The 113,413-nt window shown below is 44.5% G+C and overlaps 3 protein-coding genes across 3 annotated transcripts; 2 read left to right on the top strand and 1 right to left on the bottom strand.

Moving 5' to 3' along the window:
• Window positions 1-20,641: 20,641 nt before the first annotated feature.
• On the top strand, window positions 20,642-52,886 carry arhgef49 (Rho guanine nucleotide exchange factor 49; the record flags this gene model as incomplete). The annotated part of the gene is made up of 8 exons (XM_080498589.1): window positions 20,642-22,290; window positions 33,244-33,445; window positions 36,322-36,374; window positions 36,493-36,523; window positions 36,774-36,990; window positions 41,193-41,782; window positions 45,421-45,566; window positions 52,052-52,886. 8 exons carry the CDS (start codon window positions 20,642-20,644, stop codon window positions 52,884-52,886), a joined length of 3,723 nt encoding a protein of 1,240 aa, XP_080354715.1.
• A 5,251-nt stretch (window positions 52,887-58,137) lies between these two features.
• tsn (translin) lies at window positions 58,138-60,874 on the bottom strand. The gene is made up of 6 exons (XM_080497787.1): window positions 60,736-60,874; window positions 60,078-60,171; window positions 59,905-60,001; window positions 59,387-59,502; window positions 59,220-59,299; window positions 58,138-59,139 (listed from the first exon to the last, which is right to left on the bottom strand). Exons 1-6 carry the CDS (start codon window positions 60,799-60,801, stop codon window positions 58,909-58,911), a joined length of 684 nt encoding a protein of 227 aa, XP_080353913.1. The 5' UTR covers window positions 60,802-60,874; the 3' UTR covers window positions 58,138-58,908.
• Window positions 60,875-64,752: 3,878 nt separating this feature from the next.
• fam124a (family with sequence similarity 124 member A) lies at window positions 64,753-101,986 on the top strand. Its single transcript, XM_080498655.1, has 4 exons — window positions 64,753-64,834; window positions 75,714-75,745; window positions 96,278-97,044; window positions 100,999-101,986. The coding sequence occupies exons 1-4, from the start codon at window positions 64,779-64,781 to the stop codon at window positions 101,806-101,808; spliced, it is 1,665 nt and encodes a 554-aa protein (XP_080354781.1). The 5' UTR covers window positions 64,753-64,778; the 3' UTR covers window positions 101,809-101,986.
• Window positions 101,987-113,413: the final 11,427 nt, after the last annotated feature.

Here is a 113,413-nt window from a genome sequence, read left to right as displayed (position 1 = left end):
TCTTCTCTTCTCTTCTCTTCTCTTCTCTTCTTTCTCTACTCTTCTCTTGTCTTCTTTTCTCTTCTCTTCTCTTCTCTTCTCTTCTCTTCTCTTCTCTTCTTTTCTCTTCTCTTCTCTTCTCTTCTCTTCTCTTCTCTTCTCTTCTCTTCTCTTCTCTTCTCTTCTCTTCTCTTCTCTTCTCTTCTCTTCTCTTCTCTTCTCTTCTCTTCTCTTCTCTTCTCTTCTCTTCTCTTCTCTTCTCTTCTCTTCTCTTCTCTTCTCTTCTCTTGTCTGTCACAGCAGTGAAGTCTCACCACCTCGGATGTGGGGGTGATTCAACCGAACAAGTCATTGTCCTCAAGAACGAATAAGACCAGGATTTCATGCAGTCACTCGTCCATCGTTTGTCTCTCCGTTTACTAGACTGACTTTATCAAACCCAGTAATGAGAGAGGTTGAATACAGCCTGATTTTACATTTGAGGGCAATTTACAGTATACTCACCAAGTAACCAAACCCTGGTGTGTTTGAATTGAGAAGGAAAACAAAGTGCTCATATTTCCCAAGAAGAAGCAGTGGACGTACCGGTGCGTAGTTCAACTCTCACACCTCCTGACAACCGGTTGCTTTTCCATTGGCAAGGCACCGCCTCATTGCATCACTGTAAATCGTCTGTTTAACCTCTGCACGATAAGGGAGAACATAGAATCTGCACACTGAGGTCCAGACAATGCTTTCAAGTGAAAACTGAAAGTGTTCATAGTGTTTTGTGAGTCAACAGTGCTTGAAGCTTGAAAACACATCTTTTTGAAAAACACTCCGTCTCTTTGGAAATGGAACCTTTCTGAAGCGCTGCTGCTGTGCATGCACACCACAGCCGTGGTAAATAGTTCCTCTGTACATGCACAAGTAGCTGCACAATCACACAGTTTCCTCCGATTTGTCATGATTCTCCGTCCATATTTTGACAGTCACTGTATTAAGAATCCAACTTGGTGGTCTGTCCACTAGAAGGTCCACGTACCAACAGCACCCACTAGTGGCCCAACATCGCTTCCAGAGTTTATTTTATTTTGTGGAAATGGACGTCACAAAATGGACGTTTTCACTTGAAACGTGGTCGTGTAAACGGGGCCTGAAAGTCCTCTGGGCCTGAGACGTTTCAGAAGGTAAACATGAAATAATAAATAAATAATCATAGTTGAGTGCTGCGATTATGTAACCTGCAAAGAACGTAAACAGATGAAGTTGTGTCTTGAGATTCATTTTTAACAGTGTTCTTTCTCTGCCCTGGATTCACAGCATTTATTGCAGCAGGGCTCCCTCTGATTGGACGTACCTGCCGACATGCATGGAAACGACATATCACAGTTCAGTCAGTCGTTTGCCATATGACCAGTTTATTACACTCATTTATATCGCCATATATATATATATGGCCCTACTGTTAATAGATTACACTAAATATAAAGGCTGAAGACAAAATGTCGCAAATGAAGCACAAATCCAGTATGTTGTATAGATTTGAGGAAAAAGTCAAAAAGGAGAACAAACATGAATCATTTTAAACAGATATACAACATATTGGTTAATGAGATACCGTATTTAGAGGGAGAAGTGTCTCAATCAGTGCGTCTGTTGTGAGATGTGAATAAAACATAAGGAAATCAAAAATTGGAAATAGATTTATATTATGCTTATCTCAATATATGCTTGAATAATTGTAATATAGTCTTTATACATCAAAATATCAACAGAGTTAAGCGTTAGGGTGTTAAAAATCAATAGGAACAAAAAGTGTATATATTTTAAAGATCAACTTGTTTTCATTTACATTAAATGAAAAAAATTTTTTAAATTACGTCTACTTTTTTGTTGCTTACTTGTTTGAAAATGAATATATATATATATACTCCTTTATTAGTCCTATAATAGGACAGAGGTTATTAAAAAATAAGTTTAAACACTATATAAGATTTGATCTTCACCAGTTGTCAACCAGGTAAAATACTTTCTATCCAGCATGAATATTTTGTATTTCTGCTTCTAAAAAAGAGTATTTTGATGATTTGTTTGTCACAGACAAACATAAATGTATGCAAGTAAATCCTACTTGTGTGCATTAACCTGATATGGTGAAAGAAGTCATGGTTTTCTTATGTAAGCATGTGGATCAATGGACCCTCGCTGGTCCCAGATTGCTTTTGCCAGAACACAGGAGTAGCGTCAGTGCCTGCATATTCTTTTTTAAATTCTTTTTAGTTTTGCGGCAGACATCTTGGCTTCCATCTTTGGTACAAACCATACTGTGAAGTGTTACGCTACAAAGAATTATCATGCTAAATTCTCAGACACAAAAGACTTTGGTTTACATTTTTAATGTTTCGAATATTTAGCTGCAGAAGAAGAAATTCTCTGTGCATATGGCAGCCATCTTGTAAAATGGTTGCCATCTTGAAATTTTGCGAGGCCAGCACCTTTTTTTTTTTTTTTTTTTAAGTGGACCTCAAAGGGCATTCGTGCCAAATTTCATGCTTGCTTCACTAACTGAAGTGTTTTTGCAGTGATGTGCTGCACGACAAGGGAATTGGGTGAAGCAGAGTCTTTGAGCTTTGCAAACATGATGTCCTTTTTCCAAACAAATATATTATTTTTTCCCCCTGGACCGAAATGCTTAACAATCACAGGCTTTATAAATTGACTTTCACTCACTCAGTGGGCCGTCCCTGCAACACGAGCCACTTGTGTGCTGGTTGTTAGTCCTGATCGGCCCTGGTTGTCATGCTGCATCGGCCCTCAGCCTCTGGACCGCCGCCGGTGTCAGGAAGCACACGTGCTGGTAAACAATGGTGACGTCTGTCACGGCTTTGTAAGGCTCTTTTCCACTGTGATAATGTCCCTGTTCCGTCCCCCGCTGAGCTTTCTTTCTTCAGCCGACTGCCTCACGTTTACACTCTGCGGCTTCGCTCACGTCCCGAGTCTTTGTGTTTTGCTCGTGGCTTCGGGGCTGATAAAAGAGAAACCAGTCGCTGAATTTCAGCGTCTGTTGGTGGCCAGCGGGCTCACACACCTTGTGCTGAGGGAAATATCACAATGGTGTGTGAATGTGTGTGAATGGGTGAATGTAATGAATCATGTAAAGCCCTTTGAGGCTGCTCTCATAGGGAAGGCGCTATACTGTATAAGTGAAGTCCATTTACCAGTGTTGGAGCCGGGTTTCGTCCAGCCTGCACTTTGGGGTTGTTTTGTTTTTTTCCACACACTGAGCAGGAAAGACTTCGTCTCCACTCAGACTTGAGCCATGTGCCCACGCATTTGTACCATCAGGGACTACTGTGGTTTGGCTTATTATACTTTAACACATAAATGTAACACCTTGTGGTATCAAAAGCAGAAAATATGTGTTATGAATTCTCACAGCAATCCAATAGATTTCCTTTGAGTGACTCAGACCAGATGCCTACACATGCAGTAATTAGAGGATTGTAGAGAAGATGTGAGAAAATGAATATGTACACTTGAGAGATACAGCGCATATTATTTTTATCTAATGGAAACCAATTAATTCTCATTGGTCGTGGGTTCAAATCTGGTCCAGGGCCTTTCTGTGTGGAGTTTGCATGTTTTCCTTGTGTGTGTGTGTGGGTTTCCTTGCTCTTTCCATCGCGCCCCCTGATTGCAGCTCTGTGGCTGCTACCGATTGGAGAATTTGGGAAGGAATTAATACAGTACTATAAATAAAATATTATTTACCTCCACTTAAGTGTCTATTTCAAATACAGAGTATTTTACTACACTACATTTTCAATGATATTGAGTAAAACAAAAAAAAAAATAAGATGATCAATTTAAAATATTGAGCCCTAGAAATATTATTATTTGAGAGTAGACCCAGTCTGATCCTGACACTTTGGCTTTTTCAGGAAAACTTGCGACCGTCAACCGTGTCGAGATCTGGACTCATTGTTTCACTGCTGTTGCAATTTAATTTCTAAAGTTGTTCCTTTTGATAAAAAACAACCACTTCCACATTTATATCCATTATGTTTCTTGAGGGAGACCATGCTCCAAGTCCAAAAAGTAACTCGGTAACTTTTACTGTGAGTACATTTTATACGTATGTGCTAAATTTCACTTTTACTTGAGTACATTTTTAGTCTGGTAATTTTACTTTACTACTACTTTACTATTTCCACCTAGGTATAAATGCATCGCATTCACATTTTGTTTTCGGAAAATTTCCCGTATACACAACGTTTTGAAAATTGTGTTCAATTCCATGGAAATGGCAGAAACGCTGAAAACCATGTAGTTGGCTTGCCATGCCACCAGTTGGCGCTGGAGAGAGACTAAGTCAAGGTGTTTTCCAAAAGTTACGTCTTTAGTGGCTCCAAGCACTATTGTCATATAAACAAAACCCCAAAACCCAATTTTCTGTTTTCACTCTGCCATGTCAACGCGGACCAGGTGATGTGCTGTTTAGGCCTGCAGTACAAATTTGCACCACAAGATGGTGTAATGAGTCACTAATAAATAACCATTACGATTATTACTACGATGACTTTTTTGTAATACACATTATATAGCAACAGTCCTAATAACTATCAAACAGGTATCAAAACCACATATACTGTAGGCTGTAGGTATAAATAGTAAAACTGATCAAATAAGTTAAAAAATCTGCACTTCAAGCTCCGCTAATTCGTAGCTCCACTATTTTTTCTTTGCCTTGCGTTCAAACGTTTTGCAAGTTTATACCTTGTCACTTTTCGTCAATCTTAGTTGGACTCTAAATGTAAATGACCGTAATCCTAAACCTGCTGATATAATACATACAAAAGAGAACAAAGCAAACACAGATTATAAAATTGCCTGAGAAAATGATATGTTTGAATTCCCGCTATGGACGGATCACATGGCCCTCCACGTTTCCCGGAAGCCTCATTCGCCCCACAAACGTGAGCAAAGTATTTTAAAATTCATCCACTCAGGAGGCGTTTCTTTCTTTGTAAAGCTCATTTCATGAGTCACGCCGTGGCCGGGCAGCGTGGGCACTGGACTAGCCCCCAGGTGATGGCAGGAATGTGAATGCATTCGTCTCCCATTGGCTCAGCATCCGTCCTCTAATGCTTCTCGCTTCGCGGCGAGCTCCGGCAAGCCGCCACGCTCCCGCTGCGCCTTCCAGCTGAGCTAGCATTAGCCTCCTTTTTACCCTCAGAGCGCCGAGCTTCACACTGACACCTGCCCAGCCCCGGCACACTCTGGTGGGGTGTGAACACATTCATGCCATGTCAATTTTAACAAGGTGTTTACATGTATTTTTTTCCCTCCACGAGTCCACCTGAGTGCCTCGTCTTACTAATTCTTTTCACAGTTTTCTGCAAAGTCCAGGGTTTCCTTCACCTTCAGTCATGATCTGAATGACAAAGTATAAACAAAGCATTAAAATACGTTTTAAATGTATTTATTTATTTATTTTGCCTTCAATTGATAAGGAGAGAGGAGGGACTTTTCAGATGTACCCACAGTTTTGAAGGAGAGAGGCTGACTTCTTCTATCCGGGTCCTCCCTGTGACCCTTGACCCCTTGATCACTCTGGCCAATCATAATGGACTCCTGTCCTTGAGGCGGGCTCCAGTTGGCCAGGCTGCAGTGGGTTTTTGTTTACATGTCAACACTTATTGTCTCTGAGCGTCGGTGTGCTCGCAAAACGATGGCAGAACTCGCAGAAGAAAGCAAAGCTGTGGTCTGTAGTAGTGAACCTAAACTGACAGACAACATGGAAGAGTTGAAAAGTGAAAATAATCCAACACCACAGAGGAAACTTTGTTCTGATTGGCTCTACTGAGCATGTGCAGAAGCTCTATTTACTACAGCCATGGTGAGCAGTAGCAGTGTTTCTGTCATCTACATGTACACAGTCAGAGCATTTTTGTAAAGTTCCACTTTGGGAGCAGTTTTCAGAAGCCTGTGTTTTCAGTGGCTCTGAGCACCGTTTTTGTGTAAACCAGCTCCCAAAACACTGCAAAGGTTTTCAGTTTTCACTTGAAAACGTGTAAACGGGCCTTAAATCTGGCCTGTTAGCAGTGCAGACATATTGGTAATAGAACATTTTGCAGTCATGTGGTCGCAGCGAAAATATCGCTTTACTGCAGAGAACCTCATTGAACACTTGGACAACTGACACTGATATGTCATATTTGGTTGGTTGGTCTCCCAAGTGAACCGTTCAGGTTAATGCGGCTGTTCCCGTGGGTTTTATTGAGCACGGATCAAAGACCTGCGTCTTGAATATACAGCATGTTTAGATGTACACAGCGGTGTTCCAGTCTGGGTTTGGGAGCCTCTTTGTACTGGGTTTGCATGTTTTCTCGGGACCGGTGTGGATTTTCGCAGGGTAAACTGGTTTCCTCACACAATCCCAAGAAATGTGTTTAAATTGTGACTCTGACAATGAGTGTGACGGTGTGTTCCTGCCCCTTGATGGCCTGATGGCTCCTGTGGGGTAATTCCAGTCTGCAGTGGAAGAAGAATCAGTGAAAGAGTAACAGGGTCACTGATGTGAAGGCCCCGCCTCACAATCTTCAGGATAAAGTAAAGTTGGAGTTGTTGACTTTCTACAAATGTGACGGATTTCAATCCAATCTGGCGTCGTCTCTACCTGGATCTGTGCTGGGAGATCAGGCTGACGCTCCTCCCAGGACCTGCTGCCAACATGGAGGCGTTAGTTACCACAGTCAGAGGAGTTTAAGGCCATTTTGGTAGCAAAAGTGGTTATTATGTTGTGGCTGATCGGTGTTTTTCATTCCGTGTCAGTTGGGAATTGAGTTCTCAGATGCCTCGGTAATGATTTGTGTCCAGAGTAAACGAACCCAATCCATAAAGCATCTGCAGTCTTGTTGTGTTGCCTTCATTTGGATTGCTGCCACAGTAAACTGGCATCACACTGTACTTTCACAATACATTACACTCCTATGTTCTCATGTCGTTAACTTTTCCCACTGATGGTTTTAGTGACTGTAAATCTATTTTTATGCGACAGCTGTAAGATGGAGGCGTAATGTTTTACCGTTGTCTGTCAGCACTACTTCTCAGTCAAGTGTTTCTAATTTGGCTCACATGTTCAGTCTGAGTCAGAACTGATGCCCCAATGAAGTGTCCATCGCCAACAACCGAGGAGGCCCTTGTTCTTACGTGCCTCGTGTTTCTTGTCGGAAAGTTCTCTTCCTGTTTTATGTCTTCACCTTTTGACACAATTCACTGGATGCCAGTGGCAGAAGACAGATTGTTCTTGGTCTTTTGGCTGATTCAGGGGTGGAACCCCGTCAGCTGCCTCCTCCAGTCACCTCAACCATCTCCACATCTCATCCATCAATCCTTTCTGAGGTCTTCTTCTTCTACTGCTGGGCAACTTCATCTCCAACAAGTTTCTCCAGTATCTCTGAACCTCCTCTACTGAATGATGAGTTAAAAAGTGAGAAATGCTGAACTGGACCTCATTCCCCTGCAGTGGTCATTCTGCCACAATACCAATTGAAATCAGCATCTTTGGCCTCGTTCTCACTGCATGGAACTGAGACCCAATTCTGATTTTCTGCTCTCAGTGACTCATCAACCTGTTTTGTTTCCGTGTCAAAGCTCCAGTTCCGAGGTGTTTCCCATCCAGACCCAGGCCTCCATCGTATGTAGTTCCAATTCAGATATTGTTCTACATCGGCTGTCTCGTCATCGATTGTGACTGATGTCACGGAGGAAGCGATTCCACCAGAATGTTTTTTCTTTTCTCCTCATTCTCCTTCCTCTTCCCTCCGCATGTCATCTAGGTTCTGTCGCTCGTATTAAACAACCACTAGAAAATGGATGTACATGCTGACCAGCGAGGTATCCCCCAGCTGAAGAGCCAAACTCTCTTACCTCTTAACTAGTTGTATGCTTTTAACATGATTCCTGCACAGGCAGAGCGACAGAGGTTTGGGCTGGTTTTTATTGAGGTGTGAGGGTTTTATCTTGTTTGGGCTGGAAACTGTGACTCACATCTGGCAACACGGGTGCTGAGCGGGGTGTCATGTGTTAATAGTGTGCTCAGTGTCACGTTTTCATATGCAGTGTGAACAATCATGCAAAACTATCAGATCCCAGCCAAAAAATCAGAATTGAGCATTGGGATCTGATGTGAACGGAGGATTAGCTTCAGCCTCGTGTGTTTTGGTGCCACTGTCTCCAAACCAAACATCATGGCAGGTCTCACTGTTCTTGCAAACCTATTTCACTCGTATCTCCACTCTTCTTCACCTCTTTTGCAGTCTGTCCATTGCTCTGGATGGTTGACCCCAAGCATTTGAACTTGAAATCCCACTCATTCGCACTCTGTCTTGGCTCCATTCAGCTCCATTCCTTTTCAGAGCTCTACCATTCCACACCCTTTATACTTCGTCTTCACCCTCGCCACACTTCAATGTGCAAACCACAAACATCAACATCCACCAAGTGTCCTCTGACTGCAACACTCACTCACTCACACACACACACACACACACACACACACACACACACACACACACACACACACACACACACACACACACACACACACACACACACACACACACACACTCTGCATAGGCGGTCCGGAGGCGTCCATGAGAGGAGGATGAATGAAACGGGAGGGAACGACAGGGAATTGGCTCAGTGATTTTGACGCTCGCCGGATAGAAAGAGGGGAAAATAAAGAAATAAATGGGTCACTCCAGTCAGTGGCGATAACCAATTTTCTCATTCCCTCTGTGGCTGCCAGTGTGCGGTTATCCTGTGAGCGAGTGAGCATCTCACAGCGTGCAGAGCTGAGCTAATCCACAGACTTACAAACCAGGCTGCACATCGGGTGACACACAAAACGTGAATGACAGGAATTGCACGGCTTCTGGAGTGGAAAGCTGCATGTGAGGGGAAGGACCGGGAGTCTTTCCGAGGCCTTGTCAATTACCTTGCACTCCTGGGGTGTGTGTGTGTGTGTGTGTGTGTGTGTGTGTGTGTGTGTGTGTGTGTGTGTGTGTGTGTGTGTGTGTGTGTGTGTGTGTGTGTGTGTGTGTGTGTGAGGAGGGGGGGGGGGTCAGCTCTTGGTGACAGCCACTTGTCAAAGCTTCAGATGATGCAGCCACAGCACTCTCATATCTCAGCATCCCGGGAGAGGAGAGGAGAGGAGGAGGGGAGGAGGGGAGGGGCTGTTAAATGTCAGGAGTCACATGACCTTGACTGAAAGTGACAGTAGTTCAGTGGCTTTTCCCATCGTGTGGAATCAGACGATGCAGAGATATGGCGCGCTCTTTCTTTGCTTTTTTCTGGGTGAACTGATATTCATCATTCCTATTCTGAACTGAACTACTGTGTCTCTCCGTGCAGTGTGTATTGCATTAGTGTAGCTCGCCCCTCTCTCACCATACAGTGTTTATTGCATTAGTGTAGCTCGCCCCTCTCTCTCCGTGCAGTGTGTATTGCATTAGTGTAGCTCGCCCCTCTCTCACCATGCAGTGTGTATTGCATTAGTGTAGCTCGCCCCTCTCTCACCATGCAGTGTGTATTGCATTAGTGTAGCTCGCCCCTCTCTCACCATGCAGTGTGTATTGCATTAGTGTAGCTCGCCCCTCTCTCACCATGCAGTGTGTATTACATTAGTGTAGCTCGCCCCTCTCTCACCATGCAGTGTGTATTGCATTAGTGTAGCTCGCCCCTCTCTCACCATGTAGTGTGTATTGCATTAGTGTAGCTCACCCCTCTCTCACCATGCAGTGTGTATTGCATTAGTGTAGCTCGCCCCTCTCTCACCATGCAGTGTGTATTGCATTTGTGTAGCTCGCCCCTCTCTCACCATGCAGTGTGTATTACATTAGTGTAGCTCGCCCCTCTCTCACCATGCAGTGTGTATTGCATTAGTGTAGCTCGCCCCTCTCTCACCATGCAGTGTGTATTGCATTAGTGTAGCTTGCCCCTCTCTCACCATGCAGTGTGTATTGCATTAGTGTAGCTCGCCCCTCTCTCACCATGCAGTGTGTATTGCATTAGTGTAGCTCGCCCCTCTCTCACCATGCAGTGTGTATTGCATTAGTGTAGCTCGCCCCTCTCTCACCATGCAGTGTGTATTGCATTAGTGTAGCTCGCCCCTCTCTCACCATGCAGTGTGTATTGCATTAGTGTAGCTCGCCCCTCTCTCACCATGCAGTGTGTATTGCATTAGTGTTGCTCGCCCCTCTCTCACCATGCAGTGTGTATTACATTAGTGTAGCTCGCCCCTCTCTCACCATGCAGTGTGTATTGCATTAGTGTAGCTCGCCCCTCTCTCACCATGCAGTGTGTATTACATTAGTGTAGCTCGCCCCTCTCTCACCATGCAGTGTGTATTGCATTAGTGTAGCTCGCCCCTCTCTCACCATGCAGTGTGTATTACATTAGTGTAGCTCGCCCCTCTCTCACCATGCAGTGTGTATTGCATTAGTGTAGCTCGCCCCTCTCTCACCATGCAGTGTGTATTACATTAGTGTAGCTCGCCCCTCTCTCACCATGCAGTGTGTATTGCATTAGTGTAGCTCGCCCCTCTCTCACCATGTAGTGTGTATTGCATTAGTGTAGCTCGCCCCTCTCTCACCATGCAGTGTGTATTGCATTAGTGTAGCTCGCCCCTCTCTCACCATGCAGTGTGTATTGCATGCAGTAAAGTGTTCATGCTCAAGCTGTAGCTCCAGTCATTCAGATCATGTGATTTTGATACCTAGTGGGGCGTGAATCCTGAAGCCCCGCCCACTAACAACATCATTTAAAAGCTCAGAGCTGATTGGCTGGCGCTGATTGAGGCGGTGCTTCACAGAACCAGAGTGAGTCGTCACAAATACCAGCTTGTTTGCAGCTAAAGCTAACAAACATCCATCCATCCATCCATTGGCTACCGCTTTATCTGGGGCCGGGTCGCGGAGGCAGCAGTCCAAGCAGAGTTGCCCAGACTTCCCTCACCCAGACTCTTCCTCCAGCTCCTCCGGTGGCACCCCAAGGCGTTCCCAGGCCAGCCGAGAGACATAGTCCCTCCAGTGTGTCCTGGGTCTGCCCCGAGGCCTCCTGCTGGAGGGACATGCCCGGTACACCTAACAAACAGTTAAGAATTAAAAATAATTAGGTTGATTATTTAGAAGTACAAGTACAAGTTTGAAACTCTGACTTTAGCAGAGAAAGTAACAGTAACTATTGGTAGCTCAATTACACGATGACCAACAGTTACGAAAATCTCTCTTTCAGTCATAGCTTCAATGGCGGTTGAATGGTTAACGCTTCCATCTACAAACGACTTGACCTGGTTCAATTCCTGTCACTGACTGAGACTTTTTAGTTTTTTTTATTTGAATTATTTTTTCAATCGTATATCTCAAAAGCTCAACATTTTTATGGGACCGGCGCCTTTATGGTTGTTGTAATGTTGTGGCTGAAAGGTTTTGCACCCACTTTACTTTGTAATTCAGTGACGTCACGAGACCTGAAATAAAATCTTGCCCCACCAGGTGTTTACATCCAGAAACACCACTGTTAATTAAATAAGAAAAACACCATTTTTATGAAATATTCTAATAAGATGTGAACTAAAATGTAAACATTTCAGTTTTTATGTAACAAAGGAAGTTTCCGGTTGTCACACTGTTTGGATTACATTCTTTTTACACTCAATTATTTTTCACATAGTTTTTATCTACTATAACTAAAACATAATTTAATCAAAAGCATTGTTTATTTTGTGATTTTTTTTAAGTAGTTGATATTATTTTATTGCATTATTCTTATTTATGTAAAAAGACTACAATAAATTGTTATCTTGAATATCTTCATGACATTTAAACTCTATTGTTAAATGAAAATGAATGATGGTAAAGGAAATAAGAAAAACTTTTTATTTTATTAAATATAAAAAAATATAAAATATTTTACTATTGTAAAATAATATTCTCTCTGTATATTTTTACTTGCAAAATAAAATGCAAAGAATTTAGTTTTTTGTGTAATAAATGAAGTTTCCTGTTTCATAAATGGTTAAATGGTTTGGATTCACTTCTGGATTTTCTTATATGGTTTTTGTTTATCTACAAATACTTAAATCAATCAAAATCTTTGTTACTGTTATAATTTTCAGTTTTAATTAGATATTTATTTATATTTATACTTGATTAAATTATTAAAGCTTTTAAAAAGATTTTTTAACATTTGAATTGGGAAATATTTCCAATTTCTATTCCAATTTTCAGTTTTCTCATGCATTTTTTTTAAATCAAAAGTTAAGCTCAACATTTACAGGACTTATGTGTCTTCATTTACCTACTAATCAATATTTTATATATTTTTTGTTTTTACCAAAGAAGTCATTAGTTAAAATTATCTTATTTTTTATGTAGCGGTTGTTTAATATAGACACAGTATATATATTTTAAATTAAACTAAAACTTTTTTATAACAGAAAACTGGTTCAGGTGTGCTGGTAAAATATATTGGATTTTTAATTGTAAATATAAATTGTAGGTGGTTTGAATGTGCTCCATTAAGTAAGTCCTCAGGTTGTTTCCTCTGAGCTTCTGGAACATCTGCACCACATGTTGGATGCCTGTAATCCAGTCTGCTGAGCTCTGCTGACAAACACTAATTATGTAATTGACTCAACATCTAATTCAATCTGCAAAAGGAGGACGTGGTTTGTTTTACAGTATCAGGATACATCTGCTATTTAAGCCTGAAGTCTCTGTGTCTCTGTCGCTCTCTTGCTCTCTCTCTCTCTTTTTCACTCTCTCTGTCTCTCTCTCTCACTCTCTCTGTCTCTCTCTCACTGTCTCTCTCTCTCTCACTCTTTCTGTTCCTCTCTCTCTCTCTGTCTTGTAGAGTTCATCCCCACTGTGATAGATTGTTGTTATATTTAGAAATGGCGGACTGAGATGTTTTTTTCTCTTCGCTCTCTCTCTCTCTCTCTGTCTCTCTACTCGTAGCTCGGGGCCTCGTCTGGCTGGATCAGTGTAGATCTGCAGGCGTCCCGCTGTGCTCCAAGAAGACTGAGTGCAGGAAGCCGGGCACTGTGGGATCCCAGCCATTGACGTGCAGAGGCAGCGAAGCAGCAATCCGGGCTGGACTATGATGGGGTGAGTTGAGCAGATGAGGGCATGCCGCATGCTGCCAGCAGCTGCAGGGACTGCAGGATGCTACACCAGGATTTGGTCCTCTCCTGATCCCTGCAACATGATGCACTGGGTTAGGTAACCACAGCACAGGGCAGGTTCATCTACAACTCCCCCGCCTGCCTGTGGACGAGCAAGCACACATTTAAAAAGCACAGGTCGCTACAATCAATGACGTCCAACTCAGACCTCGTTTACATCACAATGTTTTCAAGTGAAAACGGAAAACTTTCCGGGCGTTTTTGTGTGTTTGTTCACACGACAACGGTGCTCAGAATCACTGAGAACACTACTTTTTGAAAATGCGCCGTCTCCGTGGAAACTGGTGAAAGTAGAACTCTTTGGAAACGCTGCTGCTGCAGATGCTCGTCGTGGCCATAGATTCTTCTGCACATGCTCAGTAGAGCCAATCAAACAATGTTTCCTCCAGAGTGTCATGACTCCCAGTCTATGTCCTCCTGGTCTTGGTACTTTTATTGGGGGGGGGGGTGTTCATTCCCCCCCCAAAGACAGGATTGATTTGTGGAATTTTGGGGTCTCTAAAATATTGATAAAATGCAGTTTTTTTCCTATGCAGTTCCTTTTTGTTTTTGTTTCTTTTTCAGTTTTGTCATGATCATGTGTAAAATGAGTCTATTTTTATTTATTTTTATTTGAGTATGAGGGAGAAGCTTCACTCTCACTATAATAAAGTTGCCGGCCCGCATGCAGTTCCTGTCCTCACCATTGAAGTATGGGGGCGCTAGACTTAAACGTCACTTTAAATCAGACAGCCGTTCAATTTCTAACAGAGAAACCTGGTAAATGTGTGATTTCCTAATAATAAAAATAATGTGTGGGACTGTGAGGAGCAGCACCAGGAGCTGATCAGGTCTGTGGTGCTTCTGTCTGAAGGTAAAGTCTATAAACTGTAGTGTTAATATTCAGCACTGTGTTGTATATGATGGTCCTGAGGACAGGAGCTCTGCTAGTCTGGACAGTTTTATTCCAACTCTGATGGTCGTGTGTGTTTAGTGTCAGTTATTGGTTTGTTGATGAATGTTAAAGTATTTCAGAGGTTATTTTGTGCATCTTAATGTGGATTTGATTCCCGGTGGAGTTACACCTTTTTTTGATTTGTTTTTTATTGACATTCATTCGACACCCAGACAAGACGTCCAGGAAATGTCTAGGAAATTCATACAAAAAACTTTAATTGTGGCTTTTTAGGCCACGATTGGACAGCAGTTTTGGGTCAGTGGGTTCGACAAGTAGGCTTGTATAATGAATTAATATTAATGACCACTAGATTTTCCTAGTATCTGTACTTTTGGCTGATTGGAAGAAAAAGCCACATGTTTAGCTGACAACATATATGAGCATTGGAGTTTTTTCCATTCAAAAATCCGTCCATAGTGCCCAAAAATGGGCACTCTGGTTCTTTAAACCTATTGCTCTTATAATTTTTATTATTGCTTGGTTTCCTCTTGGATGGTCAATTTCTCCTGCAGGTTTCTTCATGAACCAAGTGGAAACCAGAGGATCTTTAATAAAACCTTTAGAAACACAGTTCTGTCTAATCTTCAAATGACGCAGCTTTATTGTCCCGTTTGTTTCTCCTGGCAACTCCTGAGAAAATAATCACCAGGAAAATTGTACTTTTGGTCATGTCATTTTAAATTTGGAGACTCAGAAGCTAAGTTATTGAAAGTGAGATTTTTGTCAGAGTTTTCAATAATGCAGTCACTCTGACAGTGGCGCAGTGATATGAAGGATTCATTTCCTCATTTGGAGGCTGTCCTCTACACGCTACTCTGCCATCATATCTGAAGAAATCAGCACCGCGTGCAGGCCGGACATGGAGGCTGATTTACTGTCCTGCTCCCGGGGAAGAGTTATTCCTCCACTGACAGAGGGAGCAGAGGAGCAGAGGAGAGGGAGTAGAGGGAGTAGAGAGAGAGCAGAGGGAGCATAGGGAGTAGAGAGAACAGAGGAGCAGAGAGAGAGCAGAGGGAGTAGAGGGAGCATAGGGAGTAGAGAGAACAGAGGAGCAGAGAGAGAGTAGAGGGAGCAGAGGGAGTAGAGAGAACAGAGGAGCAGAGAGAGAGCAGAGGGAGTAGAGGGAGCAGAGGGAGTAGAGAGAACAGAGGAGCAGAGAGAGAGCAGAGGGAGTAGAGCGAGCAGAGGAGCAGAGAGAGAGTAGAGGGAGCAGAGGGAGCATAGGGAGTAGAGAGAACAGAGGAGCAGAGAGAGAGCAGAGGGAGTAGAGCGAGCAGAGGAGCAGAGAGAGAGTAGAGGGAGCAGAGGGAGCATAGGGAGTAGAGAGAACAGAGGAGCAGAGAGAGAGCAGAGGGAGTAGAGGGAGCATAGGGAGTAGAGAGAACAGAGGAGCAGAGAGAGAGCAGAGGGAGTAGAGCGAGCAGAGGAGCAGAGAGAGAGTAGAGGGAGCAGAGGGAGCATAGGGAGTAGAGAGAACAGAAGAGCAGAGAGAGAGTAGAGGGAGCATGGGGAGTAGAGAGAGCAGTGGAGCAGAGAGAGAGCAGAGGGAGTAGAGCGAGCAGAGGAGCAGAGAGAGAGCATAGGGAGCAGAGGGAGTAGAGAGAGCAGAGAGAGAGCAGAGGGAGTAGAGAGAGCATAGGGAGTAGAGAGAGCAGAGGAGCAGAGAGAGAGCAGAGGGAGCATAGGGAGCAGAGGGAGTAGAGAGAGCAGAGGGAGTAGAAAGAGCAGAGAGAGAGCAGAGGGAGTAGAGAGAGCAGAGGAGCAGAGGGAGTAGAGAGAGCAGAGGAGCAGAGAGAGAGCATAGGGAGCAGAGGGAGTAGAGAGAGCAGAGGGAGTAGAGAGAGCATAGGGAGTAGAGAGAGCAGAGGAGCAGAGGGAGTAGAGAGAGCAGAGAGAGAGCAGAGGGAGTAGAGATAGCAGAAGGACTAGAGCGAACAGAGGAGCAGAGAGAGAGCAGAGGAGGGAGAAGAGCAAGCAGAGGGAGCAGAAGAGCAGAGGAGAGGGAGCATAGGGAGTAGAGAGAGCAGAACGAGTAGAGTGAGCAGAGAGAGAGCAGAGGGAGTAGAGAGAACAGAGGGAGTAGAGTGAGCAGAGGAGGGAGTAGAGCGACCAGAGGAGCAGAGGAGAGAGAGCAGAGGGAGTAGAGAGAGCAGAGGAGGGAGTAGAGCGACCAGAGGAGCAGAGGAGAGAGAGCAGAGGGAGTAGAGAGAGCAGAGGAGAGAGAGCAGAGGGAGTAGAGAGAACAGAGGGAGTAGAGTGAGCAGAGGAGGGAGTAGAGTGACCAGAGGAGCAGAGGAGAGAGAGCAGAGGGAGTAGAGAGAGCAGAGTAGAGAGAGCAGAGGGAGTAGAGAGAGCAGAGGAGAGAGAGCAGAGGGAGTAGAGAGAGCAGAGGAGCAGAGAGAGAGCAGAGGGAGTAGAGGAAGCAGAGGGGTAGAGATAGCAGAAGGGTCTACCAAGAGGAATGGGAGGCAGTGTGTAAAAGACGCGCAGTATATCCAGGGAGCATTAAGATGCTGTTGAAGATTAAATAAAAAAGATTCATCCCTTCCAGAGTAAAAGGTTAAAGCACATTAAAAGGCAGTATTTAGTTTGACGAGTAATGATTTTACTGAGCAGTAGCTGGGTTCACCTGCACCTTGCTGGTATATTATGTTAAGTTGAGAGCTGTTCCAGTATTTGATGCAATTCTTCTGTCCATATGAGTGTCTGCGTACTCTGCGTTGCTGTGAAAATGCAAAACCTTTCTGAAATGAGAAAACAGAAAATGATCTACTGGAAACTTACCTCGAGGGCTTCAATACACGTTTGTTCCTGTCGCATGTTAGTGTTCGCTTCTACTTCCTGTCGCCTGTCTTTGGATTCATATGTAGATTTGACTTCAGTCTTTTTATCTCCTCACATTAGTAATTTTGATTCGTGTTTCTCTGCGCTTCAGCCTCAACACATCCATCCATGCTCTTTGTTTCTACATTCTTCAATAAAGACACAACAGATTCCTTTTGAAGTACACCACCTGTTCTTGTTTCCTTGTTTGGATACCAGTAAAACGATAAGGTTTTCTTACATCTAGCCACGCCAGGAATGGCAATTCATCTATTACTGCTCAGCTGAGGGAAGCACGATGGGTTGTGCGTGCTTTGGCATCAGGGGGCGTTTGACTCTGAAGATGATTTGAGTTTTATTATTCACATGACGCATCGGGATGAGCCCCGAGTCCTGCTTTCATAAACACAGCCGTAACCTGGCTGCTGCCGACCCCGATGGAGACAGAATGGGAGGTACGGATACGAAGGGGCATCTGGGTTGGGTGAGCGACAACCCAGTTATACCTATTACAGCAGAGAGAGAGAGAGAGAGAGAGAGAGAGAGAGAGAGAGAGAGAGAGAGGCAGTGGGTGAGAGAGAGAGGGAGGGAGAGAGAAAGTGGGTGAGAGAGAGAGAGAGAGGCAGTGGGTGAGAGAGAGAGAGGGGGCGAGAGAGACAGAGGCAGTGGGTGAGAGAGAGAGGGAGGGAGAGAGAGAAAGAGGCGGTGGATGAGAGAGAGACAGAGGCGGTGGGTGAGAGAGAGAGAGAAAGGGAGAGGGAGAGAGAGACAGAGGCAGTGGGTGAGAGAGAGAGAAGCAGTGGATGAGTGAGAGAGAGAGAGAGAGAGAGAGGGAGAGCGAGAGAGAGGGAGAGAGAGAGAAGCAGTGGGGGAGAGAGAGACAGAGGCAGTGGGTGAGAGAGAGAGGGGGAGAGAGAGAGGCAGTGGGTGAGAGAGAAAGAGAGAGGCGGTGGGTGAGAGAGAGAGAGAGAGAGAGAGTGAGAGAGAGAGGCGGTGGGTGAGAGAGAGAGAGAGAGAGAAAGAGAGAGGCAGTGGGTGAGAGAGAGAGAGAGAGGCGGTGGGTGAGAGAGAGAAAGAGAGAGGCGGTGGGTGAGAGAGAGAGAGAGAGAGAGAGGCGGTGGGTGAGAGAGAGAGAGAGAGAGAGAGAGAGAGAGAGAGAGAGGGGGAGTCAACCTGCTCTTGACTAATCTGCAGTGAGCGTCTGCTGAGTGAAAGGCGAGGGCCAGAGCCAGCAGACAGCTGAACAGTTATCTTCATTACTGTCCCCTCATCTAACTGCTTTTTCTTAACGTCACGCTCATTTCCTCTCTCTCTCTCTCTCTTCTTTGTCTCTTTCACCAGCTCCCTCTCCTTTTTTCTCTCTGTATCCGTCTCTCAATCTCGTGTTTTAATAGCCTGACAAGCGGGGCAATAATCCCTGTATTATTATTCTTGCCACAGAAAAAGAGGGAGTAAAAAAAAAGGAAAAGCCAGAGGGTTAGACAGGGCGTCGTTTCTGTGAAATGAATGTGATTATTGTGGTGAAGGACGCTGCCCGGTGCTCTAGCGCTGGTGTTTCAATATCCTGACAGGTGCGTTGACTGATCAGTGGAAGTGTGACGATCCGGGTCACTTCCCAAAGCCAGGAGACGTAAACAAAAGCCATTAAATAGTGTGTCCTCATGAACATTTAGTCAGTTCAGATCAGGCTCTGTTATAATGTGAAACTTTTTTTTCTAACAAAGCCTCCTGAACTCCTGGACACGATGGACAGAAAAGACTCAGATTGACCGTGAAGAAGCCGGTTGAAGGTAGAATGTAGTCAGAGAGGAACAGGGAGCAGGGGTGTCACACACACTTTAGTTCAGCCTAATATCATTTTCAGTGGTCACTAGTGCCATTATAACCTTTAACATTAAACTTTAAAGTTGTTCTTTGTTCTCTTTGAAATTTGTACAATTTGCTCAGTGGTTTAACCAGATCAGAGTGTCTTTTGCTCCATGGGCTTTATGTTTGACGCCGATGCTTCAGACTGTGGATGGGCAGGGTGGTGAACTTCCAGATCCATGACCAGAGATCCTGCAGGAGTGTAAAGAGAAAGAGAAGAGAGCACAGAGTAAAGGAGAAAGGCACATTAGTGACGTGTAATGGTGGCGTGAATGTTACGAAAGCACCTTGAAGATGCTCTCCTGGCAGTCTAAACCGTGAGCAGACGATCTGGGTAAAGGTGGTCTGAACCGGACCAAACTAGAAGCTCAGAAATATCAGCGTTTCAAGCCAGATCTTCAATGTACAGGCTGTGTTGGTGTCGTGAAATCAAACTAGGAAGAGCCTCCAGACGGCAGCAGCCTGATGACTGAGGTCCCCTTTACAAGTGGAAACACAAAACCTCTGTTGTGTTTTAGGTGTCGTTTCACACGATAACGGTGCTCAGAACCACTGACAATACAACTGGAACTCTTGAAAAAACTGCAACTCCGTCTTAGTGAAAATGAGGGATAATGCAGCTTTTCTGAAACGCTGCTACTGCTCCTCTGTCCGAGCAGTGAAACTTCACTCTGGCCATATGAATGACCCTGTGCTCCCACTGATAATGTTTATAGTGTATTGTTGTGTGTGTGGTTTCACTACAAAAACAAACATGAAACAACATTGTTTTCAGTGTTTCTGCCATTTCTGTGGAAACGAACATCGTTTTCAAATGTCGCAGTGTGAACCCAGTATAAGTGTTTTCACTTGAAACACTGGTGTGTGTGTGTGTGTGTGTGGGGGGGGTGTCTCAACCTCGGCACAGCAGCACTATAGGTTAATTCATATTCCATAAGAACGAGACCAAAGTTTGGCAGTGACGTACGCTGCCGAAGAAAATGACGTTGTTTCCTTCAGGCCAAACAAATGAGTTTGGACATTTCCAGCCGTCCTGGCCGAACTGTGTCGGAGCCGCACTGCCGGAACGTCTGCACTGATGTGTGCTACGCATGCGTGTTCCAGCTCTCTAATCACTATCAGTCATATTTTTATTATATTTAGCTCCTAACATCGCTACTGTCTGAGCGCCGCAGCTTGTTAAAATGTCGTGATGCACCTGAACGCATCACTGAAAGTGGTCAGCTCCTGCAGTTAAAACCAGACAAACATGGCCTCGTACAAAAACTCTCTCTTCTATCACTGAAACCGTTCAGAGAAATGTATTTCTGACAGCACAGGTGGTGATGAGAAATAAGCTGTACAGTTGAAAAATTAAAACGCCACTTCACAGACGTGTGGCTGCTGTGAGGGGGCGTGGCCTGTGAGTTTGGCGGCATTTTGCGGAGTATGAACAGTCCTGCAGAACAAACAGTTTTTTTTGGCAGCTTGCTGATGTTACTGCCAAAATTCCGTCTTGTTTTTATGGCTTCAAAAAGGGAGTCTGCAGGGGCCTTAAGATGCGCTCTCCCCTTTGCGATAGGATGTGAACGAGTGTGATTGTCTGCCTCCGCTCCGTTCCAGCTCTTGTTGGACAAAGCCGTTAAGAAGATGAATGAATAGATAATCAATTGAAGCTTGAATGAGTGAACTGCTTTTCACTTGCAGCTGTAATCCAGACAGTGTGGCTTTCTAAAACGTGTCCTCGTCTGTGTTTGTCTCAGCAGGCTGCCGATGTTTCTCCCTGCCTGCTGCATGTCTGAGGGGGGCATCCTCTGCCCGCGGCCATGCCAGACGTGAAGCCTCCCCCACCATGTGACTACCCCTCTACCTGCTCCACAGCGGCCCCCGCCGGCTCTGCTGCCGGCTGCACCTCTCATCCCCTCGACCTGATCATTGGCATGGAGCCCTGCCTCGCCAACCTCTCCCGGTCCTCGGATCCCCTGTCCCCCTTCCTCCGGCACAGACCCGGCGTCCCTCACTACCCCGGCTACCTGGGACCTTCCTTCCCTCTCATGGCCCGGTGCAACAGCAGCACCCTGCTCACTAACTTGGGGCTGAGGTACTGCTCCAGCCGGCATGGCCCGATGGGGGTGGATCCGGGTCTGGGGCTGGCCCCGGACGCCTACGTCCACCCAGGAAGCAACGGTAGCCGGCCGTACCGGAGCATGGAGAACCTCAACTGGAACGCTGTAGCAGATTCTGGCCTGTACGCGCTCAGTGCCGCCCCCTACAGGAGCGTGGACAGTGAATTTATTTTACGCTACACCTCCTCTAGCCATTGGTACGACGGGCCTCCAGATGGAGCTCAAGGGCTGGTTCCCAATCCAGAGAGCTTGGCGTTTTACCCTCGACACGGGCTGCCCAGGAAGGACCTACCGCTCTTTCCTCAGCTGCTATTGCCAGCTGGCGTCGACGAGTGGGATGCGAGGAAGGGTCTCAGGGAGAAACTCCGCCTCCAGAGTGCGAGGTCAGCCGTGGAGCCTCTGAAATCCCTCCCACTGCGCCCTCAGGTGACCCCGGGTCCTGAACGGGACAATCCCTGGAGTTCAACAGCTGCTGGGCCCAGGCTACAGGCCGCAGTGCGCATCACCAGTCACCAAGACATCAAACAGGAAGTCCTGAGGCGCTTGCAGCTCCGGCGGCAGAACAGCAGCCCCAACCTGGCTCTGGAAAACTCCCCGACCAGCCCGAAGTCAGTCACCACGTCCTACACCACAGACAACATCGCGGGCAACGGGAACGGGTCCAGTTGTGTGAGTGAGCCCCGCCGGCCTCCTGTGGGACGCCTGCATATTCCTACGTTTGAGGAGTTTAAGAAGATGAGGCAGAGGGAGGGACAGCAGAGTGAGGGATCCACCACAAGTCCTGCGGTTTCTGGAAAAGTCGAGTCCGACCTTCCTCGGGACCCTGGAGCGTCCAATAGCGGCATACTTCCTGCAGAGCGGACTAATCCTCCGATGGGTGAGTGGCGAGGCGATCTGTTGGAGGGAGAGAAGAGTTCAGGTGAACGGACCTGCAGCAGTGACGAAGGCCTGCAGACCCTCGCCTCCTCAGAGAAACTCTCTTTTAACACTATGAGCAATAACAGCACTGCGAGTCCCACTTCCTCCTGCACCTCCGGCGCCAGCACCTACTCTCCCATCCGCACCGGCCCGTCGCCACGCTCGCCGCTGCAGCCGCAGGCCGCCACGACGCAGGACGAAGCCGCCGTGGCGGGCGGAGGAGGACACGAGGTGAGCACCAGGCGGAGGAGGAGCAGTTTGGAGCCGGCCGGGTCGGTGCCCTTCCCGCCCTGCAGGGAGAACTGGGACCGGCCCTCCAGCTGCTGCCCGGCACTGCTTCTGGAGGGGACGGATCTGTCCCGCTACGGCGCCAAGATCTACCAGATGAAGGACGGCCTCATCGGCTCTGCACTGGACCTCATCAAGAAGAGGTTAGTCTGTTCTGCTCATTGCTGCCAGAGCAGCCTGCTCCTGTTCCGAGAACGGATCTAATAACTACTGCATTTCTTTCTGCTTTTTTATGTCACGTTGCTAAGTTGAAGTATTTTCAGTTATAATTTATTGTTTTAGATCTGGGTTGTCAAACTTTCTTTGACGGGCTAAAATCAGCCCGTCAAAGAAAACATCCATTTTTTTTTATCACATTTCTTTGGAGACGTGGATTCCGCACTGACAGCTGAGATATCACTGATGCTGCCATGAACGCTAACAAACTAGCATTAGCCGCTAAGCCGTGCTGCTGGGGCACTTTTTAAAAACACCCAGAATGCAACAGTTGGAGAAGAAGGGTTAGGGTTAAAACTGACTTTATGTCAAGCTTGAAGTCATTTTCAGGAGTAATTGTTTGGCCTTGTAACAATATAGACATTTTCATCACATATGAATGAATGAATGAATGATCAGTTGGTGATCAGTTTGATGTTTCACAACACATATCAGTAGATAATTCAAGGTAGAAGGATGGAGTAACCTAACCCCCATTACCTATTTTACTGGCAGCTTCTCATGTTTATTCTTACATAAAACATGTTGTTCTTTAAAAAAGCCCCAGAGATTAACAAGCTGCTCTATCATATCGGAACCATTCAGTAGATCAATCAAATAACTTCTTTGATAAGATTTATGAAATGAAATTCCTAATCATAAACCACTTTCATGTTTTCAAATTATTTAATAGTATTTATTTGTAGTCATTCTATAGTGATATTAGAAAATGATCTATTATAGGTTCAGGAATCTAAAGTAAAAACCCCCAAACTGTGCTTTGTTGCTTTTAGTACCACTCAGGACTGTAATTGATTATTTGATCAGCATTTGTGACATTGTTTTGCAAAAAAGGTGAATGTTTGACTCCATCTATCATTTCTCCAAATGAAACAATATTTGATGTAATTCTAATTTCATTCCTTCCCTTGTTCCAATGTTACCTTGTTATTACCAGAAATTCTATTGTTTCTTAATCCTGTTAATCCTTCCCACGGTGAAATTAGATCTCACAGTGCACACTGTGTGTGTGTGTGTGTGTGTGTGTGTGTGTGTGTGTGTGTGTGTGTGTGTGTGTGTGTGTGTGTGTGTGTGTGTGTGTGTGTGTGTGTGTGTGTGTGTGTGTGTGTGTGTGTGTGTGTGTGTGTGTGTGTGGAAGTGCCGTGGTGTTATTGATTGATCTCAGTTATTGTGGTAACAGCTGTCGGCGCTAAGCGTGGCAGGCTGTGGGCGGGAGTCTGGCGTGAGGCACGACGAAGTGAAGACTGGCACCGTCGCCACAGACGTTCCGCTTCCCCTCCCCCCCCCCCCCCCCCCCCCCTCCCCTCCCCTCCCCTCCCCTCCCCGGGTCCGGGTGTCCGCCACCGGCTGGATGAATACAATGTCAAGACCAGGGTGTTTTACAGCAGTGTGGTGCCAGTGAGGCCTCCATGCAATGTCAACATTAGACCCTGAACACAGAGGAGCCCCCCCCCCCCCCCCCCCCACACACACACACACACACACACACTTTGATAGATGGGAGACAGACAGTGTCTCTCCCGGTCTGTCAGGACCCTCCAGTGCCTGTTGCTCCTTTGTCTGAGCTGCTAGAAGGGATGATGGGTGTGTGAGGCCCGGCTGCATGGAGGCAGCAGAAGAATCACTGCTGTGTGTGAGGCTGTGTGTGAGGCTGTGTGTGAGGCTGTGTGTGAGGTTGTGTGTGAGGCTGTGTGTGAGGTTGTGTGTGAGGTTGTGTGAGGCTGTGTGTGAGGCTGTGTGTGAGGTTGTGTGTGAGGCTGTGTGTGAGGTTGTGTGTGAGGCTGTGTGTGAGGCTGTGTGTGAGGCTGTGTGTGAGGTTGTGTGTGAGGCTGTGTGTGAGGTTGTGCGTGAGGTTGTGTGTGAGGCTGTGTGTGAGGCTGTGTGTGAGGCTGTGTGTGAGGCTGTGTGTGAGGCTGTGTGTGAGGTTGTGTGTGAGGCTGTGTGTGAGACTGTGTGTGAGGCTGTGTGTGAGGCTGTGTGTGAGGCTGTGTGTGAGGTTGTGTGTGAGGCTGTGTGTGAGGCTGTGTGTGAGGCTGTGTGTGAGGCTGTGTGTGAGGTTGTGTGTGAGGCTGTGTGTGAGGCTGTGTGTGAGGCTGTGTGTGAGGCTGTGTGTGAGGCTGTGTGTGAGGCTGTGTGTGAGGCTGTGTGTGAGGCTGTGTGTGAGGCTGTGTGTGAGGCTGTGTGTGAGGTTGTGTGTGAGGCTGTGTGTGAGACTGTGTGTGAGGCTGTGTGTGAGGCTGTGTGTGAGGCTGTGTGTGAGGCTGTGTGTGAGGCTGTGTGTGAGGTTGTGTGTGAGGCTGTGTGTGAGGCTGTGTGTGAGGCTGTGTGTGAGGCTGTGTGTGAGGCTGTGTGTGAGGTTGTGTGTGAGGCTGTGTGTGAGGCTGTGTGTGAGGCTGTGTGTGAGGCTGTGTGTGAGGCTGTGTGTGAGGCTGTGTGTGAGGCTGTGTGTGAGGCTGTGTGTGAGGCTGTGTGTGAGGCTGTGTGTGAGGTTGTGTGTGAGGCTGTGTGTGAGGCTGTGTGTGAGACTGTGTGTGAGGCTGTGTGTGAGGCTGTGTGTGAGGCTGTGTGTGAGGCTGTGTGTGAGGCTGTGTGTGAGGCTGTGTGTGAGGTTGTGTGTGAGGCTGTGTGTGAGGCTGTGTGTGAGGTTGTGTGTGAGGCTGTGTGTGAGGCTGTGTGTGAGGCTGTGTGTGAGGCTGTGTATTCACACGGTATGTGGAGTGTGTGACAGCACTAAACTGCTTTCTGCAAAGGCTGCAACTACAGATTATTTTCACACTCGTGACATTAACTGCTCCAGTTATTCATTACTCCTTTAAAATCATTGACTCCCCAGTTACTGTAAATGGGAAGTGACCACCATGGGGAGATAACTTTGTCTGTGTGTGTGTTATTGTAGTGATGTGACGAGAGACGGGGCCGATCCGATCCAGTGTCAGGATCAGGTTCTGATACCAACGTAATTGACGGATTTGAAATTTCCAATCCACGAAGCCTCGTCTGCTTTACTGTTGCTGAAATGACTCCATAGTGTTTCCCTCTATAATGCTCTATAATCTGATGCTAGAGGAGGAAGATGCTCTATAATCTGATGCTAGAGGAGGGAGATGCTCTATAATCTTATGCTAGAGGAAGAAGATGCTCTATAATCTGATGTCAGAGGAGGAAGATGCTCTATAATCTGATGTCAGTGGAGGAAGAGTCTCTGTACTTGGTTTACTTGCCATTGTGCACAGTGCAGTACTGGTTGAGGACTGTGTTTATGCTGTGGATTGTGTTAATGCTGTGGATTGTGTTAACGCTGAGGATTGTGTTAACGCTGTGGAGTGCATTAACGCTGAGGATGGTGTTAACTCTGTGGATTGTGTTAACGCTGAGGATGGTGTTAACGCTGTGGAGTGCGTTAACGCTGAGGATGGTGTTAACGCTGTGGATTGTGTTAACGCTGAGGATGGTGTTAACGCTGTGGAGTGCGTTAACGCTGAGGATGGTGTTAATGCTGAGGATTGTGTTAACGCTGAGGATGGTGTTAACGCTGAGGATTGTGTTAACGCTGAGGATTGTGTTAACGCTGTGGAGTGCGTTAACGCTGAGGATGGTGTTAACGCTGAGGATTGTGTTAACGCTGTGGAGTGCGTTAACGCTGAGGATGGTGTTAACGCTGAGGATTGTGTTAACGCTGAGGATTGTGTTAACGCTGTGGAGTGCGTTAACGCTGAGGATGGTGTTAACGCTGTGGATTGTGTTAATGCTGAGTATTGGGTTAATGCTGTGGACTGTGTTAATGCTGAGGACTGTGTAAATGCTGTTGGAGGGGAACGGTGCAGAGGATTCTGAATGATATTTCTATATTTAGCATCATTGTAATGAAGAGTTCTGTTAATTCCTCTGCTCTACTGTTGATCCTTGATTCTGGTCCCGTCGTTTCCACCCGGTTCAGGCAGGTTGTGTTAAACTGTGGGACACAGTGAGACGTGCGCTGAGTGGTGCATTCTATTATGACTTCTTGAGTTCCACACAACAACTACGAATGCTTGGAAGATGATAAACTCCGATGCCTTCAGTTCTGGATCAAAGAGCCGCACTACGGAAGTGTATTGCATTCGCATGAAAAAATACGAATTGACTCTGACAGTCATTGACATAATTAAGTCAGAATTATGAGATAAAATAAATTGTATTAAAAAATTGGCTCTCTTTCTCTGAATTTATGAGATACTGTTTTCTGAAGAAAAAAAATTGGCTCTGTTGTTCTGCATTAAAGGGACAGTTGTGTGATATTCCAAGCAGAAGCTCTGCTGGACTGTTGTAGGAAACAGCTCTCAAGTGTAATCCAGCTTTATTTCTATTTGGTTTGAGACATTGGGAGATACTCTTGTGTTTAATTATTGTTGATGGTTTTGTTATTAGTTTGTCAACTTTACACAGCTTTACCTCGGCCAGTTTATAACTCCAAACTGTAGTTGGGAGACCCGGTTTATTACTGAGCTTTATTACCCGAGAAGAAGCCACATGCCCAGTTGTTCCTGGAGAAACATTACAACCACCAACAGATCCCAGCGGTGTTTACGTTTTAACAGCCGCAGGTTCCTGAGGATTGTTGTGACATGTTAGCCTGTCACTTTAAGAGTCTGATGCATTGTGTGAAGTGGAGTGTGACTTCTTTTGGCTTTGGGTATTGTAGTTTGTTGTTCCCGGTTCAGGCAGCAGTATCTCATGAATTCAGAAAAACAGAGTCATTTTTTAAAATTATTTATTTTATCTCATAATTCTGAGATAATGATATCGTTAATTCAGATTAATTTTTCATGTGAATGCAATATGCTTCCTTCGCACACTGACAGTCGATCGGGAATAAGCGTCTCTCATTGTGAAGGAAGGACAGTTGGGCAGCATGTGGCCCCTGACCTGAAGCCTATTTGACACCTCGGCTCTAAAGTGACAGTCCATACAAGATATCACCTGAGTTCCTCACATCTCCAATCATCTCTTCTGTTTCACTGCAACACTTCAATCCCATTGAAATCTCCAGTATCTTATTTTTGGCGTTGTTTATCCCACATGGATTCATCTTTTATGTTCAAAAAGCACCCGAATGCAACACGCACTACCCTCCTGAGCTTTAATCTCAACCTGGGGCGCCGCCAATGTTTTAATACTTAAAGGTTGATTAATTAAACATGACAATATTCTGTGTGATCTCTGCACCCGGCGGTGCTCGGCTTCCACAGAACAAGTCCTTGTGTTAGGTGCATTGTGGATCGCACGCCGCAATATTAGTGGTTTTCATATGATCCCACCTGGGAGGGTTTTATAGAGCGAGGCGTTGCAGCAGCGTCACCCACTTAATTGCACACTTCAGCAAAGCTGCACAAGCAATCTATCAGAGGCCAAGTGAGGGTGCATACATTTTGTTTGTTTATCTTTTCCATTTATTTGTCTCAATCAGATGCATTCACTTAGCAGAAATATATAGAATTCATTCCAGTGATACATGCATCAGTAAAAGTGACAGCGGGGCTCGTTTCAGTGTGACATGTCGCCGTGCTGAGCGGTGATCTATCTCACACACTGGCTTCCTGATAAATGAAGCTCCAGGTTATTACTCCCCATGCATCATCCAGGCTGTGACAGCTCATATAAAAGCTGAGGAGAACGGCTGGATGCCGCCGAGCTGCAGCCTCTGAACTGTCCTCACTACACTTCCTGTCATGTCGTCGTATTTTGTGGACGTTTTGACACTTTTCATCTGCTTCATTGGTTGAATTTCTAATGCAATTTAAAGTACAGGGTTATTATGCAGTTTAAAATGCAAAATATTTGACCACCACAGAGCATCAGAAAGATTCATTTTAATGTTGTGTGTTGAAAGAACTTCAGCAGATTTAAGTGGTGGGAACCATTAGGTTAATTACAGCTCTTGTTCAGTCGCTACTGGGAAATATGAGCATAAACAAGTCAAAGTAAACTCAGTTAAAACTAGGGCTGATTAAAGGTTAATTACTACGTTGGTTTGAGCTCTAAATCTGCACGAATGCTCTGACTTTAGCTTCCTCAATGTGAAAAATGGCTGTTGTTCATGTTGTCAACGGATGAGAAAACTCTTTTATGACTGATTTCTAGATCATGGTTTGCTGACTCATGGTACAAATCCACAAGAGGCTTCTAAAATGAAAAATGAAGTCTGTGTCTTGGTTGCATGAATCAAGATTTTACAAACTAATCTCTGGATTTGGAGACTGATGATAGGGTACCGTGATTGTAACGAAAGCACACACACACACAGCAGAGAACAAAACGCTATAAACATTAATGCTGGGAGAACACAGACATTCTCGTGGACAGACCACCAAGTTGGATTGTTTTTACGTGACTGTCAAAATAAAAGTACCAGATCCAGGAGAATGTGGACTTGGAGTCATGACACCACAGAGGAAACTTTGTTCTGATTGGCTCTACTGAGCATGTGCAGAACATCAAGTTACTATGTTTCCACCGTCTACACGGAGACGGAGCCCCAGCATTTTCAAGAATTTGCGTTTTCCCCCATTTCCAGAGTCGGACCTTTTTCAATAGGGTTGTGACGACTAATGAAAATCATTAGTCATTTAGTCCGGTTGACTAATTCTGATCGAAAGTGACAAAGTTCAAATCTTAACTGTGAAGCTCCAGAATTGTCTTCATTTCAGCATGAAAACTGCAAAACTGCACATGCAATAGGAGAAGATGGTTTTAACACTGAACCCTATGGCAAGACTTCTTCCTGGAAAGTGAAAGTGAACCTGGAACCATGATGGGCTTGGAAATGTCCTGATTCTTGGAAACAAAAATACTCTTTGTCAAGCCAGGAAGCAGTTTAAATCAATTTAGCTCCGGTCAGCAAGGCTGGACCGTTAATCAGTCCCACCATGGAAACATGTACATTAACTTCTCTGTGGAAAACAAACATAGAAGCCATAAACATATATCACCTGAAGAGTTTATAGACAGGGTTTGTTTGGTTACTTAACCTTGAATTGTAGAAAAAGTCAGGCTAATTAAATGACTCTACTCATCGTCACAAACCCCAGTTTGTTTGTTTTTGTTTTTTTTAAAGGCCTTTTCAGGGACTCCAAGCACAACTGTCATGTAAACAGAGCCTGAGGCTCTAAGTTTGAAGACTGATGATACACAAAATTGCCCAATGTATAAATCATTGCTCCTGAAAAACTCAGTGTTTTCTGTGAAAATAAGAAAGAAAAAAAAATTATATACATATATATATATAAATGCAAACTATAACCACATAGAAACAATAGAAGCACCCCATGGTAACTCGGTTGTACGAGCACGGTGAATCTGACACAAGGAGTAAGACAAAGGCAGAAAAGAGGATATCACATACAACATTTCACTTCAGCCCTGGAGCCAGATCCCCCCCCCCCCCCCCCCCCACGTACACCACTTTGAGAAGAAAGTCAATATTTGTGGGATTTACAGCCTCTCGCTCCTTCTGCACATTGTTCAGACTCCATTATGTGTTTTGACCCCTGGGTCCATTAAACTTGCTGAGCCAATAAAAAACCAACAAATACACCTTTAATTTGAATAAAACAATAATCATCTCGAGAATTGGCATTGCAATATTTCATCTTGGCACTCTGCTGCTGATGCATGAAACTCCTGTGTGTTTGAAAAGCATCTTTTATGGTGGGGAGGTTTGGGGTTTTTTCAGACTGCCACAAGCAAAATTTAAAGCTGTTTTCTCAATTCTAAAGCTCCACTGACCAATAATTTACACAGTAACCTATAATTTAAATGACTTTATGGGATTTAAAAGAATCAGAACTAATGTTTTTAGCTCTTTGGCTTTTTTGTTGGTTTTCCAGTTTATTTAAGGTGCATTTCTATAAAAAGGATGTTTTGTAAAGAATGTGGTGAAAGTCAGTCAGTGAGGTCTACCAGCAGGCAAAATAATAAGATGATAATGTAGACAGAAGCATGATTGCATGAATATTCAAGACAGAGCTGGGGAATGATCTCTGGTCAGCTGCAAACCAAATCTCCAAATGTCTCGTCTCCAAAGTGCCTGTTGTGGTCTCCGTTCTTACAAAAGGCTTCAGCAGGTCCCTGCGGGCGTGGAGAACCACAAAGGCTCATGTTCATAGATACTGAATTTCAGAGTAGTTTAATTCCCATGCAGCAGTGTGTTACTGTCTCTCTACTGTTTGAGGTCACATGCTGGCTGCAAAACTCAATCCCTTGTTATCAGACAAAGGAATCAAAGCAGCTGCATGCTTGTGTCTGTGTGCAAGGGCAGGAAGCGTGGCAGGAACAATACAACATTTGAGGAGGCTTTATGATTTTAATTTGATAGTGATAGCCAGCTATATTCTTGTTTCATGTTAATCAACAGCCTCATACAATCGCACAGTACGTTTTAAACAACATTTACACATTTACACAACGTTTAAACAACATTTACACATTTACACAACGTTTAAACAACATTTACACAATATTTAAACAACATTTACACATTTACACAACGTTTAAACAACATTTACACAATGTTTAAACAACACTTACACAACGTTTAAACAACATTTACACAACGTTTAAACAACATTTACACATTTACACAATGTTTAAACAACATTCACACAATGTTTACACAATATTTACACAATGTTTCCACATTCACACAATGTCTACATAACATTCACACAATGTTTACACAACATTTACACGTTTAAACAATGTTTAAATGACATTTACACGTTTAAACAACATTTACACAACATTTAAACAACATTCACACAATGTTTACACAATATTTACACAATGTTTTCACATTCACACAATGTCTACATAACATTCACACAATGTTTAAACAACATTTACACGTTTTCACAATGTTTAAACAACATTTACACGTTTAAACAACATTTACACAATGTTTAAACAACATTTACACAATGTTTACACATTCACACAATGTTTACACAATATTTACACGTTTCAAATGCAAATGATTAGTTTTTGTGTTGTCGTTTCAGAAACGTTTTGCATTTATAGGTGAACAATCTAAAAACGATTTCTGTTTCTGTGGAAATGGCAGAAACATTGAAAACTATGTAGTTTTCTTGTTGTCCACTAGTTGGTGCTGTTGGTTGTTTTTGGAATGAAAACACACACACACACGCACACACGCACACACACACACACACACACACACACACACACACACACACACACACACACACACACACACACACACACACACGCACACACACACACACACACACACACACACAGCAGAGAACAGTGAGCTCTAAACATCAACATTGGGAGAACATTCTAGTGAACAGACCACCAAGTTGGATTGTTATTATGGTGACTGTCAAAATAAAACTACCAAGTTGGATTGTTATTATGGTGACTGTCAAAATAAAACTACCAAGTTGGATTGTTATTATGGTGACTGTCAAAATAAAACTACCAAGTTGGATTGTTATTATGGTGACTGTCAAAATAAAACTACCAAGTTGGATTGTTATTATGGTGACTGTCAAAATTAAACTACTGAGATGGATTGTTATTATGGTGACTGTCAAAATAAAACTACCAAGTTGGATTTTTATTGTGGTGATTGTCTATTTAGCCTGTTATTGTGCGTGCGCAACTCTCCCCCTCCCTTCCATCCCTTGTAAACAAAGATGGCGCCCCGCAGTGGTTTGACTCGCTGTCAGTATTCTAGTTTTAGCGTCCATATCAGTAGTTATAGCATCTGATTCCTCATCAGTCCATGTGGATGTCAGGTTCTCTTCATTGTCTCCATGTTTATAGCGTATTCTTCTCTGCACACATCTCTGTGTGGTTTCATTACAAAATCAAGCAACAGCGCCCTCCCATGGCCCAGCATACTAACTACATTGTTGTCCCATCGTTGTCTTTTTTGTCACGTGAAATGTTGTGTAAACAGGGCCAGAGTCGAAGTGTTTTTAAAAAAGTTCGACCTTCAGAGTGTTTTCAGTGGTTCTAAGCACTGTTGTCGTGGAAACGGACTCCCAAAATGCAACTGCAGTTTTTTGTTTTCTCTTGAAAAGGTTTTCTTGTAAACGAGGCCTAAATGTGACACATACATTGCCTGTTGTACAATGTGTTTTTCAGCAATAAAAGTATCCCAAACATGATAATTAGCATAATTACAATGTTTCTGTATGTTTCTTCTGACAGTCATTAACTTGCCTTTGTTTTTTTGGACCAAATTTGGATTTTAACAAATGTGATGTCTTACCGGATTAAGGGTTCAGCTGCAGTAATTGGTGTACTAATACTATTATTGCACATTGCGTACACATGAGGCTGTAAAAGTAAAATGTCCCAGTCCATGGCAGTAACAGCAATAGTAATCTTTCACTCCCTCTTAAACAGTGACATGAGATTTCCTCCCTTATGTGTGTGTGGTGGCATGAAGGCGTGGCCCCTGTGGTCCACTGGTTCAGCTGTTCAGGTGTCTAATTACCCTCCTGTGAGGGGGGAGCGGAGGGTCAGGGGTGGAAGAGACCAGGGCCATTGATTTGGATGTTTTAGGGTGGGAGGAGGAGGATGAAGGGTGGGTGATGGGGAGAGGAGGCCTGACAGGAAGCAGGGTGTGGGGGTGTGGGGGGGGCATGGAGAGCGGAGACAGAGGAGGAGGAGTGAATGACGGAGGTGCTGTAAGCAGAATTCTAATGTCAACACAACGCTTCTTTCCTCCTCATCTCCTTTTTCCTTCATATTTCTTCATGTAATTCCCCTCCCCTCATGCTCGCCTTCTCTGCTTTCCCTTATCATTCTCCTGCCCCCCCCCCCCCCCCCCCCCTCCCGTTCCTCCCCCCGTCTGAATCTCTCTCCTCCAGCTGCAGTGCAGAGATCTCCACCGAGGCCCCCGTCAGGCTGTCAGGTGACCGGTACAGCGGCTGTGACATCACCGCCCCCTCAGCCGACTGTCAGCCCTCCGTCGTTGCCATGGCAACGTCGGCAACGGCCTGCGGAGCCGAGGCTGGCGACGAGGCGCCCGCAGGAGGAGAAGGAGGAGGAAGAGAGGAAGCAGGAGAATGCGTAAGGATGTTTTTCTTGTATTTTTTTAAATCTCCTTCTTCTTTTCGTGTTTGTTGTGAGCATGTCATCTTGCGTGTCTCACCTCGCCGCACGTTTCGTCGTCACAGAAACAGGCACGTCTATCGGCATTCAAGGATGACTGGGACAAGCAAGGGGACTGCGACACACACACACACGCACACACACACACAGTTGGGAGATGTGAGCATGCAGTGCACCGTCTTGCTGCAGCAGCAAGATGCAGTGAGAAAGATGGGATTAAACCCCCGGTTCCTGCAGCGGGATGCTGCCGGTGACGGCGCCTCTTGCCTCGTCTCTGGCTGCAGCCTCTCTCCAGCCTGAGCTGCAGCTAGCATTACGCTGCTCTCTGCTTCTGCAGAACAGAAGACATAAGCCCGGCAAGTGGCTGCAGGTAGTTGACAGAACAGATGTGGAGGTGCGTCCGCTTCATGCTTCTCACACTGATGGCTCTGAATGCGTAATGCAGCCCGCCACTGCATTCCCAAAGTAACTGCTGCAGTTTGATGTTCCTGCTGAAGGGGAAACGGCTCGTCGCTACTTTACCTGATCGCTACCACGTTAACGTTCTGATCGCACCATGTTGAAAGCTTTATTGCACTTCATGTGTCGCTGTCTGGAGTCACAGACTGATTCTAATGTTGTCTGTCTGATATGCAGCGGCTGCGTCTGATACCGCTCAGGGTCGGGGTCTGCCATTTTTTTTTTTTTTTTTTGCCCCCTCCCATCTAATGAAATCTGTCTGGAGCTGTAAAAACATATTTAACCTTCAAGATAACACAGCTAATAAACCCCTACATGTACTTTAGATTATGTTGCGTTTATGATATTGAAGAAGTGGAAATCATCACCACTGACATGTTATTGCTGATTCTGAGCGGAGTGATGATCATGTTGGTTTGTCGTGGTCAGATTCTGTGTTAGGGCTTACGTGTGCAAAGGTTTCCCGTTTGTTGTCGTCCCTCAGTCTAAAAACAGATAAATTGGGTAGAAAGTGAGCATCGGCCCCACCTGTTTAAATGTTGTATAGTTTCTTTTGCACCCTCTTTTACATAGCAAGCCTGTTTTTGCTCTTACAATAGTCCTCAAACATAATTTATTATCACTTCCTGCACAGTGCTTCTAAAGCAGGGATGTCAAACATCTGACCCGTGGGCCAAAACCGGCCTGCAAGACATTCCAATTCAACCAGACCAGCAAACAAATTATACAAATGTCAAAGAAAACTGATTCATTTTAAGCAAATTTCATAAGACACAACACAACACTGAGACACAAGTTGAGACCCACAATGCAACAGTTTTTTTGATCATTTCACTGGATTTTGCGCCAGAAGGTTTCAATCAAATTGGCGATAGCCATTTTCAGTGGTAATTGTTTGGTTTTGTGAAAATACAGACATTTTGATCACATATACTCTGCACCACAGATCTTTAAAGTTTAAATTTAAAGGTTATTATGACACTATTTTATTGGTTCAGCCCACTGATGATGAAATTGTGCTGTATGTGGCTCCTCAACTAAAATGTGCACTAGCCCTGCTCTGATAGTTGTTTTTGCATTATGGGAGAAAACCAAGAGAAAATCCATGCATGCACAGGAGCAACCTGCAAAAGATATGAAGTAGGGACTCAAACGGAGGACATTTTGGCTCTGAGGCAAGAGTACTAACCACTACACTGACTTGCATGCCCCAACTGACACTGTCATCTTTAGATTTCACGACTTACCTGTCACTTATTCATCTGTGTCTCCAAGTAAAACTAAAACATTGAACCAGTCGACCTCATCAAGTTTACAAACACTCACATACAAGCATCCTCATTCAAATGGCTAATGAAAGGAGACTCCAGAGGAACGGTGTGACATTGCACCGCTCGCTGCCTGAATCCTCCAGAGCAAACCGAATGTTGAGCTCACTGCCCTACCAACAAGACCAGAGCGTCCTCTGCTTTTCCTGCAGCGAAGTCTGACCCCTGACCCTCCTCATGATGAAGCAGGGGCAGAGGATTCATTATCTTCATGGCTTAATTTAATTTTTAAGTAAAAGTAGCTCAGTCATGTAGTTTAACACTCTTGGCTGGAGCCTGAGACGAGCGACAGGCATGAACAGAAGAGAGGTAATGAAGTCGGGTATGATCCGTATCCATCCATCCATCCATCCATCCATCCATCCATCCATCCATCCATCCATCCATCCATCCATCCATCCATCCATCCAACTATGGGCGAGTACAGGATACACCCTGGACACATCTCCACTCCATCACAGGGCAAACACAGACAACCACACACACCAGCATGTTTTTGAACTGGGGTAAGAAAACCAGAGGAAACACACACACACACACACACACACACACACACACACACACACACACACACACACACACACACACACGCAGAAAAAACAAGCTCTCCACAGAAAGGCCCCAGCCAGTATTTGACCTTCTTGCTATGACGTGAGAGCGCTAACCATGCGGCCCACATGAACCTATCAAAGCATTCTCTGTGGAGTTTGCATGTTCCCCCTGGGCATGCATAGCTTCTCTCCAAGTACTGCCTTTTCCTCCCAATGTCCAAATAACATGCATTAGAGGTTATCGTTTGAACTGCCACAGTCATTGGATCATCTCCACTGTGCGGTGGATGAAGTGGTGTCAGGCAGTCGGGACAGATGGATGGGTCACATCCGTCACCTCAAACCCAAAGGTCAAAATCTCTTGAGAAGACTGATTGCTGTGATAATGATAATACATGCCTATAAGTTTGTGAAAGCTCCAGCGAGGTCGCGGCCCTCTACTCTATCAGGTGAAGGGTCACATGCCATATCCTTGACTTTTGAACTTTCCTGTCAGGTCGCCTCTCAGGGGCTTAGTTTGACTGTTAAAAGGATTTCCGAGGCCAGGCGGTGAGTGTTTGGGGAATCCCTACTGTCCCGGGGGACGCTTTGACTTGTCAGGTGGGGGACGTCTCTCGCCTTCACAGCAGGCTGATACTGTTGTGATAAGAGAGTGTTGTGTTTTCAGGGTGTTGGCAGGCGATGGGAGCCGCATCAGAGTATGAATTTTGGACATTTTTCAGTTCTGCAAGCGGGGATCAGAGAGATAACCAAGATTTGTTATGTAATGATGTCATCATCATCACCCCCCCCCCCCCCCCCACACACACACACACACACACACTCACACACACACAGGATTACTTATTGTCAGTCTCACCTTCTTTCCTCAGAGGGCTTTGCTTCATTTCCACTCTTTATTAAAGCAACGTGACCGTTTGATTGACGCGTGTGTTTTCTTACCGGCAGCACGCCGGTCTGGGCTGCAGGCGCTCCAGCTCCGATGCAGCTTATGAGCTGGCTGAGACGGTGAGAGCGCAGCGCGAGTGCCGCCTCCGGCCCCACTACAGTGACCCCATGCCAGCCGACGCCTCCAAGCGCAAACAGCTGGAGATGAAGATCGCTGCCGCCGCCCGGATCCACAGCCACCGCCGGGACCGGGACCGAGACAGAGACCGGGACAGTGGTGAGGAAATCACATCGTTAGTTTTCTTTTATTCTTTCTTTTACTTCTTTTCCATAATCAATCCATTAAGCCATAAGGGGGATTTTCACTTAAATAGACATATCCAAAGTAAATCTTTAATAACTTCCCTTTCAGCAGGTTTGTGTGCACAACCTTGATCTCTTTGAAAAGCAGACATCAGAGAATATATTTCCAATGTTAGTAACTTTGTAAATATTAGTATGTCTGAGTAAATTGTGACAAACCAATAGAAAATTTGTTTTTTTATCCGCATCCAACTAAATTTGGATTTTGACAGTGTATAACTGTATGATGAGAATGTTCTCATGCAAGAAAATGCCACTATAATCATTCAACAGTCTCAAACATATGGATTATACAAAGTGGGCAGCGCGTCCTCAGCCGTGTGTAAACCGCCATACCTGACCAGCAGGTTTTAGCCACAGTTAAGCTATAAATACAGCTTTCTTCTCCGTAACTCTCTCTTGATACTTGAAATTTTAAATACAGACAAACAAAAGTAAATTGTTTAAAAAAATCTATTGATCCATCACAGGCGGAATTTAAATGTCACAGCTGCACTTTGCGTCTTCCATTGAGGAAGTAGAGGCTGGGTTCTCAGAGGTGGACTCGTCCATTACCCAAGCTGGAGTCACCGAGGTTGTTGCTCAGCTCCTCGGTGGCAAGGCACCGGGAGTGAATGAGAGTCGCCCTGAGTTCCTTAAGTCTCTGGATGTGCAGGGACTGTCATGGCTCGGCAACATCGTGTGGCGGTCAGGGACAGTACGTCTGAACTGGCAGACCGGGGTGGTGGGCCCTCTTTTTAAGAAGGGGGATTGGAGGGTGTGTTCCAACTACAGAGGGATCACACTCCTCAGCCTCCCCGGGAAAGTCTATTCCAGGGTACTGGAGAGGAGGGTCCGGCCGTTAGTCGAACCTCGGATCCAAGAGGAACAATGCGGTTTTTGTCCTGGTCGTGGAACACTGGACCAGCTCTATACTCTCCACCAGGTTCTCCTGATGGTGGAACACTGGACCAGCTCTATACCCTCCACCAGGTTCTCCTGATGGTGGAACACTGGACCAGCTCTATACCCTCCACCAGGTTCTCCTGATGGTGGAACACTGGACCAGCTCTATACTCTCCACCAGGTTCTCCTGATGGTGGAACACTGGACCAGCTCTATACCCTCCACCAGGTGCTCAAGGGTTCATGGGAGTTCGCCCAACCAGTCCACATGTGTTTTGTGGATCTGGAGAAGGTGTTCGACCATGTCTCTCGGGACGTCCTGTGGGGGGTGCTCCTGTGTTTGGTTCACATTGCAGTAAGTCGGACCTGTTCCCTGTGCACGTTGGCCTCTGGCAGGGGTGTCCTGTGTCACTGGTTCTGTTCATCACCTACATGGACAGAATTTTTAGGCCCAGCCAGGGACCAGAGGGGGTCCAGTTTGGGGACCACAGGATCTCATCTTGGCTCTTTGCAGATGATGTAGTTCTGTTGGCTTCATTGAACCAGGACTTTGCACTGACGTGGTTCACAGCCAAGTGTGGAGCAGCTAGGATGAGGATCAGCACCTCTAAATCCGAGGCCATGGTTCTCTACTGGAAAAAGGTGGCTTGCCCCCTCCAGGTCGGTGGAGAGCCCTTGTCCCAAGTGGAGGAGTTCCAGTATCTCGGGGTCTTGTTCACGAGTGGGAGGAAGATGGAGCGTGAGATCGACAGGCGGATCGGTGCAGCGTCTGCAGTTATGTGGTCGTTGTATCGGTCCGTCGTGGTGAAGAAGGAGCTGAGCCAAAAGACGACACTCGATTTACCGGTCGATCTTCATTCCTACCCTCAACTATGGTCATGAACTATGGGTCATGACCGAAAGAAGGAGATCCCGAATAGAAGCGGCTGAAATGAGTTTCCTCCATAGGGTGGCTGGGCGTACCCTTAGAGATAGGGTGAGGAGCTCAGTCACCCTTAGAGATAGGGGGAGGAGCTCAGTCACCCTTAGAGATAGGGTGAGGAGCTCAGTCACCCTTAGAGATAGGGTGAGGAGCTCAGTCACCCTTAGAGATAGGGGGAGGAGCTCAGCCACCAGGGAGGAGCTCGGTGTAGAGCCGCAGCTCCTCCAGATCCAGAAGAGCCAGCTGAGGAGGCCCAGGCATCTGGTTGGGATGGACGCCTCCCCAGGGAGGTGTCCTGGGCATGTCCCTCCGGCAGGAGGCCTCGGGGCAGACCCGGGACACGCTGGAGGGACTATGTCTCTTGGCTGGCCTGGGAATGTCTTGGGGTGCCACCGGTAGAGTTGGAGGAAGTGTCTGGGGCGAGGGAAGTCTGGACATCCCAGCTTAGACTGCTGCCTCCGTGACCCAGCCCCGGATAGCGGTGGACAATGGCTGGATGGAACTGCACTTTGCCCTATGAGATGAATCAAGTGACCATGACCAATAACGACAGACAAGTGTTGAATGACATCAAGGTAATTGTTAAGAGGGCAGATAAAATGTCAAATTGAGAGATGAAAATAAGTCAGTGTAGAGGCGGATGTGGCTTCGGTCAAATTACTGATGGGTACTGATGACAGTGGGAATAGAGGAATCTTGCATGAGAAGGATTGTCCAGGACTGCACAGATTTAGTCCTTCACCTTCCTTTGATAAACCTCATGTAGGTAACTGTAGACCGGGGGTGTCCTACCCTGTTCCTGGAGGGCAACAACCCTGTGTTTTAAATGTCTCTCTGCTTCATCAAGCTTGATGAAAAGTTTAACCCTGTAAACAGCAGGTGGCTGATCCACCGGTGGAACACGCTACATAAGTGAAATTGTTTACATTTTAAGATAAAATTAATAAATAAAACACCACAAACTAGTGAAAGGATATCAACAAGCAGTATCTACATGTCAGGTCTACTGCATCCTTCCATCCATATTCACACCTGTGATTTACAAACGTACAGACTTGCAGGTCTGTGGGACGAAGCCGGAAGCTTGGAGCCGCAAATCAAAGAAAACTAGGAAGAATTTTCACTGTACTTTTAATCCCTCCTGGTCAGGAAGCATCCAGCCATAGCTTGGCACCCGGACAGCATGCAGGGTTTAAGAGCCTTGCTCCAGGGCCCATGGCAGTGATTATTCCCACCTGAATCTCCTGCCCGTTCATGACTGTAAGCTTCCGGTTACAAGCTGGCTTCTTTAACCTGAAGGTTGAAGCCAGTGAACCCCCACCATGCAGCTCCTTGGGGTCAAAGTTTACAGGGAGAGAGAAAAAGAGTGGCACAGCAACCATGACTGTTGGTTTTTAAGGTAATCAAACAGCCTGTCAATGTAAGGAAATGTACTGTTTATTGTACTAAGTTAATGAAGTACAAAGGAATTAGCCGTTACTGTGAGCTACACACAAACTCTTATGGAGAATTTATAGCCTGTTTGTCCTGGAGAGGATTTGGATTTGGATTGCATGTGTGGTTGTTGACGTCCTGCTTGAGCAGCCCTCCCTGCTCTGCCTTCATTACACTCCGTGTCCTCATTGCATCTTCCTCACTTCATCAGGGAAGGTGAATCAGCCCGAATCCAGAGTCGTCCTCTGACAGGCGGCTGGCTTTTTAAAGAGTCTGGCTCTGAGAGCGCCGCTTGTTTTCTTTCAGCCGCTCTTATGCAACCTGCCTCTGAATATTTCGACCTGCCGTGACACCCCCCCCCCCCCCCCACAAAAACACACACACACACACACACACACACACACTGCTTATACTCAACATGTCAATAGCAGCTCTCAGATACTGGATGTGGCCACGGAAGTGGGTCGATATGGTTCATGATCATGATGACCTTGTGTCTGTCCCCAGCAAACACAAATGATTTTTTTAATGGTTTTCTCTGCAGTGAGAAAGTGTCGTTACTGTGGGTGTATTTTGATGGAACACCTGTATTACTCAGGCCTGCTGACATGACGAGTGATTCAGACTCTCATTTTAAATGTTTATTGACAAAGGTTAAGTCCTTGACTGGGGGGGTTAGAGATCTAATTATCGGAGTAAGATGATCTCTATAACAGCTCTCTCCTCTTGACATGACCAGTAATTAGTGGTCCTGATTGAATGTGCATCCATCGGGGAAGCTCCAATCATCACTGTCTGCTTGTGCGCTTCCACGCAGTCTGAATAACAATAAATGCATTCGTGAGCGTAAGGCGATGTTTGTGTTGGTCCTTCCAGCGCCAGCAGCCCTCCGGGGCCGCTCGGAGCCCCCCGGCGAGGAGCGGCAGGCCGTCTTGGGTGTGACCCGGTCCGGGCAGCATCGCTGGAGCACCATCAGCAGCCTGAGCGCCGACAGCGGCGTGGTGGGCCTCAGCGATGAGCGGGAGGAGGAGGACAGCGAGCCTCGTCGCTACAGGAGGAGTCGGGGCGCCGAGGTGGAACGGGTGGACAGCGGCATCGGCCCCGGCCTGTCACGCTCCTGGAAGAGACCGTCCGCCTCCCTGAGGGCCTGGGAGGCCCAGAGGCCCTGTCCGGACTGCGGGCTGAAGGACGGGGGCTCCAGGGAGCGGGGGGAGCGCATGTGTGAGCGCTGCTCCAAGCTGCGCATCGAGCGCAAGGAAGCCATCCTGGAGTTCCTCAACACGGAGTCCAGCTACGGCGAGGACCTGCGCATCATCAAGGAGGAGTTTTACTGCCCCATGCAGAGCGCCGGGCTGCTGACGGCCGAGCAGCTCGCCGTGGTGTTCGGAAACGTTCAGGAGCTCATCGACGTCAACGACCGCTTCACCGAACACCTGCAGGACAGCATCGACCAGGCTTTCGACCAGGTAAGTGCCTCCATCCACTGTGTGAACCCCAAAATAATACCTGGACGAGTTTCTTCCTGTTTCTCCAAGAAAATTAGGGTTATGAATTTGTTGTTGAATAATGGAATAAAATAGTTAAAAGTCAACTTTGACAAGAAGAGAATGTTTTGCTTTGATCTGACAGCTGATTCATGATTTTACCTTTAAAATACTCATGATATCTATATGCATATATATATATATATATATATATATATATGCATATACACCCAGCAGTTGCGGACCTGCCTCGTTTTGCGCCCTGAGTGAACACCTGCCTCCACCAGAGACGGTGATTCTCATTTCTTCTGGAGCGCTCCTTCACAGATTGAGCCCTGGCTGGCTGCCCACGTCTCTCAGAGCTAAATCCACAACTGAATATAACAAATTTTCCCAATTCACCACATTCCTGACAGATTCATGATAGTGACGATACACAACGGCACACAGCAGCCCGCCGCAGCGCAGCTTTGCATAATTTGTAACACCGTGGAACAATAATGCTGATGGTGCGTAACGACTCCTGAAGATCCACCACCGTTTCCTGCTCTTACTTGGAACTCATGATAAAAGGTGGCGACTGTCCGTGACGGCGTGACGCCTCGAACCTGAATCATAGAGTTCAGGTCAAAATCATTATCCACGGTCAGGAACTGAGATTTGTGCCAAACTTGTGGTTGTTTTGTGTAAACACACCTTTAACAGCTCCACAACCATCGTCTTGCTTTTCTGCTCGTGACTGAAAACTTCATCAACCATATTAATTACACATTTTCTGAATTAACTCAGCATCAGCAAATGTTTCTTACCTTTGTCAAGGTTCTATGAAACAAGCGATGATGCTACTGTTGCTCTCTGGTACCAATGGCAACATACTATAGACCCGGAGGGCTTGAATCACGTTATGTTTTCTGTTTAGCGGCTGTGGGATTCTGGAGGGTCGTTTCCATTAAAGCGGGCGGCAGGCAGAAAGTGCTGACAATATAAAGCTTAACTGTTCAGTCCAGTCAGAGTTCAACTGACGCTTTTCCTGCTCCACTTTTTCACGCTGCAGGTCAGGTTGTTTCTTCGTTTAATTTTAACTTGCTGCTCGATGACGGGTGGTTTTGAAGGTAGTGAAATTGAAATCCCATGAACGTCCGAGCAGAGCAGCATTGACGTGATTACGTCACGTGCACTCAGACTCTGGCTCCGACTACGGTGTGGGATGAGGATTAAAAAGGTAGAGCAGCGCGTTTTATTCTCCACAAATTCCACTTTATTTCACGTTAGTGTGCAGCTAATGGGCCGGCGCCGGCCAGACAGGGGGCTCCGGGGGGCCACTTATTGAGGACCCCTGAACTATTGTATCCGTAAAGCACTGATATTGGAGGTCGTGTTGGCTGAAGTCAGACACTAAAGGAAATCGGTCACCAGTTATTAGGGAAAGCAGTTTGTCCGATACACCGGAAAGGACACAGACACAGTCGCACACACTCATGTTATGCTCAATAATCAGTTCTATCATCACAATTCAGTCGCTGCAAAGATTGATTGTTTTTTAACTGGCAGTCTTTCCATTTCTTGTGCAAGCAGCTGACAGGTGACTTGTGCTTGTAGCAGTAGCAGCTAGCATTAGCTTCAGCTGGTGGGAGGAGGTGTGTTCTGGTACCCAGCGGCTCCGCTGTGCTGCTCCTGCATCTTCATCTCTGACTGACAACCCTTTGGATGCAAACCCAAAGTGATGCTCTCTGGTTTAGCTTTGGCTCGCAAACCATTTTTAAAATGACGTCTCAACTTTGCTTTCTGCTCCTGTTTGGCACATGACACAGCTCATTTGCATACAGGACCGGCTTGCACCTTGATTTGTATTTGTCATTCATGTTCAGGGGTGGTGGATCATGTGCCAACCTATAGGAACGTTCATGTTTACACTTCTCATCCAATCATGGGGCCATTTATTAGGATGGTTTTTGTTTTGATTTTGAAAGATGAAAATATCTCAATTAAACAGAAACAGGCCTAAATTAAAAACAAAAGCACTCCAGTAAAGTATAGATCTCTAAAAATAGAACTTCAGTAAGGTAAAAATGTATTTCTGCTGTGCTACTTTACATCTCTGCATTTTTAATCGACATAAAGTGAGTTGTTTGGAGACACGGGTAGAATCAAAGCAATATATTAATATATATTGAGAATCATATCACCAAATGATGACGACATATGAAGTGAATTCTATGCAGCTTTTCTCCTCAAAAGAACAGTTCCTGGGTTTTTTCAATCAACAACTTGCATTTAATCATACCAGCTAAAAGACAGAGTCAGGAAATTGGAGATGTAGAGCAGAGCTGAAGTATTTCAGGGTCCAGAAAGCATTAGATAGATGTTCTGACTTTTCCTGGAGCCAACGAGCTGCTGAACTTTAACAGAACATGTCAGGTTCAGAACCGCTCATCGTATTTTGGATCAGGTCCTAAACTGGGTCACTATTCATCTGGAGTGACACTGCTGGCTTTTGTCTGATAAGTGTAAAAGGAAACACAGTGTTTATTACAAAATGAGCTTGTTCCACCGATGTTTCACAGGCAAGACTTTAACATGACAGGGAAAATAATCAATCACAGAAGATAATTCACAAATGAAATAAGTCAAAGAAATCTAAATGACAGCAACAAAAACGATATATTTAACCGACACAAGGACTCTTATCTGGGCTTGGTGACATTTGAATAACAAGAGGCTCAATAGTTTAACAATGTTGTTTCCATATTTACTTCTTGATCGTGAAATTAAAATATAGAAAAATTCAGAGATTCTTAGAATGTCGACAGGCTCGTTTGCTTGCTGGTTTGTTTCATATGTGAAGAGAAACAATTAAAAAAAAGAAAAAATGGGAGGGAAAAAGATGGAAAAATAAAGAGAAGGAAAAAAACAAAAAGGGGAAAATTTTGAGAAAGGAAAAAAGAAAAACAAATACAGGAATCTCTAAAACAGCAAAAACAGAAACTAGAAACAACCAGAAAAGGGTAAAAATCTAAACTGACCTCAAAGTTTTTAAATTTTAAAAAAGAGTAACGTTTGACAAAATGACTGAAAAAAAGGGCTAAAAAGTATTAAGAAGAAAAAAATGTCATAAAATGTCTACAGTTCTAAATTGTAGTTATGAAACTTAAGATACTCTATACAATATGAGCTCCAGCTCCAGATGAATGTTATTGTCTGGTTTCTTTTATTAAAAGCTGTTGTATGTGATAATTACGGCAGTCAACTATTATTGTTTTTAAATAATTTCACAATCTTTTACTGCCATTAAAGTAAAAGTTCACAATGCTAAAGCTCATTCTAATAATCCAGACACCGGTCATGCACTCTTGTCTCCCTGCTGCTGACATTGCTGACGGATGACATCATGTAATACTCGAGTAACTTTTAATGAGTATGACATGCAGTATTGGCCCTGGTACCTGAGATGGCATCAGTGAAAATAACAGTCTTCTATTTCAATGGGCTTCTTATTCAAAAAGATTATTCCAACGTCTGCCTTCAACCCAGCGCCCCTCACTTGTGCTGAGTTTGATGCATCTCTGTAATGTAATGTAATGTAATGTAATGTTGAAAGTATTTGTCTGATTGGTTTCCAGGGCGACGAGGATCTGCTGACAGTGTACATCGGAGAGATCTTTCTGGAGTTCGTCAACATGCTGCCTGCCTTCCAGACGTACTGCCTGCAGCAGTCCACCTCGGTCAACATGCTCAACACCCTGGAGAAGGAGAAAGAGCTGCTCAGGTACCGGCAGCTGCTGCTCTGTGAGGAGGAAGCTGCTCTGGGAGCTTCTCTTGTCCCTGCCAGGCCCGCTCAGTGTAAAGACAGCCAGCTATCATTTATTCAGGAAGAAGGTCTATTCTCAGAGCTCAGATGCAATGATTTGTATTTTTAGACAGAACCGCAGCTCAGCCATGACTCTGGCTGTTAATCAACTTTTTAAGAGTTCTCTTCACACACAGACTGGCAGACTTCATCTTAGTCGTTTACACAATATTTTCAAGTAAAAACATAAAACCTTTTTTTTAAACATTCTTTGTATTGAACTATTTCAAAAGGATTATTAACAGTCCAGCACAGTACAAATATAGATGATCTAAAACTTGTAATTAAATCTACAGCAATGATCTCAAAAGTCATAAGGTCTAACCTTCCAGGTAGTTACACTCTGATTTCCCAGGTACTCCGGCACTTTGCCCAACTTTGCTGTAAAGAGGTCCTTCTGATCACTGATAACAAATCTTCATCTTTCCAAAGAGATGTCGTCCCACATCAAAGAGCTCCAGAGACATGAGGGAGGTTCCTCTCCTTCCCATGTGGTCATCACAGCCTTTCATGAGCAGTAATGTTGAACATGATCTTAATGTTTCAGGTAAACATTAAGAACAACAGACATCACAGTGGATGAGGCTGGACTTGCTGTTTGATTATCACACAGTTATCATTGGATTTTTTTTCTCATTCCCAGAGGCAGTGAAATCTTGTTCCTAAAATATTTTTACATTTTGGGCAGTTTGGAGAGACCCCTGCTGTGTATTTACTGTACATACAGTATCTTTAGATATACAGACATATATACTGCATTTCACTGAATTGGTTGCATATAGATATTTTCAAAGGTAAAAGTAAAATTTCCTCTCATATGTCTGTGTCTATTGTTTTCAGCTGGTGTCCCATGATTTCTGTGGGAATGTTTGGAATATAATTTGGAGACAGAGTGACCTTGTTTAATACTGTCCATAATAATGTTTCCATTAAGCTAAAGTGTTCTGGGAAATTAAGAGCTTCCATTTTCCTCAGCATCTCGTGTCTGACCTGAAGGAATTTGTCAAATCTTTTGTTTGTAGTTTGTATGTAGTCGGTTAGGACCCAAATGTTTTAAATATTCCCTGATCCCAAAGATCATGAATATGGTGAATTCCTGCTTCCTACCAGTTATGAAAGTTAAATCCAGTGCCCCCTCTGGTTAAGTCAGGATTATCAGTCATGGTTGTTGAATAACTCAGTTTATGTTAAATACTAGTACTGTCAATTGATTAGAAAAAATAACTAATTCATTCCACAATTTTCTGTAATTTATTGTGATTAATCACATTGTTTTTCTCCTGAAGACTGAAGCTTGTAATGATATTTATTCAGGAAAAATCACAGAATTAATGTCGACTCAACACACAGAGACTATATATAAAGTCAAAAACTCTTTTTATAACGTCCTCTTTGCATTGCGCAAAACTGTTTCTCTCCCAGATTAGCAAAATAAAAACTTAATTAGTTAATAAACATCTAACATGAGTCTGGGTTTAGTTAGAGTGCAGGTCCAACACTGACAATTTGAATATTTCTAGAAACAACGTTTCTAACTTATTACATGAACACAGTGGCAATAATATACTGTAATATCCACACACACACACACACACACACACACACACACACACACACACACACACACAGTATACAGCGAGAGAAAGAGGAGAAATTAATATTTTACCAGTATTTCCTCCAGTTTTAGCAATATGGTGGCTCCTGGTCAGCCAACATGGCAACCTGCTGTTTTACTGCAGAATTACTTCTGTGGTGGTCAAATCCAGCTAATGACTGGATTACAAGTCTTTAGCTAATAACTTTTACTTTCTCAATCAGCCGTCAGGGAACTTTTTAAAGGGAAATTTTCTACCTTAATATTATTCCACGAGGTATTGTGCTGCTCTGGAGTCACTGCATAATGAGTAGTTCACTCCTGCGTTCATCCAGTAAGTTGACAGGAGAGTTTAGTTTGGAGATCGCTGCTTCAATCTCAAACCACAGTGGCTCTGGTTGAGCTGGTGGCCATATTAAAATAATTCTGACTTGCATTGATGTTGTATAACTTGTAATGTTGGGGAGGCTCCATCTCTCTCTTCTTTTGGTACTTGTAAAGTATCTAGTTTAATTTTTGGCTTTGTGTCGGCCAATATATAGTCAGAGAGCTTTATTTATGTATGTAATGTTGCTTCTCTGTAGAGATATGAAGAGCACAGATAGAGGCTCAGTCATTTTGAGAAGAATCATCATCTTAGTAAGATTGACTTTGCCAAGAAATAATATAAGAAGCTTTTTCCTGCCTCGCCTTTTATCCTTAACGTGTTTTACCATGGGGTTGATATTTTCAGTGTAAAGTTGACTAATCGTAGGTGATATTTTAACCCCTAGATATGTGAATCCATCTGGTGCCCAGCAAAAGGGCTTGATGAAGTCAGGCTCAGGCCCCGTTTCCACGACAATGTTTCACATGACAACACCTAATCCGTTAAAATAAAAGGAGTGTGTTTCCACTGCAGCGGCAGACACACTCAAGAATGTCTCCTGTCAGACAGGAAGTGCTAATTCAAAATAAAATGTGACAATTCACCACTGGAGGGCGCTGTTGCTTGATATTGTAATTAAACCACAGAGGCGTGTGCAGAGAACAGAACACTATAAAATGGAGAGAACCTGACATCCTAGTGACTGATGAGGAATCAGATGCTATCAGGGAGAGTCTCAACTATTAAACTACTGATATGGACCATAAAACTACAATACTGACCGCCAGTCAAACCACGACGGGTCGGCCATGTTTGTTTACAAGTGGATGAGCAGGAGGGAGGGGGAGAGATGTGCAGTTTCCATAAAATAATCTTTCCACCTTGGGAGCCGGCATACAAATTTCACAGATACAGAGGATCACAACACTGGTGTCGTAGAAACGGACACCCCAAAAATGAAAAAAGTTTTGCGGATACACTGTTAATCGTTGTCGTGTAAACGAGACCTCAGACTCACATGAGAAACCTGCTGGATGAGTTCAGGTTTTGTAAAGTTAAGCTGTTAATGTCAGGAGGGTATGGTGGGTCTGTTAATGTGAGGAGGGTATGGTGGGTCTGTTAATGTCAGGAGGGTATGGTGGGTCTGTTAATGTCAGGAGGGTATGGTGGGTCTGTTAATGTGAGGAGGGTATGGTGGGTCTGTTAATGTCAGGAGGGTATGGTGGGTCTGTTAATGTGAGGAGGGTATGGTGGGTCTGTTAATGTCAGGAGGGTATGGTGGGCCTGTTAATGTGAGGAGGGTATGGTGGGTCTGTTAATGTGAGGAGGGTATGGTGGGTCTGTTAATGTCAGGAGGGTATGGTGGGTCTGTTAATGTCAGGAGGGTATGGTGGGTCTGTTAATGTCAGGAGGGTATGGTGGGCCTGTTAATGTGAGGAGGGTATGGTGGGTCTGTTAATGTCAGGAGGGTATGGTGGGTCTGTTAATGTCAGGAGGGTATGGTGGGTCTGTTAATGTGAGGAGGGTATGGTGGGTCTGTTAATGTGAGGAGGGTATTGTGGGTCTGTTAATGTGAGGAGGGTATGGTGGGTCTGTTAATGTGAGGAGGGTATTGTGGGTCTGTTAATGTGAGGAGGGTATGGTGGGTCTGTTAATGTCAGGAGGGTATGGTGGGTCTGTTAATGTCAGGAGGGTATGGTGGGTCTGTTAATGTGAGGAGGGTATGGTGGGTCTGTTAATGTGAGGAGGGTATTGTGGGTCTGTTAATGTGAGGAGGGTATGGTGGGTCTGTTAATGTCAGGAGGGTATGGTGGGTCTGTTAATGTCAGGAGGGTATGGTGGGTCTGTTAATGTGAGGAGGGTATGGTGGGTCTGTTAATGTCAGGAGGGTATGGTGGGTCTGTTAATGTCAGGAGGGTATGGTGGGTCTGTTAATGTCAGGAGGGTATGGTGGGTCTGTTAATGTGAGGAGGGTATGGTGGGTCTGTTAATGTGAGGAGGGTATGGTGGGTCTGTTAATGTCAGGAGGGTATGGTGGGTCTGTTAATGTCAGGAGGGTATGGTGGGTCTGTTAATGTCAGGAGGGTATGGTGGGTCTGTTAATGTGAGGAGGGTATGGTGGGTCTGTTAATGTCAGGAGGGTATGGTGGGTCTGTTAATGTCAGGAGGGTATGGTGGGTCTGTTAATGTGAGGAGAGTATGGTGAGCCTGTTAATGTGAGGAGGGTATGGTGGGTCTGTTAATGTGAGGAGGGTATGGTGGGTCTGTTAATGTCAGGAGGGTATGGTGGGTCTGTTAATGTCAGGAGGGTATGGTGGGTCTGTTAATGTCAGGAGGGTATGGTGGGTCTGTTAATGTGAGGAGGGTATGGTGGGTCTGTTAATGTGAGGAGGGTATGGTGGGTCTGTTAATGTCAGGAGGGTATGGTGGGTCTGTTAATGTCAGGAGGGTATGGTGGGTCTGTTAATGTCAGGAGGGTATGGTGGGTCTGTTAATGTGAGGAGGGTATGGTGGGTCTGTTAATGTGAGGAGGGTATGGTGGGTCTGTTAATGTGAGGAGGGTATTGTGGGTCTGTTAATGTGAGGAGGGTATGGTGGGTCTGTTAATGTGAGGAGGGTATGGTGGGTCTGTTAATGTCAGGAGGGTATGGTGGGTCTGTTAATGTCAGGAGGGTATGGTGGGTCTGTTAATGTCAGGAGGGTATGGTGGGTCTGTTAATGTGAGGAGGGTATGGTGGGTCTGTTAATGTGAGGAGGGTATGGTGGGTCTGTTAATGTGAGGAGGGTATGGTGGGTCTGTTAATGTGAGGAGGGTATGGTGGGTCTGTTAATGTGAGGAGGGTATGGTGGGTCTGTTAATGTGAGGAGGGTATGGTGGGTCTGTTAATGTCAGGAGGGTATGGTGGGTCTGTTAATGTGAGGAGGGTATGGTGGGTGTACAGCGGGACGTTGCCAGCGTTGCTCTCATACTGGAGGTTTGCTGGACACCAGCTGCTCCACAGTTGAAGAGAACAGTGATGGGCTGACCTCTGACCTCTCCCTCTGTGGGCGGAGATTAGAACATTTCTTGAGACGGAGGCATTTTGTATAAAAGTCGTACCCATGGAACACTCTCTGTGCATCATTGTTAATGGAGCAGTAGGGTTTGAGGGGAATGAAAGTAGTGGATAATGTTAATCAAATATCTTACGTTGTCTGATGAAGTTCGGCCTTTTCTAAACCCTGTTTGGTCTGAATGGAGTCCATCAGTCTCCACACGTTCTAGTCCAGTATTTAACATCCACTCCTCGAAGGCTCGCCGGGCCATAAGAAGCTCATAGGTCTGGATCTTTTCTTTTTGGGGGGATTATTACAATATGGGCTAAGCACATCGATTCTGGCAGTTCATCCTCTTCAAAGGATTTGTTGAACACATTTTGTAGTAATTTGTTAATTTTGCTTTTCATTTTTCTATAAAACTACACAGAATCCATGGGCCCTTGTGCTTTTATTTGACTGAAGAGATTGCTTTATCAATTTCTGTTATTGTAGCCGGTCCTTCCAGCAGTTTAGCTCGTTGTTCTGTTAGCTGAGGCGTCTGTAAGCCTTCTAGAAAAGAACTGCTGGGAAGTACTGCTGTCCAATTCTGAGGTAGACAACGTTTCATAGCATTTCTGAAAGCATTCGTTAATCTTTGTGTTGTTTGTTTGACGGCTCTTAGTTCCCATCAGAGATACAGCAATAAAAGCCTTTTGGGAAGAGTTTCTTCCAAAACAAGCTCTGAACTTACTTCGTTTATTTCCAAATTCAAGCATTCTTTGTCGAGCAAACATGATACCAGACTCAGCCTTCTTTGTTAGTAAGTTAGTCAACAGTATTCTTGCTGCCTTTTACTCTTTAAGCACTTTGTGAAATTCTTCCTCTGATTGTTTGATTTTCTTTTTGGTGATTGTTCTTGAGTGCAGTCTTTGTTCTTCTTGCTGGAGGACGAAACAATCAGCTTCATAAGCTTCCCTCACCCATGTTGGATCAGAGTGATTGTGGTCATTTACCTCTAAATAGATTCTGTCTGCATTTCCAAAAATGTGATCACTAACAGGAGGAGCTGTACAATCAGAACAATGCTTCTTCCAGTGTCATGACCCCCAGTCCATATTCTCTTCTGACGTGGTGGTTTTATTTTGACAGTCACCATAATAACAATCTAACTTGGTGGTCTGTCCATACAGATCTCCGTTTTCTCGCCAGTGTTAATGTTTAGAGCGTATTGTTCTCTGCTGCATGTGTGAACTTTCAATACAAAATCCACCAACAGCATTCCTTCCTTTTCCGTGACGGCAGAAACAGGCTTCCTGTTCAAAACGTTGCCTTGTAAATGAGAAGTCTTTGTGAAACAGAAATGCAAAAACGAAGCATTTCCACTTGAAACGTTGTGTGAACAGTGTCTGAATCTTCTCTCTCCAGAATCTTCCTGGACGTTTCCCAGAACGACAACACAGCACTGAGGCGCATGAACCTGCGCTCCTTCCTCATGGCGCCTCTCCAGCGAGTGACCAAATACCCGCTCCTGCTGAGCCGCATCATTAAGGTCACCCCCGAGTCCCACCCCGACTACGTGCGTCTCCGCGAGGCCAAGAGCCGCGTGGAGTCCCACCTGGAGCACATCAACATGAAGACCAAGCAGGAGGGCAACGGGGTCACCTGGTCCCTGCGCTCCTTCCGCCGCGACAGCCGCAAGAACAGGGAGGTGATCAACATCGAGATGCGGGAGGTGTCGATGAAGACGGTGGGCTGGGCGCGGGAGAACACGCGCTTCGTCATGGAGGGGCCGCTGCAGCTGTCCCAGCCGGCGGACGGTCAGTGGGTGAAGAAGGGCAGCAAGGCGCTCAAGTTCCAGAACGTGCAGAGTCTGCTGATGGTGAGGACACAGCCGGCCGGCGAGGCGGCGGGGCAGGGCGGCGACCCCGGGGCGCGGGGCGAGCAGGGCGAGGGCGCGCTGGAGAGCGTCCGGGACGGAGTGCTGGTTCTCATCAAGGACAAGAGCAGCGGGAAGTTCACGGTGCTGAGGGAGCCCATCCGTCTGGGGAACTGCGTGGTGTCCAACGACCCCGACTGCGAGGACACCTTCGAGGTGCTCGACATCCGGCGGGAGTCCTTCGTTTTTCGCGCCTCGGACAAATCCCGCACGCAGCAGTGGTTCCACCAGGTCAAGAGGTACGCTCGAGACCTGGGCACATGGAGGAAAAGACGCAATGCCTTGCCCAACATCATGATCAACACAAACCAGACGCGCTCCTGAGACCAGGACTGTAAATAACCTCAATCCTTCGACTGCAAAAAAAAAAACAACCAACAACAACATGCAGCATTTCCAAACGACGCCACTGTTACAACCGGGTAGATTTTAGTTTAAAAAAACAAGCCTTTCTCGTGAGGGTGTGAGAAAGACAAATAACTTTTCCTACAGAGCTATAAGTGCACCATACCGTCATCACATTATGTACGGACATTTAATTTCATGCCGTGAGAAAATAAACATCCGATTCTTGGACGACCAAAAAAACCTGGGCTGTGTTCGTCAGCCTTGATTGTAAAGACTGTTGAAAAGCATGACTGCAAAAAGAACAATTGTAATGACTCTTTTTTTTTAATATACAAGACAGCGGGGGCTAAAAACATGTTTTTCAGCATGGAAAGGGTTTGTTCAATGGTTTATGTTTGTGGTCACAGCTGTTTCCTGTCGGTGTGTCGCCCCCTGCTGGCGGCTGAGCAACTTTCACTGCCACAGATGCAGTTTTCTAAGCAGGGTCAATTCAGATCCTGTCATTTCATACTGCTGTGAAACTGGTATTGTATCTGAATTAACAACAAACACAAAGGACAGTGACACGAGGAGGCTTCCTGTTTATTGACCGAATCTTCAATTGAAGAGATCGGTTGGAAAGACAAAAGTTCTATAAATTAGTTGATTTAAATATTCTGATAAAACATCTAAAACATCAGTTATAGCTATGGCCTGATAAGAGATGTGGTTGTCACTGTCCTTTAAAAAAAAATGATGTGCTACTTTAAGAATGAGATAGAAGGAAAGTAGTAAAGGTAAGATTTCATCATTTCATCATATTAAAAGTATAAAATGAGTCCAAACAGCAGGTTTGAAGTGACCTTGGTGCAAAGTGACCTGTATTCATAAAGCAGGGTTACTGTGTTTAAAACAAAACAGGAATTCACGTGACAGCAATAACCTTTACCAGTTTCAAACGATACGTAGCTCCTCGATATGCATTTTCACTTTCCTTCGGCTTCAGAGAGCACTGTGTCCAGTCCCATTGTGTCGGTCCGTCTTTCCTTCCCCAAGCACAGGGGAAGAGTCCGTCATCGGATCTGAGCTCATCTCAGTGCCATGAAAGCAATTTGTGAAAAGTCCAGTCTGCTTCCTGTTAAACACTACAGGCTCCCTCACTGTGTCGAGAGCAGAGTTTTTCAACCTCGTCCAGCCGGACGTCTTTTCATATTTGCTTGATTTGGCTCACTAACTGCGAGACAGGAGTGAAGAATGTCCGTGTCACGTTCCCAGAGCCAGGGCTCCTCAGTACATCACCAACCGGGACGTTTTTCAAGTCAAGTCATTTTGTTCCACTCTGAGGCTGGATTGTCTGTGAGCAGGCTCACAGGCCCGTGTCCCTTATTCATCGTGTGAAGGAACACAGGGCAACTTCTGGATTGAAGTTGGTGGAATTTTACTGAACACTTTTTTTAATCGAGATTTAAGGGTATGTAAAAACAAACAAACAAAATACCCCTTCATATTTAAACTACAAGTGATAATTTTTGAGTTTTCCATCTGATTGTAATGAATCCTGAAAAATTCTTCAACACCCAAACACTCATTTCTGAGTGCAGCGTGAGTTTAAAATTATTGACAAGAAGCATCTTATTGTCAAGTGGATCTGACACAAAACAATCATTAACTTAGAACTCAAATAGACAAACATATATTACTTAAAGTCTCTTAGCTACCTTTCATCAAATGTGTCATATCTTTACGTTCTCTACATGATAACTAAACAACAAACCGTTATTTTAATTAGTACATACAATTTGTAAAAAAAAAACCAACCAAACAAGCACCAAGATAAAGGCAACTTTTCCCTTCTCTGTTTAGAATTGCACATAATTCCATAATCGTTTTAATTTTGTATGTATTTTTTAAAGAAACAGATATCACAAACGTTTTCTGATATTTTCTGTTACTTAATATATTAAATTGTTAAATTAAAATGTTGATTTGTGTCAATTGACATATCATTTCCATGCTGTATATGAAATGAGCCATAATGTTATGACCACTAAAGTCTTTCATCTTAATAATAATTGCTGTGATTGGTCATATCCCCATATCATTTATTTAATATTTATTAAACATTAAACATTTAGTGAAACAGTATTTGTATTAATAATAATAAACAAATGAAAAAGTTTTTAAACATTCCTATTCATATTAAACTCCTCTAGAGAGGCAGGTTTTTCAGGAGGGGATTAAAACCAGCAAACTTCTGATTACTCGCTTCTCTAAATGTGCGTTTACACATAACAAGGACAGGAACGGCACGAATCTCAGTTCCTGACTGTGGACCGGGATTTTGAGCCGAGTTATATGATTCAGGTTCGAGGCGTCACGCCGTCACCGACAGTTGCCACCTTTTTGCAGGAAACGTGGCGGATCAATACGCACAGTCAGCATTATTGTTCCGCCGTGTTGAGCGCTGATGCATCGTCACTTTCTCTCACCAGTCTGCCAGTAATGTGGCGTATTGGGAGTATTTGGTATTATACACTGGTGGGTTTTACCATGAGCGACATGGGCAGCCGCCCAGGGCTCAATCGGTGAAGGGGAGCACTGCGTAGGACAGGAGGAGGATGTGGCAGAGCGAGTGCCGCCACGCTCTATTATGCAGCATCACGCATCACAACTAATTGACACGCTCAGTTGTGCACTTAATGCAACTCTTGTTATTCTTGGAAGATTTTTTTTGGCAGCCAAAACTCCACCGATATCAGGAAAGGTCTGCACCGATCCGGCCATGCAAGAACCTTATTCAGCTGCATTACGACACATAAAGAATGTCAGGAATGTGGCAGGAATGATGGGTGATGAATCTTCCAAAGTTACCAAATGATATTGGTAACTCACCGTGCCGATGTGCAAACGCAGCTTAACGTTTCATTTCGGACATCATCACCCCCCCAAGAGCCACATTCACCCTTTACTTATATTAGAATGAGGAACAATACACTAATGTGAGGATTACAGTGACTTCTAGAGGAGTAGATCCGAGCATCTATCAACACAGTGAGTCTCAAAGGATCAACCAAGGTCCTGGTGGAGAGGGTCTACTATATACTGTAGCATCAAGAGAAGGAATAAAACCCGTTTAAACCAGAAGACTGCTCAGAGACGACAGTAACGATCAAACACCAGGACTTCTGGACCTGGAGAAGTTTGGAAAGGTTGAAAAACTCTGCTCACTTGACGAACTTGCCTCAAAAAACCCAACGTCCCCACCATCTCCTTGTGACACGGTTTGGACTGTGTTCTCGTGTGACTTAGCGCTGAGCTGTTGTGCCTTGGTACTTGATTACTGTTATGGTAAAACTGAGTGAAACGTTTGCAATCTGTGGCGGTAGCATCACTCTCTGAAATACGAGCTTGTTCTTTCTACACTTGATCCAAAACCAATTTACAGGCAATATAATTACTCCTCTGACTGCTGACCACCCATTCTTCTCTCTGTCACTGTGTTTTCACTGGCGTGTTGTTTTTTCTTTATTTATGAAGGCTTTAATTTGCTTCATGCACTTTATGATACTATTCTATGTTACACAGTGCTGTTTATTTGGAGGTTTGAATGCAGCTGATTCCAGCCATTAAAACCAAAACCACTATTTAAGACCAATGCTGTTCTGTTTTCTTACGAAGTAGCACTTGAAGAAAAACAAAATCAATCAATCAAAGGGAATCACTGTGTTTTGGAGGGCAGAGCTGCTCAAATCCACATCAATACTCTGGTTTCAGAATGACCATTTCAACCTATTAAAAAAACAAAAAAAACAAACTGCTGAGTTGCATTTGATTTTAGTTTATTTTCCTCATTTGCATTTGAAAGACCCAATGTATTATTTCCCCAATGTAATATATTGTGAAATATAATAAAAGATTTTAAACACGCTTGACTGTTGTGATTTTTCAGTGTAAAAATTTGGCAAAATGTTTGAATAATGTGAACTTTTTCAACATCTATAGAAAGTACAGTATGCAACAATAAATGTAAATGTTGAATATAAATGGTCACAGTGTCTTTTTGAAGGAATTTCCCTGATGGGCTGCTGGTTCACTTACCAAAGTTAACTCCCGTAGTTATCCAGCTTTCCGCAGCCTTTTTAGTGTTGCATTACAATCTTGCACCACAAGATGGTGTATTGAGTCACTCAAACAGACTCATCCCACCTCCCTGCATGCAGCGCTTCAGGAGATTCCTTTGTTGGAGCAGGAAGAGCTTTGATCATACATTTCCACCTCTGATCAGGAGGAATAAATAACAACAGTGGCTGAAGCTATTTTGTCACGACACGGTATGTGATAAACAACTTCATACAAATTCCCCCATAATGCAAATACATTTGATTGGAGATACGAACGAGTTTTAAGTGACCTGATGTGAGGACTATTTGACCCAAATACTGGAAAGGAGCATAAACCTTAAGCAGTCTGGGGACAGTGCTACAGCGGCTCAATGCTGCCACCTAGTGTACACCTGAGGCACGACTTCTCATCAACGTCCTCATCAAGATCCTACACTGGTTGCAGACACAGCATCAATATCTCTACTGGATGAAGAATTGAGAATAACCATCAAATATACCAGGAGTTAATCATGATATTGCACAGGAGGAAAGAAGATAATTTAGAGTGCAGACACTCCGGTTGTTTTTGATTTTTGGCACAGATCAAGAGATCAATGAGCATGGAGACCAGGAATGTCCAACATCAGGCTCATGCTCCAAAACCAAGAAGCTCCAATCCAAACTATCCACCAAGTGAATAGTATTTTCTAAGACAACAGAATTTGCAAAAACATGCATCACAATGCATTATTGGCTTTGTGTTGTGATTGTAGTTATTTTCTGTAGTAATACTTCGGATTTGTGAAAATATAAGCATAATCATGTAGAATCTGCACCACAACAAAAACCGTACATTTAAATGTATGGATGCACTTCAGCTGAATCTGACCTTAACTAAAATGCTTGATGCCCCTGGTTTAAGCCATACAAAGTAAACAATTACTGACATCAACTTGTGCATGTTTTTTCTGAGGAGCCTCAGCTTCCCCTCACAGGACTAACGCTCTTCATAATAGATTTAATGGATGTAGTTTGATTTTAAGGCTGTAGAATGGAAAAGCACTCCAGCCATGTATGAATCCAGGCCACATTCCGTCCTGACAGGAAACAAATAAAAACTTAGAATGAAAAACACAAGACAGAGGTGAAGGTCAAATCTTTTTTTCTTTGAAAATACAGCTTCACTGCAACAATCACAAGCAAATATCTGTTCAGCAAAAAACTACATCTTCCAGACACATCTAAGTGAAAAAAAGAACAAACATTTAACATGCAATACTTCTACTTCTCTCACCAGCCAACAACCAAAACACAAAATGGCTCAGCAGACATGAATTGGCACTTTTCTGTATGGGTTCATCGCTGCTGGAAAACCTAGAATTTAACTCGTCACAGCAGCTTTACGTGAAGTGAAGTGAAGTGAAGTGCATCTTCGTCATTTCTTTGGCTCTCTCCTCCAGCCTCATTTAAGAAATGTGATTGGACTTTGCTGACATTTATAAAAGTGGATTCTGGATTTAATTGCCTGCCTTTTCTTCAAAATGAGGCCCTTGGAGAAGTTTGGATGCATCATTTACAAAAAGAAACACCAGCAGTGAAATATCTGGTCAACAACAAACACATCTTTACATTTGTGAAAAAAAACAAAACAATACTGGAACTCTGCACAATCTGTCCTCTTGAACACATCAACAGAGGGACATCCCATAATTAAAAAAAGTTGCAAAACCATCGAAAGACGGCGAGAACATTTAGAAAAACCAGCAAACAAATGGAACCGTGGATCTTAAGGATCAGAGAGAGCTGGAGCCTCAGGCTGATCCCGGGGTCTTTCCTTGCAGGCGGGGTTCGGGTCCGAGCTCAGAGCTGCCAGCGTGATGCTCTTCCTCCTCCTCCTCCTCCTCCTCCTCCTCCTCCTACTTCTCCCCTTCAGACTCCGGCTCCTTGGCCAGGCCGCGGATGGACAGGTCGTACACCACCTCCTCGATCTTCTTCACGTCGTACTTGAGGCCGTCGTAGCGCTTCCTCAGCGGGTCGTTCTTCAGGTTGAGCAGGCGGAAGCCCGAGTCCAGCTCGTTGATGAAGTTGGAGATGCGCAGCGGCCGGTTGTAGTCTCCCGCCGTGACGCTGTTCACCGCCAGCCGAGACTACGGGAAACAAAGGACCTTACTGATGCTGCATTTCATCTGGATCCTACATATCACATATTCTCTACTGCGGGACTCACCAGTTCACTGGCCATGATCAGCACACCTGCCAGGTAGTCCTCCACATCCAGGTGGAAGCCTTTCTCTCGCACCACCTCAACTGCATCACAAACAAGCAGAGTTAGGCCGCCATTAAAAGAAAAAAGAGAAAAAGGCTTTAATAATGAAAATGTAAGCCAACACGTACTCCCGAGTATCTGAGCCACCTCTTCACGAGTCACCAGAGCTTCACTCTCCAGGTAAACCACAAAAGCTGCTAAAAAGGCCAGGCGCTGCAGGACGAACCTCCAATGTTCATGAAACCTGAAGAGAAATCAGATAAAACACGACATTTAACCAAGAGTATTTACGCTTCATCATATATTTCCTTAATATGTAAAGCAGGTGAAGGATGATAGAAGATATTTGCTATTCTGTATAAACCATGAACTCTAGCCTTCAAAAAAACAAAACAAAAGTGTGATCCGAAGTGATTATCAAAGAACCAGATAAAGTGTAATATGAGACAGAAATCCCCTAAGAAGTAGAATGAAAGAGTTAATACGCTCTGTAATATCAGATTATATTTTTGTCATTCCTAACCCTTTGAAACCATCGAAACTGTGCACACACAGAGAGGAAATTAGTGTTTTATAGATTAATTCTTTGGCAAAACGATGCTTGTTGGCTATGAAGGTGATACCGACGGAAAGACTGCATTCTTACCTATAATACTGTTCCACCGGAAATTTGGTCTTGAGATCTGTAATGTGAGTCCTGACTGTGCAGAACAGCTCCCGCGCCTTCGCACATTTACCAGGAACTGAAGAGAGAAGGACGATGTTCATGGTGAGAAAGTAAACAAACCAAGAGAGCTGGCGTTGAGGCAAAACACTCACTTTCTTTGAATCCAGACGGCTGGTGCACGCTCTGAAGAACTGTAAGTATTTCCCTGGCTGTCTGCTCCAGCAGCTGAACCACCTTACGGATATCCTGCAAATAAATATGTAAACAAAACAGTATAAGGTTCAGAATTCAAGCGGATTGTCACGATTGCAGTTCATTAATGGAGTGTAAACTGTCCTGGACCAGGACGAGCTTCAGATAATGAGACTGCGACATTAAATAAATAGGTTTTAGTCATTTAAATTAAAAGACTGAAAACAACACAGGCCAGACATACAAGCCAGATTCTGTGAGGTCATATTTAATTTCAATTGGCCTTGAAGTTCTTAAATTATATTTTACTTCTTAGTGAAGTAATAGAAAGTCTGATAAAGATGTGTCACAAAGCATGCATCAAGTACAGAAAGAGACACGATTGCATGTTGGTATAAATGTGGAAAACACAACTGAACTGCATTTCTATCAATCTGAAGAGAATGAAATAAGGCTCGTGGTAATTGCTGGATGTTATTATCAGCTAAAACGGCTTTTGTAGTGAAATAATCTGCAGTTTATGGAGACAAAACGTAGCGTTAGCTGCTGTGCTAGCTGTCTGTGGGAGCTAATGTTGCCCGGCGCGGTGCAGCCGCGGGGCGGACTCAGGGCTCGTACCTCTCGGATGTCCTGGTCGGCGCTCAGGAAGCCCTGGATGTAGCTGAACATCTCGGTGACCGACATTTCTGAGGAGTAACAAACTAAAGTTTGCGGCTAATTCACTCAAGCATCAACGTGCACAGGTTCTTCCGTCAATTGGAGGCGCACGCAGATGTCGTCACTGTCACGTCATCACTCGGACGCCGACGTCAATAATATTTAATATCTATTAAAATGTTACGATTTAAATTATCATCATAACTGGAAACCAATTATTGTTGGTGGCGAATAATTCCTAAAAAAAAACCTCCGATCGTCTGTAAAGTATATATCCTTTATAAAAATCCAAATGAATCTATAAATTAATTATTTTCTGTAAATAAATATGTCAATAAATTCATACTCTGTGAAGAATTGCAAAATAATTAAATCCTCAAAGTAAATATTTTTCACATAGTCCCACGTTTTCCCAGTTTGGATGATTGATCATTCATTTGTATTTCTCAAAAAATACATAATCTGAAATTATTTCTGTTAATACATTTCAAATAGACTTTTGAGCCACGTTCGCTTCCATAAAATTAATCCTGAAACTTAGAATCTTAATGTCTTTGTAGGTCAACACATATTAACTAGATCTTTTGTACCAAAGCTAAGACCAAAGATTTTTTTTATTGGTTCAGTGTAAATTTGCTTAACCCTATGATTTTAAAGATATACTTCTAAAAGTTGTGGTTAAAGCAGCTGTCAATCAATCACCCATCCATCCATCCATCTATCCATCTTCCAACTCACATAGGCCGTCCATGATCACGCTGGATCCGATCCCAGCTCACTGAGGGTGAGGGCAGGGTTCACCCTGGACAGGTCTCCAGTCCATCACAGGGCGTGAGCTATACCATGGTATTGCTTTAACAGGTTACACTGACCAGGTGTGTTTACGGCAATTCTATATGGTTTACATGTTCTGTCTCTGCATGTTTTCTCCTCCAAAACGTCCAAATGTCCAAAAACATGAACCTGCGTTTATGGTTATTTATGTGATTAAATTGGTCTCTGTGTTTTGAATTGAGGTAATCCTGGCGTGTGTTGCTGTGCGGGGTTTATTTGTATTCCCAAGCTTAGTGTGTAAGCCGTTGCACTGTTTTGGTCTCAGTAACAAGCTGTTATAAGGACTCAGGACAGAAATCTGACCCTCTAACATACAAGGGTTTGTTGCATTTCTTCATTTCCTCTGTTGATGGAGCCAAAGCAGCACACTTACCTATGTTATGTTCAGGCACTGCTCGAAAAAAAGCAATATCAAAAGATAAACAATTTAGATTTTGTTAATACTTGTTCAAAAAGTATTATTAGACAGTCGCTGTGGTGTTTCAGTCAGAGGCAGCAGTTAAAACAACACCCACCCCCTGGGGGCCCGAGGCAAGAAGGACTATGGGTTCTCGCGACCCAAGAATCATGGTGAATGAATCCCTCTTCTTGTGTTTCTTTTCGTTTTATTTCATGTGCCCTGAGAGATTTGTACACTTCATTTTTTCGATGTGTTGATGCAGGATCGTAGTGGGGGCCCATTAGGGAGGTTCCCGATGTGTCATCGACATGTGTCTAGGGGTTTCAAGTTGTGTCACTAATATCTGTCGTCTGGGGGGGGGGGGGGGGGGGGGGGGGGGGGGGTTAGGATTGGGGGGTTAGTTGTCACCCTGGGGGGGGGGTCATGCATGCCTGCTTGTCTGTCTGTGTGCACGATTGTATGGGAAACACCACTTTACAATCAAAAAACTGCACCAAATGCCAACGGCGGTGCCAATCTAATCCAGAGAAAGTAAAAAAAAATAATAATAACTAGCACTCACCGTCACTTGTAGATTAAATCCATTCTGCTGTAAAATGCTACACAAAGCCTTTGTTGGTATCGGTCTTCCTCTACTCACAATTGAAAAAAGTCCCTAAAGCAGGTCTGCCATTCTATCATCTGATCTTGCTGTTAAATTTTCCGCCATCACTCCAGAGTAGCAGATAATAACAGTGTCATCGCCACCTCCCCATGGGCCAATCAGTCAAGCTCATTTCAATGATCACACCCAGATCAGCACGAGAAACATTTTGTGGAGTTCAAATCTCCTATGTCCTCTAAATGCATCACAGCACCAGTCGTCTTCTGGATAAAGCTTCTAAAGTCACTAATTGATTCCAGGCAGAGATTTCAGAATCACTTTTTAACTATTAAAAAAGAAAGAAAAATCCTTTTTGACAGGACGAGCAGTGCTCGCGCTGCTGCCCCTGAATGCACACCACAGTTATTAGAGATAACATTGCTGATAGATGTTTTCAGTTTTTCTGCTTGGCACTCGAGTCTCACTAAGCTTCTTATGACCAGATAAGCCGTACTTAATTAAGGAGAAACAAACAAATAAACAAACACGTAAAATAGCTTTTGAAGATTGTTGTAGTTCTAAGTTCAATACTAAGATTTTTTTTAAAAATTACGTTTTATGTGACCTAATTATATGTCTGGACGAGAATCGAATATACTTAATGAATGGCAGGTGAGGCAGTGCCTCTGTGTAACGTCTTCAATGTATGTGTGAGAGAATCGGTTGTTGATCGTCCTGCTGAAGTGCAGAGAAAAGTCAGCAGGTGATACATGCAGGACCCTGCCTCACCTCCAGGGGGCGCACCTGAACCGACAGGTGCTTTTGAGCTGAATTGCATTTTAATAATAAGATAGGAGTAAGTAGAAACAATTCAAGTATGTGATAACTAGACTTTTGGCCTAAAACAATATTTTCTTTCTCAACATTTTGATAGACAACCTTTATTAAAATTGATTAAAACACCAGAACTTTTGAAAGTTTGAAGTTTGAAAAATAACAGGAATTTTTACTGAAGGTCAAAATTAAATGAGTGCTGCACACATCTCTATACTTTAATTAGTTTACAGTAAATATGAATAGCTTGGACACAAGAAGGTGCTCTATCATCTCTATAAAATAAACTTTCTTTGTAGGACAAACATGTTCCTGTGTTTATGTTTGTGTTGTTGTCAGTGTGACTGAAAGAGGAATGTTGATGATATGAAGCATTACCAGTTGATGATGTTGGATGAAGAGTGAAATAAGAAGCTCTTTTCACTTCTTACCATTAAATCTGAGTCCAGAGGAGTCGGTGCCTCACCAGCCAGGAACCTCACCACAGTACTGTTACTGAAGTATTAGTTATTTTTCAACCACATTCAGAGTCAATGGCAGGTATTTTGTTGAATTTTCTTGTATAAAATATCAACATTCAAACCACATTTTTGTCTGTCAGACACATTTTTGTCAAACAAAGTATATATAAAGACATACAAGTGCAGATTTGCACCAGAATTTGGTCTCTTTAAGGAAAGAACTTACTGGCTACAAAAATGCAGAAGAAAGAACGTTTTGAATATTAATGTGAAAGGTGGTTATACTCAATAGCAACTTTTAAAGTTGAGGAAGATTCAATTGTGTAAATTGAACTTAACTCTGGGTGAAATGAAATGATCAAAATAACTTAAATTGCAAGTAATATTCAAAAATAATACTTTAAAACTGATTGTTTTATATTCTTTATTTTCACCCTTTTTGGGTTATTCAATTTGTGATTTGTGACGCCCAAGTTTCAATGTTTGTGCAATTTTGTTATATTTCGTGAATTTTGGTGCATTTGTTTGCAGCCATTTTTGTGATGTGGGAATATAATCTGTGCACCCATAAAGTGCACTGATCACTTGAAAGCTGATTGAACGCTTTGGCTAATTTTGTTTTCGGACTCTCTCCCTTCAAGTGTTCAAATATCCTAAAGTCCCTGAAGGCAGCAAGGCAGTGCGCAACTGACCCGGAGCAGCAAGTTTCTCTCTCTCTCTCTCTCTCTCTCTCTATCTATCTATCTCTCCCCCCCCCCCAGCGTGGGGCGGGTCCACGCCGCTTCTCTCCGTTATTATTTCCTCGCCGTGCGGCTGGACGCGCTTTGCCTCCAGCTGAAGTGGGACTTTATAATGACGATGCCGCAAACAGTTGCGCAGCAGCGGCGCTGAGATGGAGAAAAGCTCTGCGGAGGATGACTGCGTGGATTCCGGAGCCGAGACTGGAGGGTGAGTGGGACACCTCCACGAGCTGGTACTTCTACTAGTTTGTCTACTAGTTTGTCTGGCTCACCCCCGTTTTGCTCAGTTAAAGCGCGTAATTTGTCCTTTTACAAGTTTTTATCCGGGATTTTTAGCTGAGACGTCAGGAACCTTTTCACACACAGTTTACCTTTGTTTGATTACAATTGCGACATTAAAATTGATTTGATGCATTTGAAACTCACAAAAACATAAATTCCTTGTTTTGCCCATTAATTTCCATGAAACATGGCACATTTCAAATTCTTCTTTTCTTTCCTCTTGCCTCAGTCTGGAGAACAGATGGAAGAAGTGTAATCCTGGTAGTTTTGTAGAAAGTTAAGACGTAATCGCCTCCTTCCAACATTTAATTACCTAATGCAGGAACAATGAGAGTCAGAGTTGGCAACAGTGTTAGATGTACAGTCGTGTGGAAAAAAGGTCCAACACAAATGATTTTAGTGAAAGTTAAACAAATACAAGTTCTAGATGTACTAAAATACTGTAATATTCTGCAGTTGTAATATAGTTGTGAATTTATTGTCTGTTAATGATGTTCTGATGGTTCCGATTGTTTTGTTGTTCAGTGAATGCACCGTTGGATTGTGAGTGGCTGCGGGTGGAGAATAGGGGCGGGTCAGGTGTGCTGGGTGCGTCGGCCTGAGGAGAGGGAAGAGTGTGTGAATGAGCGAGAGAGCAGCCAGGTTCGTTTGGGATTGTGTTCTGTGTTGGCGTGGTTACGGCCTACAGTAACCAGGTTCTAGAAGCAATAAAGCGGCTTTGCTATCAAGAACGTCGTGGTCATTCCAACGGCCTGCGGGACGCTACATTTGGTGTCAGAAGTAAAAAGAAGAAAACCACCGGACTGCCTGACTGCTCAGACCGCGGCTAGCCTGGAGACTGCTAACTCTGCGGCGGCCGAGAGAGATGGAGCCTGGTAGTGAGACCGGCGCTCGACCGAAAGTCAAGCAGGAGTCTATGGACAGTGAGTACGACGGAGCATCGGGACGGAAGAGCGGCCTTAAACCGGCCGAGGAACATGAGGCCGGACGCATGGCCAGTAAGCCGACAGCGGATGCCGTGTCGTTTCCCGCCGAGCAACGCGATCACGCGAGAAGAGGCGCCGAACGTGACGTGACGTCAGACGTAAACAAAGATGGCGGCGCCCAGTATATTCGTCCACACGTTAAAACGCCGAAATACTCCGGTAAGGCGGACTGGGAGGCCTTTCATGCGCAATTCGAACTGCTAGCACAGGCGGAAGCCTGGTCTACAGACATTAAAGCACTCCAATTAGCCCTTTGCCTCACTGAAGATGCACTAGCATGTTTGCTACTACTTAGCCCGGCTGAAAGACATGATTATGGGGCTTTGGTTGGAGCCCTGCAGAGGCGGTTTGGACAGTGCTCACAACCTGGTATCCTGCGCACAGAATTGACAAGCAGGCAGAGGCGACCAGGTGAGCCGCTCAGAGCACTAGCCAACGAGATTGAGACTCTGGCGAGGAAAGCATACGCCCACATGCCCGCGGATGTGCAGACTGAGTTAGCCAGAGACCAGTTTATCAGGGCAATAACACCAAGAGAGCTACGCATACAAACGCAACTTGCACACCCCCGGAGTCTACAAGAAGCTCTTGAGCTGGCCATGGAGAGAGAGGCTGTCGGGACTGCTGCAGAGAGCGACCGTGATCAGAGTGGGCCCGTCGTGCGAACTCTGACCCAAGAGGACCCGAATAATGAAAAGCCAGCCTGGGCTGCGGAGTTGACTGAAATGATCCGAGCCGTGTCGCTGCAATCAACAGGTGGTAACGTCCGTGCTCGCCGGGGCCCCCCTGTGTGCTGGACATGTGGCCAGACTGGCCATATCAGCGTGCGGTGCCCAAAACATGCTGGTATTCAGGGAAATGCCCCCGGGCCTGCGTAAATGGGACGACGCAGGCCCTTCCCTCTGCGTCCCATCCTGCACCTTTAACCACGACCGGAGCCCAACTGTACAGCCGGGGGGGCGGGGCTCCACCCCCCCCAGAAGCAGATGACGGCGCGGAGTCCGTGAGGGTGGTGGGTTGGACCCATGCAGGAAACTTTTGCCATGTTCCCATCACCCTTGCTGGGACTCCATGTACGGCCCTGGTCGACACTGGTTCCACCGCAACACTGGTGAGACCCGATATGGTTCCAGCGGGTATACAGTTGGAACCTACTGGGGTGAAACTACGAACAGTGACCGGTGAGCTGGCTCCTATGCTTGGAAGGGGGGTGGTGACTATATGGACTGGAGGACGGACAGTGGACTTTAAGGTGTGGGTTGCAGCAGTACAGGACCCCTGCATACTGGGTCTGGACTTCCTGCGCGTCCAGCGATGTGTGCTGGACCTGGGGAAGAACACACTTGCCTTTCATGGGGGCCCCACAGTTAAAATGGTGCACCCCACAAAGCGCCTTGGACCACACCCGCAAAATCGCAGATTGACAGAGGAGCCCCCCCCTGCTCCACACTCCCCTGTCCCCCTCTCCCCAAGGGTTATACTCCCTCCTGCCCTGGACCAACAACCCGTGGGTGGGGGCGAGGAAAGACTAACGGTGGTGAGAGAGGTATGGAAGCGTAGCTGTCATAACTTGGACAATGGGCAGCAAGATGAACTGTGGCAGGTGCTATTGGAGTTTAAAGACATTTTTGCACTGACTGAGGATGAAGTGGGCCTGACTCATTTGGTACAACATGACATTTATACAGGGGATGCACGGCCCATTAAAACACGGCCCCGCCGCCTTCCCCTGGCACATCAGACTGCTGCAGACAGTGCAATCGATGAGATGCTCAGGGCGGGCATCATCGAGCCCTCTGACAGCCCCTGGGCCTCTGGGGTTGTGATGGTAAACAAAAAGAGGAGTACAAAAATGAGATTCTGTGTGGATTACAGACCGCTGAACAGTGTGACCAGGAAAGACTCGTACCCGCTGCCCCGCATCGATGAGTCCCTGGACCTGGTTTCTGGCTCCTCCTGGTTCTCCTCCTTGGACCTACGTAGCGGGTACTGGCAAGTGCCCCTCAGCCCGGAAGCCAGACCAAAGACTGCGTTCTGCACTGGCAGAGGACTGTGGCAGTTTCGAGTCCTCCCCTTCGGCCTGTGCAACGCTCCTGCCACGTTCGAACGGTTGATGGAGAAGGTGTTGGCTGACATCCCCCGGCAGGAGTGTTTGGTCTACTTGGATGACATCCTGGTACATGGGAGCTCTTTTGAGGTGGCCTTAGCATCCCTGCGCCGAACTCTACAGAAGATGGCTGCGGCAGGGTTGAAGCTCCATCCAGATAAGTGTTGCTTCATGAGAAGGGAGCTAGAGTTTTTGGGGCATAAGATTGGAGGTGAAGGCATCAGCACACTGGAGGAGAAAGTGCAAGCGGTAAAGGATTGGCCAAACCCCACCAACCTGAGAGAGCTCAAGAGCTTTATTGGACTGGCGTCCTACTACAGGCGATTTGTGCGAGGCTTCTCCTGCATCGCTGCACCCCTGTTCCGTCTACAGCAGAAAGACAGTGACTTTGCCTGGACCCCAGACTGTGAGCAGGCTTTCAACTGCCTTAAGAGGGCCCTGACAGAGTCACCCATCCTCACTCCTCCGGACCCCAACCTGCCGTTTATTTTGGATACGGATGCCAGCGATGTCGGGACCGGAGCAGTATTGAGCCAGGTGGGGCCAGATGGAGAACGGGTGGTTGCGTACTCCAGCCGAACCTTCAACAAGGCCGAAAGACGCTACTGCGTGACACGCAGGGAGCTTCTGGCTATAGTCAGAGCAGTAAGACACTTCAGGTATTATCTGTGTGGCCTGCCTTTCACTGTTCGAACCGACCACGCTGCCCTCCAGTGGTTAATGTCTTTTAAGGAGCCAGAGGGGCAGATTGCGCGATGGCTGGAGGAACTAGCGCCATATTCCTTCAAAGTCGAGTACCGAGCAGGAGCTCGCCACGGCAACGCGGATGCCATGTCCCGACGCCCCTGTGTCCCCGATGGGTGCCGGTACTGTGAGAAGAGAGAGGCCCGGGAGGGGGAACTCCGCGCCGGAGAGGAACGGGACCCCATGCATGGTGAAGAGGGGCCAGCCTGCAATGCGGTGCAGGTTGTCGACGCAACGGAATGGAGAGCCCAACAGGAACAGGATGCTGACCTTCACCCCGTGCTTCAGTGGGTGGAGTTGGGGCGGAAACCTCAATGGGATGAGGTCGCTGGATGCTCACCTGCCACTAAGGGACTGTTGGAAAAGTTTACTGCACTCCGAGTGAAGGATGGAGTGCTTCAGAGAGCTTGGAAGGAGCCAGCTACAGGAGAGAGTAAGTGGCAGGTGGTAGTCCCCAGGGTCCTAAGAGAGGACGTGTTAAAATCCTGCCATGGAACAGCTGGAGCGGGACATTTTGGTGTTTCCAAAACCCTCCGTCGGCTCCGGCAAAGTTTCTACTGGGGCCGGCTCGGGAGAGATGTGGAGGACTTTTGCCGTCGTTGCGACCTCTGCACAGCATACAAGGGCCCCACGGACCAGTCCCGCGCCCCGCTCCAGCAGGTGGCAGTAGGGGCCCCTATGGAGAGAGTAGCAGTGGATATTATGGGCCCGTTCCCACGCACAGACAAGGGGAACCGTTATGCCCTGGTCGCCATGGACTACTTCACAAAATGGCCTGAGGCTTACGCCATACCTGACCAAGAAGCAGAGACTGTGGCCGACAGACTGGTTGAAGGGATGTTCTCCAGATTTGGGGCTGCCGAGACTCTCCATAGCGACCAGGGGAGGAACTTTGAGTCTGCTGTTTTCTCCGCCATGTGCGAGCGCCTTGGGATGCAAAAGACACGGACTACTCCTCTGCACCCTCAGAGTGATGGCCTCGTTGAGCGTTTCAACAGAACGCTGGCGAAACAACTTGCCATCCTCACTGCAGAGCACCAGCGAGACTGGGACATGCACCTCCCCCTTGTCTTGCTGGCCTACAGGTCTGCTGTACAAGAGTCCACAGCGTGCACACCCGCCCTGCTTATGTTGGGACGAGAATTAAGGACCCCGGCAGAAATGGCATTTGGAAAACCTGTGGATGCACCGATGGTGCCACCGGGACCAGAATATGCCAGGCGGCTCCAAGACAGGATGGAGTCAGCTCACATGTTTGCCCGTGAGCAGCTGGAGAAGGCGGGGATGAGGCAAAAACGCAACTATGACGTGAGAGCCAGAGGGCGGGACTTTGAGGCTGGTGACCTGGTCTGGGTGTTCAGCCCGAAGCGAAAGAAGGGTCGGTGCCCGAAGTTGGACTGCCATTGGGTGGGGCCATGTGAGGTATTGGAAAAGCTTGGCGAAGTGGTGTACAGGGTTCAGCTACCACCTCGGGGAAGACGGGTGGCCCTCCACAGAGACAGGCTGGCACCGTACAGAGGCGATGCCCGCCCAACCCAGCGACCGGGACCCCTGGCAAAACCCCCCCGGAGAGACAGAGCAGCTACAACACCAGAACCATGGACTGTTTCCCCCTCCGATCCCCCACAATCCCCCTCAACCCTAAGCCCACCTGCTGCTCAGTCACAGGGTGCTGCAGTGCCGCAGATACAGCCCCGGACGGCCCCTTCCAGGAGACCCCAGAGGCTGACAAGACCCCCCGGGTATCTCAGAGACTTTTTGTGTGATCCCTCGGGGCGAGGGATTCAGTAAGGGGGGGGCAGTGTAATATTCTGCAGTTGTAATATAGTTGTGAATTTATTGTCTGTTAATGATGTTCTGATGGTTCCGATTGTTTTGTTGTTCAGTGAATGCACCGTTGGATTGTGAGTGGCTGCGGGTGGAGAATAGGGGCGGGTCAGGTGTGCTGGGTGCGTCGGCCTGAGGAGAGGGAAGAGTGACGTGAATGAGCGAGAGAGCAGCCAGGTTCGTTTGGGATTGTGTTCTGTGTTGGCGTGGTTACGGCCTACAGTAACCAGGTTCTAGAAGCAATAAAGCGGCTTTGCTATCAAGAACGTCGTGGTCATTCCAACGGCCTGCGGGACGCTACAATACATAATCGAAGAAATACTTGTTTATCATCATTTTCAGAATTTCTGAATTATTCATTTTGTTGCAGCCATTAAACAAAGATGTACACTCGTTTTTCCTGCGGTATGTGGTATTGTAGTGAATGTTTGAATCTTCTCCTTTGCATGGACTTGCATTTTAAGTACATTTTTATGGAAACGTAGGCATTATGAAACGGGTACTGTCTACAATAAACCAACTGTCATTCAAAACGGAAAAGATGCACATGACGCACTTGTTGAGAGGGAAAAAAATCTGATGTGGACCTTTCTTTCATGTTTCAGCCTGTTTTGTTATTTGGAATGTCCAACCTGCTGAGGACACTCTACTTCAAATAAACAATGAAACTCTGCAAAGGCTTGAAACAAAAGTATTTATATGAATCAGATGTGTCGAGACATGAAGGCATAAAAATATCCACAGCAGGAAAACACAGTTTTAAATCCTTTTATTTAACTTCATGGTGTTTTCCCTGAGATGTGACAGGCAGTTATTTACCAAGCAATGGCCTTAATTTCTCTAATTGTACTGTGGTCGTCTAGATGTCATATTGACTGTACATGTTTGTCAGTTTTTGTGTAGTTTAAACATATTTTTACCATGACTTCATACAAGCTTATGTTTTCAGTGAACACCTGAAGAAAATATGTGAACAAACTTTCTTATAAGCCACTCAAAATCAAATAATCATTTTAAAATGGATCATTCTTGTGTAATCTTTTATACTTATAACTGACCTTTCCAGCACCCTTCAAGCACATTTGCACCACAAGCTGGTATAATGAGTCTAAATAAATACAATTGGAGAAGTTCTTGGCCACACATGTGGGTGTCCTCTTCATAACAAACGAGTACATGGAAGTTATCCTCTGAAAAACTCCAACTACCAACCAAATCAAAGGCAGAGCTTTGAATGTCTCCTTATGGACAACATGGATGGATGGATGGGTAGATGCTTTATTAATCACGAGGGAAATGTGAGTTTTCAGCAGCCTGCATACAATAACAAAGAGCAGAAGTAAAGGAGAGAGAGAGGCAGGCAGGAGAGCAGCCAGACTGACATTAATAACAGGCTTAAAGGACAGAAAAACCTTCTCCCAGACTGAAATAACATTAAAAAAGACCACCTACAGTATATTGGTTGTTTATCCATGTCTTCACCACCATATAGAGAGTTTGAAAACTGGGAAAGTGATGAGAGTTCACTCCATCAATGTCCTTGTTGTCTGAGTGAGCCGAGACGTGAAGTGGAACCAATCCTAATCCGTGTGAGAGAAAGCAGAACGTTCACCTGCCCCCCTGGAAAATTTGGACATGAGAGAAAAAGCTGATGGTCTCCAGCAGAGCTCAAGAGAACGATTGGACTTTATCCCCCAACAGGACAATTCAGACCTGAATTCAACCTATTCAAGTGAAACTGCTAAGCTTCTGTCGCATTTTGGGTATTTTACACAACAACGATGTTCGAAGCTTCTGGAAACGGCTTCCAAGGTGGAACTTTTTGAAAATGCTCTGTGTGTAAATAGTGGGAATGCTACTGCTGCCACGGCCGTAGTCACTAGTCGTTCTGCACATGCTCAGTAGAGACAATCAGAACAAAGTTTCTTCCGTGGTGTCATGACTCCCAGTTTATATTCTCCTGGACCTGGTACTTTTATTTTGACATACACTGTGATAACAATCCAACACGGTACTTTATTTTGACAGTCACTGTAATAAGTTGTAGTTCTCCCAGTGTTAATGTTTAGAGCTCATTGTTCTCTGCTGGATGTGTGTGTGGTTTCACCACAAAAGCAATCAACAGCGCCCACGAGTGGCCCAACATGCTTACTACATCGTTTTCAGCATATTTGCCGTTTCTATCTGAACGGTTTTTGAAACAATGCACAATTTTGTAGAGTGAAAACGCTGTCTGAACGGGGTTGAAGAAATAAAAACCCACATACCCTGTGTATGTGGGTTTTTATTTAACAACGTACTGCAAGGGCGGCGTGCCGATCACTACAGCCGTCAGCTTTTATTATAGCAAGAATGGAAACCCACAACTCCAATGAACGACAATAATATTATTAGATTAGATTTTCCATTATTCATCCCACGGCAGGACAATTACTGATGTTGCAGCAGGAAAGGAGGGATAGAAGAGACAACAGAGTAGTGAGTGTGTGTACAGTAAAGGCTATATTGCAGTAAAAGGTAATAAGTGTTTTAGGAAGAATGTTATCGGTGGTACTGGAATGAAACGGATTACTTTTCACTCGTACAAAGTGACTTGGTTGTGATTCCTCCTGATTCCAGAGGGGTTGTGGCTGAATGGGGACCTTCCTCGTTGCAGATGAATAAACCTGTTACAGTCTCATGGAAACTCAAGGAGATTGAGTTGCAGGTTGTGATTTAAATGTAGGAAATGGCATTTGACTGTTCGTCTGTCATTAGTCGGTGCTGGTTTGTTTTAAACCGTGGCGGGGAAGTTGAGCCGGAGCCTGGCTGTGGAGGTGACGGCCATACGGAGCTCTCATGAGTCACCGTTTGGAACAGTGGTTGGGGGATTTCGAGCGCTTCATTACGTTTGTTGTTGTTCTCCTCACGAGCGCCCGTGCCCAGATCGGACTGGAGACACCTGAGTTCCAACGCGTCTCGCAGACTCGATGGCGTGGAGTTTGGAGTCCGCCGGGTCACTCGGCAGTCACGCTGCCTGTGCAGGACGGGGGCCGCCGTCCGTCTTCGCTTCGTGTTTATTGTCTTTGGACGGGGATGAAGACGGGCGCTGCAGCCAGACTGGGAACGCAGGCGAGACGCTGAGCGGCGCTGCTGAGGGAGTCCTGCCAAATGCTCACACCCGGGGGAGTCGTGGCAGCGGCGCTGCCCCCAACCCCTCCACAAGATCCACCCCCCCTCGCTTCTTTCTGCTCTCCTCTGCAGCAGCACCAGTGCATGACTCCGTGTCCGTCAGCTCCAGTGGTTTAACATCTCGTCTTCTCTGCTTCTGACTGCAGCATTGCCCATCATCCTCCCTCCCTCTCCCCTCCCCCCTCCCCCCTCCCCCCCTCCACAGCTGATGCCCCTGAGTTAGATTACTAACCTCCTGCTGCAGGAAGCTTCGCTGCTGTTTCCTGCAGCTTCCAGGGGCCTTATTAGTTTAGAGATGGAGTCACGGGGAGCGAGTGTGTTCTCCGCTCGTCAGCTGACTCCGCTGGGACTAATACTCTCCAGTCCCGTCCTTCACACTGGAGCTGGGGTTTCTCTGTCAGACGTTCCACCAGGATTCTGGTCCCGCGCAGCGTGAGGACAGACATGATGTCCAGCATGTGAACATGTGTAACGTGTGAATGGCTGCAATTTGTCACTAATCCACAGAGATCAGATGAGAGGAAATCAAACTCTGCTTCTCTTCTCGAGATGAGGGTTTCAGGTTAGCGGAGAATCCAAACCTTTAATGGTCACAAACAGTGAAATGTTTTTAGCACTTGTTCCAGACCGAAACAAAAATGTTGATGATCAAATTAAAAGAATAGAAATTCAAATACAACGGTATTGTTGATAGGATGGAAGAAGCCCCTCATCCTCTCTGCGTTTCCTTCCACTCAGCGGTGGCGCCGCCCTGATGGTAGCGGAGAGAACTGCCTGCTGGTCTCAGAGCGGTGTCCTGCGTCGCTGTGAGACCGGTTCTAGGACAGACATCATCACAGTCCAACATAAAAAAGACAACCTGCACTTCGGATTCAGACGGCGTCACAAACTCAGCGTGACGCTGCTGCGACTTGCCTCAACTGACCAACCAATAGAAATGCAGTGTGAAATGAATCGGCCGGTCAGGGCGACGCCCAAACGGACGCTTTGAGGCTACGCAGGCAAAACGTATCAAATAATGTGTGAGGATGTAAAGAAAAACATTTTTGGGGATTTCTCTCAAACACATTAATGCCACGAGGGCTCTGTTCACATTGCTTCTACTTTCTTTTTATTCCTGACATTTTTGCATCGTGACGTTGACTCGCGTACGTCGTACGCTGCCATTCAGCTTGTTTTTTGGTGAAATCTGCAGACTGCAAACTTCATGTGGTGGCTGGAGTTTAACAGATTCATGTTGTACAGTGTGGTTCGCTGGCGACTTCTAAGATTAACATCAGTTTGCAGTGGACATCAAGCACAAACGTCTTTCTTTAGCGTCATAGTTCTATAAACCTTCTTTTTTATCCCACAAAGAAGAGCAAACTTGACTGTTTTTGATTGATCCATTTGATTGATACTGTCAGAAATACCTACAAAACATATTTCAAACTTTTGTTACTTTTCAGTGACACTGGTACACACACACACACACACACACACACACACACACACACACAGACACGGAGCAGGACCCTTTAGAATACCTGTATTGGACAGTTTCCATGATCACTTGGAGATTTATAGACAAATCTAGAACTTCTAAAGATAAATCTCTCTAACATGCAGTGGTGTGATATGGAACTGTGGCATCAGAAAAATTCTCCAGTGAAGTTCAAGTAGCTGAAAACTCCCTCAGCGCAGTATCTTGGTAGTAGTAGTAGTAGTTAAATAAAATTCCTTGTGCTTCATCCTTCAGCCAGAAACGTCTGTGAAATGTCTCTGTGCATTTTTTGTTGAGCTCTCCCTCTGTTTAGCCAGATGTCAGGTCTTTATTTGAAATAGCAGTGTGTCATCCTCTAAATCTTGCCGATTGCACTTTCTGCTGTAGCTCAAACTCCCGTCTTCTCTTTCTCCTCTTTCTGTTTTTTGTCCTTTTTCTCTCCACTTCATCTGACTGTTCCCGTCTCCTTCTCTGTCGTCCTCTGCAGGTCTGATTACAGTCCTCTGTCCTCAACCAGCAGTAAGTAAAACCAGCAATGGACACACACACACACACACACACACACACACACTTTATCTGACTAACTTCTGGCCGCACGGTGGAGCGGTGGTTCGCCTCACAGCGAAAAAGTCATGGGTTCAACCCGTGGATTTCCTGTGTGGAGTGTGCGTGTGCGTGTGCGTGTGTGCGTGTGTGTGCGTGTGTGTGTGTGCGTGTGCGTGTGTGCGTGTGTGTGTGTGTGTGTGACCCCCCACCCCTCGGGTGCTGCTCTGTGTGGCGGCGTCCGGTCAGTCAGTTCAGGGAAGAGGATTGATAAAGTGTGTTCTATTCTAACACGCAGTGGCAATCTAAAGTAACTCATGGCTCAGGATTGTGTGTGTGCCTGAACTAGAGTGGATTTTAAGTCTTTACATGTCTATTACGAGCAGTTTGATTTTTTTTTTTTCCGACATGTACTGGGATATTAGAGGCTGGACACTTTCTGGTGGGAATACAGTCTAATGTTGGAGATCAAACCGAAGAACAATGCTTTTATTATTCTACAAAAAACAAGCACAGTATATTTAATTGGACCATTATCATAAGTTTGAATTTTTCTTACACTTAATCAAATTTCAGGTCCTTTTAATTGTATATGGTGAAGTGTTGGCCAGGCCATCGAACATAAAATGAACAATGCCGTTTATCATATATATTCAGTAACTGTATTTAAACCACTGTAGTTATTGAGAACACACTGTGCACTATGACATATTTTAAAGATGTTCGCTTGTATTTTTCCATGAAAAATTAACTAAATGTTTAAATGTCAAATAAAAGCAACAAATACAATATGAAAATGGACAATTGCTTTACAGCCTGTGTGCTTCGTTCTTCAAGAGGCAACGTACAGATGTTACTATCCTCGGTGCCTGTTTTTTTTTTTTCAAATCTCTTTCGCCTGCAGGATTTTCGTGTTGTAACTAGTCCCACACCGGAACACGTACACAAAAAGCACTTGAGCAAAACATGTGAATGTTGTGCTTTGACCTTTGTTAACGATTCATCAAACTGTTTCCGCAGAAATTCCCAAAAAACTGTGAAAAGTTTGCCAGTCAAAGAAGATGGACTTTTAGTGAAAATGAGAGCATGTACACAGAAGGCACCTCAAAACGTGAAAAATTCAGGAATAGTGCACTATATTGTTTAACGTTGCTGCAAAAAAGTGAAAGAAAAGGATGTTGGTGAAAAACCCCATTGAGGGATGCTCGTCAGCCGGCACACACCTCTGGAATGTTCTAGTTTCTCATTATAATTGCAGCTTCATCTCAGAAATTTCGAAAACTTCAAATCAAGTTTTCTAAATAAGTTCTCATTCGATGTGTTTGAAATCATTAATCTGATTTCAAAGGGACTCAACTTCTCCACCAGCAGAGCAAACAAGCCCCTTTTAGCCCAAACATGCTGGTTTCCTGCTGACAAACCCAGCTGGTGTCTCCCTCAGTATTAAATGACTATGGCAGTAGAGCACGCCGCCGCCGCCGCCGCGGTCGCCCACACAGTCAGAGTCCGGAGTTCCAATCATCATTAGTTTATTAAAGTCAAACTAAACTGAAGTGAATCAGCAGACATACAGCTCCTCTCGCAGGCTTTGCTCCAGTGTGTCTCTGGGCTCCGGCTTCATGGGCAGACAGGTGAGGCTGCAGGTGTGCTGCCTCACCTGTCTGCTTAATCGCCTCGCTGCCATCATGGCTGAGGCCACGTTCACACGTACCCAGGTATTTGAAAAAAAAAACTGTGATATTTCTCTGTTTGAGCACATTTACCCATAAACCAGCTGCGACTCTCCACAAACAATGATTCATGAAAACTCCAGCCACAGTGGAGGTCTGGATAAACTCTGTGTCTCCGGTTGCGTCGAAAGGGCGGGAGGCGGAGATTTACGTCACAATCTGTGACGTCATGTTTTTTTTCCAGGATCCTGTTGGCTATCATGGCTTCATGCTTCTCATTGCACTGCCCCCTACGGGGCTGTAAAGATGGTCTTACACACACGTACGACGTAAGTCGACTCAACATATAATAGCGATCATAATCACGCTGCTGTATATAGTTTAATGGCTGGTAATTCTTGAAATTGGACAGTTTCCTGTGCTGTGTTTGATTGTGAAGATGTGCAGAGGTCATGACCCCTCCCGGGCCTGTTTGCCAGGTCTCCAGCTTTTCACAATAGGGGGATTATATCCAATATTAGCCCATTAATCTGATCTACAGGAAGCTGCGTTATCCCACCCTCACCACACCCGCAGGCCAGGAAACACACACACACACACACACACACACACACACACACACACACACACACACACACACACACACACACACACACACACACACACACACACACACAGAGTGTCTGGTTGGATTTTCCCTTCATGTTTCCTGTGTCATCGCTGTATCAGATGAGCTCCTGACCACTATTGTCAAAGCGGGAACAAACTGTGCAGTAATTCATTGTCAGCAGAGTCCAGAGCTTTAAAGGCGCAGTGCAGGACTCGCTCTCCAGCCTGGACTCAACTTGGTGAAAACACGCCAGAGGAAACCAGAGTGAGGCACTCTCTTCAACCTCAGGCCCGCCGCTTACACCGCCGCCTTTCACCTGAAAACACATCGTTTTTCCGTTTTTGTTTCAGAGCAGTTTCGCTTTGAACATTTTGAAAACGATATCTGTTTGTGTGGAAAAGGCAGAAATGCTCAATTCTGTCGTTGGCATGCTTCATGTCGTCTGCAATTATATATCTTCTGCGTGTGTGTGTGTGTGTGTGTGTGTGTGTGTGTGTGTGTGTGTGTGTGTGTGTGTGTGTGTGTGTGTGTGTGTGTGTGTGTGTGTGTGTGTGTGTGTGTGTGTGTGTGTGTGTGTGTGTGTGTGTGTGTGTCCTCCACTGAAGTATATTTAGGTTTAGGGTCCAAGGCTTTTTCATGTTTTTCCAGGTGGTCTTGACCTTTGACCCCTGACCTGGGCTCAGACCCGTCATAAACCCCCAGAGACTGATGCAGATCCAGTTAAACCACCAACATCAATCTAATGTAATAGAAACTGCAGGCTCCCTGCTGGTGTCTTAAAGCGTTTAAAAGCATTTAAAATCAAGGTTCATTGCAATGCCATGTTTTGTCATTAATTCAAAGCTTTAACAAGCCTATAGAAACTCAAAGTACTGGATAATTTATTGGAAATTGTTTGTGGCAACTCAGAATATGCCAGTGGGACCCACAAATAACTTCACACAAATTCAGCACAGTATAATGGAGAGAATAATAGCTGCGGTTAAATGAAAAGCGTATTTGACATTTTTCCTCCTGCCAATAAATCACATGAATAGCAGCCATGAAAGCCAAAAACAACATCATGTTAGTTAATCCCTCCATACGTTTTGCCCTCTCTACTCTGTAGGTGGCTCCATTTCTTCAATTCATCATAAATTACTTTAATTGTGTTTAAAAAAAAAAAAAAAAAAAGCCTATTAAGTTTCTCTGACATTTGAAATGAGTGCATATGATAAATGTTACTTGAGAAAATAGAAGATTTGTTCTGGACCACGGTAGATTAACTCACATTTAGTGTTTCAGGGGAACTTTCCGAATGGTGAGATTGTGACGGACTCAGATTAAAGTGTGTGTGGTCGTATTCATGAAGGAATGTGTGATGGTCCGTGGCAACACACTAGAAAGAAGAGATGATGTCTGGATTCACAGATTGGTCCTGGCTGAATCAAACACTGAGCTGAAGATTAAATAACGGTATATATTTTCACCTCGGCTTGGTGGAGAGTCGTTAAATCCAAAATGTGTTTCCATATTAAAGAGTGTGATGGGCCGCTGACACTAACCTATCGGCTTTATTTGTCTTTTAAACCTGTATGCACTGTAATATGGTTTCATCTGAATAGCAACTGATGTGAATTTCCACTGAGATTATTTAAAAGTATTTCTCTTCATCAAACACCGGAAACTATTTATTTATGAATGCAAGATATAGACAGTGTAGCACTATAATGTGAGCGTAAGGGTACAAACTCAGTCGACTTCCACATACTGCCAACTTGTCAGGCATTAACTCAAATAAATGTAAATGAAATAAACTTAAGGTTACACTGATTTTGTGTAATTATGACAATAATAACAAAGTATACAATATTTTACACACATTATTGACCATGTTACATATGTTCCTTGGCAGCGTTTCAAAGAAGTCGTTTTTTCCTCTGCTTCCCTGGAGCCGGAGCGTTTTCAATAAGTTGCACCTTGGGGTGGTGTTTTCAGTGGCTCCCAGCTCGTCGTCTAAACCAGGCCTTTATCAATCACCCGGCCCTCCTGGTGATAAAGTCTTGGTCTGTGTGTTTTATTCCCTCGTGATGTTCGCTGGGATTGTGTCGGGCGCTGGAACAAGTGACTGTTCCCAAATACTACTGCAGTAATTTCATTACTTTGGTATTTGGAAAGGATCTAAAATCTCTGTGGAGTCTTGAAGTTAATTGACTTCATGAATGCTGGGCTTGTCGGAGAAACCAGGAGTCGGAATGATGTGTGCGAAAGGAAAGTGGCGTCTTTTATGCGCCTGCAGCTGCAACATCTTTGAACAATCAATTCAAGGTAAAGAGCGTTTGATTCAAGAGGCTTCAAGTCCACAGTCCCTCCCTCAAACACTTAATCACACCCCCTCACTCACTGCTGGTCGTCAGTGTCCATTCAGCCTGAATGACCTCTGACCTCTGACCTCAAAGGGTTTCTCCCACATGTGAGACGGAGACGGGGTGCTGTCAGAGGAATGGATGTTTGCAGGGCAGACACACAAACTGTAACAACAAAGACTCCAAGTCGACTCCACATACCGACTTTCTAGCGGAGGTGAAAACCGGCGAGGGAGGAGTTCACGATTTGTCCCGTTAAGACACTGGAGATGTATTAATTATGAGCAGATGTTGAGTTATGAAAAGTACACCAAGGCCCTCGTCCAACAAGGAGAGACTTTTGATCGACGATGAAAAGGAAACACGAGACGGAGTCATGATGTCCAACATTCACAGTTTCTAGCAAGCAAAACAAAAGGCGGTGGAAACACTTCTTGCTCTGGAAGAAATCAGGAATGAAACGAAGAGTATCAGAATGTTGAAAAGGCACTTTGACTGTAGCTTGAATGTTAACTACCGTCTGCCTCGTGCTCAGATGATCTGAAGACGGAGATCGCTCGTTCACCAGCAGATGGTAAATATCAAACACCAGAATAGGCCAGTGTTGCAGACGAGAATAAGTCCATTATTCATAGAAAAAATAAATCACCAGCAGTATAGTTTCACGCAGTTTTCACACTTGTGTGGTTCCTGAAAAGTTTGTGTTCTTAATGGAAACATCAGTGCAAAAGTAGATAAAACATTTACTGGACCGCTGTTGTCGTGATGTGCCTACATTGTGGAGTCAACGTTTTACCCAACGACAGAGTTCTGAACCACTGAAAACACAACTTTCTGAAAAGGCTTTAACTCCGTCTCTGTGGAAACGCTGCTGCTGGTCATGAGCGCCACGGCTGTAGAAAACAGTTCTTCTGCACATGCTCAGTACAGACCATCAGAACAAAGACGTCTCCAGAGTGTCATGACTCCTGGTCCATGTTCTTCTGGACTTGGTACTTTTATTTTGACAGTCACTGTAATAGCAATCTAACTTGGTACTTTTATCTTGACAATCACTGTAATAATCTAACTTTGTACTTTTATTTTGATGGTCACTGTAATAACAATCTAACTTGGTAATTTTATTTTGACAGTCACCGTAATATCAATCTAACTTAGTAGTTTTATTTTGACAGTCACTGTAATAACAATCCAACTTGGTACTTTTATTTTGACAGTCACCATAGTAACAATCCCACTTGGTAGTTTTATTTTGACAGATTTCCTTGAATGACACTGGGGTGGTTTCTCAGAGCGTCTCCACCCACCCTCAGGCCTTAATGACAAGTTGGAACCCAAATCAAGAAGAAAAAGAGCTTTAAAAAAAAAAGCTATTCCACAACCCAAACTCTTCACTTCAAGCTTTTCTTAACAGACTTAAACATTTTGCTGGTACACATGTTGAAGTCAAATCTCTCAATTGAAAAATGTCATTTTAGATTTCATTTCATCATCCTTCCATCTTTCTGCACAACAGACTCACTCACAGCCACTCAAGCTGCCATTGAGCCTAACGAGCTCCCGAGGAGCTTCACAGGCAGAACGACTTGCTCTCTGGCCACAAAACCTACATAAAGCTATAATAAAAGCAGCTTTTGAAATGACTGAAGGATTTGGCTGGTGCGGACGGCCTCTGTGTTCGTAATGCCTGAGGAGCAGCTCTGGATATTTTGGCTCAGAAGAGCAGCGGATTAAAAGAAGCAGAAACATGTGCTTGACTGAAGCTCCGCCCCTCAGCTTGGCGCCCGCCCTGCAATGGATGTCGGCTTTTCTGTGTTGAGTCTGACTTCATTGTCCCCGTGAACCTGCTGAATGTGGGTTACACTGCTGGTAGGGAGGTTTCAGTGACTTCCAGTTTTTGTAATTCACATAAATGCAAAAATGACTGAACTATTACAAATTAAAAGTCGAGGCAATTTTGTCCATGAGGCAGATTCTAGTAACTTTAAATGGCTTCCAGAGTGGAGGGATTGGAAAACGCTGCCTCGGACAAGCTGTACATTTGCTGAAAACAGTGATGTCATTGCCCCGCCTCTTGACCTGTGACCCCGCCTCCCTCTCCGTGGCGTCACGAAACGCCAACATGGAGGACGACCTCCTCCAGGTGGCGCTGCTGAAGCCACTGATGCTCGTCGCTTTATTAAGGCCAGATGTTCGATGCGTCTTGTTTTTTCATGCTCCCTGTCTTCTCAGTTTCTGGTGTCTTTCTGTGGCAGAGCTGCAGCCCCGCCTATAGGCTTGGCATATGTACTACACCATTTACAGTAGTTTTCATGGTGTCGTGGACCAGATGTTTCCTGCCTTGAGGACGGAAATGTTTTAAGAACGACTGGGAGAAAGAAAGATGGTGTGGGCGGGGCCTGGGAGTCACAACACTCCGTTGCTGGAGTCGGAGTGTTTTCAAAAAGTGTGTCAGAGCGCCGTTGTCATGTCAACACAAGATACATAAAACACAAAGAAAGTTATGCGTTGCTTGTTTTGTTTTTTTAAGTTACATTTCCTGCACTTCTAAGAATATTTGAGTGAATAAGCAGCTCTGTTGTTTTTTTGTTTTTTTTTATCACTAATGTGTTTATCTTGACATTTGATAGAAAGAACTTTTTTTTTTTTCCTGGCTTGAGTCGGCACACATTCAGTCGAGCAATGGAGAGGGGGGGGGGGGGGGGGGGGGTTGAACGGCACCTGATGGCTGCAGGACCACCCAGGACGGACCACACCACACACTCAAACTCGCTGGTTCACTGGGACGTATGAAATCCATGCCGGGCTGTAAAGCAGCTCGGATTAAGTGCTACCAAATGTGCATCCGTGAAAAGTCGATTTGAGCCGCGAGGCAGACTGAAGCTAAATGCGCTGCAGTGCGCCGTTTGGCGGTGGAATGGTAGCACTTGTGTCTGTCAGCTGTGTTGTGGCTCATTGTGGTCATGAGTGATGGAGCGTGTGCTCCCGGAGAGCAGCCAGATGATCGTCAGCCTCCAGTGGAGTCGGGACAGTTTATGTGCTCAATCAGCGTTAGAAAGGTTTGATTGTGCTGCTGCAGATTTGTGGTCAAGTTTGTTTACTACCAGCTACTTTTCCACTTGGCACAACATCTACTTAAAACACCTTTTTCATCTCTGCAATGCCAACCACTGCTTTTCTCTCATCTTTGGGTCTTCTCAGGGCGGCCACAGTTTGCACCAAGACTAATTATCCTCAACTCTTTTCGAAAGCAATGAAATTTGCCCCATTTATTTTTCTTTTGCTTTATTTTTTTTCTCCCATGAATTCATTTTGAATGAAGTCCAAAAGTTTGAACTTGCAAAGGCCGGGCCGTGAACACAGCGAGGCTCGCTCTCAGTCCGACATGCAGCTATAATCTCCAGATGAAAGACGACGGAGACGGTCTGAGGGAAAGCAGCGGACGTTTGTGAATCTGTAAAGACGCCTGTAAAAGTTCGTACTAAACCGTAACTGGATCCATGTGTCACATTCAGAGCTCCGTTAAATACAGCCAGAAACAGACCTACGCAGAAAAACACTTGACAAATTAAGAGTGCTTGCACAAAAAGCTTTACAAATTGTTTTACTCAAATGTCATTTAGAATTTCTTTGGCTCAAAACAACTAAAACGGCCAGAATGGCTATAGAAATTGATCAAATGGCTCAAACGACTCAAAAAAAAAGCCTCAAATAGCCAAGATGCAGAAAATTACAAAATAATGCATGAAAAAAGTGCTCAAATTGGTTACAAAAGCAAAAAAAAGTCAAATATATCTAAATTAATGCTATGATACGTCACAAAGACGAGGCTAGCTGTTAAGTATGTGAAGCGATTTCAGAAATCTAACATGTTTTGTGGCTCCAGACAAATTCTATTTTGTGGAATATTTTGCGGCTTGTTTCTGTGTTGTCGTCTTGTTGGTAGGTTGACGAGATTGACGCTGAAGAACCTTGTTTAAATCAACCAAGATGGGACATTTCAGCCAACATGATGCATGAACCCCTGCAGTCCAGTATTTCTTGTCTCCGTCATCCACAGACCCGGTTTGTGGTTTTGTTTCCTGCCGCGCCGCGTCGAGGTCACCTGACGCCCGTGAACTTGGACTCGCTGCCTCTGGCTTTGGCCTCGCTAAGCTTCCCCTCCTAATCTTTCCCCACAGCAGTCTGTCGTAACCTATCTAATCTATCTGCTTCTTAAGTTTGAAACTAACGGCACGTTGAAGCCAAGAACAGTGGCTCTGCATCGCCGTCTGATTGCTGTTCTCCTGGGAGACTTCAGGGTTGGTGGCGTTTGCATACAGGTGTACGTTTCTCTGTAATTCCTTTATTTCCTGCTTATGTTGCTCTTTCGGAGTCACATGAAGCCCAAACACAGTACAGTTGTGTCTTGGTGTGACCAAGTATGCAGCCTCCATTGTTTCAACCTCTGTGGCACAGAGTACATTAAAAGTGCTGACTTGCAGTTTTTCCACACATAAGTTGAATTGAAGTATGAACTCCAGCTGATTGTCAGATACTGAAACCAGTATTTTTACTGGTCTATTGCCATGAACATTGTCCTCAAAAATAACTTCCTGAATGACAGGAGTGACGTCAATCTGTACGTCTCTGATTGTCGATTACTAAAGGCCCCATGTATATCTTTTCAACAGTCATTTACGGTGTCTGTTGATGCAACGGCTCCCAAGGATGATATTCTAGAAAACACTCCGACTCTGTGGGAACGGGAGAAAACACAACTTTTCTCAAACGCAGCTACTGGTCATGCTCACGGCGGCCAGTTCTTCTAGTTCTTCTGCACATGCTCAGTAGAGACAATCAATCAAATTGTCCTCCGTGGTGTCATGACTCCCAGTCCATGTTCTCCTGGACTTATTTTGACAGTCACTGTAATAACAATCTAACTTGGTAGTTTTATTTTGACAGTCACTGTAATAACAATCCAACTTGGTAGTTTTATTTTGACAGTCACCGCAATAGCAATCCAACTTGGTAGTTATATTTTGACAGTCACCGTAATAACAATCCAACTTGGTAGTTTTATTTTGACAGTCACCGTAATAACAATCCAACTTGGTAGTTTTATTTTGACAGTCACCGTAATAACAATCCAACTTGGTACTTTTATTTTGACAGTCACCGTTATAACAATCCAACTTGGTACTTTTATTTTGACAGTCACCGTGATAACAATCCAACTTGGTACTTTTATTTTGACAGTCACCGTTATAACAATCCAACTTGGTACTTTTATTTTGATAACCACCGCAATAACAATCCAACTTGGTAATTTTATTTTGACAGTCACCGTAATAACAATCCAATTTGGTAGTTTTATTTTGACAATCACCGTAGTAACAATCCAACTTGGTATTTTTATTTTGACAGTCACTGCAATAACAATCCAACTTGGTAGTTTTATTTTGACAGTCACCGTAGTAACAATCCAACTTGGTAGTTTTATTTTGACAGTCTGATGGTCAGTCCTCTAGAATGTCCGTGTTGTCGCAGTGTTGATGTTTAGACCCTACACTTTTCTGTATATGTCTGGTTTCACTACCAAAACAATCAACAGCACCCACTAGTGGCCCAACATGCAACCTGCATTGTTTTCAGTGTTTCTGCCGTCCCTATGGAAACACATTGTTTTCTAAAACCTGTTTACACTGATGTTTTTTTCTGAAAGGCAAACGATGCGTTTTCACTTGAAGCCATGTCGTGTAAACAGGACCTTACTTTCAGATACTAAACAGAAGGTTTAAGTGTTTCGTTGTGTATAGCCAATGTGTTTGCTAAACGCACAAGTGCATAAATACAAACACTGGTAATACAGGTTGAGTTTAATGCAATTATTAGTATATGATTATTTTATTTGTCCCACTTTCCTAATCACTTCTCACTCGGAGAGTAAAGAAAACGTTGAGCCTTTTGAAAAAGAAATAAAAACGTCATACTCGAAACAAGGCATTCAAAGTGACAATGCCCTTGGTGAATTAATTCATCTATCAAACTAGCATGAGCCTGAAATCCATGCTGTCTGGGTGAGACAGTAAAAACTCCCACAATGCAACAGCAGCAGGAGAAGGTTCTGGACATTTCACTGGATTTTGCAACAAAGTTTCATTAGAATTGGCTTCATGTTTACATTCAAGTCATTTTCAGTCGTAATTGTTTGGTTTGGTCAAAATATTGACATTTTCATCACATATACTGTTCAACAGCGATGAAAAACTTTAAAGTTTAAATTTTAATTATTAACGGCACTATTTACCCAGTCAAGGTGAAATTGGGCTGAACTGCAAAGTGTTTGACGCTCTGCTCTAGGATGTGGTGGAGCTGTGTGGTTAGGAGACGCAATCTAATGAGGATTTTACAGGAAATGTATGTTTTTGTGCATTAAACATAAACACACCGATAAGTTTTGAATATTAATGTTCTGAGTGATCGATTTTCTTTTATACAACAATACTCTGAACACGCCGGAGCCCGTGACCCGACCCATCAACCTTTTCACAATCTATAAAATATTGCAGCTCTCGCACACATTTCACAAACTGCCAGTGGCGACGGAGGCGAACACTGAGGGGAAAACGGTTTATAATCTAATAGTCTTAAATAAAAATCTGTTTTTCTCAGTTGCATGATTGAAGTATTTCTAAGTATTAAGCACAAAAATCTCTTTAAAAGTACAGGAGTGGAGGAGTTTACTGCATTGTTTGTTATTGAAAAGCTCACTGGTGAAGGGTACCAGGTGTTGGCGTCGGATGGAACAAATAAGGACATAAATACTTTTCAATAACGACAAAATAAGGACACAAGTATCAGTGTGATTTGTTGTTGGCTCAGGTTTGCACACAGCTGCCGATCCTCTAATCCAAAGGTTGGCGGTTTTCATCTCTGGTTTATGTGCCAAAGTGGCCTTAAGCAAGACACTGAACCCCGAGTTTGATGCTCAGCAGCACAGAATCCGTCTGTGTGTGAATGTTAATGGGTGAATGTGAGTACCGTCTATCTGACCAGGCTTCATCTTCTCCAGCGCCGGGTTCTGCTCCTGAGCAGCTGCTGTTGGAGCTTTAGAAAGCTAATCTGCCTCAGACACCATGACGGTCAGTCAGGAGCACAACTTCATATTATAGTTCAGTCTTCATTGTTTTGGCCCCGTTTGGCCAAAATGATGTATTAGTGTTGGACGCCTCATCTTTTTTTTTTTTCTTTTCTCACTAGACGACAAAAAGGGGCCCCGTCTCGAATTTCCTCCTTCGGTTGTTTTGACCTACACCGAGGGCCAAGCGAGCTGCGACTACGCACACGCACACAGAGTTTTCACTGTTAATCACTCTCGTATGTTGAAGGGGCCACTGAAGGCGTGTTGTTGTATCTTGCCTCGTCATCTGCGGGGAGACTTGCCACATGTGTTGCCGGTTAACACTCCAACAATCGAGGGGTGGTGAACGTCTGCGACAGAAGTGAAAGACAAACCCGTTCCACAGACGACTGCAGACGAGTGCGTTTTCAGTCAGTCGGGTCAGAACATCAGTTTTAACTTGAAGATTGAAGTGGATTAAGGGCTTAGAGACACACTCCTCCAGAGCTTAGCGCACACACCCCCTTCATTCCCTCCACAGGATTGGGGTGACTTAATCTCTAACTTCTCCCCCTCCGTGCCAGCTCCCCGTTTCCCTTACTGGCAGAGCAGAGCAGAGCTTTCACAGTACAAATGTATTGAATGGCATATTCCGATCGAATGACATGTTCTCAGGTGCATCTGTATCTGTTACAGATGTGAAGCTTCTCTTAAAGTAACACTGCATCGCCTGCACCTGCAGCATCCTGACCTTCATGTGGATTATTTATATGTGCATGAATCAAGCACTTTATTTCCCTCGAGGCACAAACAGATTGATTCCTGCGAAAATGTCTGGAAAACATGGAACTTCTTGCTGATGAAGTACGACGGAAAAAAATGAGAAACTCAGAGGCCCCGTTTACTTGACACCGTTTCAAGTGAAAATGCATCATTTCAGAAAAGTGTCGTGTTTTAAAAACGATATTCGTTGAGATGGAAATGGTAGAAACACTGAAAACTATGTAGTTGGCATGTTGGGCCACAAGTGGGCAGTGTTGGTTGTTACACACACACACGCACGCGCGCGCGCGCAGCAGCGTGACTGTCAAAATAAAGCTACCAAGTCCCAGGAGGATATGGACTGGGAGTCATGACACTCTGAAAGAAATTTTGTTCTTGCTGTCCATCTACTGAGCACGTGCAGAAACAACCGTTCACTATGGTCGACGTGTGCAGTCGCGGCGTTTCCTCCGTCTACATAGAGACAAAGCCCGAGCATTTTCGAAAAGTTCCATCTTCAGTTGCTTAGAGCACCGTTGACATGGTAACACAGACACAAAACTATGAAAGGTTTATGTTTTCACTTGAAAACTTTGTGTACACTGGGCCACAGTTGTTTGTCTGTGGCCCCGTTTCCACGGCAACGTTTCACGTGACGACACCTAACCCGTTAAAGAAAAGGAGTGTTTACACTGCAGCAGTTAGTCTGCCAGGCCACAGGGGGGCGCTGTTGCTTGATTTTGTAATGAAACCACACAGACACGTGTGCAGAGAGCAAAATGCTATGAAGGTGAAGAAAATGGAGAGGGACCATAAAACTAGAGTACGGACCGCCAGTCAAACCACTATAGGTCGGCCATGTTTGTTTACAAGTGGATGAGCAGGAGGAAGGAGGAGAGATGCCAGTAACGGGCTTTATAGCCTCCATCACTTTCCGCAGGAGGGAATAGAGACAGTGAAAGAATCTTTCCATCTTGGGAGCCGAGATAAAAACTTCACGAATACAGAGGATCAGAACACTGGTGTCGTGGAAACGGACCCCACCACAGTTTAGAAAGTGTCCTGTTAAGGACAACATTCTACCGCTACCAACAATAAATCCTGCTCTCTTCTTCGGGTTAATGTTGCTTTTCTTAGGATTTACAGCAACAACATCATATTCTGTTTTACCAGAAGTCCTTTCAGTTTTTCTGCTCACCTCGTTCACAACACAGCTATATAGGAAAAAGCTGAATGTTTTTGTTAGTGAAGATGGAGAACTGGACGAGCTGTACCTGTAGTGTGGAAGGAAAAAATATATCCTTCAAAGTGTGTGCAGCTCGATCTGTTAGCGCATTTATGTGAATGACTGATGACATCATTAACATTCTAATTAAGTTTGTGCAAAATATGCAAAATATCTGTGCACCTTTTGCATGTCTGTGGCCTTAAACCCAAACATGTCTGTCTCTAATCCCTGCTTCATCCCAGTTGCAAGAATAGAGACAAAATATGTAAATGTAGATGCAATATTGGGAACAAGAAATGGAGACTTTTCAATGGAGAGTACAATATTTTCTTTAACTGAGGCATGAAATGTATTTAGTCATCAGTTTAGACAAAGTTCTGCTGCAGTCCTGATGTAGCAGTCTGAACCCAGTACGTTGTGCAACAGAGTCACATGTAAGCTGCTGGTCCAATAGGAGATCGCAAAACATCCAAGATGGTGGCAACCGCGATAGAGCTTACGGCAGTTCAGAGGAGGAAAACGTGACAAAAACCTTTAACAAGCCATCAAAAATATGCAATAATGCTGAAAAACCATGTAACGTTGCTAACAGTTCGTTAACATGTCAGAAAGCAGCTTCCGACATGTTAACGAGCACCTGAACACATCACTCACCGCCGTAATCTGTGAAGTGGCGGTTTAACTTTACAGCTTATTATTGTGTCAAATATACTGATATCTTATGTTTTTGTGTCAGATACACTTAAATAATCCTTCCAAATGTGTTAAATATACTTTGAAATCCATCCATCCATCCATCCATTATCTACCGCTTATCCAGGGCCGGGTCAGCAGGGATGCCCAGACTTCCCTCGCCCCAAACACTTCCTCAAGCTCTTCTGGTGGGACCCCAAGACGTTCCCAGGCCATCCGAGAGACATAGTCCCTCCAGTGTGTCCTCAGTCTGCCCCGAGGCCTCCTACCGTAGGGACATGCCCGGAACACCTCCCTGGGGAGGCGTCCATCCCAAACAGATGTCCGACCCACCTCAGCTGGCTCCTCTGGATGTGGAGGAGCAGCGGCTTTACTCCTAGCTCCTCCCTGGTGACTGAGCTCCTCACCCTATCTCTAAGGGTGCGCTTGTATCCGGGATCTACTTCTTTCGATCATGACCCAAAGCTCATGACCATAGGTGAGGGTAGGAACGAAGGTCAACCAGTAAATCGAGAGCTTCGTCTTTTGGCTCAGCTCCTTCTTCACCACGACGGACCGAAACAACGACCACATAACTGCAGACGCTGCAGCGATCCACCTGTTGATCTTCCCCCCACTCGTGAACAAGACCCCAAGATACTGGAACTCCTCCACTTGGGACAAGGGCACTCCACCGACCTGAAGGGGGCCTTGGATTTAGAGGTGCTGATCCTCATCCCAGCTGCTTCACACTCGGCTGTGAACCGCGCCATAGCATGCTGAAGGTCCAGGTTTGATGAAGCCAACAGAACCACATCGTCTGCAAAGAGCAGAGACGAGATCCTGTGGTCCCCAAACCGGACCCTCTCCGGTCCCTGGCTGGACCAAGAAATTCTGTCCATATAGGTAATGAACAGAATCAGTGATAAAGGACAGCCCTGCCAGAGGCCAACGTGCACTGGGAACAGGTCCGACTTACTGCCGGCAATGCGAACCAGACTCCTACTCCGGGCCTACAGGACTATAGAGCTGGTCCAGTGTTCCAGGACGAAAACCGCATTGTTCCTCTTGGATCTGAGGTTCGACTAACGGCCGGACCCTCTTCTCCAGTACCCTGGTATAGACTTTCCCAGGGAGGCTGAGGAGTGTGATCTTTGAAATCCAATCCTTCAAATCAATAATGGCACAAAACAGAGTTTTGTGGACGAGTTGTCACCGATCAGCAGTGTTGGGAAAGATTCAGTTTCTACATGAACTAGTTCAAAGTTCAGTTCACAAATTTAAAAATTAACCAGTTCAGTTCATAATTCAGTTCCAAAAATGAACTCGTTCAGTTAGTTTTTTTTTCAATATGTTGTTGCGAGCTATTACCCTCAGAATACTGGCATTTCACTCTTGTTGCCCCCCATTCAGTCACACGAGTGGCCAGCTGAAGCTTCAACCCCCTACAGTATATTCTCCTAAACATGCTGCTTGAAGGGTCTTTTTAATGAAGAAACGGACAGTAGTCTTTAAGGTGCAAAGGAAAATACACCAGGCTGGAGATGAAGACGCTCCTGTATGCCGCTAATGTGATTTGGGTGGTGGAGGATCTGTTTTGGCTCGCCGTTGCCATGTCTTTAGATGTTTTAGTTACTCCACATACCTTGAAAAGCTCGCCGGGTGCTTTAGTTCAATGTACCGCCTCAGGTTTGCTGTTGATGTTGTTGATACACGGAGTTGCTTCTTGAAACCTGGCAGGCAAAGTTTACACAAAAAGGTAAGATGTTTCCACCTGGATCATCACTGACCTTTTCATAAAATTCTTTTAAGTAATCATATGAAGATGAAGTATGAATGGTGGAGGCAGATTCTGAGGTAGTGCTGCTGTCTTCTATTTGTTTTTGCCGCGATGCATCACATGTTGATGACGCATGTGGCGATGCGACTCTGTGGCGGCTGCTGTTGCCAGATTGGCTGTTTTCCCACCGACATGTTAAGGCCCGTTTACGATGTGCTTTAGCCAGGTTTTCCACTGGAAGGCTCTGGAAATCTGGCAAGCCTCTTAAACAACATTAAACTGTTCACAAATGCCAGAATGAGCGGCGTTCACAGTAACGATCAGGCAGAAATACAGTACGTTCAGTTCACGTCCACCCAAAATATGAACAAGTTCATGCACAGCACTGCCAATCAGTGTGGCTCTCGCTCTCTCTCATTCTTTAGTTCTGTCTTCCTCTCTCTCTCTCTCTCTCTCTCTCTCTCAAATTTTGCCTCCATTTTTCTCTGTTCTTTCATTATTTCCAGTGATGGGCAAATTACTTTGAAAAAGTAACTAATTACAATTACAAATTACTTCTTAAAAAAGTAATTGAGTTAGTAACTCAATTACTCTATTATAAAAGTAACTAATTACTAGGAAAAGTAATTTTTGCGTTACTAAAACAAAGTAATATGTCAAAGAATTCGGCTTTTTAGAAGCATGTTTCACACGCCAGTTTCATAGAGTAGAACAGCATAGAGAGATAATTAACCTTAAACAAATATCCTTTGCCATGGGGGGGGATATGAACTTCAATAATTCAATTTATTGCTCATCAACATAATATTTATTGAAACTGACACATCAGCAACTGGCATAACAATCCCTTTCAGACCTGATATCAAATGTAGCTACAGTAGAAATGTCTACTAAATCCTGACTGTTTTCTAAACACATACAGTATGGTTCTAAGTCAGTGGTGCTCAATCTTTTCACCTGGCTGTCAAGGACCCCAAAAGGTATTTAGTCTCTGACCCACATCTGAAAATATTATGTTTCAGTGCAAACAGTGCAAATTAAAGAAGAAACAAAAAGGCTTACATGTTCAGACAACTGTCTTCTATACATACAGTGAGTAGCCTACTTCAAGTACTTTCTTTGCACAAAACTAAACAGTTAAACAACATAAAGTGATTTAAATACTAGCATAAATTAAACAAATCAGCACTTTATCAGAACAATAACTGTTAGCTGGTGTATGCTAGACATAGTACAGCCTACTTCAAGGTGTTCCTTCATGAACAAAAATACAATTATGGTGCATTTAGAAGCAATAGGCATATTGGCCTGCAATGCTTTTAACACTAGTGCAAATGAAAGAAAACAATTTGTTTTGCAATTTCAGACAACTGATCTGGTAGACATACAGTAGCCTCCTTCAAGTATTTTCTTTAAGCAAAGTAAACCATTAATCAAAATAAAGTGCTGTTAACACTAGCATAAATAATAATAATAATAAAAAAATCAAACTGTCTGGTAGACATACTGAAGCCTCTTACAAGTTTTTCATGCATGTACAAAAAGTACAGTGAAACAAAATATGAGGTATTTGTAGTACTGAAAATGTAAACTCAAATTTTAGCAACTAGACATTCATCTTTGCATCCATGCACACTTATGTATTCCTTCATCTATCCAGGCAACCCAGTGATCTAGCCATTCTACTCATCTACTCTACTCAAGGGCATAACGTGCACTTCAAATACAAGTTCTTCCCCTTTTTCTCAACGATGGTGAAGTAGTGTTTACATTTCCACTTGCTAAACGCCGACTTTCCCACTTTATCCTCCTCTTCTGTACTCGCCATTTCTTCTCTGTCTATCACTTTGGTTTTACCGGTCGAAAGTTGTGTGTGTGCGCCGCACAGTAGCTACGTCGGTTTGTGTGTAAAATAAACTCCTACAAGGATTTGTCAATGATGTCACGCAGCTATACATCGTCAAGTCAGTTACTTCCTTGTTCCATCTCCGCAAAACATGACCTGTCTTATCCTTGGTATTTATCGAAACCGTGTTGTACTAGTGTGCTCTCTACTCTGCAGCCCGCTTATGAAGTGAGGAGGAGGAAAGGAAGAAAAGAAAAAACAATAGCCTAGAACTCATGCTGGCTGCAGGCTTTTTTCTTTTTTACCATGATCGCGCTGGGGCCCCGATTTTAGTAACGGCAACACAAGTCATGTTAGTAACGGAAACGGCGTTAGTAACGCTGGATAAAGTAATTCATTAGATTACAAATTACAGAGGAATGTAATGGCGTTACGTAATCGCGTTTATTCTAACGGCGTTAGTCTCAACACTGATTATTTCTCACTTTTTTTGTGGTGTATTCTCTCCATCTCTATCTCGTTCTCTCTCCATCTCCGGGCATTTAATTTGAGTAACAAATCTGAAATCCATAAAGATTCCCGTTTTCACTTGAAACGTTGTCGTGTAAACAGGGCCTTGGACTCAAACATCCAGTAACACACATGATGACAGACGCAGTTAATTGGTACTGTTTTGAGCACATTATGTATTTCAAAATCTTTCATCACAGAGTTTCCCATTGTTTTTCCCAGTTTCTGTACGTCTCCTGCTTTCCTCGCTACATAGTTTTTATGGAAAGCGATGGCGTCCTTGCACACCGGAAACCTTTCTCAAATGTTTCATTGTAACCTGAACTTAACATTTAGGAAATGTCATGTGTTTGCTCAAGTAGAAAGTGTTCTTTTCAGCAAAGGCCAGTGGGACTCGTGAGACTCGGCCAGTCCCTGTTTGGCCTCTCTGTTTCATGGAGGGACTCTGGCATCTGCCACACAGTCGCTGGTGCCAGCAACAAGGAGACTTTCCCCCCAAAGTACAGACGAAATAGGTCAAGTCCCCCGAGAGGTCGAATAGCGACGGTAGAGCTGGAGGAGAGAGAACATGGAGAGAACGGGAGATGGTGTGTAACGTAACATAAACGTGGTGCTTCTGTGTAGCTGGAGTTTGTGCTTCACCTGTGTGGTGGGGCGGTGGTTTTCCAGGTCAGGGGTTCAGGAGGGGGGCTGCACCTGAATGCATCCCCCCTGCTGTGCTCTGGAACATTCCTGAGGGCTTCAGTAATGACTCCTAATGGCACTAATGAGCCTCCACAGAGGAGCGCTGCTCCACATTGGTCCGATCCACAGGAGGGAGGGAGGGAGGGTGGAGGGGGAGGGGGAGGGAGGGCCGAGGGGAAAGGCAAACATCCAAACTGGAAGAAAGATGGAGTCGTGTGTGGGTGACTGAAATTGAGACAGTTGGGAGATCTGTGGAAAGAAGAAAGAAAATAGTGGAAAACAAACGGCTCTATTCTCCTGAGGAATCAAACTAATACAATCTGGACAGAGTCCGGCTGCAGAACATCAGGTGATCAATGACCTGCATGTTGTAGTTGTCTGACTCAGTCGGAGCTTGACTGAGTGCTGAACACGACCCGGGACATACGAGCTTCCATGTGCACATCACAGATGTTCCTGGCAGTGAGCTCCCTGTCCAGGAAATAAACATTTAAATCAGGGGTGTCAAACGTGAGGCCAGAGCCGGCCCCCAAAACACTCCAGTCCAGCCAAACCACCAAGGAAATGTAAAAACTTTAAAGAAAAGTGTTTGGGAGAGATTTTTATGAGTAGCAGACATGAAACAGCAGCAGAACGGCACAGAGGAGAGAGACTACACAGACTACAGTGGAGATGGTTGACAATGTGATGGAGGAAGGATCCAGCTCTGTGCTTTCATAAAGTTCCAGCAGTCTAAACCTGCAGCAGCACAACTCAAAATGGTACGAGGTGACCTGAACTAGCCCCAACTAGTAGCCTCATCAAATGGGGACATTTTAACCTGAAAGTAAAATCAGTCCACAAGAGGCTCCAAGTCACCGAGCAAATGATAAATATTTCAAAGAAAACTTAAGACGAGCAGACAAAACACAATACTGAGAGCCGAGCTGAGATATCAGTGATGCTGCCATGAAAGATGGCTAACTAGCGTTGGCCTCGCAGCCATGCTGTTGAGTTGAGCTTGTAAAATGTCCCAGAATGCAACAGGAGAAGTTTCTGGGCATTTCACTGTATTTTGCACCAGAAGGTTTCATTAGAATTGACTTCATATTGGGGTTATTTTCAGTGGATGTATTTTGCTGTTTTATTTACAGATAAAATGATAAAGCGGCAATATTTTTGAAATCTTTTCTTGGAGCCATCTACCGGTGATAATGTACACAAGCACTGATTGTAATTTCCTCTGCTCTCCTTCTCTACCCATGCTTCCCCTCCTCCTGCTCCCCCGTCTCGTCTTTTCCCTGTGTGCTGGTGGAGGTGAGCTATCGATGGGCGAGCTCCAGGATCCCTTCCTCGTCAGTGTGCACCTCATCGCTGACCCCGGCCAGGCCAAGTTCCTGCAGCGAGCTGCCGACGGCGCTCTGGCCTGGGTTCACCCGGAGCTGCAGCTCTTCAGAGTGTCGGAGCGGGCCTCCGTGTCCCAGCGGCCGCGACCGAAGCGCCTCCAGAACGGCAGCCCGGCCGCGGCCTGCCAGCCGGCGCTAGCGGTCATCCTCTTCCTCCAGGAGGCGTACGGCGGCGAGGAGCAGATCCTGATGCTTCACCGGGCGCTGCAGAACCCGCCTTGGCGCTACCACCACACTGAGAAGGTCAGCAATGGCCGGAGGATGCTTCCTCTGGCGCCGTGCAGTCAGGACTTCTTCACTCTGTCTCCCGGCACGCCGCTCTGGGCCGTGAGGCAGGTCCACTACGGCAAAGAGATCGTGAGATTCACGGTTTACTGCCGCCATGAAAACTACGTGGACATGGTGCGGTTGTACAAGCTGCTGCTTCAGCGGCGGGTGGCCCAGAAGAAGGAGGACTTTTGCTTCTTCGTGGTGTACTCCAACCACGACATGGAGATCCAGCTGTCGCTCAAGAGGCTCCCGCGGGGCCAGAGTCCCCTGGTGCTGGAGTCTGCCGTCATGGAGGTGAGGGTGCGAGACGTTGGCGTGCTGGTGCCCCTCCTGCCACATCCCTGCAGCCCGATCAGCGAGGTGCGCTGGCAGACAGAGGACTACGAAGGGAATAAACTCCTGCTGCAAGTAAGACAGTTTCATCACGTCCATCTTCTTTTGACAATAACTCTGAATTTAAAAGCAAATCTCTGTCTTCTCCATATCTAACTCATATTAATCACTAGCGTTGCACAACCGCCAGGGTCTCAGGGTGTCATGACCCTTCAGAGTTCAAGTTCTGAGTGCAAAAATACCCTAAATACTGAAGTACCTGGTCAGTTACATTGAATCTGCACTATTTCACAAAAAGGACATCGAGGTCTATTTACACAACAATGTTTTCAGGTGAAAAGGCATTTTGGGTATCAATTGCCACAATAATGGTGCTCAGAGCCCCTGGAAAGTTTTTGAAAACAGCTCCCAAGGTGGAATTTTTGGAAAAGTCCATGACTCCATCTCCATGTAGATCATGGAAACACTGCTACTGTGTTTGCTGTGAACAGTTCTGCTGCACATGCTCAGTAGAAACAATCAGAACAAAGTTTCCTCCAGAGAGTCATGACCCTGAGTCCATATTCTCCTGGGACTTTATTTTGACAGTCACTGTAATAACAATCCAACTTGGTGGCCTGTCTACTAGAATGTCCATGTTCTTCTGTTGTTAATGTTTATAGTTAATTATTCTCCCCTGTATGTGTGTGTGTGTTTTCAGATCATCATTTTCAGCATTACTGCCAATGCTGATTAAACTTGTATCATCGTTTTGAGTCAGAAATGAAAAGATTTTCTAAATATACACATTTATGTGAAACATGAATTGAAGCTTGTTGGCATTCAGCCACTGATGATAGAATTTCTTCATCTTCAGACCAGCACATATTTGTTCATAAAAATGAATACTCAAGGACAGATTCGTGAAAAAGGAAATCTGTACAGTAACCAAGTACAAGTGCAGACAGCAGAGCTGTGAGCGCTGCCAGGGAAGCTTGTGTGTGAGCGAGTTAACACACTCCGGTGACGACAGACACAAACAGCCGTTGTTGGAAGGGTATCGCTTTCAGGGGAATATGTGTCCAGGCGGTGGGCGATAAGGAGTTTCTGAAAGTTCAAGCCGATTAAGCTGCACTCCATTAGCGGGATTGAAACCACACTGAGGGAAACAAAAGACTAATCCGGCGTGACAATAGACCATATGCACGACGCTTAACGGGCACCTGGACTGAAATCATGTGGTCGTGACACCTTCACTGTGATGGACGACGTCGGACAGCTCGAGGGGTTCAGTGGCGCCTCGGACTTCATGTTAAAGAAAACAAAAGGTTTATTATGTCTCTGAGAAGCTGCAGTTGTCTTTACATGAGGACAGAAGCCAGGACCTCCGAGCAAATTAGTATAACCTCTGAACGCCTAGATTAGAATCTATTTCATCAATTAACATCATTAATTTGCTCTTACTTTGATTATTTTGCCTTTAAAATTAAGATAATTACTGATGTCTAGTATTACTATTTTTTATTCTCCATAGGTAAACTGATATCTAGTGAATATTAGCAGCTAGGAATGACAATTTTGTTTGGTGTAATATAAATAAAGTTGAATTGAATCCTCAGCTAAAACAAACTTTTTCTTTTGATTAAAGCAACTTGAAGAACAAGTGTTATACTGGTCTGGTTTGAATCAAACATTTTGAAAGTGTACTCCAGCCACTAAATCCCCGAACAGATAATAAATCATATTTTCGTGTCTTTGAGAGGTTGTGTGGTGAAGGATTACCCTGCGCTTGCTGTGTTTGCAGAGGTCAGACCTTCGATTGACCTGCTAACCCTCCCATATCTAAATCGCCCTGTCAACAACCTCATTACCCAGCAGCCGCGGGACTTCACTCGCATCATAGCATCTTGTCATGCCGTAAAACTGGACGCATCCTGTCAGCAGACGGAGGCAGCGTCAAACTCTCTAAACAATTGTTTATGTCAGTGACTATTGTCTGCAGATGATCAGTCGCATGTGTGGAATAAAAGCGGTCCGTGTTTGACGGCTTTGGAGAAAAGTCAGGGTTTAAACGCAGTGAGTGGCGACACCGACTGCTTCTGCCTTTGGAGAGATGATCCTGTATCCAAATACTTTGTGATTGAGAGTGACGGAGAGACGGAGAAGCAGGGAGACGACTTTCATTTCAATTTCAGCATGAATGCGACTGGACTTCCTTGGTATTTTGAAGATGAAGGAGCACATGTGTAATAATCCTGTGGCAGAGGACAAGTGCTCACCGACACCTTTACACAAATAATTGAACAGTATTTGGGAGTAATGGGTCTTTTAACAGACAGTTGAGAGAAAAGTGCCCCATTTATGTTTATATTTAGTGTCAAATTGAACATGAAGACCAATGCAAACCTGAAACTGAAAGAAAACAGCCATTTAGGCAAATGATAAATAAAAAAAACCAAGAAAATTAAATGAAAGGAAAATAAAAACATGTATAGATAAGCCCATATAGAAATACTGAAAATATAGTGAGATGTTTTTGAATGAATAAATGTCAAAAGTCTGACTATGTATCCAGAAGTGCAATGTTGCATTATCTTGAAATAGACAGCGGTTTAAGCGTCTCTCTGCAGTTTGCATGTTGGTCTGTTTCGTCTGAGAAGAAGATTAACAAGGATCACTGTCATTAGATGCAGCCGATGTGTTTCATGCCTCCTTAAATGGTGAGTCAACAATATTTCACAAACATTTCTTTGAGCACTTCAGGGAGTTCAGCTTGAAACACTTATTTATACACGCTGTGCTGGATTTCAGTCGGCGAGTCTATTTTTATATTCTACAAACTCAAGTGTTTCCTGCCCCGACTTTACCTGTGTGCAGAGGAAAATGATAAATCAGCTCTTCTGTAGTTCACAAAAACGTTAACATTCGTGGCTGTGGCGTTTAGAGTTGCTGAACTTGAACATGTGGAAATGTACAAACTCCCCCGCTCTTGGAAATGATTGTCTTGATTCAGCTGCGTGGAAAGTTATTGCTCCTGCCTTGGATGTCTGGTGACATGAGAGCAGAGACCTGGAGAAGCCATCAGCAGCCGGAGGAGGAGGAGGAGGAGGAGGACCTGCGTTTGAGAACACGCCGAGCAATGAAACAAATACTGCAGCCGCTGCTTTACATGTTTGAGACGTCCATGTCCATGTGTGACCGGAGGACTGGAGCTTCATCTGCTCTCACCAGATGACGACTCTGGACTTGAGCAAAGGTCCTCTCTGCTGTCTAGACTTTCTTCGCTCCATAAATGGAGGTGTGATGCACATGGGGCTTGTACTGATGCTGATGACTTCCCCAGCTGTGGGGGGGTTTCATCTGGTGGCCCTGCTGAGAACAGAGGCTGTGGGGGTGGGCGGCTTTGGTGATTGCGTTGATGTTGAATCTGCAACCGCCTTCATTTGTGTCCCATGTGGCTGCAGATTTCCAACATGTAAACGAGCTTCAGCAGTCGGTCGCGTCACTGAAGAGAAGATTTTTATCGAGCTGTTGTTACCAAGGTCAAGAATGAAAAGAAACTTCAGTAACTTACCAGTGAGCCTGAAACTGCGGAGGGAGAAATCTTCTGAGGCCACCTCAAACCTTGGTGGTGTGGGGGGGGGGGGGGGGGGGGTGTTGATACAAAAACACAACTTTTTGAAGGCGACTTCCAAGGTGGAGCTTTTTGAAAATCGTCTGTCTTCGTGGTAAATATTCATTCTGCACATGTGCAAGTAGACAGTAAGAACGTTTCCTCCAGTGTCGTGACCCAGTCTGTGTTCTCCCTGGACTTGGTACCTTTATTTTGACAGTCAAACTTTTCTGAAATGAATAAACAATGTGTTCACCTGAAACGCTGTGGTGTCAACGGGGTCCCATGAGAGTTGAGAGCGAAAGCAGACGACGAAGCACTTTATGACAACACGTTCTGATAACGTGGCCGAATTCTTCTGCTCTGTCTGTCGCTGTTGTTTTATCCGCGTCCATCCCACAGATTCTGATGACCTTGTTTATCTTCCTGCTGCTCAGGTGCAAGGCGCCCACTTCAAGCACGTAGAAGATCCCGGCCACATGTCGTCCTCCATGGCCGAACCCGCCCCGGCTCCGTCCGCCTGCCTCCGCCACGCCTCCTCTCACAAGAATCGCCGTTACCAGCAGCGGGCGCCGTCCCGCCCCAGAGCCCAGCAGGCCTCCCACAGCTCCCTCCCCCTGGCCTGCGAGGAGCTGGAGGAGCAGCAGCCCCCGGAGGGGGTGCACTGGAGGTCCGACTGGAGGAGCCGGCGGTCCGGATCCATCTTCTCTCTCCCCAACCTGGGCTCCGGCAGCTCCCGCTCCGCCTGCTCCTCGCCCGGGCCTTCTCCCGGCCCGCATCACAGGAGCCACTCCCTTCAGCGGAGCTCCTCCCTGATTCCCCCCTTCCGGCTCAACGTGGACGCTCTGATCGGCGCCGAGGAGACCGACGTGGACACGGGGGACAAGGTGAGCCCGGGCGGCGGCGTGGATCTGACCGTGGTGTCGGCCTACCTCAGATCCAGCATGCCACAGACGTGTCGGCCGGTGTCGGCGCCGCCCGAAGACATCGGACCTTGTTTCCCCCCCGTCAGCCCACAGACGGTCTACAGGTCAGCGACGCTGGGCCGGACTCAGACCAGCTTCTCCGTCAGAAGCACTCCCTCCACCTTGCTGGGGTCGCGACCCCACAGCGCTAACACCAGCGCCGCGGCGTCCTTAAGCGACGTTTCCTTAAACCAGTCGGACAGCTGCAGCATCATCAGCGCGCCGGTGGAAGAAGTGGACAAAGAACTCGAAGAGGAAGAAGACCAAGAGTTCTACATTTGATATGCAGCTGAGGTGTGACCGTACGCAGCTCTACTCTGCCCCCTGGTGTTCTGACTGTAACACTACAGAGATCAGAGCTCAGCACTAAGTTGATGTACTTGCGTATTTGTGGATGTTTTGTGTATTCTTGCATGTAGATTTAAGCTCTGTAAATATCAAGTCACTTGTTTCACGTTGAATCGACCAATCACAAAACTGTACAGGAACACTCAATAAAGTTACTTCACTTTCAACCGTGTTACGGCCTCAAATGGATTCTACCCGACGTGTCTGTGTTTCAACTGGAGGCCCACATGTAGGAAGTTCAGTATTATTTTGTTCAAGCTCTATAGTGCAGTCAAGTTGTATCTGTGATGGGATGTTTGGACCTCTTTTTTTTTTTTTTTTTCACCAACGTTTATTTCCAAATATCACCACAGGCCTTATGTTTGAACCCTTGATAGTGGAATACTATAAGAATATATAAATGGTCACAGTCCAATGTTGTAAGGGAAATGTTGACTCCCAAATGAGTTTTCATCTTATCAAAGAAGAGAAATGGTGTTAACTCCTAAAATGAGACCAAAGGGAAGTTTGACATGCATTACAATGCTGCCCTCTTGTGTCAAAGAATCAACCTGTGGCTCAAAAACAAGTCTACACATTAGGTCATTTTACTTCCATAAAATACCTTTATTTGGATTTGTAACCAAGTTTATTGAATTCAGACGAGTCTTTAAAGTTGTGTAAAACATGTTGAAAGAGTATCCATGGTCTAGAAGCTGCTTTCTGTGGGTCTGTAACTCACCTGGAGGAACAGAAGCTTCAATGACCTGGGCTAAGGTGGGCCGGAGGAACCCTCCCCCCTGGACGGTTCCTCAGGTGGGCCGGAGGAACCCTCCCCCCTGGACGGTTCCTCAGGTGGGCCGGAGGAACCCTCCCCCCTGGACGGTTCCTCAGGTGGGCCGGAGGAACCCTCCCCTCCCACGGTTCCTGCACGGTTCCTCAGGTGCCTTTTAAAAAGTAAATATGCACATGATGGGCTAAATATGATCTTTAAACATTACATAAAATACACTAGAACACCAACAGCGGAGCTTTAAAGATACAGTGTCGGTTGTTTTTTTATTTGATATTTAGCACAAAGTTAGTAGTAGCTAGTTTATTTGCACAGCTGGGATCGGCTCCGGACAACACAACAACCAAGTTGAATGAATCTGTAAAGAAAATGTTGGATGATAACACACTCATGCTATCTAATGCAGGGAAGGAGCATCTCGGAGTTTCACGTCCTGTCACTGTGCTGCACGAGGCAGTAGGTGGCGCTGCAGAGTCCTGGAACAAGGTCCTGGACCTGGAGGCACACGGTCCTGCTTCAACACACCTGACTGGAACGAAGCCTCGTTATTTTATACTTATATATACTTGTATATGTACATTTCCACACCTTTGACTTAATTTATATAATTTTACAGTTTCATTGACATGTTTTCATATTCATTAAATAAAGGTACAGATTACTGCAACTTTGCTAAAAGTCAAATTATTCGGCTTATTAGGTAATCAAAAGTGTTCGTTTTTTTAAAGGGCAGGTTATTTGTCTATGTATAACTGCAAAAATATTTTTTGTAGTCGCATGAACAATTATGATGCAAATGTGTACATACAGTATAATTATTGTTATTGAAACATGGTGTTGAATACAGCAATTTAACCATTAATTTAAAAAAACAACAACTTTAAAATCTGCCTGCAATTTATCGGGCCATTATATTATACTCATAACTTCAGTCCATATAATATACTTTATTTTTGTCATTTGATTTCACTGTACTTGAATCTGCTCAGAGATGTTGAAAGAAGGAAGGAGTAGTAAGTACAGAGGTTTATCTTACCATTTAGGGGGGGGGAAATAATAAATGAGAAAAATAAATATCAAATCAATCCAAGGTGATTGATCAGCACTTCCCATAAACAAGCGTGCAGCATAAAGTGGTTTGCATGTTGAAAGCTGAGCATTCCTCCCTCAGATTCTCCAGTGAGGAGCACATTTCTAGAGAGAGATTCTGCGTTGCTCCCTGGTGCTTGTGTTCCCATGCAGCCGTGCTCACGTCCCCGTGAGGTGATGCTGAGGAGGGACGCGTCCCCTCACGTCGCCCCTCTCCCAGTGCCAGCACTGCAGGCTCTAATCCGCCGGGGCGTACCTGGCAGATCGCTCTGGCGACACCGGCGGTGTAGCAGCCTGGTCCGGCCCCGCACACCAGCATCCCCGCTAATCCTCCACGTCTCAACTGCCCAAAGGCCCCGGGGCTGCCGGAGGGGGAAGTAGGGCATCGGAGGTGAAGCGGACAGTCAGTCTGCCTCCTGGCCCCAAAGGGCATCTCTGTGCCTTTTACGCACACGGGCTTGTTGGTTTATTCTCTTTTTTCAACTCATGACTTGGTTTGTGTTTGTTCTTGACATCTTTTCAAATTGTTGAAGCAATTGGTTTTTGTTTTAATGTTGCCATTCTCTTTTCGTCAACGTCAAGGTGTCAAAAAGAGATTTTTGCAAGCAACACTACCTGGTATACAAATGCAGAACTGCCAAGACTGATTCAGGGGTGTCGTGGCCCAAAGCTGTCCCAGCATGCAGAGGGACAAATGTCCAAGTGTTTAATTAACTGAAGAGCCTCAGGTCTACTTTACACAACCTTTCAACTGAAAATACATCATTTTTGCGTTTTCACTTCAGAAAAGTTTCAAGTGTACGCAGCAATGTTGTCGTGCCACAAACAGCCCGGCTGCCAGGATCTCCATGGCCTTCCCTGTCACTACAGTTTTTGTGACGTCATTATATTCACAATCGCAAATTAAACTTACAGATTACGATTCTGCAAGACGCGCGATTCTGGCAGCCGGGCTGTTTTTGGCACGACAACGTTTTGAAAACGATGTTGGTTTACAAAGAAATAAGAGAAATACTGAAAACAATGGAGTTTTCATGTTGAACCACTAGTGGACACTGTTGGGTTTTTTTTGTTTTTTTTTAATGAACCCACACACTCATACACAATGAGAACGTTACACTATAAACATTAACAATGGAGAATAATCTCTATCGGATTATATTGTACAGAAACAAGGTAGAAATAAGCAAAACTTACTGATTTAATATTTAAGCCAATATTCAATTCATATATTTAGATATACATACAGCAGTATATATATATATATATATATCACCTGCAGCCTAAAAGTTGTTTTCTTTCTTAAGTAAAATGTTGCTTCACACACAATTGAAATCTCATTTCTTCTCCAAGACTTTTCCCTGTTTTGATTTATTCATAATTTCCTCAGTGAGTGTGGTGGGCAACATAACATTAATGTGGTGTTACAGTCAGGATGGGATCTAGAATTTTACATTTTTCTCTACAAAACCTCTTGTGTGAATCTTGTTCCTCGGTGTTGTTCAGCTCATGTCCAGCTCCGTCGCCTCATGTTGCAAACAACATCCCTCCGCTCACTCTCATTTCCCCATGAAGTCAGAGGTCATACGGCGGAGAGGGGCGCAGGCCAGGGGTCTAACTGGAGAGCCTGGGGATAGTCTCCATAGTTAGGGATTAAGTTGCTGCCGTGTGGAGAAAGGCGGAGGCGTCGCAGGGTCACACAGACACTCTAACGTAACGTAACGTTTGGTTACAGAAGGAAAAACCCTGGAGAAGTCACGACAAGCTCTCGAAAACACTGGCTGACATTCACGTGCACTTTAGGTGTTGAGACCACCGCACTTTTCACTGACGGATGAATTCTGAGTTGTTGTTTATTTTTTTTAAATGTAATATGTCCTTCTCATGTTAATCACAATGCTGCATGTGCGGATTTATGAGTTTTAGTCTTTCGGTGTCACAGTTTTTTTCTTGTTCTCATTATTCATATTTGCTCACGTTTCCTGTTTAGTTTCAGTGATCGTCACATTCTCCTCTCGCAGTGCTGTCAGGGAATTTTCCTATCCTGGTCGGATTCTTCCACTCTTGTGTTGGAGGCCAGAAAGGAAGCTGCTGCAGGGCCGCTGAGTTCCTCCCTCCACCCACATCTGCAGCTTTAACCAGCAGACACATGTTTTGATGGTCATGAATAAACTCCAGAATAAACCTGTACATGTATCAAGATTAATTCTCACGTTAACCTAAAAGCATCAGCTGATTTGTTGCCTCAAACTTGATGTGGCATCTTTATTTGTTTGCTCTCTCTGAAATGAACTGAACATTTCTCATCATGGTTCTTCACTGCAGACCACCTGTGTCTTGGGAGTATTTCCACTGTCGCATGAAGGTGGAACTGGTCCTCGCTGCTAAAGGTTTGACGAAACAACAATCAGGATTCCATCTGGAGGCAGCTCAGTGTCCCAGTTATCACTTCTTCCTCACCGTGAGACCAGTTTCTACTAATTGTCTGACATAAACTGCTAACTTAATTCAAGATATTAAATATATCCACAAAAAGAACATCAACAGTGAAATTACTAGTTCGAGGGGCGAACACAGGCTGCTCTTTACTTGATGAGCTCAGGCTGTCATTTTCTGTGTGAGACTGCTTTAAGTTTACGCTTGAGCGTTTTAATTAACTATACTACAACCTTCTGCTGCAAAGTACAGTGAAATGTTAAAAAACCTTCTCCGGGTTTTTTTTTCCAAACTCCGCCTGACAGTGCGGATTTAAATGGAATGCTAATGCTAGTTTGCCATCTTTCACTGAGATCTCAGCTCACATCTCAGTGTCGTATTGTGTCCACTACTCTTAAGAAAACTGTTAAAAAAAATCGATGCTTTCTTTGAGATTTTCAGAATTGGTGGTTTTGGCCCTGGAGCCTTACCCCCCTGCTCTGGAGACATATATCATGGCAATGCTGTACTTTCTTACACTGTACTTGTCCAGTCTTGTCAGGCTGAAGTCTTCTGTGTCACTGTACAGAGTGACCCTGTGGAGGAAACTGACCTCCGTCCGGACCTCTCGGGACGGCGGCGGCCCTCTGTGCTGCGCGTCCTGGCATCTGAAACAGAGAGCACCAATCATTATTTCTTCCTCGCAAATATTTGAGCCCCACAAACACCAGGATGAAAGCTGCTGTTTGTTGGAGGCATCGTCACTAAACGATTGTCGTCGGTCATCTACCGTGACGTCTCATCTCCTCCGACAACGTCCTTAAAATTCCAGATTCCTGCCTTCAGAGTGCGAGCGTTGGGTTTTAAAGAATGTGGCGACTTTGTTTAATGAAGCCGAGCCGCGGCTTCACTCATTAGTCAAGGCCAGTAATGGCTGGAATCCCCCGTTAGACAAAGCAGCCAAATACCTGATTGCTACCAATCATGCTCGCTGCTTCATGGGAAAAAAATACCCACAACTTATTTTGCTGACTGTCCCCAATTAAGGGGGCCTTCGAGGGGCAGACCCCTCCAATAAGGGACATACCACCATCAGCTGCTGGAAGGACTTTGATGTTCCATCATTGCGTACCATTTGCTTTAAGTTCACTGGCTGAAAAAATCTATCTATTTGAAAATTAATTCAGTGGCAGAATTGTGTTCCTATAGGTATTACTGAGCTCCTGTTCTTACCCACTTTCATTTAATTTCACACATCTGAGGAGCGGAGGAGATGTTTCTGTTGGAATTGAGATGCCACATAATTTGATGATGTTTCATCACCCCTTTCCACTCTTATACGTAAACTCAATTTGAAATTCTCTAAGCGTAGGTTTAGATCAGGCCATGAGTTAGTCGTGTTGCCAAATTGTGTATTTATTTATTTTTATTATTATGGGTATGTTTTGTTTGTTCATTTTGGCATGTACTTTAAATTTGAATAAAGAATCATTCAGAGCTGATCGAGGCACATATTGAGTTCCATTTCGGCAATATTTATGCTTGTAATGTATTCAAAGGTAACAATGTTGAGAGACACTAATGTAGTCAGGGTTAAGGTTGTTTATCTATTTCAGTTTTGAGAGACTGTCTATTCAGCTGCACATTTTTTAATGTTTCACTTGGTGTCTTGTCTTCACATGTTTTTGAGATTTTCAGTAGAATTGATTTCTAAAAGCTTGAGAAGATTCTAACAAAGCATGTTGCAGAAACAACCAAAAGGCAAAGACAAAGCTACTTTTAATACCAGATAATGTATGAAACTGAGGCAATTAGCAATAAACAATGGGCGCCATGATAGCGTAGAATCTAGGAAGGACATGTAGAAGTAGAGATCTTCATGAGACGCAGGTGGAAACATTCCAGTTCTGATCACAAGAGAAGAGGGAATGAAAACCCAGTGCAGGCACGCAATGGAAATGCAACAACAACAACGTAAATATATTGTATATTTAGACATGAATATTTAACCAGAGAATACAACATAAGATTTCATGAATGGGAACATTGGTAACAAGCCAGGCTCAAGGCAAATAATGAACTCTAAACCTGAAAAGCAGCTTGTCAGTCCTCAAGGCTTCTTTAGTTCTATTTGAAGAAAGACACTATTTCACTGGTCCGGTCCACTCAATGTGAAATTAGACTGAATGTAGATCCTGAACTTAATTGTTTGACACGTCTGATCTAAACCATACGACATAGCTGATCGGTCATTTGCCTTGATTTGATTTGATTTGATTTGATTTGATATTATTATTCTTCAAAAAAGTAGTTGCACTATTTCTGCAAAGCAAATATGTCCTCAGTATGAAGCTGTGGAGTCTATTTTGTGTTGCATCTATGTTATGTGGAGTCTACTGTATGTGGAGTTTGCATGCTCCTACTGTGAGTTATCATCTGGAAAAGGCTGCATGGATCATTTGCTCTCAATAGGTTTTAATTTCAGATGCTATATTATAAAATCTGAGTAACATTCGGTTAATTTATCTTTGAATCCTTTTAGTCAACATTCAAAATGTCCATTTGATGAATCTTGGATTACATACTTCATTTATATAAGTGAAATATTTTACCATTATATTTCCCAAGAAATCTCATTCAGCTTGTTGATTTTTATTTGTGTTTTGTGTGACTTTTCACACCACATTATACGTGTGCAAACATTTCAGATAACAATGATTCCTCCAAGCTACATAATGACTTAAAGCACATTCCTCACTGTCACACCAATTAGAGACGCTGACGCAGCAGTGTGAGAGCACAAAGCATAGATTACCTAATTAACAGACTGGACATCACAGTTATCTTACCTTACACCTCTTTAAAAACATTGCAATCACTTGAAATAATTATGCATAAGATATGCAAAACATTACATGAAGTTGCCCCACCTTCTGCCCAATTACAAAAAGATGCTTTACACATATCAATGAGCAAAAAGTATTTATTTATCTATGCATTTTAATTACTCAGTCTATTTAAACACATTTTATGAGATGAAACAATGAATTGATCATTAAATAGAGTTAAAGCACTTATTCCTGCACATGTTGAGGAAGGTTCATCATAAATGACCCACATAATCTACCATATTAGAGTTGCCACGACTTTCCCACCAAATCTAATTTACTTGTAGCTGCAAAACACAGCTACACAGTGTTTTGCAGTACCTTTAAAACGATTCTAACAAAGTTTCATACATCCAGAGGTTTTGAAACAAAATCTGTATCTTATGTTGAATTAATTAAGTTTCAATTACAATTTATGATGGTTAACATTACAATACATTTGAATTGTTTTTGTACCTGATTTATAAGGTTTCATCCTTCTTTTCCAGCATTTTAAGACAATTTTGACCTTTTAGAAGAGAAGAGAAGAGAAATTTAACTTCAGAGGGAAATTGCTACGCCATTGCTCCTCACATAATGAATAGAAAAGAGAGTGGAATATCAAATAACAAAGAAAAATAGGTCATTTTAAATATTGGTATGTACAAGGCTTAACTGTATTAGTTTTTATATTAGTCATAATATAAGCACAGAAAGGCTGAAATTAAGTGAAACACAGGGAGGAGTTGTAGTGTTGTGGCCTCAGGAGGGACACTTTACACATTTTAAACATTTTATCTCTTTTCTAAGCTGCTTAATTTAAAAACGTTTTTTCTTTCCATCCCCCTATTTTAGTTACTGTGCCATTTTTATCCGAGAGGTAAAAGTAATTTCAGAATGACTGCTGTGTAAATAACACTCCACCGGGGCTCGAACCCGCGACTCTCCGCGCCCGCATGCCCGCTGCTCCGTGACGTGCACGCGCGCGGTGCGTGGGGGGGAGTTTTCTCCCCTCTGGCCGGTTCAGGATTTGCTGGCCGCTGACATGCCTCCCTCCGCCTGGCTCCTTATAGCCCCGAGGAGGCAGGAGTCCCGGACGAGTGGTACGGACATCGCCGGCGGAGACCGGGGGAGCGTTCCCCTTTCAACAGTCTTATGACCGCAGCTCCACACAGACAGACTCCCGCGTTGCCCCGCACGGCCCCGCACGGCCCCGCACCAGCTCCCCACGCAGCGGGTCACACAGACACACCAGTCCCCCGCAAAGGCTGGATGGTTGGAGGGTAGAGACGGAACAGGACACTACTTCACCTGGACACAGGTAAGAGTCACAGCTGCAACTCCTTCCACCAAAACTCATCCTCTTGGTCTTCAAAGGTTTTTATTTAACGTTTCCAAGTGAAATCTTTATGTTTTGCAGATACGTGTAAGTAGTTTTCCTGCACACGCAAGAGCAGACTGACAATAACAACAATGGCAACTTGCAGTGTCTCGATTCCATATTCTGTTTATTAGGACAGTCACCGTAATAACAGTCCAAGCAATGGTTTTATTTTGACAGTCACCGTAATAACAATCCAACTTGGTAGTCAACTTGGTAGTTTTATTTTGACAGTCACCATAATAACAGTCCAACCAATGGTTTTATTTTGACAGTCACCGTAATAACAATGCAACTTGGTAGTTTTATTTTGACAGTCACCATAATAACAGTCCAACCAATGGTTTTATTTTGACAGTCACCGTAATAACAATGCAACTTGGTAGTTTTATTTTGACAGTCACCATAATAACAGTCCAACCAATGGTTTTATTTTGACAGTCACCGTAATAACAATGCAACTTGGTAGTTTTATTTTGACAGTCACCGTAATAACAGTCCAAGCAATGGTTTTATTTTGACAGTCACCGTAATAACAATCCAACTTGGTAGTCAACTTGGTAGTTTTATTTTGACAGTCACCATAATAACAGTCCAACCAATGGTTTTATTTTGACAGTCACCATAATAACAGTCCATCCAATGGTTTTATTTTGACAGTCACCGTAATAACAATGCAACTTGGTAGTTTTATTTTGACAGTCACCATAATAACAGTCCAACCAATGGTTTTATTTTGACAGTCACCGTAATAACAATGCAACTTGGTAGTTTTATTTTGACAGTCACCATAATAACAGTCCAACCAATGGTTTTATTTTGACAGTCACCGTAATAACAATGCAACTTGGTAGTCAACTTGGTAGTTTTATTTTGACAGTCACCATAATAACAGTCCAACCAATGGTTTTATTTTGACAGTAACCATAATAACAGTCCAACCAATGGTTTTATTTTGACAGTCACCGTAATAACAATGCAACTTGGTAGTTTTATTTTGACAGTCACCATAATAACAGTCCAACCAATGGTTTTATTTTGACAGTCACCGTAATAACAATCCAACTTGGTAGTTTTATTTTGACAGTCACCATAATAACAGTCCAACCAATGGTTTTATTTTGACAGTCACCATAATAACAGTCCAACCAATGGTTTTATTTTGACAGTCACTGTAATAACAATGCAACTTGGTAGTTTTATTTTGACAGTCACCATAATAACAGTCCAACCAATGGTTTTATTTTGACAGTCACCGTAATAACAATCCAACTTGGTAGTCAACTTGGTAGTTTTATTTTGACAGTCACCATAATAACAGTCCAACCAATGGTTTTATTTTGACAGTCACCATAATAACAGTCCAACCAATGGTTTTATTTTGACAGTCACCGTAATAACAATGCAACTTGGTAGTTTTATTTTGACAGTCACCATAATAACAGTCCAACCAATGGTTTTATTTTGACAGTCACCGTAATAACAATGCAACTTGGTAGTTTTATTTTGACAGTCACCATAATAACAGTCCAACCAATGGTTTTATTTTGACAGTCACCGTAATAACAATGCAACTTGGTAGTCAACTTGGTAGTTTTATTTTGACAGTCACCATAATAACAGTCCAACCAATGGTTTTATTTTGACAGTCACCATAATAACAGTCCAACCAATGGTTTTATTTTGACAGTCACTGTAATAACAATGCAACTTGGTAGTTTTATTTTGACAGTCACCATAATAACAGTCCAACCAATGGTTTTATTTTGACAGTCACCGTAATAACAATCCAACTTGGTAGTCAACTTGGTAGTTTTATTTTGACAGTCACCATAATAACAGTCCAACCAATGGTTTTATTTTGACAGTCACCATAATAACAATGCAACTTGGTAGTTTTATTTTGACAGTCACCATAATAACAGTCCAACCAATGGTTTTATTTTGACAGTCACCGTAATAACAATGCAACTTGGTAGTTTTATTTTGACAGTCACCATAATAACAGTCCAACCAATGGTTTTATTTTGACAGTCACCATAATAACAGTCCAACCAATGGTTTTATTTTGACAGTCACCGTAATAACAATGCAACTTGGTAGTTTTATTTTGACAGTCACCATAATAACAGTCCAACCAATGGTTTTATTTTGACAGTCACCGTAATAACAATGCAACTTGGTAGTCAACTTGGTAGTTTTATTTTGACAGTCACCATAATAACAGTCCAACCAATGGTTTTATTTTGACAGTCACCATAATAACAGTCCAACCAATGGTTTTATTTTGACAGTCACCGTAATAACAATGCAACTTGGTAGTTTTATTTTGACAGTCACCATAATAACAGTCCAACCAATGGTTTTATTTTGACAGTCACCGTAATAACAATGCAACTTGGTAGTCAACTTGGTAGTTTTATTTTGACAGTCACCATAATAACAGTCCAACCAATGGTTTTATTTTGACAGTCACCATAATAACAGTCCAACCAATGGTTTTATTTTGACAGTCACCGTAATAACAATGCAACTTGGTAGTTTTATTTTGACAGTCACCATAATAACAGTCCAACCAATGGTTTTATTTTGACAGTCACCGTAATAACAATCCAATTTGGTAGTTTTATTTTGACAGTCACCATAATAACATCCAACTTGGTGATTTTATTTTGACAGTCACCATAATAACATCCAACTTGGTGATTTTATTTTGACAGTCACCATAATAACAGTCCAACCAATGGTTTTATTTTGACAGTCACCGTAATAACAATGCAACTTGGTAGTTTTATTTTGACAGTCACCATAATAACAGTCCAAGCAATGGTTTTATTTTGACAGTCACCGTAATAACAATCCAACTTGGTAGTCAACTTGGTAGTTTTATTTTGACAGTCACCATAATAACAGTCCAACCAATGGTTTTATTTTGACAGTCACCGTAATAACAATCCAACTTGGTAGTCAACTTGGTAGTTTTATTTTGACAGTCACCATAATAACAGTCCAACC

This window comes from Blennius ocellaris (assembly GCF_963422515.1).
Source record: "Blennius ocellaris genome assembly, chromosome: 6".
Lineage (NCBI taxonomy): Eukaryota > Metazoa > Chordata > Actinopteri > Blenniiformes > Blenniidae > Blennius > Blennius ocellaris.
Note: the sequence above shows the minus strand (reverse complement) of the source record. Positions and strands in the feature narration are given on the sequence as shown.

Coding starts and splice junctions, on each gene's coding strand:
- fam124a (XM_080498655.1), top strand. CDS start 64,779: ATGGAGAAAAGCTCTGCGGAGGATGACTGCGTGGATTCCGGAGCCGAG. Junction 64,835..75,713: donor TCCGGAGCCGAGACTGGAGG/GTGAGTGGGACA, acceptor CGTCCTCTGCAG/GTCTGATTACAGTCCTCTGT. Junction 75,746..96,277: donor TCCTCTGTCCTCAACCAGCA/GTAAGTAAAACC, acceptor GTGCTGGTGGAG/GTGAGCTATCGATGGGCGAG.
- tsn (XM_080497787.1), bottom strand. CDS start 60,801: ATGTCGGTCACCGAGATGTTCAGCTACATCCAGGGCTTCCTGAGCGCC. Junction 59,300..59,386: donor GGTGGCTCAGATACTCGGGA/GTACGTGTTGGC, acceptor TTTGTGATGCAG/TTGAGGTGGTGCGAGAGAAA. Junction 59,140..59,219: donor TGATCATGGCCAGTGAACTG/GTGAGTCCCGCA, acceptor TGTTTCCCGTAG/TCTCGGCTGGCGGTGAACAG.